At 35.2% G+C, this 144,179-nt stretch overlaps 2 protein-coding genes across 12 annotated transcripts; one reads left to right on the plus strand and one right to left on the minus strand.

The window, feature by feature from the left end:
• Positions 1-3,732: 3,732 nt before the first annotated feature.
• On the minus strand, positions 3,733-29,837 carry FBXO8 (F-box protein 8). Its single transcript, XM_008977076.4, has 5 exons — positions 29,501-29,837; positions 26,428-26,554; positions 7,816-7,934; positions 5,713-5,909; positions 3,733-4,363 (listed from the first exon to the last, which is right to left on the minus strand). The coding sequence occupies exons 1-5, from the start codon at positions 29,827-29,829 to the stop codon at positions 4,176-4,178; spliced, it is 960 nt and encodes a 319-aa protein (XP_008975324.1). The 5' UTR covers positions 29,830-29,837; the 3' UTR covers positions 3,733-4,175.
• A 20,550-nt stretch (positions 29,838-50,387) lies between these two features.
• Positions 50,388-108,632, plus strand: CEP44 (centrosomal protein 44). Of its 11 annotated transcripts, none has more exons than XM_003823425.7 (12): positions 50,396-51,030; positions 63,301-63,397; positions 64,091-64,229; positions 67,060-67,207; positions 68,712-68,858; positions 69,256-69,378; positions 73,695-73,865; positions 74,855-75,061; positions 75,786-75,861; positions 80,955-81,079; positions 81,319-81,356; positions 82,121-85,119. In XM_003823425.7, the coding sequence occupies exons 3-12, from the start codon at positions 64,141-64,143 to the stop codon at positions 82,167-82,169; spliced, it is 1,173 nt and encodes a 390-aa protein (XP_003823473.2). In that variant the 5' UTR covers positions 50,396-51,030; positions 63,301-63,397; positions 64,091-64,140; the 3' UTR covers positions 82,170-85,119. The 11 variants fall into 11 exon arrangements, with proteins under 11 accessions (XP_054967986.2, XP_008975323.2, XP_003823473.2 ...); XM_008977073.5 differs by having other exon boundaries at positions 50,413-51,227; positions 82,121-82,669; XM_055112008.2 differs by having other exon boundaries at positions 50,424-51,148; positions 82,121-82,669.
• The last annotated feature ends 35,547 nt before the right edge of the window (positions 108,633-144,179 follow it).

Consider the following 144,179-nt stretch of genomic DNA (forward strand, 5'->3'; position numbering starts at 1 on the left):
ATTTCAAGTACAATAGCCAGGTTAAAAAGCTGAACTAAAATTTGAGCAGCCACGAACTCTAGGGGAACCAGAGTTTGCAGCTGGGAGTTTGGCCAAGTCAACTAGCTGCTTTAAAAAAAAAAAAAAAGAAGCCTTTAGAGAAACAAATAAAAATCCAGGGTTTCTGCAACATTTTACTTACCATGTTCCAGACACAATCTAAATTACTCTACATATGAAGAAACAGGAAAATGTAACCCATTCTCGAAAGAAAAGAAAATTAGAGAAGACTGACAATGAAATGATCCAGAATATTGAAATGAATATTGAATATATTCATACATTAAAATAAGAATTTTGAAAATTGAATATCGAAATATCCAATACTGAAATATTGAATATTAAAATACTAAATATTAAAATAGACAAGTATTTAATATTGAAATAGAATACTGAAATGAGCCATCAAGTATCTTAGCTATTATAACTATGCTAAAAGGTGTAAGGAAAAATACACCAGTCATGAATGAAAAGATAATATCAGCACAGAAATATAAATTATAAAAACTAAATAGAATTTCTAGAACTAAAACATATAATAATTAGAATAAAAGTTCACTGAATGGGCTTAAAAGAAAATGAGTACAGAAGAGTCAGTGAGTTGGACTATACAAATCAAGTGAAAAAAATCCAATTGAAGAAAAAAGAGAAAAAAAGGGATGAAAAACCAAGAGCTTCAAAAACCTGTGAGACAATATCAAAAGGTCTAGCATATTCATAAATGCAGTCCCAGGAGGAGAAGAGAAAATGAGATTGAAAAAAAATATTTGATGAAATAAAGCACTCAGAGGAAAATTACATTTGTTCACAAGGGAAAAACTATTTGAACACTACTCTTCGCATTGGAAACAATGGAGGTCAGGAAACTGGAACAATACCCTTAAAATGCCAAACGTGGGGTGGGGGGAAGTTAATCTAGAATTATGTATTCAGCAAAAATATTCCTCAGGAAGGAAAACAAAATAAAGACATTTTCAGATTTTAAAATTTGTCATACTTAATTTCCAGCAGATCTGAACTATAGATGTTAAAGTTTTTCAGTTTGAAAGGAAAGATGCTACAAGGAAACTTGGATTTTTCAGGAAGAAATAGGAGCATCAGAAATGATAATTTGGGTAAATATAAAAGAGCATTTTTTTAAATTTAAAATATATATGTCTGTTCAAAGAAAATTATAACATATTGTGGAGTTTATAACATATATGTAATACATTTAATAAGATAATGGATGGGGTGATAGGGTAAAGAGGCTTACATGGTTGTAAGTTTTCTATGTTTCATGTTATATAGTACAATATTATCTGTAAATAGGCTGTAAAGTTGTATATTTTGAACTGGGTTTGCTTTGCCCAGGTATACATGCATTTGTGGAGACTCATTGATTAGTACACATAAATTTTACCTCAAACAAAAAAGCTGGCCTGGCACGGTGGCTCACGCCTGTAATTCCAGCACTTTGGGAGGCCGAGATGGGTGGCCCATAAGGTCAGGAGATCGAGACCGTCCTGGTTAAGCAAGAAATGTGGTCTTACTATGTTGCCCAGGCTGGTCTGAAACTCCTGGGCTCAAGCAATTCTCCCACCTTGGCCTCCCAAAGTGCTGGGATTACAGGCTTGAGCCACTGTGCCTGGCCTGGTTAACACGGTGAAACCCCATCTCTATTAATAATACAAAAAATTAGCTGGGCATGGTGGCACGTGCCTGTAGTCCCAGCTGCTTGGGAGGCTGAGGCAGGAGAATCCCTTGAACCTGGGAGGCGGAAGTTGCAGTAAGCCAAGATCGCACCACTGGACTCCAGCCTGGGCAGCAGAGAGAGACCCTGTCTCAAAAAAAAAAAAAGCTAAAAAAATGATCTCTAGCTAATGATTTGCAAGTTTAATTAAGTCTTTAGAAAGGAAGTTATGTCTCAAACTTATTTTTACCTGTATCAAAATAATTGATGGATAGAGGAATAGATAAACATGATTTAGTGAATACAGTAAAATTTTAATTGTAGAATCTAGGTGGTGAGTAGGCATTCTCTGCAAAATAATTCCACTTTTCTATTTTAAAATTTATTTTATTTTTAAATTTTATTGACACAGGGTCTCACTGTTGCCTAGGCTGGAGTGCAGTGGCAATCACAGCTCACTGCAATCTCGAACTCCTGGGCTCAGGCCATCCTCCTGCCTCAGCCTCCTGAGTAGCTAGGACTACGGACAGGTATGTACCACCACGCCTGGCTAATTTTTTAGTTTTAAGTAGAAACGTGGTCTTGCCATGTTGCCCAGGCTGGTCTGAAACTCCTGGGTTCAAGCAAACCTCCCACCTTGGCCTCCCAAAGTGCTGGGATTACAGGCATGAGCCACTGTGCTTGGCCCCACTTTTCTATGTGTTTGAAATATTCCTAAGAAAATGTTGGAAAAGCAAATATTGCCAATCCACATTTATAATCAGGTCAGGGTAGAAAAATAAAATAGGAAAAAGAAAAAAAGTTAGGAAATTGAGGATACAAAAAAAGGAAAAGATATAAGCTAAAACAGAAGCAGAGAGAACTGGATGGTAAGAGACAGGTATGAAGAAAAACAAAGAAGGAAAGATGGAGGTAGACAGAGGGAGAGGGCAAAGTGTTAATCACTGAAAACTAGGCACGATAGTAAATAATAGGTATCACCACCCTTTGTCTTTTGAAATGTAATAAAGCAGTTTTGAAGTGAAAAATTAGAATTGTCATGGAATTCAAAATTGTGCACATGTAAAAATGATTTGGATATTTGCTTCAGAATCTTAGAAATTATTTACTATCAGTCTAAAAGTCCCTTAGACATTCAAAATTTGATTATCGTATGTCTTGTCCTTGAAAAATCTGTAGTACAACATTCCAGTTGTAATACTGACAACCACTTTTGACTAAGGGTCAGATCTGGAAGGAAGCCAGGATTCAATACCTCTAGTAAGGAGTTTTTACCTCCCTCAACTCCCTCCTCTAAACTAGTAGCTCAACCCATCACATACTATTTCATTCCTAAGGTTATGCTTTTTACTTGGAGGTCACTTTTAACTTACCATATAACTACACTGTTCTCTATCATTCTAATGCTGCATATTTGAACTATTAAATAATTGTTAATTAAGATATACTTCATATAGTTGCTCTCCATTCAGCAGATTTTTTCTTCTCAGTACCCAGTTATGTATTATCTGTGAGAGCAGGGCCCATGTCTAGTACCTCGCACAATGTTAACACATGTAAAGCCCTGGATAGACATTCACTGAACCAATGAGTAAAGAGTGTTTACTGTTCTTCACAATATGTCTTTCTCAATGGACTCTGAACAGGGATCATCAAGATTACAAAAATAGTAAAGTTTGCATAATCACACCACATATAAGCAAGCAAACATTTACCAGAGTTCTAATAATATTTTATTTTATTCCTATGAATGTAAATCATAAATTTTGATGTTTTAAAAATCCTAAATGGTTTAAAGGACTTACCGAGACTTGATTAACCCAGTTTTTAAAATAAAAAATCAAATTATAAATTTATATTATAAAAATAACTGCCAGTTTTGCATAGTAATATAGTAACAAATCAACACTCTTCAAAGTTTAAAGGAAAAGGAAGCTGGTATTGGTTTCTGTCTGAAGTCAGATCTAACTTTTACGAAGACAATAGTTTCAGATCAGAATCAAATAAATTTCAGAACTCAGTTTGAGAGAAAAGGAAAAACTTTAGTTAAAATCTTTACAATAAAATAATTATGACTATAAATCTCTTTAGTTAAATATGTACACATTACATGGTATTTGTATAAAGAATGGAAATGGATAAAGTTTTTCAGGCAAATCTAATGCACAAATACACCATCTTTTAGAGTATAATGTCAGTTTATCGTTCGTTAACAGCTGTGTTAGACAGTGGCTCTGCTTTGTGCAAAACGTGATAAACAAAATTAGGAAAAATTCCGCAAAATTATTTAGTTCCCCAAGGAAATTACTAAAATAGAAAATGGCAAAAGAAAAAAAGGTTGCACACTGAAGCTTGATTGTATACTCAGGCTACAATAACCAGCACTGATGTAACCCCCATATCTGCTAAGTCCTTGGGTAGCTTTAGTCTGAAGTAAAAACTGAAGTCCTAGCAATTGTGCTTTTTATGCAGCCACATGGCCAATAAGGTAGATATTGTCATAAAGATGCCCTACAAAATCTTCACTAATATTTTGAGCAGCACGACGGGTATTTCGAATAAATTCTCTTTTTGACATTTTATTCTTCACATGAGGGCTAGTGAGGTCAATGGAAAGTAGAATCAAAGAGTAGCACAGTACATAGACAGCATCTGGAAAGAAAAAGAAACAGTTCAAATTATTAGTTGGTTTACAAAATATGATTCCAATGGCATTATATAAGGCAAAAATGTTCATGATATCAAGATTAGCTCATAAATATAGAGTGACCAATCCATCCCAGTTTGTCTAGACTCTTCCCAGTTTTGCATTGAAAGTCCTGTCATCCTGGGAAGCTCAATCCTGAGCAAACCGGGATGGTTACCATCCTATCTTAATACTAACTAAGCATGCATTTCCTTCATTTCAAAAGAACTTTAGAACAGTTTAGGAGTGTATAGTAAAAATTCATTCTAGATTTAAAAAATTTAGAATTGGCTTTATTTTCGTCTTTGCTTTCAAATGTGATATTTCTATTCAAACATCCATAAAATACATTTGTATTTATCTCCTCTTTCTAAAATAAAATTTATATAGAATGCTTTCACAAAAACCTATTTTAATTTGAGAGCATCTTTAATGACAAGAAAACAGTAATCTGGTACTAGAAAATAAAATGTAAATAACTCAAAAGATTATTAATATTCTCATTTAAGATGTTATAAAGGCCTGTGGAACTTACATATTAATTTTGAAAGTAAATCTTTAGGGAAAAGACTGCTACACCTGAGCACCATGCAACAAGATTTTATATATGCCTAGGGTAATATTTGATGTTTAATATTAAAATAGTAACAATCGTCATAATAGTTCTACTATAGTAGTTCACTATAGTAGTAGTGCTGATATTTCGGAATCCTGCAGTCTTAAGAAAGCCAAGTTGAACATTATGTCTTGTAAAGCATGCTCAACAAATTTCACATGACAGGCACAGTTTTGTAATTTCTGTTTAATCAGATAAGCACAATAAAATTTTTGATATGAAAAGATAAGCTATACGAATTGAAACAATATGTAGAAGATTCAGGCTATATCATAAGCACACAAACATACACATATAGATAGAAGTACACACAAACAGACATATATAACAACTTTATATATATACAAATGTCTATATGTCTATATGTGTATATAGACATAGAGATCTGTATACATATAAATTTGTAATATATATTTATATATAAATTTATAGGTAATATATAAAAAATATAAATGGCTATATATACATAGCCATGTGTATATATACACACACACACACACGCACACCATAGCTATGACAAACTGTTTTTTCCAAGCTCACATAAATGATGAAGTAGTCAGTCACTGCTACAAACAGTAAAACAAGTATTTGTAATTACTGAGAATATTTTTCCCCACAGTGAGACAAATGTCTCATATATCTCTGTTTTTACCTAAAGATGGGCAGGGGGTGATGTACTATTAATATATATATTCTTACCAGGACTAAGGCCAAGTTCTCGCATTAAATCAGGGTTGCAAGCACAGAATCTATGTGAGAACTTTGTTATAAGAGTTTCAAGATACTCTCCACGCTCTTCAGGGGCATGGATATGACGAAAAAATTCTCTCAGTGCATTTGGCAAGAACTGATTTCTAAAATTATGCAATGTTACAAGGTCATCCAAGACATCTCTCCTACAGAAAGAAAAAAAGGCACAGCTTTAGTTAACTTTTCTTCATTAAAAAAATGGTAAGAAAAATAACAAATTTCCATTTTTTGGATAAAATACCTTATTACTGATTACTAGATCAGCTAATCCTATAAAAGTATATATAATTCCCAACATTAAAAAATCTAAGTATGATTATTTAAGAAGTTAACTTTGAAATCTCTCATGAGTAGTTTACGACAAAATGAAACAAGGTAAAACCTAGTAATTTTACTTCTAAAATGAAGAAAAAAGGAATTCTGTAGTATTAAAATGAACACTTTCTTTTTAAGTGCCTTCTTGGCCAAATCCAAATAGCAATAGAATTGTTTATTTTTCAAATTATGAAAGTAATGACAGTCTCCACCTATACCAATTCACATCTTCAGAGGTAAAAACTATTTACATAGACTTTTAAGAATGCCTACATATGCTATATATTGTTTTATAATTTGTTTTTGCTTTTTTCACATAGTATATTGTGGACAGCTTTGTATATCTTTATACCTAGATCCACCTAATTTATTTTTAATGGCTGCACAGTATCCTGTCTAATGGATGCAACAATCCTATTGATATACATTTAGCTTATTTGCTATAATATAAATATGTGTGTGTATATCTAATTTTTTAAAAAATCACTAGCATTTCAATATAGAGTCACACTTTGTTACAATGTCCTTCAATTCTTACTGAATTCAATCATGATTTTATGATCAAATCTTCAACTTCTACCAATTGCATATAACAGGAACAGGCGAACTACAGCTACTGGGCCAAATCTGGCCTGCTGCCTGCTTTTGTAAATACAGCTTATTAGAACACATCCACACTAGTTTATGTATTGTCTATATCTGCTTTCACCACAGAATGGCAGAGTTTTAAGTAGCTGTGACAAAGATCATATGACCCACAAAACCTAAAACATTTACAAAAAAAAAAGAAGAAAGAAAGAAAAAGAAAAGAAAGAAAAAAACCCCTGCCTATCCCTAGGTACTTGGCACTTAAAGACAAAAAAACTTAATGATGCGATCTTTACGTCTTTCAATGACCAGGATGCTGGACTCTGAACTTCTCAAAGACAGGGATTGTATCTTAATCATCCGTGTGCTACTACTCTAGCAAAGTTTCTGGAATATAATGAATATTTACAGATTGCTGTTGAAAAATACTGATATATACAAAAGTTTGAGAATTACAATGAAGGTAAACTATTTTTAAGCCATACATTAGATTAGCACGAGAGCTATAATTTTAAAAATGGTAGTTCAGTTATGTGGCATCAAAATGTTGTCCCCAAATTTATGTTCTTTAATAACCAATAGTAAAGTGTACAAATGAATAACTATCAAACCATAACAGCATACTAACCATCATCTCTGTGTAAAACACTGCTAAATGTTACATTTTCATAATTTTCACACTTGAACATGACATTTCTATATAGTGTCTACATGCAAATATATATACTTTATATCCCTAGGATTTGGGGTTTATGACTATAATCTGTCTTTGTACTAGGTTTTTTATATGGATAATTTCATAATTCAGAATTTTTACCACTATAAACACTTAGATTATTGCTACTTGTCTTAAAAAATCAGGGTTGCAGATTCCTGAAAAATATTTTGTTTTGGTTTGCTATTACAAAGACGTTGGGCTTCCATTTTGTGTGCATGTGGACTTTTACTTACTTTTAAAATGGTAACTTCCTCATCAACAAGTTAAAGCTCACAAAAGAAATGATGTGTGAGACATAGGAATCTTTTCCCTGTCTTTATTCAATTTTGCAACCAGATGATTACTATGCAGTATTAGTTTTAAAGTAAAACTTAACTCATCAAAAACATTACTTAACTCATTTTGGATGAAAAGTTAATTTTCGTTTTTACCTTTCATCAAGATAGATTCTCAGTTTTTTCCAATTTAGTGTTCTTGTACAGAAGATAAACTTTGCTATTTCCTTTGGCGAATCATCCAGGATACCCTTGGACATAAAGTAGTTCACTCCCTAAGGCAGAAAGACAAGTCTACATAAATAAAATTGCTCTTTATTTATGCATTTTAACAATTAAGCAGTAGCACAACAGTAGCTATAAATTCTTTCCAGCATTAATAGACTTTTTGTAGCTTTATCATGCAAAATACAAGCTAGAACTTGAACCGAAACTATTGTTTGTGGTTGATAGTTTACATGCAATGAAAAGCAGGAAATTCAAAGTTAAGACTGTTAAAGAAATCTTATTTAATTTTCTGGCTCATGTCAGGTAAAACTAACTCTACAGAAATATGGCCTAATTTGGGGAAGGGGGCTGCAGATGAAACCACAATACAGACGTTAAAACAAGCCTTTTAACAAACACTTCTGCTGTCTAATAGAAAACATGATTTCTTAAAGCTCACATATATATTGCAGTATGCCTTTCAAGGAAATAGCTTCTTGATAAAAAAATGCTCCAAATGAAAGACTAGCAATTTTATTCTGGGAGAAAAATATTAAATTATTTAACTTAAAGTAAAGGAAGCCCAACTCCAAACCAATGTATAGGTTGTACTACTTTGGCTTTAAACATTGCTACGTTCTACAAGAACCTAGCTACAATACACACTGAGGGAAAACATAGTAAGACAAAACAATTCAATGTTTTTCATAGAATTTATCTTTGAATTTCCTTTTCTCTGCATGCAAAGTTTTCCAGAGAAGCATTACCCATAAGTTTTTACCTACTTTAGATTTAAACCACCACCAACAAAACACCACCAACAACAAAAAAATCAAATGCTGAAAACCGTATTCTCTCACATATACAGAGGTCACATTCAAATAAATGTCTTCGCTGGATTTGAATGTGCAGTTATTGAAATAAAAGGCAGGTGGGTTTATTTCAACTTGCGGTTATCCAGATACATGCATTCCCATGAATACTTATGTCTGGATACTAGCACACTATGTGCCGTTAATTGGCAGAGAAAATGACGTATTATATACACACAACATAATGTTTTCACACATAAATTCCTTTGGCATTTCTTCACTTTACAAACACTTACATAGTACTCAGAAATATTACACACATTAAGAATTTTAAAAGTTGGAAGAATATCTATAAAAACCTTTTCAAGATAAAAACTTTCTCATAAAACTTTTACGGTAAAATTTTTTTTTAAGTAATTAGGTACCACGAGGTAATGCTTTTGAAAGGTTATAATTATCTATAAGTTGTAATTCAAAGATGAGACTTTTTATATAAAACTAACTTTATGAGCCATCAACATAATAGCCTACTAGCAATTCGATCAAATTTTCATGTGAATTTTAATAATACAAAAGCAATGCTAAGGCACTGATTTTAAAAATGTACATGAAGAAAAGAATGTGATAACGTGAAACTTTCTTGTCAACTCTGTTGTAACCTATATTTCAGACTAAATCCTGAATACAAGGGCTAGAAAATGTAATACGATAAGATGGAAAGCCAAAATACTTCTTTGGAATGAGGCTTTCATCAACTGTCCGAGGGGGCAGCAACTAGAAAACCGTTAATGCTTGTTCTATCCTTTCCTCCATTAGTTTGAATAATCGAGAGTTGACTGTATACTCAATCTGCTTAGCAAAAGTCAGGTTTGTTTCCAAAATTCCTCAGTGTAAAAGGATAACAATATTTTAGAATTATTTCCAGTATTTAATTTTAATTGAAATGATTTAAAAACAATGTCAATTAAGCATTATTTAATAGATTCTTTATTCATACCTAAATCAGTATCTGAGATGTAGAACTAATGCTAAGCTACTTTTTAAAAATTGTGCAAAATAAACAAACCTACTAATAGTATACATTAATGATATCTAATTCTCTAGTTACATAATCTATGCCACTTTAATATCATTTGGTGATACTTAGTTATAAATTAACACTGGTATTTGCCTCATGTAAACATCATAAAAATACACTGTTAGCCATATTCTGTTTTATAAAAAACACATTTTGAGAATTTTATATCTAATCTAACCTCAGTTCTCCCAAATCAATCAAATACATAGAAGCAGTCATGAGCACAAAGAATTTTAAATTCAATCCTGAAAATTGGGAACATAGATTGAAATAAGCCAACTCTATTGGTTTTATGAGGAAAAGAGGCATCAGGTTCAAGCTTGGGATTCCTTTGGAGAGGAAGGTTACTTTAGAAGGGCTACCAAAGTGAATGGTAAAGGAATAACAAATACAAAAAGACATGAGAACAGATTATAACTGTCTCTAATAAGCAAGCTGTAAGTCATCCAAATTCTTATCTTCTTATATATTAGGTTGGTGCAAAAGTGATTGCGGTTTTTGCCATTAAAAGTAATGTCAAAAAACCGCAATCACTTTCGCACCAACGTACAATTAAATACAAAAAAATACCACAGCATGAGGTCTGTTGAATAACTACATATTTGTTTAGTAAGTGGTATAAACATTTTTAAAAATAAAATTTTAGAAGAATGGTACAGAGAAACTCCTAGACCACATAGCATATCAGTGACTAGTCAGGACTAGAACTCTGAGCAGTGTGTATGTGCATGGACATCTGTGCAGTGTCTCACATGCAAAGGAAATCATTAGTCTAGATATATATATATATATAGTATTTTAAAGAAGGAAGGTTGTAGCTCAGTATAGTCTACAAAATTGACTATAAAAGTTTCCAATTTTGGGTGTCACATTTTATAAGGCATACTGACAAATTAGGACTTATCTGGATAAAGGAAATCAAGACCTGGTGAGATCGTTGAAGGCTGTAGAATTCATGTTATGTAAGAAAGAGCGGAGGGACGTAGGAGTATTAGGCCAGAGAAGAAGATATACTTAGGAAAGGAGAAAAGATTAAGACTTTAGGATATCTAAAAGACTGTGTCACAAGGAAAAAGGAAAAGATGTGTGTGGTTGTAGTGAAGATATTAAGCTCTTTTGGGGGGCTATGGACCCTTTTGAGTACTAGGAAAGTCACAGAACTTCTTCCCAGAATAATGCACATACACATTTTTTAAAACAGAAATAGAGTTCCATCTAAGGACTGCAGGTTACAAATCCTTATCCTAGATGAGTATAGATGTAAAGTCAGGAAATCTCAATTATAGGCAGACAGATTAGTACCACATAAGGAAGGGAATGCTTGTAACTTTAGTTGAGCTGTTCAAAGACCAATCATTTGTCTTTGCTTGATTCAATTTTGTTGTTGTTGTTCTTACATTTCCAAAATAAGATTAAGCTGCAAACTCAGAACTACTTAAATTTGACCGTTTAATCTATACACATTTTAACTCCCATTTGCAACTCTGTTCAACTTTTAGAATTATCTAAATTGTTGCAGTCATAGTGTAGTTCCTTTTTATTTGCATGTGGGGAGAATTCTAAGATAGTTTTGTCAGATAACTCTGAGATGAATCACGATGGTGTTAGTACTATGGTGGGCTGAAACCATCATGATTAATCTCAGTTGCCTCCCAGCATAGAGGTCAGCTCTTGTCAGGTGAAAGGAAACTACTGGCCAAAACATATTTTTACAGAATAGTTTTAAAGGCTAGTTACAGTGGGGTAAATAAAACTCCTCTCATTAAAATAGATATTAGGCCTCATATTTCTTGGGAAAATAAACTGGTAAATAATGTTCATGCTACTAATTACAAATTTCCTAGTCATTTGATTTTTTTAAAAAAGTATCCAATTCACTTCACACTGAGATAGAAAGATGAACGCCTATAAGACTAGCTTGTAAAATATATATATGTATATCTGTGCATATTTACATATATGCATCTGCTTTAAAATATTTTGTAAAACATGAAGCAATACATTAAAATTCTCCACATTTTATTTTTGAAACATATTAAACACAAGGTGTGATATGCAAGGTATTCAGTGATAGACATTGAGTAGTGTAACACAGAGTTTTGCCCTAAGAAAATTTAAAGTTTATCTGTGGCAATGAGACACATACATAAACATCTAGAATACACACGTGCCAAGGTACATCAATAATACATGGCAGTAGAAGAAAACCTAAATGAATGCTTATGAAAAGTAAGTGTTTCAGAGTTCAATGAAAGGAAAAGTCACTATGGGATAGGACGTTTGGATAAGGTTTCCTGCTAGAGATTAGACTGAAGTATTGTAAGGGGTTTAGACAAGGAATTTAAGGGGTTTAGACAGCTCTGAATGAGGGGAACACTGGAGAAGAATGTTCCAGTTAATACTGTATTATATGAGCAAAAGTAATATATAATTTTTAAAGACTATTTTTAGGAAAGCAGGGGAAATATTTTGGGTTGGAGAGTAAATCTACAACCAGACTATGACAGTGACAGAAATAGTGCTGAATTTTAGGGTAAGAAGTTTATTCTCTATCCTAAATCTAACTGGAAGCCTCTGAAGGCTTTCAAACCTGATGAAGCAATGGGCTATAATGTGAATTTGGCAGCAATATAAAGATAAATAACGAAAGAAAAATTAGATAGTGGGCTATTCAGCGGAGCACTCACTTAAAAAATAAAAATAAATAGATAGCAGGCTATACAACTGTCCAGCTTTGAACATATGAAAAAGCACTAGAAATATGTTACATATATGAAAATAACTTGATAAATATGCTGGCTATCAAGCCATGTGACAGTGAAAAGTGAAAGACAGCTGATGGTTCTGGCTTAGATGAAGAGGGAAATGACTGACAGAAAAATGATGGACAGGTCAAAAAAAAGTCAAAGAGGGTGTTGATTTGAAGAAAACAGTGATGAGTTAGCTTTTAGACATGTTGAATTTTAGGTGATGACAGATATAACTAGAAAGGCATAGTAGGCAGTTGGTAATGTAATAGGATATATTTTAAAAGTGAGGGTTGAAGATATAGATCCAGGATCTTGGATAAGAAGGATCAGTAAGGGAGTAATGAAGAGAAGGATAGAATAATGTTCCAGAAGCCAAGAGCCTTCGAGTTAAAGAACAGGGTGTCTAGTGCAATTATGCAGTATGATGGAAAGAGCACCATTTTTAGGACAGGGACCAAGCCATGGTTCTGCAACTTAATGATGATATGAACATAAACCAATCTATACAATCTTCCTGAGCCTCAGTTTCCTAATCAGTAAAAATCTCAGTGGGCAAAGTGCATAGCAAAAGGAACACAGCTAGTTTTCTTTTTCTTTTAAATAGCTGAAGGATACTAGAATAGCAAGAGGGCACTGAGTTTGGTGACTGGGAGGAAAGAAGTGACTTTCAAGAGGTCTCTTTCCACACTGTAGCAGAGGCTGAAATCCAAGAAGAAAACAAAAGAATGAGCTCAAGGTAAGGAAACTGAGTATTGTCCACTCACTTGAAAAATATATTAGTACAAAGGAGGAAAAAATGGCAAAATTAAAGGGAAAAAAGAGAAAGTATTTTTTTTTCAAGATAATTATGACCTACTCATGTTAGAAGACAAAAAGAGAGGTCAATGCAGACAGGAAAAGACTGATGTGCGGGAGATTTTGCTGCAGGGGCAGCGAAGCCGATAAAAAGAGAGCAGGGGAAAGGTCTGAAAATACTGCTGGAATTTATAATGATTAGCCTGGGGGACAGCACAGTAGCACTGGCTCAGAGACAGCTACCGTAAGAAAGTGAAAAGCAGAAAACAAAGAACATGTTGGTTTCTTTCTTAGGTCTATCTGGGGAGCATTGGAAAAGAGAGGGCTGATTTGGATTCTTGGGCAAAGTGGTGAAGATTTCTATCAACAACGATGCAGGATATGACTGGATATGACTGGGAATTCACTAGGAATAAACTAAAGGAGTGCCAAGCAGCAGTGAGAATCTAGGTGAAGTTAATGTGAATTCAGCCCATCTCTTGTTAAGGTTAAGCAAAATCTACCATACATATGTTCAGAATCAGTAAATATATATTTGGGAACAGAGTGAATTCTAGAAAATTAGACATGCAAAGCCAAATGAAAAAGTACTGACTATTGGTACTGAAAGTACTGTCTACTGCCACAGACACCTCGCACACACATTGTGTAACAGTTGGTATCAATAAAAGTTACACGATGTTTTGTTTTGTTTTATTGGTGTCACTAATAAAACAAAACTGTCACATACTAGGGAGTACCTTTAATTTTTTTCCTAAAGAACAACTTAGTAAAGAAATTTAGAAAAAAATTTGATTTAGCAAGTTTTGTTCAATTTTGTCCTTGTATAAAATGTAAAATCTAGTACAATGGCCACTACTTTTCAGGTAATCAAACTGTCCTTAGACCATTATATAATAGAAAGCCAATTGGATACTGCATTTAATTTTCTTTTAAAAAAACATTTTGAAGACTTTAAAAATAGTAATACTTAAACAATATAGCTCAATCTAGATTTCTAACTTTTCTTTCAACATGATAACCAATATATTATTTTTCAAGTATACATTTTAACCACAGTGAAATTAACTGAATATATTATTTTTCAAGTATAAATTTGAGCACAATGAAACTTAAACTGAAATGTAACATTTTCAAACTGAGGATAATGTAAAAATTAAGTGACACAATATACGTTATTAATAGTAAAAAATAACTGACACATCTGCAGGTCAAATGGGAACATCCCCATTGTTTTGTTTGCAAATAGTAGCAGCAATGGTTAAGATGACTGCTCTGATACTATTTCTTCCTTTCTACAGTGTTTGAAGAATTGCTAAGGTAAATGTAAAATCTATTAATTTTTATCAGTCCAGAAGTTCTCATTCTCCCTATTTAAGCAGAGAACATGTGCTCTATAGTTAAGGGAGGGTGGGCCCCACAGAATGTGAATAATTGACAATATTTATCTGAGGATATTTATTATGCAAATAAAAAATCAACACCTTGTTTTTTGGCTGCAGTGAAATAAGCGCAGAAGATTTCTTAATTAGTATGTTTAAGACTAGGTGTCTATGTTTTTATCCTGTCATTTCATTTCTTTCTACCCACTAAATTTTGTAATGTTTTCTGCTTTCTGTAATTTTCCATGACCTTCTATGTTTAATGCTGACCTTGAGCACATACATAACAGAAATGTCACACATTGCTTTTATTAAGCTGCCTATAAATATAACAATAGTTATTCCTAATACAGTCACTAGATTCAAAGACTAAAGTAAAATCTATGCCCAGATTTTAAAAGTTGTCCTAGATAAAAAGATTATAAGAGTACTAAGTTTTCCTCTCACTGAGGAACCCACAACTAGGCTATTCACCGGAAGGCTCTGTGTTACACAGAACTAAGAGGAAAGGGGGCAGTGAAAATTGGGAAAGAAATGTAAAGATAGTTTTGATGTCAGTTTTAAGTCTAAATAGCAGATTTCAGTCTCCTTTCTTCCAGAGCAAGAACAGAGAGCACACACTGTCCACACTGAAGTGGGAGAATTAACAGCTGTGAAGAGAGAGTGCCAGTATCCTGTAGCCAGTTTTCTCAGTTAGCTATGAAACATAATACCATATTTTGTCTGGAGGATAATGAAGAGTTTTGATTTTACATTTACCTTTCGTATAATATTAAACCAGTTTATGTATAAACATTGTTTGAATTGGCAAGGATTTCAGCTAGAATGATTTATGGAAGACTTTTCAACATATTAAAGAGCAGAATGCTGAGGAACTGCTAAGGACAGAGATATATACACCTGAAATTATCTGCAGTTAAAAGATGTCAACAGAAAATCCCACATAAAAGAGTGATGGTTTAAGGAAAATCTAAATAAAAATAACAATTCCCTCCAATGGAGTCCAGGGAAAACACAGAGGAGGTATAGGACAGGTCTTCCTGCTTATTTTTCAAGAGAGAAAAAGCAATGGCAAACAAAATAACATGAACCTAATTTTCTAAAGTTTTAAATAATTAAAAGCCCCTATTAATTAGTTCTAATAGCCTCAAACAGAAAAAGAACATCTGTGAATTCTAATATCCCCCAAAAGAACCACATTAGTGACTGGGATGGATCAATATGATAGCTAAGAAAGTATTTCCTAAATACTAAATTACTACTATCAATTAAATGTAACAATCATTATTGTAATTATTATCAAAAAAGTTGCTGCTAGTTGAGTCACGCTTCTTGGAAAAGTCCCCTCTATCTCTAACCTGTCTCTATATTAGAAAAAGAAAGCATTCTAATCAAAATATGGAGATAAATCTCTATTAGGTTATGATTAATAACTGAAACTAATGAGAAAGTGACACATTTAACAATGATGCTAGCTAATTTAGAATTCTTGCTTTATAAGAATCACATACAAATACTGGATTTGCAATGTGCACATATACAACTGTTTAAATGACTAACCCATAAATACTAGTTTTATCATATTACCTAGATCTTAATATGTACATTTATAAATATATTTTAACAGCTCTGAAACAGTTTTAAGGTAAACAACATTTTTTTAAAAAGTCTACTAGTAGACAAGCAAGTTGGGATTTACACGGTAGTCTCACTGCTAGCACATGTATATACTTAATCATGTAACGTAAGTATCTGTTCATCCTGCCAACATTGTAGCCAAGACACATATTTTAATTTTAACATAACTCTGGACCCCTAATTATTGCTTAAATGTCAAAAAGATTAAACTCAGCAGCACTACTGAAACAAAATGTTACTGTATATGCAAAAGATTGCATATACATGTCAGAAAATACAATTAAAGACAAAGGGTATCATTTAAAGCTAGGAGATATTGATGTGACCAATACATATTTCATGAAGGACCATTCGTCAGGTGCCATATAGTTATCTACTAGAATCCAAAAGTTCAAGAAGAGGAAGAACCCCAAGGCCTAGAACAGTGCCTGGTTCTTGGTATTTTAAGTTGTTGTAGTTGTACCTTTAGTATAAACACAGAGTTACAGTTTGGTGAACACTTAGAGGCATGTTTAACATGTCTTATTTCATTTAATCTTCACAAGAACACTGTTTATAAGTATTATTACTGCCTCCATTTTACAGATGGGGAAACTGAAGCACAGAGGTTAAATAAGTTGCTCAGAGTCAACATTACATAAATTGTAAGTGGTAGAGATACTTAATAAATATTTGTTGAATGAATGTTTGAATCTACGTGTACAAAGCTTCCAGCTGACTTTCAAGAGATGCTGTAAACTTCCAAGGATTATATAATTCAACCAAGGGAAAAATACAAAAACAACCCCCTTCCAAAAAATGTATAAGCTGGATCAAATATTAGGGGCAGATAAAACCCCAGCACACTTTGAAATACCTCAAGTTATAAATTCTCAAAGGTCAGAGTCACCAATCCAAATAATCCAAAGTAGCATATCACTTTGATGCTATATTTAACTGCTAACAACCAAAAGAGATTTACAGAAATCTTAGGAATTTTGTTATAAAGAAGGCATCTCTCTAAAAACTTTATGATATAAAAGAAGAAAATGTTATATAGTTTTATGGATAAATGTACACTACAGTTAGCTGGTTTTAAAAAATGCACTTAAGGTAGTGTTTCCTTCATACTCCCATATTTGAAAAGCTGTAAGTAAGTTGATGGATGTCTTACAATTGATGACATCCAAGAATTGAGGAAATATTATCCTTTGGATTTCTGATACAATACTCATATTTTGAAGTGACATCTACTGTGACACTGGTAACAATTGCTAAATTCATGAAAGACATGTAGAGGCAGACACCTTGGACATTAAAGCTGAGAACTTAAATCTAGAAGTAATATCAAGTTTCACTGAAACTGTGATCACAATGGATAAGGAAAAATATTTGGGAGGTATCAAGAGGGTCAGGTAGTGTATGATGAGAAAATAAAAAGCAAACAGATTTTTCATTAAAATGCACTTAAAAAGCTCAATGTACCACTGTAAAGTCTCTAGTTACAATTACTTAAATTGCTAACAAAAGTAAAATTCAAATAAAAAATTGTTCATTGTAGCATATCATATTTTAATATTAAAAATTTAAAAATGTATCCTAGGATGAAGACATTTTCCACTAATTTCAGTTTTTACCCTAGACAATTCACACTCAATGATACAGCAAATTAGTAGTTCCCATAGCACACTGAATAAAACAAGAGCAAAATACATCAGGTGGTTTGACTGATGAATAAACTATGGAATATTCTAGGGCCTGAATCTCTTTTTCAACCAGATAAAGATTAGAAGAGGGCCTCGGAAATTTGTCTTTCTTTCAAGTTTCTAAAAGGTTTATTCTGAGTCCACAAACCTCTGGGAACTGATTCTACACCACATGTTGGAGTGACTCTGGGAGAACAGGGAAAAGGAGGGTGGCTGGGATAGAGTATGGTTAGGGTAAGGTGTAAACTAAAGTTGTCCTAAAAGGCAAAGGGTAAAGCTGCCTTCTTAACCATAAAATCACCTGATGAATTAGATTAAAAAGAGATAGATACATACATATATACACACATGCATATCCACACATACCATATTACTCTCAACAAAAAGAAAATCACCTCCAGTTTAGCACCATTTGACTAATTGTAGCTAGTCGCTTGAAGGTATTAACTTGTCTAGGCAGAGGAAGAGGCTATTTAGTGTCTGAGAGGCATAATTTTTCACTTTGACTTTAATGCTGATCAAGGAGAAGGGGCCTGCCATAAACTCCAGCATTTTAGCTCCTATGGGTAAACAGTTCTTACAGAGGGGGAAGCTAGTTAGGCCATATTTGGTGAGGGACTCCTCTCACTGCCATCTAGCTTCTTTTGCCCTGATTAAATTCCCTTCAGCAAATTTGGAGATAAATTGATCTGCTACTGAGAATTAGCAGTTTATTTATAAAACAGGGTCTTGCTTTGTCACTCAGGCTGGAGTGCAGTGGCATGATCATGGCTCACTGAAGCCTCAACTTCCTGGACTCAAGTGATCCTCCCACCTCAGCCCCCTAAGTAGCTGCGACTCCAGACACATGCTATCATACCTGGTTAATTTCTGTATTTTTTGTAGAGACAGGGTTTTACCACGTTGCCTGGGCTGGTCTCAAACTCCTGAGCTCAAGTTATCCCCCCATCTTGGTCTCCCAAATTGCTAGGATTACAGGTGTGAGCCACTGACTGTACCCAGTTAGCAATGTTTATTTTTAAAAATTTGCATTGAGGATTACATCTCAAACTCCTAAGAGTTTGGATAATAATAATAGCAACAATACATCAAGATGTTTTTGGTTATAAACAACAGGAGACCTAGTTCAAAATAAAGGGATACATTTACTTCAAAAATAAAATTACCTTGTATAACAAGAAGTTCCAAACTAATATGGCCCCAGGTTGTTAGGCTCACAGATAGCATCACAGACCCAATTCTTTCTTTCCAGTCTGCTATTCTTGGTAGGGTTACTAATACCCCTCATGGCTACCAGATGGCTGCACATGGTCATGCCATTATATTCTCACATACCAATGCCTAGAGGTGTACATGACACATGTACTTGTGTGTGTGAGTGCACGCACACACACACACACACACGCACAGACAATACTACCTCTTTGTGTCTCTTTTTTAAACCTAAAAAATAGGCTAGGTATGATGACTCATTCCTGTAATTCCAGCACTTTGGAAGGCCGAGGCAGGTGGGTCACTTGACGCAAACCTGTCTCTACTAAAAAAAATATTAGTCAGGTGTGGTGGCATGCACCTGTAATCCCAGCTACTCCAGAGGCTGAGGCACAAGAATTACCTGAGCCCGGGAGGTGGAGATTGCAGTGAGCCAAGATTGCACCACTGCACTCCAGCCTGGGCAACAGAGTGAGCCTCTGTCTCAAGAAAAATAAAAAATCTAAAAAATCTTTCTCTATACACATATTTTCCAACCTCATGAGTCAAGAGATAGATTACACGGATGCCATAAAAGCATCCTTCAAGGTGAGTGGAGCTTGGAATAAAGAATCCATATTCAACTCTGGACCCTAGGAATGAGCCAGCCACACAACTGGTTGAGGTGCTTTCCCTAGTGAGGAGTCTAAATGGTGAGTTATAAGCCTTGGCCATGTAGGCCCAGTGTGATTTTTAAAAAATTACTTTTATCATAGGATATAGTACCACTAGAAGGAACCCCAAGACATCTCTTGAGTTCCACCTATATCCTTTTCTTTTGCCACACTGTGTAGTACTATTTCCCTCTGGTTATCAGGTTTAACCACTTCAATCACAGCATAACCACCTCCCCTCCTATCCCGTCTTCCTCCCTTTTAAAATTTTGATATGTTTGCTTAGTAGCACGAAGACCTAAACTGGCAAGAAGGTAGGGTCAGCTACCAACCAAATTGTTGTGCCACAGGTGCCAATGTTCCTCCTTTGGATACTAAGGCCTCTAACCCAGCAGAGACCAGAAATAAGGAAGGCTGAATCACATGTTTTAAGTGCATCACTAGTTAAAATGGCGTTACAGATGCTTGGATGCCTTAACAAAGGCCATTTCCCTGTTTTTCATTTCTTCTAGCATCCTAGCTGCAGTTGTTGAATCATAAGTCTAAGCCCATCATGTAATCTTTCTATTCTATTCTCTAGTGCTCTAGGGGTGCTCGTCTGATTCAATTATGTTCTATAAGAAATGAGTAGAAGTACGCCAAAGGCTTCTCAAAAAGATTTTTCTCCCTAATAAGTATAAGGAATATGAGGAGAAAGCTTCTTTTTCTGCCTCTCTTTCTTTGTACTGGGGACACTATTATGGGGGAAGTGATATTTGGAGTTGTGGTAGCATCTTGCTATCAAGAGAGGGTGAAAGTCAACACACTCAGGTCCATCAAGAGATCATCATCTCACTAAAGTAACTGGGATACCTGCATCCAGGACTCTTTTGAAGTAAACAAATGTAAAGGGTTTAAGTCACAGTTTAGGTTCTCTGTTCCTTGCAGCCAAAAACATCTTAGCTGATACATACAGGGAGAAGTGGGTACTGCAAGAAGCCAGTCATAAAATGTGGAACATGCTGAGTCCAGCAGCATAATGAAGGGTGCTGAGAACTCAATTCTTCCTAGCTAGATCTTAGTTTATATCACAGCCAAGAATTAGAATTTCAAGTTTATCTTTCTCTTTCTTTATGCTATCTGGCATTGTTTGAAGTATGTGTGTCTTACTGTCAACTTGGTCCACATTCCACTACCTATAAGTTTATTCCTGAGAGATTCACTTTCAGTAGAAAGATAAAGCCAAATTTCTAGACGTATAGAACTAAGGATAAAACCTCAAAAGGTAGTATATTTTCCAAAGTAAAAAGTATCTTAGTGGCCTGTCAGCCTTCATTAGGAATACTTCTGTGTTGCAGGAGGTACTAAGATTTAAAAGAGTTAGTACGAGAATGCAATACCAAGTAAATAATGATGAATGGTCTATTAGTTACAAATTATTTGACATAGATACATTTATCAATATGTACAGGCAGTTATTTGAATTCAATATTGCTTTCAGGTTTATTGCCTTACCCTTATTGTCCAAAGTAACACTTCCCTTTCCAAATCAGATGGTAATCAAAATATAAAGTGGAAAAATCTCTCAGTCTGTCAAGACTCAATTCAACTCTCAGGGTTTGTTTGTTTGTTTGTTTTGTAGTAAGTACTATCAGACCAAAGGAAAGAAAACAATTACAGACCCACAGACTTTGATAAGAGAGAAGATTACATCAGATAAGTGCAAGTGAACAACAGGGTATTTCAACCATTCTAAAATATTTATTTATACACAGTAGGATTACAGATAATCTATACTAGGTTATCTCAAAATGTATTCCCTGGAATGTTTTTACCTTCCTCCTCCCAAAAAAGAACACCACGTCAAACAAAATTAGATATATATTGCATATAACATCCCCCTTGTTAGATAGTCACGATGTACATCAAAGTATTAACGGCTTTGAAAAGTTAGGCTGTAAATAAGCCAACTAATCATAATCTATCATGTTCAAATTAGACTTAAGAATTCCTTTTTAACTGTGTATTCCCAAGGAATGCACTTGGGAAATGTTTATTGGTACATTCTAATAATGCCCATGAGGGTTTTCATTCCCTAGGAATAGAAGTTAAAGTTATTTTTCACCACTGTTGCTACGCTATGAAGTAATGGTAATGACGATTTTGTTGTTGAATACTGGAGCAAAAAGTCATTAACATATATCTGAGATACTATTTTTAAGAACTGAATATAAATTCCTGAAATGCTTTCTATAATGGAGAACTACAAATTTCCTGTTTATACTTTAGCTGGTCCAATAACAAAAATAACATGTTATCTTGAAAATAAGTTGCATATTCATTTCTACCTCAAACATGTGGATAGGTCAAATTTAAAATATTTTTATAATAGATTATTTAGTAAAATGTATAAAATTATACACATGTGGATATTTCTGCATAAATACCAGAAAAATGTGCTTACATAGTCATTACAAAAAAAAAACTTGTTATCTGACCCCAATGAGGATATTTAAAACAAAAACTGTTTAAAAACACAATTACACAAACAAAAATAAGCCTATATTAAAGTTAAACCATGTTCACTACCAATTTTTCAGATCCTAAATTTAAAAATAACTACGTCAAGAAAGTGTTTTAATATACATTGGAGCACAAGTAATATAGTTTACTGGTTGTTAAATAAAATTACTTCATTATACTACTGCTAGTGGAATAAAATTGACACACACAACTTGTACATGCAGGGAAAATACAACTTAATGTAAATAGATGGTTTTCAGCACATTCCTTTACTAGAATGTGGCCACCTGCCACAAAGTACACAAGCTCATGCACAAGATCAAGACGTTACATACAGCTGAGATCACAATGTCATGCATAGTACAACAGCGTGCCAGATTATCGTACCACAAACTGTGCAGATGTTCTCCCCCACCCCATGAGCCACTGCCAGCAGCTGCTGTGGAGCTTGGTTACCCATATCCGTGACATGAACGGTGTCCTTTGGAGAATCTTGTTCCCTGTGGCTGTAAGTATTCTTATTTTTATAATATTTTAATGATGTTTGCTATCAAAATGTTAAGTACAATACTGGAAATTATGAAAAAGTAGACTTTTTACAATACTAAGCAATTATATACATCTTATCTCAGGTACTTGCAAAAAGCATCACATATTTAAACATATCATCAAAACTAATTTACTGCTCAGAGTTAAATGAACCCAAAATAATATATCTGATGACAGTGCTCCAGTGAGTGGGGAAAAAGAAAACAAAATACAGTCTCCAAAAAGTACTGCCCAATTTTGAGCACTCAAAAAACTTGGCAAGAGTCATTCTAAAGTCTGGCTAAAGTATGACTCATACAGATAAGTGCTATATAAGAACATTTATTAGGATGGATCTTTCACTTACATGATTTCAATTTTGAATACTTGACTTGGTAAACAATTAGCCAAGTTAACATTATTTATGTTAGTCAATGAAAGAAAGTACAGAATATAGTCACTGAACTACTTCCCCTCATTTCTCTCACCTTATTAAGTGTATTGCAATGTCCTTTTTTTCCTATATATTTCTTAAGTGTATTCTGGTAAAGATAGCATTTTCTTTTGCTATTAGGTAACATCTGCTAAATTACATGTTCATAAAAGCATAGAATCAGAATTTTGGAACCTCAAGACACATTGAGTGGCTCAGCTCTATGCCTCTTGGGAGTACTACATGGCCCTTTTAGAATGATAAATTCAGTGCTTCTGGAATGTTCCAGAGTATCTTTAAATCAGGCCAGGGAGTAAAAAAAAAAAAGAAAATACAGCCAACTCTCAATAACAATGGAAGGTAGGATAGATAAGTAAAATATGAAGATCTAAAAATCTTATTTTAATTAATAACTTAAATCCCCTCCCTCAACAAACATTTGACTTATAATTTTAAAAAATTATGTCAGATATAAAAACAACTTGAATTTGAGCTCTTTTCTCTGCCCCCTCTCCAAACACCCTAGAGGAGGTACTAACAAGAACTGTATAGTTTGATATTGGTAGCTGCAGAGATGAAAACCTATTTATATGTCTAGCTTTTCCAAATTAGATATTTAAACCTATACATATAATATTTTAGCATATGAGGACCCATGTGTATTTTCATCTTTGTGTAAAAATGATTGCTTTATAATTTGTTTAAAAATTGGCATTCCTTTAGCAAGGAAAGACTACTTACCATAATCAGTATCAGCAATTACATCCAACTTTTCTGACTCTGTAACAATCTACAACTTGGTACTTACCAGGTTACATTTCTCTTATAATGTAACATTTGAAAGTGATATGAATTGAAGATGACAGTTTTACTCAACATCAGAATAATTCATGACAGGAGCCAGCATGCCTTGATTAAATGGGCATAAGAAGACTGGGGCTTAAAACAGCTGCCTCTCCTGATTCTTATGTACTGTACAGTACAGCACTGTACCATTCTGCCTCAGTTTTACTCCAGCAATTCAATTACCTCAACAGACTGATGCAAAATATATATCTTTATTGTGACTATTATTAAGATCATTGAGACAGGGTCTCACTCTCAAAGCTTATTGCACTCTTGACCTCTGGGGCTACATATCTTTATTATGATTATGATTATTATCATTGAGACAGAGTCTCACTCTCACAACTTACTGCGCCCTTGACCTCTGGGGCTCAAGTGATCCTCCTACCTCAGCCTCCAGAGTAGCTGGGACCACAAGAATGCACCACAATGCCTAGCTAATTTTTTTAAAATTTTTTGTGGAGACAGGACCTCCCTATGTTGTCCAGGCTGGTCTCAAACTCTTGGGCTCAAGTGGTCCGCCTGCCTCAGACTCCTGGAGTGCTGGGATTACAGACGTGAGCCACTATGCCTGGCCTGAAAAATATATATTTTATTATAAAGTTCATCATATGAACTGTTTTAATTAGCAACAAATAATGTTTAAGTCTAAATAAAGAATTAAGAATAATAAAGTCTCTATAACTGTGCCATCATTTGAATATGTAAGTGCAGCAGAATCTCTTGTAAGAGCAGGTATGCCACAGTGCAGGATAAAAAAAGTGACGTTCTTATGTTGCCATATGTTTACATGGACAGTAACTGGGATTTGACCAAAAACAAGGTGAAAACAAGTATATTTTATAATAAAAGGCATGAGAAAAAATGTGCAATAAAGGCACAATAACAACATTTAAATTTATGATAAATAGTTTATCCATTTATTTGCCTTTCTGAAGAATGATCATTTGATTCTAAAAAGCAATATTATATTGGTAAATGTGTAATTTGAACTTCGTATAAATCATTCTAATTTCATTAAGGTATCAGTTTGCTATTCATTGACAGTAATACCTCTTTAAATAGTGATGAAAGAAAAGAAATATCTGAATTTAAATATTATACCTGGCTTTACAATATATATACTTTGTTATATTTCTGGAGATATGACTTAACTGGTAAGAAGTGTATCAGTAAACCTTTGCAATGGCATTTTATTTTATTTTAAATTTATGTACCATAAAAATTTAACAAAAAATAAACCATACATAAGTAAAAATCAATTGATTAGAAAAAGATATTATTGGTATTTTCATATGCATACGTATAAAATTGGTATTTTTGTTTAAGACTCAAATATTTTACATAGGAGAAACATTTCCCTAATTATAACAAAGTTAAGATAACTTTAGAAAATACTTGGCTGTATGATTTGAACTGTCATTAATACCTCGACAACAAATGAAAAAAAGTTGGTTTTGAAAATTAGGTAAATTAAAATAATGCTGCAGATTAAATTTTTCCACAAAAAATAATGCACCCAAAAGTAGTAGTTCTCAGTGCTGTATAATTTTCACTCAGATTTCTAAGAATAAATCTGTAAGTATTTAAACATTTCTGAAAATCTGAACTTTTCCATGACATAGTAAAATAAGAATAGAGAAAAAAAAATCAGTGAAAAAGTTGTTTTCACATTTTGATCATGCTTACACGTTATGTTAAGAAAGAATTAAATAATTAATACAAAATTCTTCAATTTTATAACAATCTATAAATAGTTCCTATGTCAACATGGAATTATATTGTTAAAGGCATTATTTGAAGACAACGTTTTGATTTGTCAGAAAATAGAACAATGTCCTTAATGATTATCTCTGATAAAAGTAACATCACTACTAAGGAAAAACAATAAACAGAAAAAAACTGCTGCAGATAAAATCTGATGAACACACTCTGTGTTCTTATTATCAAATTTTTGTGTTCTCTACTTATAATGTACTAATATTGTAATCAGGTCAGTAGAGGACTGAATATATATCATGGATGCTGCTACATAAAGTGAACAGGTAGAAAGGTTAGAACGTGACATGGTAAGGCGAAGAAAAATGACTATGTCACATAGCAATAGTTTAAAATATTGGTTTTCTCAGTGATCAAAAAAGCACGTTCAATGACTTTTTGTTTTCCCTGCTAGTTTATGATATTGGAAAGATGCAGCAAGATAGTAATAAAGGTCACTGGATACAAATATTCAAGTTCTTCACTAACCTCATCTGGGTTGGCATTAAAGGTGAGGCTGCCTTCATCCAGCTGCATATACAATTTTCTAAAAGAAAATCCTAAAGGTGGGTTCTTATTGTATATGGAACAGTGACCCCAAGTGGATTTGCACAACCTGTAAAATCAGAGAAAATGAGACAAGAAAACATTACTACATTTAATTTCCTAAGTTAAATATGCATATACATGCAAAAATAGTAACATGAAATAAGATTGAATTTTATAGTTCTAAAGTTTAAAATTTTTAAGTTTGTACTTGTTTTCTATTTGTTTACTAGAGTATGACAGATGCTTTAAATTTAGCAATTTTGACAGCATCTAATAAATGTGAGTTATAAAGATTAATAATATTCATGAGTACTATCTGAAGTTAAACATAAACTATTCATAATAATAGTAATAATAGCTAACATTTACTGAATACTTACTAGATGTCAGACCCTATTTCAAGTATTTTAATTGGATTAGCCTGCCTAATCTTCACAACAATCCTATGACGTTGGTGATACAGATAAGAAACACAGACAAAACAGTTGCCCAAGATCATATGGCTAATATGTACAGATGCAGGATTTCAACCCAATGAGTAATCCACAGCTTGCAATTATTAACCAAGAATCTAAATAGGGTTTATTAACTAACCTATGTGCTCTATTGTGAAATAAAACTAAATGGGAGGAAAAGAATGCTGGGCAGGGAAACAACTTTTGTTTTTCAAATAATACACGTTACAACAGACAAATTAAATATAGAAATTGTTTGTAATGCCACAACTTGAATACATTCATCAAGCTGTGATGTTCAACATAGCTGTTTTTAAGATACTGCTTCAAAAACACTAGTTCTTTACTATCAGAGCGATACATGATTGTTTAGAAATTCTATAAAACCGAAAATACTAACAGTTCATATCTCAAAACACACTGCAGATTGGGATAGTTTCTAACTCTTCACAGAGGCAATAGCTACTGGTTATTTGAAAGTTAATGTTTTATCTTATTATAATGCCTGTAAATTCTGGATATCTACCAAAAATCCTTAAAAATAAATGCATTATTCTAGAGAAACAGAGAATACTGAAATTATATTCTGATACAATTGTGATGAGTCTTTGTCTCAAAATTATCTGATTTGTTGTGTATTCAAAAACACCTGCTACTTGTTGAGACAAATGAAACTGTTTACTTTCTTATATTCATTATTAATTTCTGCCTCAGATTTCCTTCTTTTAATAAACACACAAAGTGCAGAGCAACAAGAAAAAGTTACTGTCTGAGCATATAACATCAAAAATTGTGAGGACAAGGGGGTAAAATATCTAATTTAACATGAGACTACCCTCTTAGTAGTTGATTTATACTGCTGCATTATTTTACCCACCAAATGAAATCACTGACTCAAAACTGTAAGTATAAAAAATTGTTCAGAATATTATCAATATTTTTTCAGTCTTATTAATCTAGTCCCAATAAAACTCAAAACTAGAGTTTTATTACTAAGCTTTGTGAAAACCAGAGAACTTCCCAACATCAATGAGTATTCAATACATCCAAAGTTGAAATTAAAACTAAGCCAGCCTGTAATTTCAAATAGAAGCAATTTATTATTAAGGAAAAAATCCAAGTATTATAAAAATAGGCATAATTATGGCAAATATTTCTTTCACAAATGAAAAATTCAGATTTAAACCCCAAATGAAGAATACATTCTGGTTGACTTCAGGTAAGGCTAGAAATTAAACTTTTAAAAAAAGTTCAAACACATAAACAGAAATTAAGTTAGTAAGGAATACTAAAATGTAGAAAAGAGATTAGAAAGAATGACCCAGTTTAAAAGTACTTTCATTTCCTCTTCTATTCACATGATTAAAAAATTAATAACATTTATTTTAAAGACTCCTCATTAATAGAATTTCCTCTCACATAGTACTTTCACTGTGTCAAACAAATGAGTAAAAAAATAACAAGATATGATATTGATGATTTTTATCTATTTAGAGGTTGAGAAATGACCTATATAACTTGTACTAGAACTGTGTGACATCAGAAAGCCTAATATAGGAATGTCATTACTGAAAATATATTTTGACTAAAGTTTGTAATTTATTAAGTCTCTCAATTAGATTTCTAGTTTGAAATTATATGAAGTCTTAAAAAGATATTTGTTTCTGGTTATAGTCTATATTTTTATAAAGACCTATTTCAAGATAATAAGACAAATAAACTTTGGTAAAGGATGCTAGAAGGTCTGAGATCCAATGATTCCAAGTTTGGTAATATTTTTAGGCCAAAAAATCATGTACCTACACTTTTTGTTAAAGTATATGATGCTATTTAAGGAGTAACTTAGGTTCAATAAAACAGATTCTATTCCAGCAAATGTTCTTAGATTTGTGGTTTTAATTCAAACTAGTACAATGTGGAAATTTATGTAATCTACTTTAAGTTCAGCAAGTAAATAAAAACAACTATTTGTCCCCTTGCTTTCTAATATTTGCCTACTTCATTGAAATGCTGGTTAGAAAAAAAAAAGTAGATAAAATTTTCACCAGTTAAATTTTATTCTAACAAGCACCTTTGAAGAAATATAGAATTGAGTAAAAATGTAAGGCTCTATATGAAGAAAATTAAAAACAGTAACATTTGAGGACTATTCATTGATTTCGAAGTCTGCCTATTCTTCAGATGGGATACCTATGGGAAGCACAAACTACACAGCATGTGAACACTCCAACTTTTAAATTAGAAATTCTCACTCCACAACTTTGCGGTATTTTTAGAATAAAGTGAGAGTTTCTGATTTATAATCAACTGACAGAGCCTGATTGGTAACCTCTCTTCTAACTGTAAAGTTATTATTCTATTTTCTATTGTCCTCCTTTTCACAAGATCAAATTTGACTGTGATGCTAACTGTATATTTTTCCAGGTTTTAATAAAGAGCATCTCAAAGTACAAGCCCAAGTTTAAAGAAAATATTTTGTAATATACATTATAAAAAGAATATTTAAGCATGATTATGTTTAGAGATACCTGAATTCAACATTGGTGGGTTTAACTTACCCTTGCCAGAGAAGTTCATCATTCGCAAGGTCCTGCCAAACACATGAAGCCAAGCAAAGGTCAGTTGCATTCAGGTAGGACAAGATGGTAAAGCTTAGCTCAGGAGGCAACATTTCCAAATTAATGAATCCTTCCTGTTCTTTCGATTTCCTTGCCTTCAAAAGATGATATATGTCAATGCCTCCTTGGACTTGTTTACGATGATTGGTGTTAGAAATGTTGCTCGCAGCCATTCTCCTGCTCTGCTCTCTGGTGAGGTAGCCTTGCTCACTGTAGCCTTCTTGTTGTAGCTGCTGGTTTCTGACCACTCTCCACAACCCTTGACCCATCTGCAAGCCTGGGAAAAAGCCAGAATGTAATAAGGGTGACATTTAAAAAGTAACCCATTTTTCCCAGTGGTATAACAAATCTGACATGAAGCATTCATTTATCAGAATTAAAACTTCTCATTAAAACCTACTAAAACCAGAAGTATATTACTAAGAATAGCTGGAAAATTATAAGTGTAAATTTTGATAGACAAAGTTTCAGAATTACTTGGTTCGATCATCACCTTTATCCCAGTTTGCTAACTACTTTTAAAGTCCATATGTGACATAATCATTTTTCACGTGGTAAGATTTAAAAGTTACTGATGTCCTTAATACTCTTACAAATTATAATTATGTAAACTTATGGGCCAGTATTAAATACAGCTCTGATCAGAGCACAGACTTTAGTTAAAAGGCCTCCAGACCCTGCTTTTTATCACAATTCAGTCTAAGCTAAGCTAGCTCCTTTTAACCAAACTCCCAGATGCGTAACAGCTGGGAAACAGGCTTTTAGTTTAATTCTTGCCAGTCTACACTTACATTGTAGACTGTAATAAAATGTAACATAGGCCCTGAAGTCTAATTCAGAAACCTTATAAATTAGACACCTAGAACTCCATGATAAATAGCTCAGTAACAGTAGACTATTTAGTTTTGTTGTTGCCTTAAATTAAAAATTGTAATTTAGAGAAATTTTCTAATTCTTCTCCACAAATCCCTATGGATTCTTCAGAAGTACCTGGGAAAAGACACCAGACGAAGGTGTGCTCGAGTCTCCCCACTACCATCTGACCTCCCACCAGAGCATTCTACATTTGTCTGTCACATATATTGACTTCCTCATGTACAAATGTATTAGAAAATTCCTAGATCTAGATTTGGCATTGCCTTTAAATAGCTTTTCTGGAGCAAATAAAGTCATTCAGAACAACTAAATCGGAGTTCTTAATGAATACAAATAATTACTTTCCTGATCTCTTTTTCAAACAAAATACTTTTATCAACTGAAGTTGACTACTAATACCTTTGTGTTTCAAAAACTTGGAAAAAATACTGACTTTCCCATAAAATCATTAAAATAGTCAAATAATTTTTATAGCATGACCTGAACTTAAAATATAATGTGGCTTTAATTAACTGTTTACAATAAGTACTAACAAAAACAACAGCAAAAACCCCAAAAGACAAAAAAAAAACCAACAACAGTGACTAGATATCTTTTAATTAGAAATAATTTGAAAATTCAGTGGAACTTCAAAGAATGTCAAAGATTGTTGTTGATGAAAACAGAAAAAATAGTGGGCAGACTAGAGCATGCCTTCTTCTGGTGTCTTTTCCCAGGTACTTCTGAAGAATCCATAGGGATTTTATTTTAGTATTTAAAAAGGTATGATCCATGCATTTATTTACTAAACCATTGGCTATTATTCGGGTAATGGCCACTAAATTCGGTCATTTGTTGATTAAAACAGAAAAAAAAGTCCAGGATAATTTTTAACTCTTCCCCCACCTTATATTGCACTGCTTGGAATCCCAGCAGCTTAAGCTATACAGGTATGGTGGGGAGGTACAAAGAGAAGAAACATATTAATAATTTTAAAATGTAGGCACATTTGTTTTTGAAAAGAAGGCACAAAAGATAACCCTTCTCTCCCTACTACACACGACACTATGGTATTTTTTCCTAAATCAGTGGTTAAGCTATACAAATAAAATTCTTTAAAAAAAAAAACAGAATATCAGGAAAATAAAAAGACAAGCCACGGACCAGGAGAAAATCTTTGCAAAACACATATATGATAAAAAGACTGTGCATCCAAAATATGTGAAGAACTCTTAAACCTCAGCAGTAAGAAAATAATCCACTTTAAAAATGAGCAAAAGATCTGAATAGACGCCTCACCAAAGAAAATATACAAATGGCAAATAAGCACATGAAAAGATGTTCAACATCATATGTCGTGAGGGAACTGAAAATAACATAACTATGAGATACTACTACACACCCATTAAAAGAGTACATCCGAAACAGTGACAATACCAAATGCTGGCAAGGATGTAGGAATGCAAAATGATACAACCACTTTGGAAGACAGGTAGTTTCTTTAAAAATTAAACATACTTTGTATGATTCAGCATTAGCTGAATCATTTACCTAAATAAAAGCTTTTTATGTAGGTATTTACCTAATTAAAAGCTTATGTCCACACAAAAACCTACACGTGAATGTTTAAAGCAGTTTTGGTAATTAATTTTCAAATCCTGTAAGCAACTACAATGTACTTCATTATGCGAATGTATAAATAAGCTGTGGTACAGTATATCTATACAATGGGAAATTATTTAGCACTAAAAAGAAATGAGCTATCAAGCAATGAAAAGACATGGAGGAACTTTAAGTGCCTATTATTAATGTTAAGTAAAAGAAGCAAATCTAAAAAAGTTCTTTACTGTATGATTCTAATTATAAGATATTCTGGAAAAGGCAAAACTATGGAGACAGAAGAAATGATTAACGTACAAAAAATAGAGAATGTCAACAAAAAATTATAAGTACAAGTTTTATATTTGTTTAAATGTACCATGTCACATTACAACATTAAGTACAACTTAATTTTGACACAAATTGAACATTTTAAGTCTACTAATCATAAAGAAAAGTATTTTATTTTCACCATTGTTATTCCTCTATTTAACTTAGCAAGAAAATATCTAGAAATCACATTAATTGCTGAGCTCACCTAGCACAGCTGTTATTTTAAATAATTAAATTGATTCTTCTCTTTTGTTTTTGTACCACTAAAGGTAAATTATCAAACATGGTAACTGCAGTATCTGAAGTCTCAATATTTAAAACATTTATTAACAATTTCAGTCTATTTTCCTACAGAATCTTTCTAGTGGCATATGGTTAAGCAGCTGTTGCTACTCTTAGGCCTGTTGCTAGGGAACAAAGAATCAGGGTGATTTCCCTAGGCTCCGGACTTTAATGGGGATCACTTAAATTGAACACACTGGATAATATGATTCAGAAAGCATCCGGCAGGTAGAAAGAGGTAAAGCCAGCAGCTGGTTCTTTAAAAAAAATAATAATAATAATAATGGGGAGGTTGGAGGGTTGAGGCTCATGTATACATAGTTCAGACAAAGAAAACTGCAAAATTATACCTTATTTTCTGTATTCCTACTGCTAAACAATACTGAAAATTGTCCCCTTGGGACTTTCGTTTCCCTTTAAAGCAGTTCTTGATCCTGGGTAAAAACACAATAATGATAAAGCACTCTGAGAAAGAGTAACATCATGAGCTTAGCATTTGGAGAAAGAAAAGGGAGTCTGTAGCGTTCTGCCCCCATTCCCTATCTTCCTTAGCATAATAGGGATGTGAAACATGGGTGTAACTGTCAGAAAAGCTTTAAAACTCTCAAAATGACGTGACATCCATTGTATAAGTTGTAAAGCAAGTCATGGAGGGAGTATAGTGGTATGGGTTTTGAAGTCAGACAGACCTGGTTTAAATCCTGACTTTATTAGTTCTTACTTACAGGACCCTGGGAAAGTTACTTGACTACTCTGAGCTTTAGTTTCTTCATGTACAATGCAAAAAATAATAATGATAAAAATATCTATAGCTCAAAAAGCTATTGTGTTAAGATAATGTACATAAAGTTAATTTCATGGCTAACAGTTAACTAACAGTCAATACGTTAGATATTACTTTGACAAGCATATTTTTATCAAGTGAAAATAAGCACTTTCATAAAGCTTATTTAATGATACTTAAACTGTTCTGATGTCCTGCCTGTTGAATAAGCTTATTTGTTCATGTTGCTACTTGCACAGCTTTGTAGGGCCTCTACACACAATTCACCTCCTTTAGTTATTTCATTTTGTGACCATGTTTTTATGTTGTTTCTTCTTGTAAATGCAGTTCTTTTATATCAATGACCCAGCAACAACAACAAAAAACTCTAGAAAATAAAAAAAGGCTGTGTTGTCTTTCACAGAAAATTTTAAAACTCAGCATGCCTGAGGATGGTGCCAATAGCAGTTCCATGAAATAGGTCTTTGTGTTATTGCTAATAATCTGTCAAGATGTGGCTAGGTATGGTGACTCATGTCTGTAATCCCAGCACTTTTCGAGAAGCTGAGGCAGGAGGACTGCTTGAGACCAAGAGTTCAAGACCAGACTGGGCAACATAGACCCCGTTTCAACAAAATACAAAAAAAGTTAGCTAGGTGCGATGGTGCATACCTGTAGTCCTATCCACTCAGGAGTCTGAGGCAGGAAGATCACTTGAGCTCAGGAGTTTGAGGTTATAGTGAGCTATGATCACACCACTGCACTCCAGCCTGAGTGACAGAGTGAGACCTTGCCTCTAAAAAAAATTAAAATTAAAAATTAAAAGAAAATAAACTGTCAACACTAGCTCTAAAAGAGATGTAGAATATGATGCAGTTTCATGCTGGGTTCGTCCATGATTTCAAACTCTTGAAAATATTGTTTAGACTGAACCAATTAAAACTTAATTTCAAAGTATAAAGTTTTCAGATTTGTCTTAAAAGTTTTAACAATATCTTGGTATAAAGATTTTAAAACTGAAACATAATATTATAAAAGATATATTACTGTCCTGTCACTTGCAGCAATTGTTAGGTAAAATAAAATTCAGCTGCAATGTGGAATCACTGAATATGCAAAAAGTTTCAAATTGAAAAAAAATGCAACACGAAATAAGTTTTTGTATTTGAAATCACTAGTTTTGGTGTAAATATGGATTTTGTGATGAAACTACAGCTTTATTTGTTCACTCAAAATAGGTGGAGAAAATAGATATTTATTTCTTTGAAAAAATATTTACTCTTCTAAGAGCATAGTCTATGTTAGTCTATCTCATACAGAAATAAGAGAAACACGGTTGCTTCTTGTTATTCATGGCAATTATGTTCTTTAAAGTTTCTGCAAACACTGAATTAGCAATACTGAACCACTGTTCCTAGGGAATTACAGGGTTAGGTTACTGTAAGCCTCTATTCACAATATTTTCATTAACTGATCAGTACATAACCTTACTGTATGTGTGTTTCTGCTGAAAGACATTTAATATATATTGCTAATTCATTAACTGTGAACTCATGGCCAACAGCACTATAACTCAGGCTTGAATGAGGCTTATCTAACATGTATTTTCTCCATAAGGCACAACACTTAGGAAAACTAGATAACACTTCTGCACTAGGCTTGGGGGCCATTTTTTGTTTTTTTTTTTTTGAGATGGAGTCTCGCTGTGTCGCCCAAGCTGGAGTGCAGTGGCGCGATCTCGGCTCACTCAAGTTCCGCCTCCCTCCCAGTTTCCCGCCATTCTCCTGCCTCAGCCTCCCGAGTAGCTGGGACTACAGGCGCCCGCTACCACGCCCGGCTAATTTTTTGTATTTTTAGTAGAGACGGGGTTTCACCGTGTTAGCCAGGATGGTCTCCATCTCCTGACCTCGTGATCCGCCCGCCTCGGCCTCCCAAAGTGCTGGGATTACAGGCGTGAGCCACCGCCCGGCCGGGGGCCGTTTTAAACACTAAAATCACCAAGAAAAAGCATGTGGGAAATGTGGCATTAAATAAGCCACAAAAAGGACACTTGTCTATAATGACAGCTAAGATAAGAAGGCAGAGCCTTGCCTTCAACTTCAGCTGCGAATGTGCACCTTGAACAACACAGTTTTTTCAGCTCTTGCGCATGTTTGCTAAAGGCGGCAGAAGCACCAGGCGTACTCCTTTGGGAGATACAAATAAATGTTAGTGAGTAGGTAAATTCACAAATACAAAATTATAAATAATGAAGATCAACTGTAATTAATACAATTCAAGGTGTCCCATGCCTTTTCTTCCAAATTTGAATTTATTTTGTTCAAAGCTTCTTTATCATGTTGAGAGGATCTATAGAATTCTTTCTAAGGAGCTTCGAAATGAAACCAAACATGTTTTTTCTTGGTCTACAAACACAGAAACATAACTTCATTATTTATCATCTGACAGAAGTAAACAAAAATTTCATAATTACTTAGGTCACAGAGAGAAATTATGCTACAAAAAAATTCTCCATAAGATTTCAAAGTTGAAACTCTTCCTTTCCAAGGAAACAAAAACAAAAACAAAAAAAAATGGGGGAAAAAACCCCAAAGCAATCACAACTGTACATTTTCTCCTTATTTTTCAGAATGGTAATAAAATGCGGCCAGGAGTGGTGGCTCATGCCTGTAATCTCAGCACTTTGGGAGGCCGAGGCGGGCAGATCACTTGAGGTCAGGAGTTCCAGACTGGCCTGTCCAACATGGCGAACCTCGTCTCCACTAAAAATACACAAATTAGCCTGGCATTGTGGTGCACGCCCGTAATCCCAGCTACTGGGAAGGCTGAGGCAGGAGAATCACTTGAACCCGGGAGGCAGAGGTTGCACTGAGCCGAGAATGCGGCACTCCAGCCTGGGCAACAGAGTGAGACTCGTCTCAAAAAAAAAAAAAAAAAGAATGGTAATAAAATGAATACTTACAACTGAAGATTTAGATACTATTTAGTAAACTTAAATTGATAATTTCCAGAGAATGATTAGCACAAACTAAAATAAATCAGAACTCCTTTATAAATTGGATGACGCATCAAATGAAGCAACAGCCAAATAGGCAAACGAATATGATCCCAGAATTTCTACTCCCTGAAATTATGCAAATATGACTATCAATTAATTATAACCATTTTAATACAGCAGTCAACTAATGCTCCTCGTGTCTCAGAGCTATTATATACTGTTTTGGTTTAAGGATAAAATATTCATGTTCAATTCTGTACTGCCTGCAAATACACTCAGGGAGCATGGTAGTAAACAGGAAACTTAGAAGCCTGACATGAATGGCTACTGAATGGCTACTGAATGTGGACTGGCAACCAACCTGTGTGACCTTGAACACTCAGTGGTATTGTGTATAAACATGCCACATTAGCCGAGACAGAGCTATTTTATTAAATTAATCTCATGTATAAGAATTTCATATTTTGGTTTATTATCATAGCTTACATTTCAAACTTAGCTTTCTGTTCCTAAAGTCCTATGCTGCTGTGGCACAGTAGCTGGGGAGACATAAATGGAAAGTAACATGATTTTAGGAAGAGCCCAGCATTATTAAAAAATAATGCCTTTGAGAGGTATTTATCTAGAAGACTGCATAAAGTTTCCTACTTAGCTAAAGGTCCTTTTATAGAGCAAACAGCCACTATCACCCCTTTATGATCTGTTGTCCTCCCAACTGCTAACATTTCAGTAAAGTTATATCTAGGATTACTAAACATATATGGTGTTTTTCTTTCTACAAAAGCTCTTTTGGTATTACATAGCTTAAATTTAATATGCTAAACTTCAAGATCATTTTTATTCATGCTCATGTCTTAGGAATAGTATTTTTTTGGGGGGGGGGATTTAGTCTCGTCTTGTTCCCCAGCTGCAGTGCAATGGCGCGATCTTGGCTCACTGCAACCTCCACCTCCCAGGTTCAAGTGATTCTCCTGTCTCAGCCTCCCGAGTAGCTGGGATTACAGGTGCCTGCCACCACGCCTGGCTAATTTTTGTATTTTTAGTAGAGACGGGGTTTCACCATGTTGGCCAGGATGGTCTACGAACTCCTGACCTCAGGTGATCCTCCCGCCTCGGCCTCCCAGGAATAGGTTTTAAACTAATACTGGGATAAGTATAAACGGCAGGGTATCATCTCATGACCGTGATTTGCAATTTGTAAGATATCAATTGGACAGGAAACAGAAGAAACAATTTTTGGACTCACTTTTGAAACAATCTTTTATGGAACTTTTTTGGAAAAAATCTCAACCTTGGTTGTATTCTTGTAAGATGGAGCACATATATTTATCACCTCTCTCTCCCATAAAATGACAGAGAAAAAAAAGGTAGAAACTACAACTAAAAGAAAATGAAAACAGGACATTCATGAACATGAGATTTCAACATATTTCTGCAACATGAAAAGTAGAAGGAGGAGTGGCTACTAATGAAGCCATGTAGAGAAAGACAGAGGATAGTCTGCAATCGTATGGAGAGGGAAGCAGAAGCTTATGTACCTTGCAGAAACCTCAAGAGGCTTGGGAGTCCAAAACATAGGACAAGGAAGAGAGAAATTCAGAGTCAAATGAGCAAAACAATCAGGATATTAACATCTCTGGGTCACTGTTTCCTTCCCTACACAATAAGAATAAAAATGTCCCCCTTGTATGATTTTTATGAGAATTAAATGAAATAATGTGCATATGTATATGTAACAATGGACCACAACCTCTCCCCTCAACACACATACATCACATATCTAGAATGCTTAGGTATGTACCCCAACCCCTTTCCCTCACTCAGGCGAAATGAAGAAGCATTTTTGCTAAAGAAATTGAATGACATTAGAGAAAAACTCCCTGCCACCACCCTCCTTATATTTACAATTGGCCCAGCATAATGGCTGTCAAACCAATCACCTCAACGGAAGGAATATGGTGCACAAATCTGTAAGTCACTTCTTATTGCCTCAAAGATCCAATGTTCAAGCATTAAAATGTGGCTGAAACACTTGCATAGCAATTACTTGATTTATTTTTCCTGATTTCATCTGGTAACTGGTCAATAAAAGTTAATTTTAATCTTAATTTAAATAGATATAATTATAAAATCTTATATATATTACGTATTTGGGGGATTTACCTATAGGAGGTACTCATCAAAGTTCTGCTATACACTAATATGGTGAAAAGGTGCACCATCTTCTCAACTTGTACCTTTCCAGTTTACTTGGGACCCCCTTAGGGGCTACAAAGAAACTCCTAAGGCAATGTTTCCTAAACTTGGATTATGAGTGTTCAGTGAACTAATAGCAAATCAAAACAAAACAAAAGCAATGGGATAACGTCAAAAGGACATTAGGAGCTAATTTGAAGGAGGCTCCTATTGGCCAAACCTGGAACATCAAAATAAAAATGACAGTAATGAATTAATTGCTCCTTAGTATTTGCAGTAGACTGGTTCCAGGATCACCCCCTCATGTCACCTCCCCCAGATACCAAAATCCATGAATGCTCAAGTCCCTTGTATAAAATGGCACAGTATACATCCTCCTGTATACTTTAAATCATCTCTAGATTACTTATAACATCCAATAAGATGTAAATGCTACGTAAATAGTTGTTATACTGTATTCTAAAATTTGTATTATTATTTATTGTTGTACTGTTACTTTCTATTTTTTTCCAAATAGTTTCAATTGTGGTTGGATGACACTGGATGCAGATCCACAAATACTGAGGACCAACTGTATAATCCATTACATAAAAAAAGAATCTGTGAGTCTACACTGATAATGATCAATAAAAACATAAAGGAGAAGGAAAGCTCTTTTTTAGAGTAGAATTCTATCTAATTAAAGAAGATAGAAAGAATAATGTAGTTAGAAAAATTATCATTTTACCATCAGAGAAAAAATAATTTAGGCAAGAATTATCAATGGATGTTGTTGAATCTGGAGTTTGACAAAGAATGGAATACTTACAGAATCCCAAAGTATCTTCCCACATATCAGTCATTAATTACAAGAAAAAATTAAGAAATAAGACAAAACCTTAACCAAATGATGAAAATTAACATTTACAAATAAGAGGCAAATGCACATCATGTGCCCCTAGATGTGATGCCCTGAGGACACAACATCATTATATAGTATTCCAGCCAAAAATCCATAATCTGAATTTAATAGGGAATATCAGAGAAACTCAAAAGGCAGTCTGTAAAGTAACAGAATATTTTCCTTCAAAAACACCAATGCCAGGCTGGGAATGGTGGCTCATGCCTCTAATCTCAGTGCTTTGGGAGAGCAAGGCCAAGAGGATTGCTTGAGGACAGCCCAGGCAACATAGCGAGACCCTGTCTCTATAAAAAATTAAAAATTAGATGAGTGTGGTGGCACGTGCCTGTAGTCCTAGCTACTTAGGCGGCTGAGGCAGGAGGATCACTTGAAGCCAGGAATTGGAGGTTCCAGTGAACTAAGATTACACTACTGCACTCCAACCTGAGTGACGGAGCAAAACTCTGTTCCTAAAAAATAAATCAATAATGCCAATGTCATAAAAGTTAAAAAAAAAAAAAAAAAAGAAAAGAAAAAAGGTGGAAGAACAGTTTTGGATTAAAAGAGGCTAAAAACAATACCACCGAAATGCAGTATGTCAACAGGATTGGAAAAAAATTGCTATGTCGCACATTATTGAGATAAATAAGAAACTAGATACATGGACTGAAGATTGGATAAAAATATGGTATCATAGTATCAATGTTAAATTTCCTAAAGTTGATAACTGTGAAATGGCTATACAGAAGTATATCCTCATTCTTAGGGAACACACACTGAAGTGTGATGGTGTGATGTATGCAACCTACTCCAAAATGGTTCAGCAAAACAGTAACGTCTATGTCTATACAGATGGAACAATAAGGTGATGTGGCAAAATATTAAAAATTTGTAAACCTGGCTAAAAAGTATTCAAGGGTTATTTTTATTCCTCTAACAATCTTTTTTGTAACTACAAATCTCCTAGTTGTGGAATCCAGGCACGTAAATTTGAAAAAGATGTGTGTTTGAGTTTATGTACTCAGTTTAAGAATTATTACCTTAGGGCTCAGTGTAATACAGACTGAAGACCATTACTAAAGAGATAAATACTCAGCATCATAGTATAGCAGTAGCAGGAAACCTACTATCAAAGAAAACATCAAAATATTTAGTAGGAATTATTTTTGCCATTTTTGATAAGAATTTCCTATTTTAAAGGGCAGAGACATTCTTTTTTTATTCTAACAAAGTAGAATAAAAAATCCCTTTAGTTATTTCTTGTGTGTGGAGATTTAAGCCTTAGAATGAATTCTTGGCTCTGTCCCCTCCTTTGGTACATAATATTATGCATATACATTTATTTATATAATGTTTAATAATATAAATATTAAACAATATTATTTTGTGCTATAACCCATTAATACGTACTCTGTGCCAAGCACTCTATTAAGTCTGTTATATATTATCTCATTTTAGTCCTCACAACAACCAACAGGTAGGTGTTATTATCCTAATTTTACAGCAAAGGAAATAGTGGTCCAGAGAGGTTAAGCAAATTTGCCTGAGAAGTCAAAGCTGGAAAAATGGAAGATTTAGGATTCAAACTCAGGTCTATCTGAGTCCAAAGCTTTTATTCTTAACCCACAAACCATATTCCCAGAACCGCTGGAGCCCATGGATGACAAAAGCAATTTACCATCTGTTTCTTCATCACTGGTTCTCATCTCTTTTTACCCCGTCACTGTTTATTACCTCCATCGTTGGTCCCAGCTGCAGCTGCTCTTTCAGGCTACTGCTGTTCTTGTGGAAAGCACACAGGCTTTGATGTGAAGAAAGATCAGCATCAAACCCCAACACGGAATCTGATTAGCCTGTGATCTCTGATCCTCATTCTTCTCATTAGTAAAATAACGGATAATAATTCTTATTCCGTGGGACTTAGTGGGGATAACATTTATGGAACTTAACCCATAGTAGGTAGTTTACAGTAAAAGGTAGTTTCGTACTCATCCCTCTCACCCTCTTTAAATGATAACTATTATTTTGGTTCCTTCATTTCAAATACACCTGATAACTGTGGATTAATTACTTGAGTAGTCATAATCCTGGTCCTGAATTTCATTAATTTGGGATCTGTGAAATTTGGAGAGATGCCATTTACATAGCAAGGCCATAGTTCCAACACGCACTAGTTTCAGTTAACATGGTAAAATGCAAAATGATGACTGTAAGTACTAAAATAAGGAACTGACTCCACACAATAGGTTACATGAATAAACCCAGTATCAAACACAGTGCCTTGGCATATAAAGTGCTCAGAAAATATTTGTTGAATGAATAAACGATTGGTAAACACTGATTTTTAAAAAAATGAATTACATGAACCTTGACCTAAACCTTACACCTTTTACAAAAGTTAACTCAAAATGGACCATAGACTTAAACGTAAAACATAAAACTATAAAAATTTTAGAAAAATACATAGAACGAAATCTTTGGGGTCTAAGGCTAGGCCAAGAATTCCAAGACTTATATCAAAAGGATGATCATGCAAGTAAAAATTGATCGAATTCATCAAAATAAAAAATTTTTGCTCTTTGAAAGTCTATATTTGGAAGATGAAAGGAAAGCCTACAGATTGAGAGAAAATATTTGTAAACCACATATCTGACGGACGAGTATCTAGAATATATAAACAACTCTCAAAACAATAGTAAACAAAAACCAAACAATCCAATATAAAAATGGGCAAAAGATATGAACACACGTTTCACGAAAGAGGATATACAAATGGCAAATAAGCACATGGTAAGATGGTCAACATCATTAGCCAGGAGAGAGGTGGGGTACGGTTATAAAAGCGCAGTGTGAGAGATCCCTGTGGTGTTACAACTATTTACTATCTTGACTATGGTGCTGGATATGTGAACTTGCACAGAACTTCATACACACACATATGTACACTGAGTAAAAATAAAACTAGGGGAATATGAGTAAGATAGAGGGATTGTATCAATGTCAAAATCCTGGTTTTGATAGTATATTATAGTTACAAAACTATTACCAATCAGAGAAACCAGGTAAAGTGTACAAGGGATCACTCTATATTTCTTGAGACTGCATGTACATCTACAATTATCTTAAAAAATCATAGAAGGATGGAAAAAAACAAAAAAAGTTTAAAAAAGGATAGGCAACTGCACATTTAAAGTGAATGAATTTTATTGTATGTAAATGATACCTTAATAAAGATGTTTTATAAAAAGGAATTAGAAACTCTAATGAATGCTTTAAAGAGGGTGAGCAAAGACAGGGAAGTCTAGCATCATTTCACAAATAGTAACTATTTTAGATTTTGGGAATCCAACTAATTGTGAAAAATCTACAACCTATGAATCATCTCTCACTTCAGGTAAATTTGAATACATATGGATCAAAAGAAGATGGAATTGAGGAATACAAATCCTTATAGACACAAATCCTAAATGATGTTTTGACCACTTACATTGGATATATAAACAACAGAGTAAGGTACAAATGCAAAAAGGATCGGTATTTGTGTAACTCTTAGTCTAATAAAAAAGACAACGTAAATATAAAATACATTAATTAGAAAATTGGTATAATTATTTATTTAAAAACAAAGTAATAAGCTGCATGAATTAATTTGGATTGCTACAAATATTATAATATCTGTAGAAAAATGCTTCTACTTATTAAAATACATTAAAATCGGTAAATTTTATTTAGAATCTCCTAAATTCTTATATGCCCTTGTTTCCATTAAAATAACAATAGCAATATTAACAGTAATACTTTTATTACATAATGACCAAATATTTATTTGACAGAGCCAACTTTTTTTTTTTGAGTTGGAGTCTTGCTCTGTTGCCCAGGCTGGAGTGCAGTGGAACAATCTCGGCTCGCTGCAACCTCTGCCTCCTGGGTTCAAGCGATTCTCCTGCCTCAGTCTCCCGAGTAGCTGGGACTACAGGTGTGCACCGCCATGCCTGGCTAATTTTTGTATTTTTAGTAGAGACGGAGTTTCACTATATTGGCCAGGCTGGTCTTGAACTCCTGACTATGTGATCCACCTGCCTCGGCCTCCCAGAGTGCTGGGATTACAGGCATGAGCCACTGTGCCTGCCTGACAGAGCCAATTTTTTAAAAAAATTTAAATATATTTAGATTTTGTTTTGTTTTGTTTTGTTTTTTTGAGAGGGAGTCGCGCTCTGTCAACAGACTGGAGTGCAGTGGCGTGTAGAGCTTTGGTTTTCAAAAATTAATTTGCCCACTTTCAGTTTTATTATGCTAATTTCAGCATAAATAAATACAACTGAAATCTCTAAAGTGGGCTATATACTATAATCTCTGCTTTACAGTAATGTAGAAGTTTTTTGACACTACTACTGTGGAGGATGAATTTAAAGATGGAGCTCCAATTACGCTGTAACTTGCTGTGTGACCTTAGGTATTTCAAACAAGGTTCTGATCTTTTGTTTCCTATAAAATGGGGGAAATCATTCCTATCTATTTTACAGGGTGGCTATGAGCCTTAACTAAGAGAATGTATATAAAAGCATCTTTTAATTGGTAAAGCAATATGTAGTTTCTGAAACAGCTATATTGTTCTGACATAATTTTGGATGTATTTTTTTTTTAAAGTAGCAGTTTTAGTCTAACCAAGTCTGTTACAACAGCATAAAAGAGCTTCCACTTAAAAGCAGTACAAACTATGGATTAACTACAAATAATTACACAGATTATACATTAAAATTTATAAGAACAATAACAGTTTTCTATACTTTTTAACTTCTAGAAGATCGTTACATTTCTAAGAGATGGTATTTTTGACTAATATGTTTTGTTTCCTATTCAAAATAGTAGACTATTTCTTAAAAAGACTAAAATACAAGTTTTATTAATATTTTGTATCTAATACAAAGTCTATCTGTAAAATATTAAGCAGCTTTAATCAAACTATCTCTCTGTAACAAGTTAAACACCAAAATAAAGTAGTATTTATTAAGAAAAAGGTAACTACTGCTTATAATTTCATGGCACTAAGCACTCAAATGGCACATGCTGTGCAGACAATAAGTAATGAAGAATGGTTTATATACTATTTGGGCATATAAAATCTACACAGGGAAAGATGGCAAGAATAGAAAGGAGTCCGGAGGTCTCAAAAAAGCATTCTGCTTTAAGTACTTTTGTTTGAAGCAAACCAATTCCATAAAGCTTTTACTGAGCAAACGGTGTTAAATCATTGGTATGTAATGACTGACATATGAATAGCCTCATTTAAATACACACTATAAATGGTCATTTTTCTTCAGTATTTCTTAGTTGTCTAAATAGTGGAATTTATAAGTAAATGTCCTGTCTCAGATAAAGGTTTAAAATGTGTGCTACAATAGTTATCTCTAAAATACAAATTCTAACGATAAGAAAATCCACTTATATGTTTTTATAAATTTTCAGTGCTTTTAAGTAAAAAGTAGCAACTCTATTTTTGGTTACTTCAGGTTTTAAAAATCTTTAAGGGATATCATGTGATATTATTCAATAGCATAAGAACATGGGAGAGTCTATGAGAAAATATTTTCTGAGACATTTTGAATCAAATCAGGAGCCTAGCATTTATTTCTTCACTTCCAAAAGAATAGACCACCAAAGAAGTTTAGAACAGACTGCGTAGAGAAATTTTTTAAAAAAGAAAAAAACCCTGATAACCAATCACATCCCTAAAATTTAAAGGCAACAAATGTAGAGAAATAAAGGAAGGGTAAGTCCACAAGGAGGTCTTTCTAAGGAGAAAAGGGAAATAGCTAAGTACTAAGAGGTCACAAGGTACATTGAACACATAAAAAGCCCCTACTCATTAAATTTAAAGATCTGGTCCTGCAAGAGCAGTTTTTGTTACTAAAAGGCATACCATTTGCAGGTTTTGGGTTTTTTTAATTCAAAAAGATTTACAATATTACTTTGTTTCCTGAAGGTTTTTTTCCTGTTAATTTTATTCTATAAAAAGTGTTACCAAAATGGCAACTAAATAAATGTAAAAATTAAGATGTGTTATTTAAATGCAACCAAATCTAAGAATTTTAGGCTTATTCAATTTCTGTGGTTTGTTTTTCAAGAAATGTTCCATTGTCCAACTATTTGAAACTTTAAATAAAATAAATGTATCATACTTCTCACTAGCATTATTTTTAATTATATGGTTCTTACTTAATTGTATCACTATTTACTTAACGTGGCTGTAATCAGCTGTAGTCATGGTAGCATATCCTAACCCACCTTCTCAGTATACACATACTCACCTGCCCACTAACCACAAAGGCCATTGCTATGAGTGCTATGGAATTAAAAACCAAAACAATAGTCATAATTCTCACTGAGTTGCTTTTATACAAATAAAACAAGGTATTAAATTAAATGAATATTGAAGGCAGCCAGAAATAGGGGGAAGGTGAAAAATGAGAAAACATTTAATAGTGAAAAGAGACTGATGGAAAGAAAACATGAGTTTGACTCAGTCTCCTTCCTTAGCTAGTAGTGAGCATCAGGCAAGTCACTAAAATTTTGAGGTCTCAGTTTCCTCCCCTGTAAAATAAGGGTTTTGAAACTGGTGTTCCCTAAGGTCTTTTTTAGTTATAAAATTCCATGGTTCCAAGAGTAATTAGACAAGAAAAAAAGTAAAAGACATCCAAATTGGAAAGAAAGCAGTAAAATCCTTTGTAGTTACCCTAAAGATTCTACCAAAAACTTAGAACTAATAAATCCGTTCAGCAAAGTAGAAAGACATAAAGTCAAGACACAGAAATAGTTGTATTTCTATACATTTACAATAAACAATCTGAAAAGGAAATTAAGAAAACAATACCAACTACAACAGCATCAAAAAGAATAAAATACTTAGGAATTAACCAAGTAGGTAAAAGGCTTCTGGAATGAAAGCTACAAAACACTACTGAAAGAAGTGAAAGAAGACAAATAAATGGAAGTACATCCTGTGGTTACAGATTGGAAGACTTATTAAGATGGCAATACCACCCAAAGTGATCTATAGATTCAATGTAGCTCCTGCCAAAATTATAATGACGTTTTTTGCATTAATAGAAAAAAATTCTAAAATCCACATGGAATCTCAAGGGACCTCTAATAGTCAAACCAAACTTGAAAAAGAACAACAAAGCTGGAAGACACACTTTCTGATTTCAAAACTTATTACAAAGCTACAGTAACCAAAACAGTATGGTATTGGCATAAAAACAGACATACAGACCAATGAAATAGAACAGAGAATCCAGAAATAAACCGTCACATATATGGTCAAAAGATTTTTGACTAGGTGTCAAGATCATTTAATGGGGGAAAGGACAGTCTTTTCAACAAATGGTGCTGAGAAATCATATCCACATTCAAAAGAATGAGGTTGGAACCTTACCCAACACTATCTATGAGAATTAACTCAAAATGGATCAAAGACTTAAATGTAAGACATAAAACTGTAATACTCTTAGACGAAAAAACAGGGCAACAGGGCAAAAGGCTTACAGCACTGAATTTGGCAATGATTTCCAAATGCACGAGCAACAAAAGAGGAAATAGACCAACTGAACATTATGAAAATTTAAAAAAAATTGTGCATCAAAAGACAGTATCAACAGAGTAAAAAGGTAACCCACCGAATGAGAGAAAATATTTGAAAATCATGTATCTGATAAAATCTAATATCTATAAATTACAGATAACTCCTTTAACTCAACAATAACAAAAACATGATTCAAAAATGGGTAAAGGACTTGAAAAGACATTTTTCCAGAGAAAATACACTAACGTCCAATAAGCACAGGAAAATACACTCAACATCACTAATCATTAGGGAAATACAAATCAAAACTACAATGAGGTACCACCTTATACCCATTAAGATAGTTACTATCGAAAAAAAAATAAGTCTTGGCAAGGATGTGGAGAAACTGGAACCCTTATGTATTGTTAATGTGAATGTAATACGTATGGTACAGCCTCTGCGGAAACAATATGGAGCTTCCTAAAAAAAAATTAAAAACAGAATTACCATGTGATCTAGCAATTCCACTTTCAGGTATATACCCTCAAGAATTGAAAGCAGGGTCTGGAAAAGATATTTGTTCACCCATGTTCATAGCAGCATTATTCACAACAGCTAAAACATGGAAGCAACCCAGGTGTCCAATAATAGATGAATGGATAAGCAAAATGTGGCCGACACATATAAGGGAATGTTATGTAACCTTAAAAAGAAGAGAAATTCTGGCATATGCTATAACAAAGATGAACCTTGAGGACATTATGCCAAGTTAAATAAACCAGTCAAAAAAAGTCAAATACTGGATAAGCCCATTTACATGAGGTTTTGGTTCTTTACCACTTTCCAGTAATATGAATACAAACATTTCCGGTTTCCAAAACTGGAAACAAAAGGTAGAATGGTGATTGCTAGGACCTAGGAATGGGGGAGGGGAATTATTGTTTAATAGGTATAGAGTTTCAGTTTTACAAGTTAAAAAGAGTAATGAAGATAGATGGTGTTGATGGTGGCACAACATTATCAATGTAATTAATACCATTGAACTGTACACTTAGAATGGTTAAGATGGTAAATTTTATGTTATGTATATTTTACTACAATTTAAAAATTGGAAGAAACAATTCTGTGATCCCATAAAAATAAAATGAGGGAAAAAACTCTGAAAAACAAATAAATAAATAAAAGAAGAGATGATGGTGTGCGTGTGTGTGTATTTAGCATGTCCTTTCCATCTCTTTTTTCCCTATATTCATGACTTCCACAAATCACTACTCCATATAGAGTCTTTCCAAGCTTGGCTTACTTGCTAAAATCTGGTTCCTTCATTCAAATAGCTTATGAATCCTATGCAATCTATTCTTGAAAAATACACGAACTGCTGACTAAATAGTTAAACTCCCCAAAGCTGTTGCCTAAACTCCAAACCACAAATATTTTTATCTTATATTGCTATAAAGTACTTGCACCAGACCCAGCACAGTGGCTCACACCTATGATTCCAGAACCTTGGGAGGCTGTGGAAGGAGGATCGCTTGAGCTCAGGACTTCAAGACCAGCCTGGGCAGCATAGTCAGACAAAAAAATTAAAAAAAAAACCACACGTGATGGCGTGTGCCTGTGGTCCCAGGTACTCTGAAGGCTGAGGTGGGAGGGAGAATTGCTTGAACCTAGGAGGTCAAGGCTACAGTGAGTCTTGTTTGCACCACTGCACTCCAGCCTGGGCAACAGAATAAAAATCTGTCTCAAAAAAATACTTGCCCCAAATATGATATAAATTTATTCAAGTCAACCAAAAATGTTTTAGTTTATTAGAGAGCTATGTCAAGAAATTTGTCAGAAAAACAAAACAATGAGAGCAAAACGAAAAAGAAATAGTGAACATAAATTTCCAGAAATAGATGTATTTCATTTAAATTGTTTAAAAAATTATTTAAGTAAAATAATTCAAGAAAAAGAAACAGAAATTAAATGCATAATTCGTAGACTTTAGTATTAATGATTTTGATGCATTATCATGGGTCAGTCAATGGAATAGTGCCAGTTTCCAAATTTGAATCAAAATGAGGAAAAAATTAGTTGTACATTAGCAGTTGGTTAAATAATAAACCATAAAGTTACAAATCTGAATGACTAATTTCAACACACTGTGATTAAAGATTTGGTAATTCAATGTTTTTATATTGTAAATGAGGAAGATATCTTTTAACCTAGCAACAGTAAACACACAAAACATTCCCCATTAAAGTGATCATATGTAATAAATTACGATCAATGTTTTGGCTTATCTAGAAGTTACTATAATATTTTGTGGATGGAAGTATTTCAGTTGATCCAAGGGCCCCAAGTAATATTAGTTAATTTGCTGTAACTCATTATTAAATGAAGTTACGCTGCACCCTAATTCCTGATGTACAGAAACTGATAATATTTGTTGTTTTAAGCTGGGGTAAATTTGGGGGCAATTTGTTACCCAGCAATAGACAACTAATGAAGTACCTCATCAGACATATTGTCAGGTTAATTGGCTAAAGATGAATTTCTGACCCAATATGAAAAAAATAATAAAACTTATGCATTCTTTATTCTGAAACCTACTCTGTTTCATATATCTTTTTCGTGAAGGGTAGAGTTGAGAAGTGTGTAGAGCTCCTACCTCAGAAATACATTACTTCAAACATTAAAAGAAGGAAGAGGAAAGCTGAAATAGAAAACATAAATTGTCTTCACTTTACCGTAATAAAAATCATGATATATTCATTTGGGGATATACACCTAGGAGCCTTGAAAATGAATATTTTACTTGTAAAACAAGTAGAATCAATTATTTTATTAGTAAATTCATACAGAACCTAAAAATAAAACTAAAAAAATTAAATGACTGAGGATTGGGATCCATTTATGTAATTTTGCCAAATAAATATTGAGAACCTTCTACGTAAGAGATTAGAACCCAGTCGCTGAGAAACAAATAAAAGACAAGTTTGACAAGTTTTATAACCAAAGTTTGACTACTGTAGCAGCTAGCAATCCATCGTGATCTTAACTATACTTGTGTTTGCATTCATATTACTGGAAAGTGATAAAGAACCAAAAACTGTCTAGGAACCAAAATAACACTCGACCCGAAAACCAACACTTGGACCTGAAGAAAGTAACCCTTGTCATTTCTCAGGTTTATTTCACAATGACGCTGGGTTACTACTTGGAGTCCTAAACCGAACTACACCCCAATGGCCTAGAAACAGAAGGAACACACCCAGTTCCGCCTCTTGACACTGATTCCTCACTTTAATGAGCCACCACCACTGTCACTCAAGATGCTTCGCACTGTCATTGGTCGCAAACTCTTGCTGGTCGGCCAGTTTCGGCCAACTGGCAAGCACTGGTTGTCTTTATTTTCGAGAAAAGTGAAGGTGAACAGGGAAAAGAGACAAGAGATCTAAAATATCTAGGTTGACTCCTGTACCTGAGCGACCTGCGATCTCCACCGCCGCCGCGACGAATTGGCCTCTGGGCGGGGGCTTTTAGCCAAAAGGAAAATGGCTCAGCCGGGAACTGGTGCCCAGGCCATGGAGAAGCCGGTTCAAACTTTACTTGTCCACACCGGTAGAGGTGACCGCGATGAGAATACCAGAAACAGCACTACGACCCTCAGAACTCAGGGTACCTCCAGCTGCAGGGGCCAGAACTGCCGACTGTCCCAATTTTGACGTTTCCTATTGTTGCCGGAAGTGACGTTAGGCTCCGACTCTTAACGGAGACGCATTTTTATTTCTGTTGTTTACGATTCGCTATAGATTCCATGTTTCTCACTTCGCAGCACGAGCCACTCTGACTATCAAGATCAGAAAAACTTCTCAGCTGCAAGTTAGAAGTGGACTGGCCATTGAGGAGGCTCTCAGCAGAGTCGCTCTTCACAGGAGTCTTGAACGCGGTGTGGAATCGGCAGCGAGGAATCCTGGAGCACAGAGAAGCTCCCAGCTTTGAAGGGCTTGCGGTGGTGCGTGGCGGGCAGGAACCCACAATTCCAAATACAAACGGTCGGCGCCAGAAGCGCTTCTGGGCGCAGGCGCCTGGCTGTAGCGACTCGTTGCGGGAGGCTGGACTCTGGTGACTGTGTATGGTTGCATATGCTCCGTTTTCCTCTCACTGTCGTGCTGGGCCTTTGAAACCGGCTTCTTTGCTGGTGGCTGCTTGGTGAGCCCCGAGGAGACGGCAAGGCTGCGCCCGGTGTTGGGCAGAGGTCGCCTCTCTCCGCCGTCCTTACAGAGACCCCGGGCGGAGACGAATGACCAGATCCGCCTTTTCATTCTTTTAAATCAAATGGCGGGAGGGGAGCCTTGCTTATATACCCAACTAGTATATGCTTTTAGTCACAACGAAGTGGGAAGTATCGTGGTAGCTCATCCTATCAGAATTAGGTTGTGACTTAGGGTTGGAAAGTTATAGGCTTACTGATTCCTATTGGATCCTCTGGGGTGAGGATACAAACGGCTCCTGACTATAAGGAGGACAGGACAGCAGTTCGTGTTTTCCTTGTTTGCATTTCCCCAGCTTTTCAAATATTTCTCCACCTTTATTGAAGGCTACAGATTTTTCCCTCACTGTAACAAGTTAATCTTGAAGTTGTTATTCTCTTTTACTCTGGAATTATGGCCATGCTAGACTGTTTTTTTTCCGAATTATCTGCAGACCTTTTAATTTTATGTGTGAATACAGCAGTCCCGTTGAACTCTTTACTTGTCCCTTACTCCTCCCCACTCCCGCCCAGCTTTCTCGATGCTTTGCCTTTCTCAGACCTTTCTCCTATCTCTTAGAGAAGTATTTCCCTAATATCTTTTGCAGTTTCATAAACTGTTTTTCTCATCTTTACTTTTTTGTTTTTGATACGTGTTTTTAGATAATATCGAGCATTATGTGCTATGTCACAAACTCTTAGCCATTGACTGTTACTAGAGTCAGTGTAGTTGCTTCATTCTAAACAAAAGTCACTGTGGTCCAGTGACATTCTATTGGGAGGCATTGTTTTAATGACTTCTAACAGCAATGAGATTGAGCGATGTTGAAAATCCTAAACTGCTAGAGTACACCATTTTCACAGCCTCTCCCACAAGTTCAATTGCGCAGATCTGACTTGTAGACAAGGAAGGAAGCTAGAAAGGAATATTGAGAGCTTCTTTATTATTGAATCTATGCTGCAAGCTGAGTGGTATCTCCTTTTTTCCTTAGTTTGCCTTTGATCAGTGCTATAAGTTGAAAATGTTAAATTTTTAAAAGTATTTTTCATTAATGAAAGTAAGGTGTTAAAATGTACATAAGTAATAGATTGGCTTCTTTTAATGTCTTGTTTTTAAGGCTTTTGAATTTTATAGTAGACTTAGTAAAGCCCTTTGTGAGAATGTAGAGCAGCAGTAGCTGTAATTTTATTCTGTAATAATCCCAATTTTAAATCCCTTTATTTTTCTGTCTCCTATCACTTACCTCCTTCACGAGCTCTGCTTGTATTACTCTTCAAAATATTTATTCACTGGTACTGAAGAGAGACATAACTTTGTTGTCAGAAATTCCATTATCAGAGGTAGAAATCATGTAAGAGACACTGAAATGTTTTCCAAAATGTCAGAAAAAGGAAAGGTGAGAAGATATCATAAAGTGTTACGTAAAACAAAATTACTTGCACTGGGAAAATGGAATATACATCTGGAAGGACTAAAGGAAGTCTGGAAAGACATAGAATTTACATTAAAGTTACTGGGAAGAAGGTATCCCTAGAAGAATGTGTTACGATAGATGGGTCTGGAACCCGAAAGAAGCTCAGACCTACTATATTGGCCAGTGGCAAAATCCAAGAATACATTTTTTGCGGTTAAAGCCAGAGTAGTCCTCACTTCATGCTTTTCAGGAAAGTAAAGGCTTATCTTGGGAAATCCCTTTTAGGCTTCCGTGTGTCCATCTACCCCCAGTCAATCTAAAGGATATTAAATAGGGTTTAACTTCTTGGCCAGTGTTTTGTATAATGTGATTTCAGGATGACTTTCTCTTTTTCTAGTTATCTCCCATTTGACAGTACCTAAAATTATCTCTGTCTAAAAATATAAATGTTTAGTTGAAGTAATTTATCGGCTGAAAAATAGTGACTAAAATGTGCATGCACAAGTCTATAAAAGTATATTCAATAAGCTGTTGCCTACCATGTTGATAAAGGAGACTAGGAACAGAAAGGTAGGTTCACAAAGAGGGAGCAGTTGCTCTACCCTGGGGAAATGGCTGTGGAAATGAGTGGCGAGGGGCTTAAAGTAGGAAGCTTACTAAATTTAGGATTTTGTAAATCGGTAACCTTCTTACCTTTCCTTATTTAAAGATAGAGAAACGGTGTGTAAAGGGATGATTTGTATCCTGGACAGCTGGGTAATGCGAATTGGAGGAAAAGATCACACTAACCCAGCTTCACCTGATTTATGAATTGTTCTGTTTTCATTTTAATATAATGACTTCATTTTAATGTGATAACTTCATTTTAAAGGAGCTTCATTCTCAAAGGGTTCATTACTCAAGGTATTGTTATGTATTACTTTTCTTCTATGAAGTGTCCATGGACAGTTGTGGTAGATGTTTTTATGTAAGTTAGTTTCACCTTACTGGCTGACTAGACTTTTATAGTTCAGAAACTTACCTCCTTCCAGCAAAGGTTCTTAGTCGTTTATATACCTATTTATGACTCTTCTTTGGGAAAAATCTCCTTTGATAATCTAATGAAAGTCCCACTCCATGCAAGAAAATTAGTCATTTAGAAATAAATTCCATGCTATTACTTTTGGGGCAGTTTTTAAAAAATGAATCATTTTGTTTAAAGTCTCAGTTCGTTCAAATCTTTTGGTTCACGTATGTGTTTTTCTGTTGTGTACATTCTTCAGAGTCATATTCCTGTTTCATAGGCCCTATGTATGTCAGCTTTTAGTAGGTATCACCAGTAAGTTTTCCAAAATAATTGCACCATTTGCTCTTTCTGTAAAAAGCATAGATATTTTGAATTTCTTGCCTTTTTTTCTGTGTTCACCTTTTCTTCTTGGAAGTAGACAGCTGGCTAACCAGCAGGAGTTTGGGACCGATGACAGTGCAAAACATCTTGACTGACAATGGTGGTGGCTTATTAAAGTGAAGAATCAGCATCAAGAGGGGGAATCGGTGTATTCCTTCTATTTCTAGGCCATTGGGATATAGGTCGTTATGGGACCCCAGGTAGTAACCCAGCTCATTCTGAAATAGAGCTGAGAAATGACAAGGGTTAAGTGTTGCTTTTCAGGTAGAGTGCTATTTTGGACCCTTGGCACAGATTTTGGTTCTTTATTATGATAAGTACCAAGAAGGAAAAGAACTGGGTCTATTAGAGAAAATTAATGAGGGGGATTAATTAGTTTGGGATCTAAGACTTATTTGAGGTTGTGACATTTAAGCAGGATGCCGAGGGGTATTAGCCAGATGGAGAATGGGAGAGGGAAGGAGTTGCTCTGTATCTCTTCAAGCTTGAAGAAATGGCCTGTGCAAAGGTGTTGAACAGCTTGAGATATCACCAAACATCCTTATCCAGGTCCAGGAACTTTATCCCAGATACCATTTCTGTTATTTGTTGCTTTCTATAATATTTTAAATTAACTAAATCACACACATTCTCTTTTCCATCATTACTTGGTAAGTGGAATGTTTTGATTTTCCCTTCTGGTTATGATTTACATGTATTAACTTATTAATACACGAAGATCAAAAAGTGACCAAAATTGTTCAAAAGGTACAATTTATTATAGGATAATTATAATTATTTCATGCTGACAATATGTTTATAAGTGTTTTGCAGTAACCTTTTTGTTTCTATAATTTCATGGTAAGAAAGAAAATGAATTAGGTAGAGCTAGTAATACCAGGTATAGACAAGAATGTAGTATTTAAAGCTAATATCTGAAATTCTCTTCTTGCATCTGCTAACTGAACGAGAAAATTCTGTGTGTGAGAATGGAAAACTTTGGATGAAAAGTGAAAACTTGGATTTTGTAGTCCAGGCCCTTAATTAAGCAGATAACACACTCAGAAGGAGAAAATTTGGGGTGCTTTATATACAAAGGGACTATTTTTAGAGGTGTGTGTACAGGAATCTGGTGCTGCTTCATTTTTTAACCTGTTTATTGCAGTATGATTGACATACAGAAAGCTATAGACATTTAATGTATACAATTTCTGTTTGGAGATAAGTAGATATTGTGAAACCATCCAACCATTATTACTACAAGAAATCAATGCCATCACCTTGAAAAGTTTCCTTCTACTCATCTTTTTTTCACCTTTTGTGATAAGAGCACTTAACATTAGATCTAACTTCTTAGCAAAATTTTAAGAATACAATATTGCTAATCACAGACACTGGGTTGTACCTGCAGATCTTATTTATTTTGCCTAACTGAAACTTTGTACCCTTTGAACAACAGCTTCCCATTTTGTTCTCCCCATGTTCCCTTACAACCACCATTCTATTCTCTGCTTGCATGTATTTGACTATTTTAGATTTCACATACATTGAGATAATACAGTATTTGTCTTTTTGTGTTTAGCTTATTTCACTTAGCATAATGTCCTTCAGGTTCATCCATGTTGTTGCAAATGGCAGGATTTCCTTCTTTTTTAAAGGCAAATTTGTTTATTCTCACATTTTTGTTGGGGTCCCTAAGGTTTTCTACTTCTAAGATCATGTCATCTGCAAACAGATATTGTACCTCTTCTCTTTTTATTTGGATGTTTTTAATTTATTTTTCTTACCTGGTTATTCTGGCTAGGACTTAACGCTGAATAGGAGAGGCTAAAGTAGGCAACCTTGCCTTGTTCCTCATCTTATGGGGAAAGCTTTCAGTTTTTTATCTTTAAGTATCTTAGCTGTGGGCTTCTCATAAATGGACTTTATTTTGTTTTTCCTTTACCTAATTTGCTATAAGGTTCTTCCATACCTAATTTATTGGGAGTTTTTATCACAAAAGAGTATCGAATTTTGTCAAGTGCTTTTTCTGCATCTGTGCAGATGCCCATGTGAGTTTTATCCTTCATTCTATTAATGCAGTATATTACATTGGTTGGTTGTCATATGTTGAACCATCCTTGCATCACAATGAAAAATCCTACTTGGTCATGGTATATGATTCTTTTAATGTGCTGTTGTGTTTGGTTTGCTAACATTTCATTGAGGATTTTTACGTCTATATTCATCAAATGTATTAGACTGTAGTTTTCTTGTAGTGTATTTGTCTGGCTTTGGTATCAGGGTGATGCAGGCCTCAGAATGACTTTGGAAGTGTTCCCTCTTCTTTTTTTTTTTAGATATGTTTAATAAGGTTTTGTATTAATTTTTCTTTAAATGTTTGCTAGAATGTATCTGGCTCTTGGCTTTTCTTTGTTGGGAATTTTTTTATTATTCCGTCAATCTCCTTTTTTGTTATTTGTCTATTCAAGCATTCTATTTCTTCTTGATTCAGTCTCGGTAAGTTATATTTTTCTAAGAATTTACCCATTTTTTTTTAGATTGTCCAATTTGATGGCATATAATTGTTCATAATAGTCCCTTATGATACTTTTTATATCTGTGGGATCAATTGTGTCCTCTTTCATTTCTGATTTTGTTTGAGTCTTCTATTTTTAAAGTCTAGCCAAGGATTTGTTGATTTAGTTTGTCTTTTCAAAAGAGGAACTTTTAGTTTTGTCAATTTTTAAAATTGTTTTTCAATTTTCTATTTCATTTATTTCTAATCTAATCTTTATTATTTTCTTCCTTCTGCTAATTTTGGATTTAGTTTGTTCTTTTTCTAGTTCCTTGAGGTGTAAAGTTAGGTTGTTTTATTGAGACCTTTTTTTTTTTTTTTCTTTGAGACAAGAGTCTCGCTCTGTCACCAGGCTGGAGTGCAGTGGCGTGATGATCTTGGCTCACTGCAACCTCCGCCTCCCGGGTTCAAGTGATTCTCCTGCCTCAGCCTCCCGAGTAGGTGGGAGTCCCGAGTAGGTGGGACTATAGCCATGCACCACCATGCTCAGCTAATTTTTGTATTTTTAGTAGAGATGGGGTTTCACCATGTTAGCCAGGATGGTCTCAATCTCTTGACCTAGTGACCCGCCTGCCTCAGCCCCCAAAAGTGCTAGGATTATAGGCGTGAGCCACTGTGTCCTGCCTCTTTCTTCTTCTTAATGAATTTATTGCTATAAACACTTCTCTTATTCTGCTTTTACTGCATCCTGTATGTTTGGGTATACTGTGTTTTTATTATTGTTTGTCTTGAGATATTTTATAATTTCTGTTTTGATTTCTTGTTTGACCCAGTATTATTTAATAGTATGTTATTTAATTCCCCTGTATTTGTGAATTTTTCCATTTTCTTTCTATTATTGATTTCTAGTTTCATTCCCTCGTGATCAGACAAAACGTTTAGAATGTTTTTAGTCTTCTTAAATTTGTTAAGACTTGTTTTGTGACCTAGGCTGTGATCAGTTATAGAGAATGTTTCATGTCCTTTTGAGAAGAATGATTATTTTGCTATGGTTGGGTCTCATGTTCTGTATATGCATGTTAGGTCTTTGGTCTATAGTGTTGTATAGTTTGCAATTTACTTGTTGGTATTCTGTCCGGATGACCAGTACATTATAGACAGTGACGTATCAAAGTCTCCTTCTGTATTGTATTGATATCTACTTCTTCCTCCAATTCTATCAATATTTGCTGTTGGCATTCTGTCTGGATGACCTGTACATTATAGAGAGTGATGTATCAAAGTCTCCTTCTATATTGTATTGATATCTATTTCTTCCTTCAAATCTGTCAATGTTCACTGTATAAGGTGCTTTGATGTTGGGTGCATATGTATTTTTAGTTGTTGTATCTTTCTATTGAATTGACCCTTTTACTATTATATAATGCCTTCTTTGTCTCTTTTGACAGTTGTCGACTTAAAGTCTATTTTGTCTGATATAGATAGCCACCCTGCTCTCTTTTGGTTATAGTTTGCATGGAATATCTTTCTCAATCCCTTCACTTTTAGCCTACGTGTGTCCTTAAATGTTAGAGTCTCTTGTAGATAGCGTATAGTTGAGTGTTGTTTTTATTATCCATTTCAACCATTCCATGTCTCCTGAGAGCCCTTAATTATTAAAAATTTAAAGTAATAATTTTTAATAATTAAGTACTTAATTGTTTCCATTTTATTCATTGTTTTCTATTTGCTTTCTGTTTCTCCTGTTTTTCTCTTGTTTGTTGTCTTTGTGATTTGATGATTGTAGTAGAATGCTTTGATTTTTTTCTTTTTTTTGTTTATTTACTATACTTTTTATTTTGGTTACTATGGGGTTTGCATCAAATATTATGTAGTCATAGCAGGCTTTTTAAAGCTAGTAACAACTTCATTCATATTCAGAATCTCTACACTCCTCCCCACTCTTCCTCACCAATGTATGTAATTGATTTCAGATTTTACTTCTTTCTATATTGTTTCTATTAACAAATTTCTGTGGTTGTTGTAGTTACTCATACTATTTTTGTCTTTTAATTTATATACTAGTGTTCAATGAGATTTACGTGCCACAAATTTCAGTATTGCAATATTCTGTGTTTGTTTTCATGTTTGCTTTTAGCAGTGAGATGTATACTTTCATATGCTTTCATACTGTTGGTTTAGTATCTTTTCAGTTAACTTGAAGATCTCCTGTTAGCATTTCTTGTTAGGGCATGTCTAAAAGTGACAAACTCCCTGAGTTTCTTAATCTGAGGAAGTTTTCATGTTTTCTTTATTCTTTTATCTTTTTTTTTTTTTTTTTTTTTCCAGGTCTGGCTCTGTTGCCCAGGCTGGAGTGCAGTGACATGATCTCAGCTCATTGCAACCTCAACCTCCTGGGCTCAAGTCAGCCTCCCACCACAGCCTCCCAGGTAGCTGGGACTAGAGGCATGCACCACCATGACTGGCTAATTTTTGTATTTTTTGTAGAGACAAGATTTCACCATGTTTGCCAGGGTGGTCTTGAACTCCTGAGCTCAAGCAATCTGCCTGCCCTCAGCCTCCTCAAGTGCTGGGATTACAGGTGTGAGCCACCATGCCTGGCTATTTCCTTCATTCCTGAAGACAGTTTTTTCAGGTAATTATTTTCAGTTGGCAGGTTTCTTTTTTTACTTTCAGTATGTTGAATATGTCATTCTCTCTCTCCTGGCCTGCAAGTGTTCTGCTGAGAAATTCACCAATACCTTTATGGAGGCCCTGTTATATGAAATAAGTTACTTTTCTGTCACTGCTGTCAAAATTTTTTCTCTGTCTTTGAATTTTGACGAATTCATTATAGTGTCTATTGGTACAGACCTCTTTGGCTTCAACCCATTTGGGAACTTTTGGGCTTCGTGAGTCTGGATGTCCATTTTCCTCCCTAGATTTGGTAAGTTTTCAGCCATAATCTAAATGTGCTTTCTGCCCCTTTCTCTCTGTCTTTTTGCCTTCTGGAACTTTTATAATGTGTTTATTAAGTTACTTAGTGGTGTACCATAAGTCCCATAGTATTACTTCATTTCACTTTTTATTCTTTTTAATCTTTCTTCCTCTAATTGTATAATTTCATATGACCGGTGTTCAGGTTTGCTGATTCTTGCTTTTGGTTGATTGAGTCTGTTGTTGAAGCCTTCTATTGAATTTTTTAGTTCAGTCATTGTATCCTTCAGCTCTAGGATTTCTGTTTGGTTCTTTTTTATGCTTCTCCTTTATTGAACTTTTTGTTCATGTATTGTTTTCCTGATTTTTATTTCGTTTTCTATCTGGGTTTGTTTATTTGTTTGTTTGTTTTTGTAGCTCATTGAGCTTAAGATGATTATTTTGAATTCTTTGTCAAGCAGATCATGGATCTTCATCTTGTTATAGTCAGTTTCTGTAACCTTATTGGTTTCCTTTGGCATGTTGTATTTACTCATAATCCCTTGAGTCTTTCATTGGTGTCTGTACATTTGAAGGAGCAGTTCCCACTTCTGTACTAAACAGAGTGATTTCAGTAGATGAAGATCTTCTCTTGCTGGGTCCCTTGGTGAGACTGACTTCCAAACCACAGTCACTTAGGTGGAGCCAGGTTGTGGGTCTGCTTTACATGTTCAAAATCAGGTCTGCGGTTGTGGGCCTGTTACTGGGGCTTGGGTGGGTGTGGTTCCTTCTGGGTTCCCAGACAAACAAGTCTTCCTGTGAGACCTTGGACAGGTGAGTTGAAGCCCACATGCTGATGAGGCTGCTGCTGGGTCTGGAGCCAGTTCTGTAGTCACATGCCTGCTACTGGGGCATGATTCTGCCTTCTCAAAATGGCTTCTATCAGTCTTGGACTCCAGAAGGATGTCACAGCCTTCTAGTTGGACCCATCAGGGCACTTTTATACATAGATGGTTGCTAAATTGGTGTTTCTGTGAAGGACAAGGGCTGGGGAGGTCCTGTTCCACTATCCTTTTCTAGCTAAAACCTTCTTTGATTTCTTTCATAGTTTTGTAATTTGTCACATACAGATCATTTACATATTTTGTTAGACTTATAAGTGTTTTTTGTGCTATGATAATGGTGTTTTTAGTTTTATATTTCATTCTAATCATTTATTGCCAGTATATAGGAAAACATTTGACTTTTGTATATTAACCTTATATACTGTGACTTTACTATACTCACTTTTTACTTTTAGGGGTTTTTTTTTTTGTTAATTCTTTAGCATTTCCTAAATAAACAATCATGTCTTTTGCAAATGAAGACCACTTTATTCCTTTCTTCCTAAGGTATTTTATTTCCTTTGCTTGCTTCATTTCACTAGCTAGGACTTCTGGAACACTGTTGAATAGGAGTGGTGAGATAGGACATCCTCGTGTTATTCCCAGTCTTTGGGGGAAGTATACAGTTTCTCAGCCTTAAGTGTGGTGTTAGCTGTTGGTTTTTTTTGTAGGCTTTATGGCCATTCTAATAGGTGTGTAGTGGTGTTTTGGTTTAATTTGCAAATCTCTAATGATAAATGATTTTGAGCCTCTTCATATTATTTACAATCCATATATCCTCTTTAGTGAGATATCTGTTAACATCTTTTGCCTATTTTTTAATTGTATTGTTTGTTTCAGAATTCTAGGTATTTTCCCAATTAAGTTGAGGGACTTTCCCTCTATTCCTAGTTTGCTGAGAGTATTTATTATGGATGGGTGTTAGATTTCTTTCAAGTGCTTTTTCTACATCCGTTGATAATACATGATTTGCCTTCTTTGACCTGCTAATGTGGCTTACATTGATTTTTAGAATGTTGTACTAAGCCCCTGCATACCTAGAGTAAATCTGCTGGGTGTGGTATTTGATAACTTGGTTGAGTATAGAATTCAAGATTATAAGTAATTCCTCTCAGGATTTTGAAGATAATGTTTCTTTATCCTTTAGCTTCTAACAATGCTATTGAAAGTTTGGTGCTATTTTGATATTCTTCCTATGTGATCTTTTCTTGCCTTGTTGGATGTTTATCAAAACTTCTCTTTTACTTTATGAAATGTCACAGTGATATATCTTGGTGTGAGTTTTGTTTCACTTCTTGTGTTTATCACTCATTGTGTTCTTTCAATCTAGAGAATCATGACATTCAGCCTTAAGAGGTGTTTTTGTATTATTTCACAATTTCCTCCCTCATTTTCTCTCGTTCATGAGATGTTGAACCTTTCAGTTTGGTCCTCTAATTTTCTTATAATTTCTATTCCACTTTTGGTCTTTTCATCCATTGTGTAACTATAATTATCTCCTCAAACTTGTCTTATTTAAATTTTTATTTTTGCCATCATTTTCAATTCTGTTGTTGATTTCTATTTAAATCCATTGTGGTCTAAAAGCAGACATTGTATAATTTATACTTTTTAAAAATGTGTTAAGGTATGCCTTATGATGCCAAAGATAGTCTATCTTGGTGGATGTTCCATGTGAAATTGAGAAGAATATGTATTCTATTGTTGTTTGATGAAGTAGTCTATAAATATTTGTTATATCCAGTTGACAGATGATATTGTTTGTCCTTACTGATTTTTTTTTTTTTTTTGCCTGCTGGATCTATTTCTCATAGAGGAGTGTTGAAGTCTCCAACTAAAATAGGGGATTTGTATATTTCTCGTTGTGGTTCTGTCAGTTTTTGTTTCATATATCTTGACATTGTGTTGTTCAGGTGCATATACATTAAAGATTGTTATATTTTCTGGGAGAATTAAGTCCTTTATCTTTATGTAATGACCCTATGTCCCTAATAACTTTCCTTATTATAAAGTCTGCTGTCTGAGATTATTATAACTGTTCCTGCTTTCTTTTGATTAATGTTAACATGGTATATTTTTCCCTATCCATTTACTTTTAATCTTATAAACAAAATGGATTTCTTATAGACAACATGTAGTTAGATCTTATTTTTGATCCACTTTAACAATCTCTGGCTCATTTTACATTCTCACAAGCTTAATATTTTTTATATCCTTCTATTCTTGTTTTAGGTTTTAATTTTTTTTTCTAATCTCATTGAGAATGGAAAGCTTCATTTTGAAATTTTTTCTCTATATTATCTCTATTTCCACCAAATTTTTCTTCTCTGCTTATTTTGTTTAAGGTATTTATATATACTTTTCATACTGAAGCTTCCCTCTAATAGTTATTGACCTTTGGGCATATATTCAGTTTTAAACATGAGTCTCTAAGAAAAAAAGGTGCCTGGTTAGGGCTTATCAATAAGTGAGTTTGCTGCAGGTTTATTGGGCAAGACCTGCCCTTTTCAATGGGGATTTTCCTCAAATGTCAGAAATGTGATACTTTTTTCTCTAGGTCCATCCACCTTCTCTAGCATAGAACCTGATAGTCTGTTGTCACAGAGGATGTAAGTCTAACAGCTTCTTGAGGCTGAGATATAGGAAGAAACTTTATTAGTGTGTGTGTGTGTGTGTGTGTGTGTGTGTGTGTGTGTTTTCATTAATACTTCTTTCTGCCTTCGAACACTTCCTTCTGTATTGTTCGCCTTGCCTGATGTTTCCAAATTTAGTGCCTCCTTAATTCAATTTCTTTGGAGTGTAAAGCTCTTTTCTCTTTCCAGGGAAGGTGAGAGGTAGTTGCCTTGCTGAGCAAGTTATGTGTGTAGGGATAGGAGGCGGGAGGGAAAATAAATTCTAGGGTTAGCTGCTTCTTATGTAGACTCTCAAATAATCATTCTTATTTCAGCCCCCTGGACTTACCCCTTTGTCTTTCAGAAGCATCAAGTGCACCTGATTTGTGAACCTATCTTGCTTCAGTTGGTTTCCTCCTAAATATTAAGCAGATGGGATTGGCCGGTCTGTGCTCTGCTAGGTTGGTTATCCCTTATTCATTTGCTTTTCATTTTCCAAAATTTTGTTGATACCTGTTTTGTTATGTGAAATCTCCTGTAGTTCTTTTTGTCCTGGTGGGTATACATGATTTTTAATTATTTACTTTCATTTTAGTGATCTTTAGAAAATGGAAAGGAAGGTAATCTGTCATATTTATCCAAGTGAACCCTGCATTTTTAAAATGTATTTTTAGTTTTTAGGAAAGGTATCTTTTTGGCAACTATGTGAGATCAGAGCCCTGTGACTCTGATTAAATCTGCGCTAAATTTGTCTCCATTATTTATTGATTGTGTTATGTAGCTTCTATAAGCATCCAAAAGAGTCACTGATGGATGTTATTCCAAGTTGATGTGTCTTCTCAAACGGTGCTTTATGCTTAAAAAAAAAAAACTATTTGGGCAAGTGTTATATAAGATACATTATAATAAGATGAATATAAGGCAAACTTATTTTTTTGGGAGGAAAACATGTAGGAGGGTAGGGGAGACACCCTATATTCAGGAACTTATAGTAGTTACAAAGCAGAACTTGAGTAGTAGAGAAGAAGCTAGGGGAAAAAGAGCTAGGGTAAGATAAATATGGTAAGTGCCAATAGGAGATATGACCAAAATAGAATCAAGAAGCTTCAAAAATACAGAGACTTAACCAGTATTTCATGGATTTCTATTTTCAGGTGAAAAATTAGACTATTTCAAGAATTGGAGCTGAATCTGATGTTAAGTAATGGCAACAGGTGACTTAAAAAGAAGTTTACGGAACCTAGAACAGGTGCTCCGCTTGCTAAATTATCCTGAAGAGGTGGACTGTGTAGGGTAAGCTATAATATCAAACTTAATTGTATTCTTCTTGCTAGTGATTTGAGATGATATTTAACATGGGGGACTACCTGAGAAAAATCAGATTTTACCTGGATCCTATTTAAATCTGCCTTGAAATGATTAAAATATTTGAGAAAGCAGGGAATTATAGGAGTTTATTTCTAAGTATGAACTAATGAAGAATTCCAACTTAAAAGATTTAAAACTGTTTAGAAGCACAGTATTTATCTGTATAAGTTATAATCTCTGTACAGCTTTTAAACTCATAGAGGTATAATAGATTTTATTATTTGTATAATCTACCATTCTCTCATATTCAGTTGGATGATATTTCTTACAGTTAAATATATCCAGAATAAGAAGAGATTGTTGCCATTTCTTGTCAGTCTTTTCTTATCATTTATTTGTTTATTCTTTTATGGAGGAAAGATTTTATACATTTAAGTCAAGTGTTCTTTTTCATATGGAATATTCTAGTTAGTAGATTTTTTTGTGTATGGCAGCCTGAAGATTGCGCTTAAGCTCTCCCATTTAACAGACCCCACTTTGAACCTTTCACTTTAGCTCCCATTTTGCAACTATGACAACGTTTTTAGAATATGGCAACATACATTTTCCTATATTCATGCCTATATAATATGGTACTGCAGTCATTCTGTATCCCTTCATAATTCTGTTTCTTCATGACACTTACCCTTAACCTTTTATCATTGATTAATTGATGGATTGGTTAAATGTTAATTGGTTACTAGAATGTAAGCTGAAGTCTTGGACTTTGTTTTTTGTTTTCACTGTGGAATCCCCCCATCTAGAATTATGCATAGCACATATTAGGAGTTGATTAGACATTTATTGAATGAATGAGTGTCCAGGGACAAGTCCAAGTTAGATGTTCAAGAGTAGAGGGAAACTTGTAAGTAGAATCCTTCAGTAATGGGCTTTACATATAAGAATGGATATCCATATAAGAATGGATATTCTAATAACTCTTGAGGTTACAGTAGGGAGAGGTAACTCAAGAGAAGGCTGAAAGTGAAAGGATAGAGAGGAGAGTAAGGAGAAAGTTTAGCTCAAATTGCTGTTATTATAGGCATTATATGTGAGAGGCAGAAGATATGAAACAGATGTTATCCATGTATGTAAGAATCATCTTGATTCCTCAAAACATGAAAATCCTGACCATCCAGAACTTGCAGGGGTTTAACCAGTTTGAGTAGCCAAGTCTTCTCCTTGCCACTTTAAGTGTCAACATTTTAAAAGACATTTTAAATAGGTATAATTCTAAAATATACCAGTATTCTCTTGTTTTCTAAATACAGTGTTTAAACATTTAATTTTCTTATTACCCAAAAGCATCATTAAGAACAACAATTTTTAGATTATTATATAACATACTAAAATCTGCAGGGTCTATTGAGATTTGAAATGCTACTTGCTTCTTCCATAGAGGCACTCAGATTGCTAGTCTCCCTGCCACACACATTTAAGCACACACACAACACCCCCCTCATTTTGATTCTTTTTTCTACTTTTTCACATTTGTTATGTTTTCTGGCCATTTGCTGTTTTTTGTGTTGGCATCTGTTTTTCTTACTGTTTCTAATATGCTAAGTCCTTAGGAACTAGATAATCAAGATTTTTGAAATTGTTTAACATAAAAAGTGTTAAATGTGTGCCTGGCTATCATCTATGTATAGTGTGCATAAAATGGACAGATTTTGCTGTTCAAAGGTATTTTTTTTTCATTTCCTGTTTTTGGACTGTGTTTCAGACAGACAAGGTTGCCAGAGGAGTTTTCTGATTGGGTGAAATATTACAGTATTTCAAAGAAACATAAAAGAAATAATTCATATTTGTCCAGTAAAACAAAATGTAGTGCTATCATCATGTATTTGTTCTCTGTCTTACTAAAAATTTGGGTGGAGATGGGGATGTTTATGTGAACATCTTGAATTTTTTGGAAAACATTTGCTTTATATAAGTACAAAATACTGCAATTGAACAAATGTAACTGGCAAATTGAACAAATACCTCCTGTGCTTTGTTGTGGGAAAATCAGTGAAGGTACTTCACATTGAGAAAATAAGAAGACAGGAAACACTACCAGACAGATAAAGACACAGCAGATACTGAGTAGCCTGGGAGTCTTTCTTGGAGAGATCAGTATAGATCAGAAAGTTGAGGAAAGCTTCATAGGAAGCTTGAGATTTGATGAATGATTTGTAAAAAATAAATAATAATTGGATAAGCAAAGAAGAGTGGGATACCTTTCTAGACTGGTGGAATTAGCATAGGTAATAATATACGATTTAGAAGGAGCAGTAAGTGAAAAGTAATAGACTGGTCAACCAAGTCACAGTTCATGCTTTTTCCCATCCCATCTTCCTCATCTGTAACTTAGAATTCATAATATTTACCTTTGGAAGTTTGTGGTAGAGAGCAAAGGAGGTAATAGAACAAGTGTTTGCAAAACCATGAAGTGTACTTCAATTTTGTAAGATGGTACATTGCTTTTATTAGTAGTAGAAAATGGAGTAGATCACGTAAGACTAAGCTTTGGAAAATCAATGGTAAATAGTTGGTACTAGAGACCTATAGTAAGTTTTTTGAGCAGACGAACAGTGGTATTTCATAGTAGTCTGGCTAGACTGGTTTAAAATGGGGAATGGAATCTAGAAAGTCTCATGTATCACCTAATTATTATAGCTATAGTGTTAAGTTTTAAATTATTATAAACATTTCTAATATTTTCTTGATTATCCAACTTTGTGGAATTATGCTTATTAAATGCTTATTAAAAATATTTTTCTTTTTTTCCTAACAGTTTGATAAAGGGAGACCCAGCAGCATCTTTGCCCATCATCAGCTATTCTTTTACCTCATACTCACCTTATGTAACAGAACTTATAATGGAATCCAATGTAGAGCTCATAGCAAAAAATGACTTGCGCTTTATAGATGCTGTCTATAAGGTATTTTGAGTTTATCAAACAATAACTATTAGTTATTGAATGATTTTTAAAAATTAATGATTTAGTCATAACTTCTTAAATATATGCAGCATATACAATTGACAGGATATTTTCATTTGTATTTATCTCATTTAAATGTAGTCCCTATTGAAATCAAGATGCAATTCATGTTTGCTTTTTGAATGTTACCTATTCTAATAAATACAGCAACTGGTAAATATTTGTTGTTGGCTATTGTTTGCCCTTTTTAATCAAATTTTAGTAAAATTTGGTATACTGGCAGAAATTAGAGAATAATGTAATTCAATAAAACTTACAGTTTTTTAGAATTATATGTTAATTTAGTTGTTTGTAAGAAGGAACTATTACTGACATTTTTTTTTATTAAACTGATATATTCTTTGAGGTCTGAGAGCATGTCTTATATTGTATCTACCCTAGTATTTATACTTGTACTATGTGTATACTGAATTTAATCTCGTATTTGATTTTTTTAAAACCCTGCTTTTATCATTAATTTTTGCTTAAGTACTGTGGTTTGTATTAGTTTTTAATGGTAAAAACCCACTTATCAAATGTAGTCTTTTTTTTTTTTTTTTTTTGAGGCAGAGTCTTGCTCTGTCACCAGGCTGGAGTGCAGTGTCATGATCTAGGCTTACTGCAGTCTCCGCCTCCTGGGTTCAAGCAGTTCCCCTGCCTCAACCTCCTGAGTAGCTGGGACTACAGGCGTGCACCGTGACCACGCCTGGCTAATTTTTGTATTTTAGTAGAGAGGGTTTCACCATGTTGGCCAGGATGGTCTCGATCTCCTGACCTTGTGCTCTGCCCACCTTGGCCTCCCAAAGTGCTGGCATTACAGGCATGAGCCACCGCACCCAGCCTCAAATAGTCTTTTAAAAAAAGCAGAGTTGCAGTCAATGAAATGGGAGCTTTTATATGTAGTCTCTGTTTAATCTTTCTCTTTCTTGCTTTTGATCCCAGAAAACATCCATGGAAGCCTAAGAGGCACTTTTAAGAAATTCTAGAGCTCCACAGAGTAGATTTAGGAAACTACTGATCTAGTGTGTTTTTTTTCGTTTTACAAATGAAAAATTGAGACCAAAAGGCCTACTGACATATCCAAAAATCACATAGTGGAAGAGTTATAAACAAATAGAACTATAGTTTCTGACTCTGGTATGGTATTCTAGTGAACTAAGAAGTTTTTCTAATATCTCTGAAGATATTTACACTTTTTGATGATTGACTATATTTTTCCATCTCTCTGGACAGACATCTGTTCTCCAGCATATCCTTTGCTACCTGTTTTCCACCTGATACCTGTCTTACTGGATCATGACTTAACACCAGCCCTATGAATTACTTTAGTACTCTTTAGTTAATGGCTTGGTTTTCCTTGTCCTCTCAAAGGTGGCCATTATTCCCCTGACCAGGTGGGCATTATCATTTGGAATTTTAGAAATAAATTGCTCCCAATTATTACAAGAGTCTGTTTCCTCTGCAGCTTCTTCGTGATCAATTTAATTATAAACCAATTTTGACAAAAAAGCAGTTTATCCAATGTGGGTTTGCAGAATGGAAAATCCAAATTGTTTGTGATATTTTGAATTGTGTGATGAAAAAGCACAAGGAATTAAGCAGTCTTCAGAAGGTAATTTTATGAATAGATTTTAATGCTGATATATGCTATTAATAGATGGCTCAGTATTTTAATGTATAAAATCAAAACCCTAGACAGCAAATTATTTCATAGTGTAATTACTGTATTATTCAAAGATTTGAGTAACCTTATAAAGCTTGTTGTTTATTTTAAATACTACTCTCTTGTTTTATACACCTGTGACTGGGAACGCCTAGTGTTAAACTAATAGTTCAAACATAATACATTTTCATTACTTCTTAGTTTTTAAAAGTCATGTAGTCTCATTAGAGTCTCATTATTTGTCAGCTATATTTCATATATGAAAATTTAAATGTTAATGGAATTTTAATATATAATTATGCTTTCACACAAAATTTGTTATTTTGACTAATACCTTTTTTTTTAGATTCCATCACAACAAAGAAAGAAAATCAGTTCTGGTAAGTCAGAACCTCCTTTGAGCAATGAGAAAATATCTGCAGAGGCTGTTGGCGTTGATATCAGTGGCAGGTTTATGACCTCAGGAAAGGTATGCAACCACAAAGAAAATATCATATTGTTTAAGAGTTATCTAATTAATCCAATATACAGTTTTCACTTTTCTGATTGGCACCTGATGAAACATTCTAGTTAGATATTGGAGTTCATTGATTTTTAACAGTGCATGCCATATATTTTTGGGCAGTATGCCTGAAGTTATAACAATAGGATAGAAATATAAAATTAAATACGTGTTCTCTTTATATTTCTAATTTCTAATTCTGCCAGATTTCCTAAACAGAAGAGTAGTGATTTAGGAAGATTATCTTATGCAGTTATCTACATTTGCTCTTAATTGTGTTCTGGTCTTCCTAAAACATGGGAACATATGAAGAGCCTACATTAGCAGTAGTGATAGGTTATAATGATTCATTTATGTACATTATATTTCTGTAACCAAGTATGAATTATCCAATAATTGGTAGTCCCTACACGTAGAATCTGGTTTTCAGTTAATATTTTGAATATTTTCTCTTTCTTGAAAGATAATTTTTCTGCCATTATCTGCTTTGAGCAGCTGTGGCAAATTGAATCTAATGCACTTAGAGCTACAGTGTTTCTATCACTAAGGGAGACTTAAGCTAAAATATTATTTATTAATATATTTTCAGCTGTCTTCCAGCTGGAGAAGACTCTGATTGAATGATAGAATATCAGATGAATTATCAATGGTGTAATTAAGTAAAGGATGTGAATACTTTCTGACTGAAGTATAATCTAGAGTATTATTTCTGCCCTAATCCAAAATACATGAGTTATGTAAACAGAATCTATTTTAAAAATTTATTCTTGGGTCTAGCACAGTAGCTCATGCCTGTAATCCCAGCACTTTGGGAGGCCAAGGCAGGTGGATCACCTAAAGTCAGGAGTTCGAGACCAGCCTGACCAGCATGGCGAAACCCCATTTCTACTAAAAATATAAAAATTAGCTAGGCGTGGTAGCTGGTGCCTGTAACCCCAGCTACTTGAGAGACTGAGGCAGGAGAATCGCTTGAACCCTGGAGGCAGAGGTTCCAGTGAGCCGAGATCGTACTGTTGCAGTCCAGGCTGGGTGACAGAGCGAGACTCCATCTCAAAAAAATATGTTTATTCCTTTATACCTTAAAAAAGTGAAATTTTATTATAAGAAAAGGTTCTTATGCCACTTCTTTTTAATGTGCCTATTTTGCTCTAGGTAATGAGGACAATATAAAGAATGATACCGAGCCGCCATTTTTGAATAAGTGCATATAGTTTTTGTACACTTGCATCTCTAACTCATCTAACTCTTGTTAGTTTTATTTATGATTTTCTAACTGTTAAATGACTTATATCTTGTATTCTTCCCCAACTAGAAGGAACATATATGAACAGGGATTTTCTTATACTGATTTTTTGTACCTTCATTTTGCTTAGCACAGGATTAGGAACACTGTGAGCACTTATTAATTATTTATTGATATAATGTGCTTTTCAATGTTCTATTTCAGTATGAGAGTTGAGGGGACAGTCTAAATTGTCCTAGCCAAGAAAAATGTAAACTTCAAAACATTAGACTTATTTTTAATTTTCTTAAAGCAAAGTTTTCTTTATTAAAATTTATATCAGATCTTTATCAGAAATTTGAATAAGTATTAAAAGTTCTCAGATTTAGAAAAGAGTCTACAAGTACATTTCTTTGTTTACAAGCAAAAGTTGAGTCAATATTAAAGCAAATTGTCTCCTATCCCAGTGCCTTATATAGTATGCCTATTTGCGCTTCTGAGTCACATATGTTTTTATAGTGTGTATGCAAACTGTAGAATAGGAAGCAGGTAGAGGATTTCTAGGTAAATGCATACCGTGACCTAATGCTTTTTTTGTCAGGACTTTTTTATTGTCATTATTAGGTTTGAATTGTTAGCTGAAGGTCTAATAAATTGCAGTTTGTTTAATAGAAAAATTGTAATAAGCCCTACTCATAGAGCCAGTTTTTGATTATTTATAAGTGAATTATTCGGCAATCTTTTTTAAAAATAACTTTTTATTATGGAACATTTCAAACATTTACAAACATACCCATCATCCAGTTTCAGCAATTTATCAACTCTTTGCTAATCTTGTTTTGTCTTTATTTTAAATCAAATCTCAGACGTAATTTAATAAATATTTCAGCACTTGGCCTAAAATGTAAGAATTGTTTTAAAAGTCATAACCCCAATTTTATCATCACACATAAATTATGGTAATGTTAGTAATGGTAATATTTTGATATATACATTATATGTGATAATTTAAACTTTTTTTAATTTTTAAAGATTGGTGTTCCTTTTGCAAAATTGCTGTGTGTATGTTTAAAATAATTGTAGGAGGATCTTCTCAGCCCAAAAGCTTCTTAAGCTGATAAGCAACTTCAGCAAAGTCTTGAGATACAAAATCAATGTGCAAAAATTGCTAGCATTCTTATATACCAACAACAGTCAAGCTGAGAACCAAATCACAAACAAACTCCCATTCAAAATTGCCACAGAAAGAATAAAATACCTAGGAATCTAGCTAACAAGGGAGGCAAAAGATCTCTACAAGCAAAACTATAAACCATTGCTCAAAGAAATCAGAGATGACACAAACAAATGGAAAAACATTCCATGCTCATGGATAGGAAGAATCAATATTGTTAAAATGACCATACTGCCCAAAGCAATTTATAGATTCAATGCTACTCCCATTAAACTACCATTGACAGTCTTCAGAGAACTAAAGAAAACTACTTTAAAATTTATATGAAACCAAAAAAGACCCAAATAGCCAAGGCAATCCTAAGGAGAAAGAACAAAGCTGGAGGGATCATGCTACCCAACTTCAAACTATACTACAGGGCTACAGTAACCAAAACATCATGGTACTAGTACCAGAACAGACACATAGACCAATGGAAGAGAATAGAGAACCCAGAAATAAGACCACACACCTGCAACTATCAGATCTTCAACAAACCTGATGAAAACAAGCAATGGGGAAAGGATTCCCTAGTCAGTAAATGGTGCTTTGATAACTGGGTAGCCATATGCAGAAGATTGAAACTAGACCCTTTCCTTACACCATACACAAAAATCAACTCAAGATGGATTAAAAACTTAAATGTAAAACCCAAAACTATAAAAACCCTGGAAGACAACCTAGGCAGTACCATTCAGGACATAGGTATGGGCAGTGATTTCATGACGAAGACGCCAAAGGCAATTCCAACAAAAGCAAAAGTTGACAAATGGGATCTAATTGAACTAAAGAGCTTCTACACAGCAAAAGAAACTATCAGCAAAGTAAATAGACACCCTCCGGAGTGGGAGAAAATTTTTGCAAACTTGTGTCTGACAAAGGCCTAATATCTAGCATCCATAAAGAACTTAAACAAATTTACAAGAAAAAAACAATCTAATTAAAAAGTGGACAAAGGATATGAACATCTACTTCTCAAAAGAAGGTATACATGCAGCCAATAATGATATGAAAAAAACTCAACATCACTGATCATTAGAAAAATGCAAATCATAACCACAATGAGATACCATGTCACGCTTCTCAGAATGACTATTATTAAAAAGTCTAAAAATAACAGATGCTCGTGAGGTTGTGGAAGAAAAGGAACATTTATACACTGTTGGTGGGAGTGTAAGTTAGTTCAACCACCGTGGAAGACAGTGTGGCAATTCCTCAAAGACCTAAAGACCATTTGACCCAGCAGTCCGGTTACTTGGTATATACTTAAGGGAATATAAATTGTTCTGTTGTAAAGATGCATGCATATGTTCATTGCAGCACTATTCACAGTAGCAAAGACATGGAATCAAGCTAAATACAATAGCAAAGACATGGAATCAACCTAAATGCCCATCAATGATAGAGCAGATAAAGAAGATGTGGTACATACACACTATGGAATACTCTGTAGCCGTAAAAAATAATGGGATCATGTCCTTTGCAGAGACATGGATGGAGCTGGAGGCCCTTATCCTTAGCATATTAATGCAGAAACAGAAAACCAAATACCACTTGTTCTCACTTGTAAGTGGGAGCTAAATGATGAGATCACATGGACACCTAGAGGGAAACAAAACACATTGGAGCCTTTCAGAGGGTGGAGGGTAGGAGGAGGTTCAGGAAAAATAACCAATGGGTACTAGGCTTAATACCTGGGTGATGAAATAATCTGCACAACAAACCCCCATGACACACATTTACTTGTGTAACAAACCTGCACATGGACCCCTGAACTTAAAAGTTAAAAAATAAATAATTGTGGGAGGAAAACATTGAAGTGTTTCTTACATATTTTTCTCTATGCAGAAGAAAGCTGTGGTGATTCGTCACTTGTATAATGAAGATAATGTTGACATTTCTGAGGACACATTAAGTCCAATAACAGATGTTAATGAAGCAGTTGATGTGTCTGTCTTAAATGCTACTGAAATAAAGATGCCTGAAGTAAAGGTTCCTGAAATCAAGGCTGAGCAACAGGTAACAACTTTGGACTTTTTAAATAGATGCCAGTATTTTTTACTTAAATATGTGTAATTATTTCAGCCTCTAAACTTTGGAATATTTCTAGCCTTTTGAATTATTAATTATGACATTTTATCTATGTTACAATTACTTAAGTGTCAATAAGTCTTACTAAAATAATTCAACAAATATTTGCTGCATATGTGTAGGGTGCTGGGATAAGTGTTGGGGTGATGCAAAGTAGAATAAGATATGGCACTTGGCTTTAAGGAATCTACAATTCAGTGAGACATAGCGATATGCTACTTTGCATAGTGGAGGTTCTCTACCACCTATTTTCTTTATTCGTGAATGGAAAAGATTGGCACTTTATTGCCTATTCATTTTCCTTTCTGGGTCCTTGCTGTTATTTTCTGTCTCTCTTAAAAAACCATTTCTATTACTCTTAATTGCCACTGACCCCAATATGTCTGATCTCTACTGTTTCTGCTAAGACTTTTTTTCTGTGTTTCTATGTCTTGTGATTTCTATATATCTCAGTATATCAATATACAGTTAGCACTTACAAAAACTACCAGATGGCCATTGGACCTACTTCCTGTTATATGGCAAACCGAACAATCTCAATGCACTAAGTGTTGTTTTTGGTCATTTCCTCTTAGCTTTGTGCTAAGCGTTGTTTCAAGAAGCTAGTTAATAATAGTTTTATTTTACTAGCTGGTATTAAGAGAATCATGCAAATTAACTCATTATCAGAAGAATCATATGAAATAGATACTGCTCTTATCTCTTTTTTTTTAATGAGGAAATGGAGGCATCAAGATCATAAATCTCAGAACTAGTTTAAGTGGCCAAGTAGTCTCCATCCAGAGATAGCTCTCTTAACTCTCAAGCAGGACGGTCTCTCCTAACTGTTGAGATAACACTGTGGAAGTGAGAATACATTAATTTTAAAGAAATTTCAGTTTGTTTAATTTTATTTTTAATCTCTCTAACCTTTTTAGAATGTAAATGTTAATCCTGAGATTACTGCACTACAAACTATGCTTGCTGAATGCCAAGAAAATCTTAAGAAACTGACTTCGATAGAGAAAAGGTTAGACTGTTTGGAACAAAAAATGAAAGGAAAAGTGATGGTAGATGAAAACACCTGGACTAATCTTCTTAGTCGTGTCACTCTTCTTGAAACAGAAATGCTTTTGTCTAAAAAGGTATTTTCCTCCTTTAACATTTATAAAATATCTCAGATATAACAAAGTTTTTTTTGATTGTTATATGTGTATTTTTTTGGAAATGCTAAATATGAGAATATTTGAATAATGAGAAAATGTCTAGTTAGAATGAAGTCCTGTTTAAATATAGCCTGTATGTTGTTGTGGCCGTTGTTTCTCTCTTCATTGAATAAGATAATCTGAAAAACTTGTCAGTTGAGCTTTTACAGATGTTAATAATACTTGAAGAATTTAAAATGAGGTAAGAATATGATAGATATGAAAAGCTTAAAATTATTTTATATCTTTTAATAGTACAAATGACCTATTTTCATAGGGTAGAAAAGATACAGAAGATATTGATAACTCTTCCTATCTTTTTTTCACTCATTTACTTCAATCATATTGTGAATTTCATAGAATAGTTACCAAATTTACCATTGCCTTATCAAATCTGAGAAATTTGTTTTTTTTACTCAGGATTTCGATTTCTGGTCTGTCTTTCCTTCCTAGAAGGTGAAGTCAAGTAGCTTGCTATCTGCTTCCATATTTAAAACATTTCTTATATGTAGGAATATGCAGTATATGTATTGCTTTAATAAAAAACTAAAAATATTTAAACATTTATCATGCTACCTTTATATTTTATGCTCAGTATTAAGAATATAAAATGAGAGGGTTTTTCTTTTTATTTCATTCTAAATATTTAACTGTGTTATTCCAGAATGATGAATTTATAGAGTTTAATGAAGTTAGTGAAGACTACGCTTCTTGTAGCGACATGGACCTTCTGAATCCTCGTAAGTTTGTAAATACTATGAGAATTGGTATGATGAGTTTTCGGAAAAATGATTGTTATAGTAATTTTAATATTCTTAAGCTTTATTGTTTAGAAATTGCAAAGCTCCTAGAACAAAGAACATAATGAACCTACAGACTACTAAAGCCAAGAATTGCTTAACTAACCAGCCTACTTATTTCACATAACATAGTGGGTGAATAAATTTCAGTGTACAAAATTGAAAATTTTTAGAGATATTTTACTGTTTTAATCATTCGAGAATAATCAAGTGCTCTAGGATATTAACGTTGGCCTCCAAGTTTTTAAATTTAAGCTTAGGTAGGTAGTAGCTTTCTCATATGTAAATAATAATATGTAAGAGAAGAAAACACATTTGTCAGTATCTATAAAGTATTGCAAACTTCTTCCATGTGAATAGTTCACTGATAATGATAAAATGGGAAAGATCTGATATTAGGATAGGTCTTTTCCTGGTCACTTTACTAGGCTACTGATATTTTGCTTAGTGTGACTGAGCAGCAAGGGTAAGATTTCTGTTTTTCAGCGACAGCTTTGTTTTGATTGTTATGTATTTTTAAAAGATCTAAATTTTGTGCCATATCTATGATTAAATCATAGCTATAGAAGAGATGTTTTGTCCAATTGAGAATTCATCGTTAAGTTAAATTTTTAGTATCTGTGGATTGTTAACATTATAAAATCTTTCAGCTCTACTATATGTGTAACAATAAAATAATATATATTCTAGCACTAACAGTGTGCCTGGCACGATTCTAACTACTATATTAACTCATTTAATTCTTGAAGTAACCATGCAAGATAAGTACTATTTTTATATTTTACAGTTGAGGAAACTGAAGTACAGCAAAATTAAGTAACTACAGCAAAGGTCACACAGTTATTGAATGGTAGATCAAATTTGAATCCAGGCAACTGATCTGAAGTTTTTTCTTGACCACTGCATATTTGGAACACATATCAGTATCATCGCACAAAGAACAATTTCAGTGATTAGCTTGTTAAATATAATTATTTGAGATGCTATTTAAGGCAACTAAATTTATTATAGGCTGCAGATTTCAGATTTGGTAAAATGTTGCCTGTTTTATTTATCCATTCATATATCTATTCAACAAATGTTAATGCTTGAGTATAAGATCCTTGAGAGCAAAAACTTTATCTTATGGTCTGCCTGTCTAGCACACAGAAAGTATGTCGGTGCTTTTATCACCAGTATTTGCATATAGTAGAATTTAAATATTTATTCACTGGAAGAATATTGAATGCTTGTGATTTGCAAAACATTGCCTTTTTCAAGTTTGATTTTGCATGCTCAGGCTTATTTTTTTTTATGACATGATTATAGAATATACCTTTAACCTATTTAGAAAACACATGGCTAAGTTTTTTTTTTTTAATTTTTTAATTTTTTTGAGATAAGGGTGGTCTTACTCTGCTGCTCAGGCTGGAGTGCAGTGGTGCAATCATAGCTCACTGCAGTCTCCTAGATGTTAACTCCTTGGCTTAAAGTGATCCTCCTTTCTCAGCCTCCTGAGTAGCTGGGACTACAGGTACGTGCCACCACACCTGGATAATTTTTTATTTATTTATATACTGTTTTTAGTAAAACGAGGTCTTGCTATGTTGCTCAGGCTGGTCTTGAACTCCTGGGCTCAAGCAATCCTCCCATCTCTGCTTCTCAAAGTACTGGGATTACAGGTGTGAGTTAACATGTCCGGGTTCACATAGCTAAATTTCAACAACTGTGCCAGGACTGAAAGTAATTAACAGGCCTCTATCTGAAATGGATTACAGATTATGATTAGGGTGAATACCTGGTCTCATAGAGTTTATGATCTGATCTAGATTAATTAAAAGACTCAAGTTTATAAAGACTTACACATTATACCTTATACATGCTACTTGGAAATAGGGTTTGATTTCATTTGAATGCTGAGAGCAATAATTTACTACTCTGGGTTTAGGATCATATTAAATCAGGAATAGTTTTTGTGAGGTTCCAGATTTGTTTTGCCTTTATCAGGAATACAGTGTTCCATGGGGAATTGTAAGGCACCTTAATGTCTTGGTAAGAGTGAATTAGCAGAGGCTTTTAAGGATTGGACTTGTGTTGGATAATTTTGGAGAGGGTTTGAGGAAGCAAGGGCTATGGGTGCTGTCAGGGAGCAGGAGCAATTTGATGATTGATGGTAAGAATGAAATTTTTAGCATAAAATAAGTACTCATGTTAGGCAAGGGGGGCTATATCTGCTCATTTATGTGGTTACATGGTGCCCTTGTTTTGTCTGTGTTCGGACATGAATAGTGATTTTGGGTGTGTTGTTTCATTATGCTAATGAAGTGACCTCATGTGATGTTCTTTTTCATGAAATTATTTATATTCATTAGAGGGTACAGTAGTTTAGGTGTTAATTGCCAGACAGGGCACCAACTGTTAGTGCTCCTTTTTTGTTTGCTTGCTTGTTTCGCTTTGTTTTGTGCCTTTTTTCCCTCAGAGAAAAAAAAAAAAAAAGAAAGGTGTGCCACCACAGAAGAGTGTGGTTTGTTCCTGTGTGACTAGCAGGAAGGGTACATGTGAGCACCTGAAGGAAGCTGTAGCAGAAGAGTAGAAAGATCAAGTCATGGAGTTTATCCCAGAGTCGTAGGAAGATTTTCAGCAAGGCTAATATTCTTAGGTTTGTGTTTCACAAAGGTTATCATCAAAGCAGAATAGTGATTTGTTAGGAAAGTAAGATAGGCAAGGATAATTTGGAGAGAATTTTAGTAGTCATTATTTCAGAATAATAATGAGGGTCTCTACTAAGGCAATGATAGTAAGGATAAAGAGCAGGTGATTTATTTGGGAGAAATTTAGATGTTAAAATTGATATGCCTTGATCCTGATAGATACAAAAAGGGTGAAGGAGAGTAAGGAAGGTAACACTGACTACTTGTGTTTGGCTCATGTGATTGGGTAGGTGATTGTTACTCTTTAATAAAATAAAAAATTCAGGAAGAGGAGAAGGTTTGGGAGAAATAATGAGTTCACTTTTGAGTATAATAAATTATGTATGAAATCCTTAAGATAGAATATCTAGAAATCAGTTGGATACATACATTGGTCCTTGATTTAGAAGTATTGGCTTACAAATTATTAAATGGTAAAGGACCCTACTGATTCCCTTTGTGGAATAAGGTGATAAGCCTCCAAAGATGGCAGTGAAAGATTAGTTGTTACGTGGTAAGAGTTGGGTAGAAGATTTCATGTCCCATACCCCCATAACCTTAGAAGTAGAAGAGTCCCTTTCTTTACAGAGACTTCTTAGCAGTCACTACCGAAGTACATAACAACTGGTGTCAGGGTCCTTGTGTAAGTGGCCATTGCCTTTCCCCATTCCTTTCCAACCTGAACTCAGTTACCAATTCTTTTCTCAATCCCCTATAGCACAGCTAAGAAACTATTAATGTTTAAACAAGTAAGGCTTTACTAAAGGTTCAGGATAGCAATAAGAAAAATTATAGAAATTAATGTGCAGTTAACTGATCTGGCTATTAAATATAGCTGGTGTTCTGTAATGGTCCACTCTGTAACCTCTGGAATCCTCTGTAGGAATAACTATGAATAGCCTGCCAGCCTGCCAAATACCAGCTTTCTCCCACCATGAGGCACACTCTTGAATAAGGTTAGACACCGCAAAGTCTGGACCCCGAAGTGGAAGACAAAGAGAGCCATTCCTTCACCCTTTATCTGTCTTCTCGGACCTGTTTCCTTTTCCTAGGGCCCCCTCCTCTTTTTGGAAAGATGTAAGAAATGTTCAGGACAACTATCTGTACCCACAGAAAAAAATCCAAGATTTTTTTAGTAGATATAGTTCCTGCCTAATTTCAAATTATTTCTTAAAATAACCTCTTGTCCATAGCTCCTACTAAAAGATCTGGGTTTAGGTAGTCTTCAGAATTACACCCTGTAATCTTGACCTCCAGGCTTAGCTAATTGGATTAAGAGTAGACACCTGACTCAGAGAATTCCAGTTCAAAGTGTGATGAGTCAAATTACATTCTCTCTCTCAGCATTTGGAATTAGGACACCACGAGTTAGTTAGTCAAATGATATTTAGCCTGGGCCGGGCTGGCCATGTGGTGGAAGTTTATGCTGATGAGTCAGCAGAGAAAGCCATTCTACAGAGAAGAGCGAAGGGATGGAGCAAATGGCAGAAGTAGGCAAAAGAGACTGTGGCTCTATGAGAGATGAAAATTAGTCTTCTAGTTGTTTCAGTTCTCAGTGGTAATAGTTTGTTCCCCAATTTAGGTTGTCTGTGTAGGCTTACAATAAAGCTCTCTTTATGTGAACCAGTTTAAATGGGTGTCTAATTTTTTTTTTTTTTTGCATTGCTTTTGCAGCCAAATGTATTCTGACTGAAACACAGGGTTTGTAGGATTTATTACATTATCCGTAATCTTCTCTAATTGATATTTTTGTAGGGGAGATGCCATCATTTTGTCAAATTAATATTATCAGGATATTTGAAATGTTAGGTTTTTCCATTTTTTAGAAAAAGAAATCTGTGGATCTTAAATTTTTGCATTACTTATTTTCATATGTGTCGAATCAAGTTAGAATGTTTCTTGATTTTTAAAAGATATATATGGTCAGTTATAGTAATAGTTGTCACTTGCCACAGAACAGTAGTAAAAAAATTTGTGAAATGCTTAAATATTGCTGAATAAAAGCATCATGACAAATTCATGGATACTAATTATTTAATGTAAATATCACCATTTTAAGAAAAGAATATACATGATTGATTCAATAGGTTATATTTTAAAATAAATTATTAACTTACCTGTTTATTCAAATTGATTGCTATCATGATAATAATACTGCCTTTTGTAATTTTTATTGGGCAATTTTTAACATCTAGATCTCCATATGAAAGCTGTTACCTTAAGAGTACTAAAAACTCTTTGATCTATGCGGATAGCCATTTTTAATTAAAATAGTATGTTTTTATTCCATCTGTAAATAATATTTTTAGATATTTGACTCTTCTGTGAAAGGAAAAGATAGTCTAAAACTTAATCTCTTCACAGACAGAAAAAGCGAAGTAGAGAGGCCAGCAAGTATTCCTCTGTCCTCTGGCTGTAGTACAGCATCATCAGATTCAACTCCCAGAGCCTCTACCGTTAATTACTGTGGTTTGAATGAGATTTCAGAGGTAAGAAAATGCTTAGATTGTTTCCTTTCTAAATGAGGAAAACAAGCAAGCATTAGTTTTTGTTGTAAATATTGCTGGCAAGAAAAATAGCAAACGCGAATCTTAGTCTCTCAAAATTCTTTCATAAGTAAACAGTACTTAATGCAATGTTTGAAACAGTGTTTTGTACATTCACGGTCCATCTTTGATGATGGTTTACTTTGAGAAATCATCTAAATTTGTTGCTTTTTAAATTAAAGGAAACAACAATTCAGAAAATGGAAAGGATGAAAAAAATGTAAGTAACAGAAAGGGGCAACAGAAATTCATTTCTCTATAGGGAATTGTATTGGATTACAGTATATATAGAATGTGCATGTGTGTTTCAAACCTTAAAGGTCTCTCAATCAGGTGTGGAATTTCCTTCAGGACTCCACTGGATAATAAATCCACCTACAGTTATGTGTTTGTGAGATGAGTCACTGTTTTAGTTTCCAACAAGCAATTTAAAACTTGTTGGAATTGTTAATGGAATTAACTGCAGATAGAGTACAAAGATATTTTTGGTTGGTAACTAATCAAGAGTATTATCTATTTTTGATAACTGATTTATAAAAATATTAAATAATATATATAGATGGATGGTTTGGAGACATGTTCAGTGTTGTGAAAATATCACTGGTGTTTTTTGGCAAGTTATTGATAAGATACTAAAAATGATGTTTTTGTCTAGTACAAATGGTGTGATTTTTCTAAAGAGCAGTTCAAAGGAAATATGAAATGAAATTGCATATAAGATGATTATGCAGCCTACTACTATAGAAAATTATATTATTTTGAAATGCAAAAAGTACTTAACTTACACTCCAAGAATATGACTCATAATTGACTCCTCTTTGTCTTCCCTCTGGTCATACTTAAGTTTATTCATAGTAACTGTACTTATAGATAAGAAAAATATTCAAATTTATTTTAGGCTAAAAAGCATAATTTCAACAACTAAAATGCTATGCTTTATTATGAATTATTGATTTACTTAATATATTATTTATTATATTTCAGGTTTGAAGAAACTGCAGAGTTACTGAAATGTCCAAATCACTACTTGTAGGATTTTCTACATGAACTTTTTTCTAGGACTTTGGTTACTATACATATTGTATATTTTAAGAATTCTTTATACAATTTTAATATACTGCAATACTGCAGTTTTTGACAATTTGGATTCCATTTGGTATATGAATTTTTGCATTCATTATTGAATAAATCTTTTAATATTTTTGAGCAATGATTATATTGCTTTACCTTGTGTCACTTTTTTTTTTTTTTTAGGAAAAACTCATGTTCCAGTATATTTCTCTTACAGAGTGAAGTCATTACAGCACTGTATTTCTGTGTTGACATTTGTTGGCAGTGTGCTGAGTAATGTTTTTTAAAGCACAGGCTTGAGGACTATGGTTTACATCCTGTTGGAAACATTCCAAATGGGACTTGTGTATTATACCCAGGAGGCTCTCATATATACCATCTTGGCATCTGTACTGATGAATAAGTTATAATGAACAGTTAAAAATGCTCATTGAAAATTAAATAAAACAAAAAGTTATTTCATGCTTGGTCAAAAACATCAATACCTTTCCAATTAACACTGAGAAATTAAGGTTAAGATTCTCCTTTTGTACTGGGAAACAGGCTGGAGGACTGTGGTCCTCAAGTTTAGACCAAGAGGACTATGGTCTCAAGGTTCACCATGAGAAATGTGTTGAACATTTTAGTATGCTCTATTGTATAATTTTTTTGGGGGGGGGATGGAGTTTCACTGTTGTTGCCCAGGCTGGAGTGCAATAGCACGATCTTGGCTCACCGCAACCTCTGCCTACTGGGTTCAAGTGATTCTTGTGCCTCAGCCTCCTAAGTAGCTGGGATTATAGGCATGCACCACCATGCCCAGCTAATTTTGTATTTTTATTAGAGACGGGGTTTCTCCGTGTTGGTCAGGCTGGTCTCAAACTCCTGACCTCAGGTGATCTGCCTGTCTTGGCCTCCGGCGTAACACTTTTTAAGACCAGTGTAACAGAAAGAGAATGTAGCCATTCTAGCCACCGTTAAAAGATACACAGTGAGGTGTTGTGTTTTGCTTTTTTAATGATGAAAAGTTACACATTTTTTTGGAGAGAAAAGTCTTAGCTGAAGTTAAATCAATGGAAAAATGAAATTTATTTTTAATATTACTATATGAATTATCTTTTTTTAAACTTGTAGATAAAAGTGTAGCAGTAATCCCAGAAAATCCTCAAGAAAATCAACTTCATTATTTGGAAGGAAAATTAGTATTTTTTTTTAATATTATATGGACCATCTGATTATATTTTATTTATTCATCTATTTATGGTATATATGTATAATTCTGTATTACACTGTCAAATATAAAATATTGTTATATGAGTAGAAATCACTTAAATTTTTTTTGTGTTTGTGAATTTGAAACAGTGTAAGAAATCACTTTTAAGAAAACATTTTTAGAATTCCTTTGTTTTTTTTTTTTTTTTCTTTTTGAAACAGGGTCTCACTCTGTTGCCCAGGCTGGAGTGCACTGGCGTGATCTCGGCTCACTGCACCTTCTGCCTACTGAGTTCAAGCAGATTCTTGTGCTTCAGCCTCCTGAGTAGCTGGGACTATAGGCCTGTACCGTCATGCCTGACTAATTTTGGTATTTTTGTAGAGACAGGGTTTCACCGTGTTGCCCAGTCTGTTCTCGAACTCGTGAGCTAAAGCTACCCGCCCACCTGGACGTCCCAAAGTGCTAGATTCCATGGGTGAGTCACCATGCTTGGCCACATTTTTAGTATTCTAATAAATAGTTGGTCATCAGAACTTTGAAATGATAGCCTACAGAAACATACAATTTTGAATTTAACAGAGTTTCAGTAAATATTTCCAGAATTAATGAAGCATGTTAGCTTTAATTTTTTCAATTGTGAGAGAAGTACATTTATAAAAATTAAGAGGTTAAGAGGTTATAGTTATAAGGGAAAAAACTTCTGTATCAATTAACTCCTAAAATATCAGTACCAGCATGGAATTATAGCACCACCTTGTGGTTAACATGCCAGTATTTTACCTTTTGTTAAAACAAGTGATTTCCCATCAAACAGGATAATATTTTTTCCCTTTTGAAAAATTCAATTTTAAAAAGAAACATTTTTGAAGTTTTCTTATGGAAGATAGAAAAAAAGTTAAGTCTCTTTCTGCCCTTTCTTTTTTTCTTTATATAGTGCAGATATACACACAGAGAAAGGACTTAAAACATTTCTAATCTCCTAGTTTATATACAGTGTGCAAAATATAAGTAAGTATATATTGAAAATATAAAATATTTCATATATGTTATCAGGTGGAAATTTAGAATCCAAATTTTCTTAAACTTTAATAACTTGTCTAACAACTCTCTAATAGGGACTAAAAATCAACTCAATATATCATACATTTACACTTACAAAGAGTCTTTATCTAGACAACATAATTTTTGGAAAAATAAAGCAAATTCAACTTTATTGGAGTTATTGGACAGATCAGCAAATTGTTATTTTAAAAAGTTTTCTTGTTTAGGCAATTTGGTAAGTGGTTTCTAGTTATAAACTAGCCACTGTTGATTAACTTGAGAAGGTGAAGCAGGGGAGTTCTGAAGAGATTACCTGGAGCTACATAATTAACCCTAAGTTAAGTAAAATTTTCACTTTCATTCTTTTCATTCTCTCATAAACTGGTTGAAAAAACACTGTACTACCAACAAAGGTGTCAGTTGCTTGTGCTGCCCTGTCTATGTTATGCTCTGAATAGGTCTCGGTAAAGATTATATGGAAATACTATAAAGAATACATAAGGTAAAATACTAGTCAGAAAGGGTTCAGAAGAAGTTAGCATCAACTGTATGAAAATTCTAGGTAAAGCTAAGTACTATTGAGTTGGAAAAAAGTAATTCTATCATGTTTGCTTGTTTTCCTCTACTGTTTTTAATGTGATGTTGTAATATATTTTAAAAATAAAACTTGAAAACGTTGGGACTTTGTTTCATGCCATTCATTACTCATAACTTTATATAATTGATACACACTTCGGGAAGCATAAAAATTAATATAACCTTCTCAATTTTATAAACTACAACACTTTTTGAGCTCAAATAACATTGTAGCTTTGATTTTTACTTTTTAAGAGTCCCCAGGTTTGTCTCCTTTCTTTGAAACTGAAGAATATAAAGAACGTGAAGTAGAGGTAATGTGAAACATTAAACTACAAAATTAAAGCTTTAATTGTTGTGTCTCTTGAGTTTTAATGTTCCTAGTGAAAATGACAGGTTTCTTATCCCACTCAGAGAAGAAAACTGGAAAGTCAGTACAGCACTGACAGCAGTAGCATATTCAGAACATGCAAATTTATTTTTGAAGAGGAAATTTTTAAAAATTTGTATTAATTTTATTATGACATGTTTATTCCTAATACTTGTGGGAATTAGGAGTATATATATATATGGTTTGGTTTTTTTTTTTTTTCTCAGTGAAGTCCACTAAATCACTAGTAAAAATTTAATTTGATTTTGCTTTTTAATCATTTAAATGTAAAATATTAAACATAGGACTTATTCAGTAAGTATCCCAAATGTATAAATTATTTTAATTTTATGTTAGAGGGATGGGTGGTAAGAAGAAAAGTAGAGAATCACAGGAAAGTTGAACAGTCAGGGAATTAGAGTGATGAGAAGGCTGAATATTTTGTAATAGTTCCTAATTCGTTTCAGTCCTTTAGTTCACTTAAGTTGTTATATACTTGGAGTGCAAATCAACTTATTAAATCATGAGATGTAGCTCTTAAATATTTGTTGTTGAAACCCTGAGAGGCACCTGGGACAATGCAACAGAATTCTGTACGTGTTTCTTATGTCTCTTGGCCGTCCCTATAGATTTACTTTTGCAGTTTCCCAGTAATGTTTGCCCCAGGTAGGTCTCCTTTCCAGGCTCCCCATCAACAGTATTTCTGTGTTGATTATCTTGTCTCTGAAACTTCTGAGCTTTTCGAAGACTGTATCTCTGTTAGGATATTTATGAAAAAAAGGTTTTAAAATAAGCTATGGAATAGTTATTTGTAATTACAGTTGTAAAACTCTATTAGTTTGAATTATAGTAAAGGTTGATCATTTTTAGACACATGACTGGCTCACCTTTTTTTTTTTTTTTTCATTTTTCCCATTCCCCACTTTGATGAGAAAGCATTACCTTCTGTAAGTCCTCGTAAGGTGGAGGACGTTTGTTTGCATGCCCTTTGCTGTTGTATGGGAGGCAAAACTTTACCATCTTAGGGTCTCTGGCTAGGCCTGAGAATTGAATTGACATAAGATAAATTAGCAGGAGACAAACGGATTTTCCCATGTACATGGGAGCCCCCACAGGAAAATGAACATCCAAAGAAGTGGCAAAACCTAAATGCTTGTGTAGTAGGTTGAACAAAGAGCAGCAATTGTGGAAAAGTAACTAAAATGTATGAAGAGGCTAAAGAAAGGTAAGTTATTTTAACAGGGACTGTTTGTACGGGTTTTTCTCCACCTCCACTCATCTCTGGTAGCAAGAATGTCCTTGTACCAGGAAGGCATCTTTCACATGGAAGTTTTCTCCCTTCAGTGATACTTCTTTTTTCCTGGTGCCGGGAGGGCAGTGTCTCTTTTGCATCTGCTGATTTTCTTCAAGTGCCTTTAGCTCAAAATAATCTTATGCCAAAATGGCATATTCTGCCACACTTCACTATCAAAAACAGTACATAGACTGTCACTCAAAGATTACTACTACTACTACTACTAGTCCATCCCCTGTCTAAGCCGTTATTTATACTGTATAATCCTTTATATTATTTCATACATTCCCATTACCACTATATTCAGGGTTTCTCATTCTTTGCTTGCACTGTTCACTGATCTTGCCTCCTTGAGTGTATCCACACCAATACGAAAGTGTATGTTTTAAAAAATTGATTATGCCGTGTTGCTGCTAAAAATGTATCTTTGTGTTTCTCCTATTACTAATGAGTAGAGCCCAGCTTTTTACGCTGGACAGCAAAGGCCTTTTTCTTTGAAGTCTTTGTTTCCAGTGCCCTCTACAATTCTATAGAGAATATAAATACACAGAACTCTCTTAAAAGTGTGCTTTCAAACACCATTTCTTTTGTCTAGAATGACTTTTCCTTTCATCTGGCAAGTTTCTGCTTATCCTCAAAGACCAAATACCTTTCTCGGAAAAGCTTTTCTCAACTGTAGAGGCCAAATTATCTACTTCTGTCTCTTTGCTGCTTTAGTGCCCTTTTTATACTTTTGATTTTTATACCCACCTTATAGCTATTATTTATTTGTATGACTTTAATCCTCATTAGTCTTCCAGCTTTCAGTCTTTTTTCTAATGTTTGTTTCACCTAGTGCCTACCATTTATTTATTAATTACAGACTAAATGATACTAATAATTAGTTGTTGACTAAATGAATATCAAATACATTATAATGAAGGTTTCCAGATAAGCAAGGTTTTGTTAAGGTAAAGCTAGGGCCTGGTCAATCATACTATATTCTTTTCTATGGGAAATGTATTGACAGAAGGAAGATGTAATCATGAATTCTAGAAAAGAGACAAAGTTGAATACCTCGTTGATTAATAAATACATTTAGAATGAAAGTTGATTGAAGTGTCTACTAGTGCCAGGCACTGGATATGGGCAGAGCTAACGATATAGACATAGTTCCTGTTCTTACCGAGCTAACAGCTAAGCAGCAAAGACAGTTAAATACACAATAGCAATGTGTAGTACTGTGATAAGGCTAGGCATCAAACTGATCAGCGTGGAAGGAAGTGATGTTTATCTTAAGTCCTAAAGAGTGAACAGAATATAGCCAGGGAAGATGGTTTATGCAAAAGGACTAGCATAAACAAAGGCTTGAAAAGGAAGAGCATTTGAAAGAAATTCACTAGGGCTAGCATACTGAGTGTGCTGTGTGTGTGTGGCTAGAGGTCAGTTGACACAGGCCCAAGGGGCAGCTTGTATCTTATTTACTGAACCATTTAAGCAGCAGAATATAACCAGATCTGAGTTTTTGAAGGTTTATTTTACTGCTTTAATATGGAGAATGGGTAAGGGGGCAAAACTAGAGACAGAGAAATCAGTGGGAGGCTATTACAGTAATCGAAGAAACATAGTAAGAGTGACTTGAATTATGATGACAGTGGAGATGGAGGGAAATAATGGGATTTGGAGCAAATGTAGTACTTCCAGTTTAAGGACTACCTTCAATCTAGTATCTGGACTGAGAGATAGCAAAAAGATACTACACTAGTGTTTAATCTGATATCTTGCCTAATTGGTTCCGTCTGGAATCTTGTTAGAAGTGCAAAATCTCAAGCCCTGCTCTTGACCTACTTACTACATTAGATTCTTCATTACGCAAAGAACCCAAAGACATTTGTAGGTACTTTAAGTTCAAGAAATATTAGTTTACATTCACATACTTCTTGTTTTATTATCATAACTAACATTTGAATCTAAGCCTTCAAATTCAGATTCTCTGGAATTGCTTTTATCTAAATATATACAGCTTCTTGTAATTCACATTTAGTATCTTGGACTCCTTAACACCTTTGGTTAGCGTTTTAGGGTTTTGAGTGCATTTAGTTAAATGATTTTTTTCCCTCAGTCAAATAATATATAAATAGGAATTAAAACATCCTTTCTTCAAAATTAGGTGTAAGCTTTGTACAAATAACTTGTTTGGTCCTCATCAATAATGATTCTTTACTAAGCATGCACAATTCATACCATTAGCCTCCATCTTTGAAATATCTGTGTTTATGTTGAAAAATTTCCTAGTTTTTTACTTTTAATTATGTTGCCCAAAGTACAACAGGCAATATTCTGCATACATATTTGTTTTTCTGTATTATGTCATAGGGTGACTTTTCTGAAGATATGGAAAGCAATTATTAGAGATCCATGTTTCACATTTAATTTAAAATTCAGTAATATATGGTCTTACAAACTTTTTCTGAAAATCATTTGTCAAGGAAACCTCATTTGAGTAGTAAAATGAAGTAAATGAAGGGGTAAAAAAAAGCATCTTAAGTTTAAGAAAATACAATATTTAGAAAGCAGTTTCCATAGATGAATTAGGTGCAAAGAGAGCGAGAGGAGAGGAAAACAGAAACCACTAGGAGTTCTTAAACTTTACCCAATCAATATGGGTCTTGCTTCAGATTTGCCATCTTCTGTTTAAGTAAGCTTTGATTTACTGGGTAAGAATCTGATTATTGTTTTTAAATTCTGATCATTGTTTGTTGATATTCACACTAGGACATTTAAAACAACACCACAGCTGAGGACTTTTAAATGAAGATCAGTAACAAACATCAAAATGTTTAAAATTTATTTATTTTTTCACACTGCCATGAGAAAGTAGAAAAATGTTTAAAGTTTAAAAGCATTTCAGTATTCCAATTATCCTCTCAATTTCGCACCATTTTTTAAAATCATCATTCTCTTCCACCTTCACTTTTTATATACTATGCTTTTTCACTTTCTGAATGTGCTGGGCTTTCCATGACTTTACAAATGCTGTTCCATCACCTAAAATATTCATTTGTTCTCCATGCTTCATTTCCTATCCTCTGCACCACATTGGCTGGTAGAATTCTACTCATCATAGGGGCTTCAGATTAAACATAACTCCCTCCAAATAATGCCCCCTAGGTCCCTAGAATAGTTTAGATTCGCTGTTTGTGCTATGAAAAGCACCCTGTAATTTTTCTTCATTTCGGTTTGTACATTATAAACCTACTATTTGCAATTGTTGCTTAAGGTTGTCCTCCCTGCTATGAGTGTTATGTGAAAAGAGATCCTGAATTTTGTTTACTGATGTATTCTCCATGCTTAGCACAATGCTTGGTACATAGGACATTCTCATTTTATTTTGTGGCTTGACAAACAATTAAGATGTCCTCCCATCCCCCATATTATGATAGAATTCAAATTTTGTAAGCAACTGTTAGCTGATTTTTAAATTCAATATCTGAAATTAATTTCATTTTAATTTAATGTCAACTTTATTGTTATACTACATTTCTGTATTTGGTAACATATTTAAATGTAGAATATAGTATGTAGCATTAATGCCCAAGTTGGTAACTTTTAAAATAGTTTCTCCATACTTTAAGCACTGATATTTTTGAGCCTAAATGTGAGATTTTCCTAATAAAAAGGTGAGGAAATTTTATGATATTTTTGAAAAGTTACTCAAAAAAGTACACGGGTCTCATTTAAAGCACTAAAAGGCAGCAAATTTTTAGAGAAAATGATATTTCTGTTTGCTGCAATATGGCATACAAGGTAATAAAAAATATAAAAAACTCCTGCAACAAATCATCATTCTTGAAAAAATATAATAAATATTTATCACAGATATCACAGGAAATTAAAAGAAATCCCTAAAGGCCAAAAGAAGAGGAAGCAGAAATTCAGAGTATTATGCTTGCCTGAAGCAGCAGCTGCCCTGAGAGATTGTTGATATTAGAAACTAAGGCCTTGAGAGGTTTCCCCCCTCATGTTTTTGCATCAGCGTTTATTGTGTTATAATTTACGTACAATAAAATTCACCAATTTCAGTCATACATTCATATAGCCACCACCATATTTAAGATATAGAACATGCCTCTTTGTAGTCATTCCTCTGATACCAAACCAGGCACATTCTGCCCATCCTGCAGTAAGCCAATCACTGAGACAATGAGTTTTGCAGTGGAGAAAAGATTTTATTCATGAGGCAGCCAAGTGAGGAGGTGGGAGAACACCCCTCAAATTCTCCTCCTTGAAGTTGGGGCATTAGGGATATTTGTGGGATAAAGGAGCAAGGCAGTCCAATGCATGGAAAAAGTTAATTGGTGGTAAGGAAAAGCGAGGTAATTGCTGATCTGTGCAAGTGCAGTTAAGCTTCATGGTTTTTCATAGGATCCATGTTCGCAAAATGGTGTCATTGGCACAATCTGAGGGTGGAGTTTTTGGCCTTCTGATGTCAAAAGGGCACTCATTGGGCATTCATACAGGCCATTGGAGGCTCAGTGGAGTCAGTCAGCTTGAACTGGACAAGAGCTGATCCTAATTTCCTGAAAAACAAGCAACTATTAATTACTATGGTGACCTGTACCTCAGAGATGTTATCTATAAGGAAACTAGTGGAAGTTTGGTTACATATTGCTTAGTTGCATTGACTTTTCACTATGTAGGTTTTAAAATCAACTAGAAGTAAGCGACTACAAACAAGGCGAGTTAAGTTTGATAGGCCTAATTAGGTTAGCCCTGGGTTTCACCTTATCCTTCAGCAACCACTGATTTGCATTCCATCATTTTAATGTTGCTGTTGCTAGAGTTTTATATTAATATCATCATACCATATTTAGTCTTTTGTGTCTGGCTTCTTCCATGTAGCATAATGCTTCTGAGGTTCATCCATGTTGTTGTATGTAGTAGTTCATTCCTTTATATGGCCAATGAATATTTCAGTGTGCTAACATACCACCATTTCATCAGTTGATGGACATTGTGATATGTCCAGTTTGGAGGTATTCCATTTTATAAATAAAGCTGCTGTGAACACTGGAACATGTGTCTCTGGACACATGTTTTTACCTCTCTTGGGTAAATGCCTAGGAGTGGGATGGCTGGGTCAAATAGTAAAGTTATGATTAAGTTTATGAAAAACTGCCAAACTTTTCCAAACTGGCTGGCCCATTTGCTTTTCCCACTAGCAATGTATGAGAGTTTCAGTTGCTCTGCATCCATACCAACACTTGATTTTGTCAGTCTTCTAGTGGACGTGTGTGGTGTAAACCAAAAGTTAAGGCACAATGTTATGTACTGTCTTGATATCTGGTAAACTGAGAAGGTTTCAAATGGCCTAACCAGAGGATCCCCTCCTCACTCTCCTTCCATGGATAAGGTACCCTAGCCAAACAACCACTCCTTAACAGAGGGACCAGACACTTACCCCTGAGTAGCAGGGTTTCAGTTCCATGCCAGCTGTGAAATTGTTCCAAGAAACCAATCATATATTCCTGTGGGAACCAGGGGATGTCTCACCCTCTTCATATTACAAAGTCTGCCTCCCACATCTCTCAGCTGTTCTCTGTTCCCAAATTCAACCCCCATAGAGCAGGCAGTGTCCTCCCCTACAAGCTGTGAGTACATGTGACTAATAAGCTGTTATCAGTTTCATCTGCGTTGTGCTGGGTTTTGTGTTGGGCCTTCCCATAACCCTAGGTAGGAATTCCTCCCTCACCAACATGGTGAATAGGGGGTGATTAAAACAGTGTGTAATGGTCTCTCATGGTAGTTTTAGCTTACATTTGTCCAAAATGTTGAGCATAAAGTATTTATTTGCCATTAGTATATCTTCTTTGGTGAAGAGTCTATTCAAAGATATTCCCTATTGTATTTAGGTTGTTTGTCTTCCTGTTGGGTTGTAAAGAGCCTCTGTTGAACAGTTTTGCAAAGATTTTCCCCCACTCTGTGGTTTCTCGTTCATTTCATTAACAGTGTTTTTTAAAGAGCAGAAGTTTTAAATTTTTATAACATCCATTTATAAATTTATTCATCACTGAGAGAGGGGTGTAGCCATGTACAGTCACTCATGCCTGTAATTCCAGCACTTTGGGAGGCTGAGGTAGGAGAATCATCTGAGGCCAGAAGTTCAAGACCAGCCTGGTCAATATAGCCAGATCCTGTCTCTACAAAAAATGTTTTAAATTAGCCAAGCATAGTGGTATGCACCTGTAGTCCTAGCTACTCGAGAGGCTGAGGTGGGAAGATAACTTGAGCTGAGGAGGTTGTGGCTTCAGTGAGCTATGAATATATCACTGCACTCCAGCCTGGGTGACAGAGCAAGACCCTGTCTCTAAAAATAAAAAAGAAAAAGAGAGGTGTTGAAGTCTCCAACTAGAACTGTAGATGAAAACTAAAAAACTTTTATTTTTTCTTTCAGTTCTATCATGTATTTTTAAACCTGTTTTTAAAGCATAAACATTTAGGACTGCTATTTCTTCATGATAAAGAGACTTATTTCTTATTATGAGTTGGCCCTCTTTATCTCTGGTAATATTCTCTCCTGATATCTATGTTGTCTGACAGCCATTCCAGGTTTCTCTTAGGAAGTGTTACTACAGTATTTATTTCCCATCTTTTTACTTTTAATGTATCTGAGTCTGTGCATTTAAAGTGGGTTTCCTGAAGATAACGTAATTTAGTCTTGCTCTTTTATCAAATCTAAAAATCTCTGGAATGTTTAGATTATTTACATTTAACTTGATTATGGATATGGTTGGGTTCAAATCTACCACCTTCTTATATTTGTTTTCTGTCTTTATCATTTGTTCTTAGCTGCTTTTTTGCCTCTTTTCCAGAATTATTTTTCACTGGGTATTTTTTAATGTTTTTTATTTTTTTCTTGGCTTATGAAGTATACTGTGTGTGTATGTGTGTGTGTGTGTCTGTGTGTTTGCTCCAAGATTTGCAGTATATATATTTAACTTACTATAAGCTACTGTCAAATATTATACTACTCATTTTTCAGTATATATATTTAACTTAATATAGGCTACCTTCAAATATTATACTACTCATTTTTCAGTATATGTATTTAACTTAATATAGGCTACCTTCAAATATTGTGCTACTCATTTTAAGTATAACATAAGAGCCTTACGATAATATACTTTTCATTCTCTCTGCACCCGCCAAGCCTTTTTTTGTCAAACATTGACTTCTACATATGTTATAAACTGCAAAACATTATCATTACTTTTGCTGTAAGCAATCCATTATCTTTTTAAAAGGTTTAAATAATTTTTTAAAAGTCTTTTATATGTGCCAACCTATTTACCATTTCCAGTGCTATTTATTCTTTCATGTAGATCCACATTTCTTCTTGATATAATTTTCCTTCTGCCTGAAGGGTTTCCTTTAACTTTTCTTGTAATACTAGTTGCTGGTGATGAATTCTGGAAAAGTCTTTATTTCACCTTCATTTTCAAATGAAGGATACAATTTTAGGTGAATAGGGATTTTTGGTTTTTTTGTTTGTTGTTTTTCATTCTTTTCAGTAATTTAAAGATGGCCCTCCATGGTCTTTTGGTTTGCATTGTTTCTGATGAGAAATCTACTGTTATTTTTATCTTTGTTTCTTTATGGAATCTGTCTTTTTTTACTTTGTCTGCTTTGCTACATTTGAGATTTCTCATTACCACTGATTTTCAGCAATTAGAACAGCTATGTAGAAAAACCAAAATAAACTACAGTTTTTTAGAATTAATAGAATTTGGCACATTTTTAGATATGAGATCAATATATCCAAACCAATTTTACTTCTAGATAGGAGCCATAAGTAGACATTTACATATATATGTATATATATATCTCTACATTATATATAAGTAGTATGTGTGTATGTGTGTGTGTATATATATGTATATATATATTTAGAGAGAGAGAGAGAAAAAAAAAAAACAGATAATAAATGGTACCAAAAAAACAAACGTAATAAAATATGTGCATGAACTTTATGTAGAAAATTATGAAACATATAAATTAAAAACAAAATATTAAAGAAAACCTAAATAAATGGGTAGACATACAATCTTCGTGTTAGGAAGACTCAATACAGATTAATTCTCACCCAGATTATAATTTTAATTTAAGTAATCTCAAAGTCTTGACAGTTTTTTTCCCCCAGAGTCTAAGATTATACATATTAAAGAAGAGAAAAATAGAAAAGGTAGCTAAGACAACTTTGAGGAAGAAAAACAGGGTGGGGGATTTGTCTTATATTTAAAATTATTTCCTAATTGTAGCAATTATAACAATAATTAAAATTTTTATAGCAATTGTTGTAGGGCAGACAAACAGGCTAATTGAAGAGTACAGAGGCCCCAGACAGACTCTACAGAATATGATGTATGACAAATACTGTATTACTGACTGTAGTGGGGAATGGATAGATAATTCAGTAAAAAGTTCTAGGAATAACTGGCTATTTATATGGACGGGGTGTGTGTGTGATGAATTTAGTCTTGTTTCACACCATTCACAATCATTTTCAGGTAGATTAAAGACATAAATGTGACAAGAGAAATGAAAGGACTGTAAACAGTAATATCAATACCACCTACAAGCTAAATCTGCATTTTAAAAACTTTTCAGGTGATTATATGAATATTAAAGTTGGAGAAACACTGGTAAAGGAGATTTATCTTTATAACTTTGGGTAGGAAAATAGTTTTTAAAAAACACAAAATGCACAAACCATAAGAGAAAAAATAAATTTGATATTAAAATTAAATACTTCAACTACTAGCTAAAAGATAGCCTTTTCCCAGAACTTGTCCCAAATAGGTGTCAGAAAGCTTAACTTAAACTGGCTTAAGCATGAAAGGGGATCAATTGGCTCATTAATCTGATGACCAAGGGGGAACTGTAGACAATCCAGAACCCAACATTTCCACCAAAAAGTAGGAAAAGGAGAAAACATCTAAGTTGTGGCCATGTGGCCATTCCAGTCCCAAAGGGCTGACTGGTTGGATAACGCAAAGAAAGGAAGAGGATATTTCTGTTTTGAGTAGATGATGGTTACCTAGAATGTTGGCAGTGGTCCAGAAGATAACTCAATATAGATAAGGAAGTTTTGCTAGTTTTTCTAAGAAAGAAATTTTGTATTTCCATAGTAACTATCAGAAGAGACTGGAATTGATACAGTGATTTGTACTTGAATGAAAAGCTGCCTCATAGAAATCCAGGAGGAAGCCAATATCTCAAACAGTGCAATTATAAGACAGTGTTTGAAATGCTGGAGGAAGCTTCAGTCAAAGCCAGGCCTACCTATGGACTTTTCAGTTCCATGAAGCATTGATTAGAGTCTTATGGTGTATCCAGAAAATTGTCTGTAATTTTTAGGAGCAACTCAAACTTATTTCTTTAATTTTTTTCCCTCATGGTAAAGAATTTCTCAACAAATATGATTTTTTAACCATAACACTTTGACATATATAAAAGATATTGTTAATTTACAACTCAGGCTAATTAAATTCTGCATAGAAGTTATCAATTATGCTTAACTTTTCAAGCCTAAATCATCCTTTAACAATATAAATTAAAATAGGTTTCTATTCTGAAGTTACATAGAAAAACTTATGATAAACCATTAACATTTAAGATCAGTGTGTACAAGAGTAATGGCAATACTTTTCCATTTTGTTTTTTTCTTTTAAGACAGAGTCTCTTTCTGTCACCCAGGCAGGAGTACAGTGGCACAATCATAGCTCATTGCAACCTAGAACCCCTTGGCTCAAGCAATCCTCCCACAGCAGCCACGTGAGTAGCCAGAACTACAGATGTGTGCCACTGCACCTGGATTTTTTTTTATTGGTATTTTTTCAGATTTGGGATCTCACTATGCTGCCCAGGCTAGTCTCAGACTCCTGGCCTCAAGCAATCTTCCTGCCTCATCCTCTGAAAAAGTGTTGAGATTACAGGTATGAGCCACCAAGCTGGCCCTATACTTTTACATTTTATTAGGAAGGTGATTCAGGATGAATAGGAAAATATCATGGGAAAGCCCTTTGCTCACAGACACACACACAGACACACACACACATTTTAATAAGAGTTAATTATAAGAATTTTTAGAAAAGTTGTTAGCGCTTTCCCTCTTAGTACAGTTTTAGTTGGTTTTACATTGTAAATGTTAAGGAAACATGTTTTTAAATTGTTTTGATATGCCTTCAAAGTTATAAAAGTTATAAAGTTGTCAATGTTGAAATATATTTGGTATTTTAGCATTATCTTGCTTCCAGGATAATGTTCTCACACTTTATAGCTTGAAGAATGTACTTTACTCATGGGAACTAAAAATGTTATGCTTTGAGAAACCAAAGGGGAAAAGTTCAAAAGGTACTTCATAACTTTTTTTTTAGGTTTAGAGAAGGGATAAGACTGTTTGGATTGTGTTCTTCTCTAATTTAGTTAAAAAAAAATTAATGAATATATGTTAACCTTCAGGCTATCATCATTCTTTCTCAAGATAGATTTATGGTAAAAATAGACTACTGAACTGTCTTGTTAAATTTTTAAAGATGAGTTTGGATGAGTTGCAAATAACATCCTCTACCCTTAGGTCAAAAAGAATATGTAAACCAAAATATTTTAGACAGGAATACTTATTATAGTTTCAACTTTCATACTTCTTATTAAAATGATTGTATAAGAAAATACAATATTTTTAATGTTTTTATTCAGAATATGTTCTGAATTTGTAACACATGTTCATTTTTTAATTGTTCAAAGTAACACACATTCATTTTATTGTCATTAAAATTTTCTTTAAAAGTCAAAGATCAAGTTGTACCCAGAAATAAACTTTGTTAATATTTTGACGTATCTTATTTTCTTATTTTTTCTATTTATATTTATGTAGATTTTGTGTTTATTAAAAATGAAGATTGGCTGGGTGCAGTGGCTCATGCCTGTAATCCCAGCACTTTGGGAGGCCGAAGTGGGTGGATCACCCGAGCTCAGGAGTTCAAGACCAGCCTGGCCAACATGGCGAAACCCTGTCTCTACTAAAAATACAAAAATTAGCCAGGCATGGTGGCGCGTGCCTGTAATCCCAGCTACTAGTGGGGCTGAGGCAGGAGGATCGCTTGAACCTGGAAGGTGGAGGTTGCAGTGAGCCGAGGTCATACCACTACACTCTAGCCTGGGCAACAGAGTGAGACTTCGTCTCAAAAAAAAAAAAAAAAAAATTATGTGATACATGTAATTTTTATTCTTTTCATGGAAATCATGAATATTTTCCATATCATTAAATATATTTTCAAATGAAAAATACGGATTTTAATAACTACAAAATATTCTTTCCTAGAAGTTCAACAAACATTTAATCTTTTATGTGCCAGGTGTAACACCATAATCTTTTTTATTATAGCATGTATTTTTTTAATTAAAAAGAAGCATTTCAAAACATTTTCTTAATATACTTCTCTCCAGGGATTATGCCAAGTATGCACATGAAAGCCTGTTTCTCTTTGATCAAGGGAGCTGGAGGCAACTCATAATCTAATAGTCAGGGGTTCTCAGAATTCATTCTCAACCTCTTCATTAACCTATTAAAAATATTTACCATAATCTTTTAAATCATTTTCCTATTGCATATTTTGCTGGTTTATAAAGTTCGTTAATATAAAAAGTACCATGGTAAACATATCTACATGTAAATCTTTGATGATATGTATTATTGTTCTCTTAGGATGTGCTTTCAGGATATGCAGTGGTTAAGGCACTTGATATCTACTGATGGCTTTACATCCATAAAAGGTATACTTTTCTATAGGAATTGTTGTTTAAGTGTATGCTCATCACAGTGGAGTATTTTCATTTTTAATGAGTACATAAATTAGATCTCATAGTTATATTACCAATTTTTTAATTAAAGTAAGACAATTGCATAGATTTCTTATTGCCATCACTCCTCACCAATGAGAAAAAAAAAACTGAACATTTAGCTGTTTATTCCGGTATCTAACAACATATTTCTAAATAATATGATTGTCATTTCTCTTTGCTTGGTCTTCTTTAGGCATTATTTTCAGAGTACCTATTATGGAAGAGGAGGAAATATTAATAACACTCTGACACTGCTCTAATTCCTATCTACCCATTCTGCCAATGCATTCAGATCATATTTTAATATATAATTTTGTGTTTCCTTTCTAGAATTTTCCTGCATGTCGTGCTACATCCTCTTGTTCCAGTCTCAGCTGGCTGCTCCGTGGGCATACTTCATACCTTTCATCACAGAGCTTTGCTTGGCCTCTCTCCTGCGTGTAACCTCTGTTTCTTGGATCCTGTGCTTACCTTTTCCTGCTGTACTCTGATGTTTCAGTGAAGCTCATCCACGAAGTCCAGAATTCTGCCTGGAAACCAGCTTCCTCCTCAGCTCCAGCTCTTTTAGTGGGTATATCAAAACTGATGACTTTTTCCTTCCTGCTACATGGGTAACACTTAGTTGTTTGTCTAATTTCTATTTTCCAGAAATTTCTCAAAATGTCTGCTGATAGCCCCTCACTCATATTTTTCATGTGGGTTTATAGCTTTCATATTTCTTTATTATTGTAAATGGGGGCTGTGGAAGGTGAGAAAACACATGCTTTCTTAAAACAGAAGCTCTCTCCTTCATTAACTTAAATATTTTTATTGGCTCTAGAAAATGCATAAGGTTAGTACAAGATCAGTAGAGAGAAAGTCAAAGATTACAGAAGTGCTGAAGTAAACCATTCTTCCTTTCTTCCCTTCTTCCCAATGTCTATTAAGATCACACATAGGTAAACTGTTACAAATCCAGAATGGCGAAAGAGTCCAACAATGGCTGAGGGAAGTAGAGGTTAAGATATAGCTCAACAGTGGGAGTAGCAGGGAAAGAGCTGGGCAAGGCAAAGACCATCTTTTGTACCGTTGGTACAGTAGGCTAAAGGTACAGTGTTCCATATTAACTACAGCAGTATGAAGAAAAATAAATTAAGTCCCTTATACCTAGGACCTCTATTTCTCTGTTGATTACATATGCAGTGGCAATGGAAAGAAGGGAAAATAATGGGGATAGCATTTGCTCATTCTCTGACCATGCAACACCGGCAGCATTCTAGACTCATTCTATTAATTGCATCAACCACATCTTATAAAACACATTTCCATAGGCCATATGTAATAGGCCTTGGCTTTACTCATTGCATTTATTGGCTCCTTAAATTGACAACATATAATTGTTTTCATATAATTTTCATCAAATAAAATTCACTTTAATTTGTATGAACATATTTAAAGTGGAAAGTATCTTCCCAAATGGTCCATATCTTAAAGTGGCAGATATTTTATGGGCTTCACATCTGAACTGCCAGAGATCTCAGGCATAGCATGCATTAATCACAACCACTTACTGACCTGGTTCAGATACTTACTCAGTACATGGGGCTAGACTCAGAGTGTGCCTTAGGCTAAAGAAAAAATTATTCAAGTTGAGCATATCCATAAACTCTGGCTCAAGCAGTGTATTTTGGGGGTAATAAACACAAGTTTTTTCCTAGTTGGAGGGATATGATGCTTAGATTTGAACCTGTTAACCTTCCTGGGTTTGAGGGCTAGAAAACATGGAGACATTCCTTTCTAACTAACACATTTTCTAATAGAAACAATCCACCAGGATGTTGAGCCCACATTTTAAGAGTTCTTCAGAATTTACTGAAAATGGAAAACTGATTACACTGGGCACATAGGACATTTATATTTATAGAAACATTTTAGATAAGACAAGAATTTTAAAAGCTAGAAATCACTTTTAGTGGGCATTTTCAGAAAAATGTTGTCAACTTTTTGTAATTTTTAATAGGCATAAAAAGGATTGTTATATTGATATTGACAGAAATTAGTTGGTTAATTAGAGAGCGTAAAAGGATGAATTGCTCTAACATTGGTTTAGAATTTTTCTTTATATGATTCAATTTTGTGGTCTGGCAAAGGCCCAATAGTCATTTATCTAGTATGCATACCTTTCCACAGCTGGATTTTCAAATATGATTATAAAGTTCATATGACAGACCTATTCTGAAAATAAATATGTCAGCAGGCTTTGCTTTATTTTATGCATTTATTCTGGATATAACATAACTTGGTACAAACACAGAATACAATTTAAGACATTTTGCCAGAGCTCTTCAAGTATAGCATCGTTTGAGATTGTGGAAGGTGATTTAGAAACACCTGGGTTGAGTATTTATATCCCAGCCTTAAATCCTAAAAGCCTTGCCGTTTTATAGTCCTTTCGGGGAAAGACAGGAACTACATTAATACTTGTTAGTGTAAAAGTTAATGCATTGCTGGAAAAGCCTTGTAAAAAATCAGAAAATTATGCGAAAAATGAAGGGAAGATTAAAAAGGGTAGTGTTTGATCAGCATTTATAGGTTTAGGGATGTATTTTTTTAGAATATATTTTCAGGAATGTACCCTTCAAATTTTAGGGTTTGGGGGCATAATGAGAAGATTCACTGGAATAAAATTCTAAATCTTATATGTAAATGAGCATTTTTGTTCATAGTAATATTTAATGGAATGTGGCTAAGAGTCCTATCTAATGGTGAAACAAAAATGAACAAAATATTCTCCTCGAGCTCTGTGTGGTCCTTCTGTTACCTCTGTCTTGTTAATGACACTGTTCTCATGCTCTCCTTCCTCCCTTCCTTACATCTGTTTGGTCCAACTTGATGCCACAGAAGACAAAAAGCGTATTTGATGGAAGAATATAAGCTGATAGATTAGTAGGGAGAAGAACCACAAGGTTTCCTCCTCTCTTCTTGGGTGATATGTTTACATTAACGGCAGTCATCTAGAGGAGCACCTCCAGCTTCCCTATCAGACAGAGTGATTTTCAGACAGTGTAGTAGGAGAGCAAGCAGCACTGTAGCTCATGATGTAAATATTTTCTCAGAGTGGAAATTTTATAGCCTACCAGATAACATGTTAGCTGCGTAACCTGTCATACTTTTGAAAAAGTCCCTTCACAAGATAATCTTTATCAATAATAAATAATAATAGTCATTGCTAACATGTTTGAGTACTTTAATTACTCTGGCCAGGCACAAAGTGGTTTACATATATTATATCATTTGAATCTCCCAACAATCCTATGAGGCAGGTACTTTTGTTATCTCATTTTATGGGTGAGATATCTGTCAATTCTCTTTTGTGATTAATGCACTACCTCTAAAATTAGTGGCTTAAAATATCAACCCATCATTTAACTCAAGATTCTGTGGATTGATGCCTTGGGTGCAGCTTAGCTGGCTTGTTCTTGGTCTTAGTTAGCCAGGAATAGGTGATCTTGGCTGAGCTCTATGAACCTGTGATCAGCTGGTGAGCCAGTTGGGGCTTGACTGGTCTATAAAGACCTTAGCTAGATCCTACTCCAACAGGGCCTCTCCCCACACAGTTTCTCATTCTCTAGCCTACTAGCCCTGGCTTGTTCATGTTGTAGTCTCACAGTTTCAAAAGCTCTCAAATGGAAACTGCAAGACCTCTTGAGGCCCAGGCGTGACACTAGCATAACCTCATTTTTGTTGCATTCTGTTGGTCAAAGCAAGTCACGACTCCTACCAGGTTCAAAGTATGGGGGAAAAGACTCCACTTTTCGAGAGGAGTGTCTTTGTGAGTAATTTTACATTTGTTTCTGACTCTAAGAGATGTGTCATGACTTGCCAAAAATCACACAGTTAATGAATAAAGGAATTGAATTCAAATCCACGTGGTTTGAGGCCATTACACTGCATAATTCAGCATTGTGTTTCAAATGTCATTGTTAACCCTTGACCTCTTCCTCCCTTAATGCTAAGTAACCACATCAATTTCTTATTGTAAATTCTCTTTAAAATGTTACTAGTAGCTTTGACTGTGCAAACTGCAAATTGTTAATCTCTGCAAAATCTAATGGGTCTAGACCAGAATCTTGTAGACTCTCCAAGAGTCTCAAGAGTTCATCAAGTCTCTTGGACAAGGAAGGGTGTCATATCTGAGACTCCAACTAATGACTTACTAACTCACTTACTAACTCATCTCTTCAGAATGGTCTCTAGGATTGGAAGCTAAATGTGGAGATTGAGAGTAGCTTTTGGGCCAGGCAATGGAAACCAAATAAACAAAATGAGTTACCAAATACCCTTTCCTACATTCAGTTCCCTTCCCATCGTTTTGATCAATGCTGAGTCTGTTTAGTCCAGGTGCAGTTTTTTTACTGACATCAGTGGCCTGGAATCATCAGGATTGCCTTATAGTTATTGGTTTTCATTTTGAATCCCAGATGACTATGGTTTTTCCCTCGATTATTTAACCACACATTTAATTCAAGTCTTATTCATGCTCAGTAAGTTAGCTTTTAATATCTCCATATTCCCTAAATCTGTGAGCCTGGGGCATTGACATGAAATACTTCTAGGACCCAGGCTTTTAAAATTGGAAATATGGTTAGCTGCTTCTTATCTCAAATTTCCTTTCCCTATACCTTGGTGTACTAGTGAGCATTTTTTTTTCAACTTAGACTTCTAGTTTTCTTTTTGATTAAGAAAAAAAAATGAGCTGAAGTAGAATTCTTCTTTTATTCATTGCCGTGCCCTTTAGTGGTTCCTGTACTGTGTATTTTGGAGAGTTACAGACCTCAGGAGTCAGCACTGGATCTTAGGCAGTGATAAAAGCTACTGACACAACAGCTATTTTCTCCAGCAAGTCCAAGTGCTTTTGCTTTTGATTCCCTACTTCGTGATGTTAGCAGTGAGAGTGGAAGAACAGTCTCAAAAAAAAGGTCAGCTTCTTTCCAGAGCCATTTGGTAAAAATAGGGAATGACTGCAGTTTGGATTTTTCAATTCGTCACTCTGTCTAGAAATCTATTCTTTAACAAACCCCTGGTTCTTTATATTTTCACAGATGGGGACCATATTTATTATTTATTGTTGTGCATATCTTTTTTTAAATTTTTTTTTTTTTTGAGAAAGGGCCTTGCTTTGTCACCCAAGCTGTAGCACAGTGGAGTGATCATAGCTCTCTGTAGCCTTGAACTTGTGGGCTAAAGCAATCCTCCTGTCTCGGTCTCTGGAGTAGCTGGGACTACAGGAATGCCACCATGCCCTGCTCATTTTTTATTTTTTTTAGAGAGGTGTCTCACTATGTTATCCAGACTGGTCTCAATGCTGATCTCTAGCAACCCTCCCATCTCAGCCACCCAAAGTGTTGGAATTACAGTATTGAGCCACCACGTCTGGCTGTGTATATCTTGTAGATTTCTACCAATAGTGTATGTGTCACTTATTAAAGGCCAAGCATCATTTTAAGTGTCTTCTCAATACTTAATTTATTTAACATCCATATAATAATGTGCTGCAATATACATTGCAGGCTTAAAAATGTTCGTATTATTAAAACCTGGTATCTTTATATTCTGAATAAAGGACATAACTAGATATACCTAGGTATGCATTGCAGACCTATTGATAACAGAGAAATAAAGGAAACATTCTATTAAGCAACAAGGGAATTGCAGTCACTCATACCATGTGTATAAAGGATAATGGCTGCAGTAGTAAGGCAAAAGCTAGACTTGAATACTTTATGTAGAATGTAGAATAACATCTTAAAAGCCTACAGACATACACCAACATGTTATTCTGGGACATGAGAATATGGGTTTCTTTTTCTTTTAAATATTTACATATTTTTCTGTTTTCTAAAATTAACCCACTTTTTTTGATATTTTACTGAACAAAAATTATATATGTCTGATATATATCAGATATATATCTGAATTTGTTTCAGATAATTCAAATATATATATATATATTTGTTTGTTTGAGATGCAGTCTTGCTCTGTTGCCCAGGCTGGAGAACAGTGGTGCAATCTCGGCTCACTGCAACCTCCGCCTCCCAGGTTCAAGCTATTCTCCTGCTTCACCCTCCCAAGTAGCTGGGATTACAGTTGACCACCACCATGCCTGGCTAATTTTTGTATTTTTAGTAGACATGGGGTTTTACCATGTTGGCCAGGCTGGTCTTGAACTCCTGACCTCAGGTGATCCACCCTCCTCAGCCTCCCAAAGTGCTGGGATTACAGGTCTGAGCCACTGCACCCAGCCAAATTCACGTATATTTTTTGATATATCAAACATTTGTATTATAATGATAAAATAGTTTATTAAAAAAGATAATATTTGCAGAAAGTACAGAAAAAATAAAAAGATATGTGAAACCATCATTTATAATCTCACTACTGTGAAGTGTAAGTACTGTTATTTTCTCATATTACCTCGCATTCATTTTTTCTATATATCATTATATATATGCAAATGCACACCTACACATATACAGACACATATATACACAAACAATTTTGATTCCTAAATTTTACCTCATCATCAATTCCATATCGCAAAAAATTCTTCATAAATATTTTAATTGCTACAAAATATTTCTTGGTACAAATGTGACATAATTTGTTTCCTCTCTTATTAGACTTTTGTGTTGTTTTTAATTTTTGATTTTATAAAAAATAGTGAGATTAACATACTTTTTGATAACTTTTTGTCTACTTTAAAAAAATATTTCCCAAGGGAATTGTTGGTGGCTTTCTAATCACCAAACCCACTGCTGTTTGTCAGTCCTCATCCTTCACCTCGTTTGCACTGCTTGCCTGATGTCGGCCACCTCGTCTTCCTTGTCACATCCCTCTTCTCCCATGGCTTTCATGAAACAGTGGTTTCCTGATTTTGCCACTGGCCTAACACCTTTCTCAGTTTCCTAAAGGTTTGTTTTTCCTTGTACTTTTCTAACTTGATGGTCCTAATATTTGGAATTCAATCTCTTTTTCAGTTCTCATCTCCCTCATCCCTAAGCCATGTTTTTTGTTTGTTTTGTTTTTTTTTTTTTTGAGACTGAGTCTTGCTCTGTCGCCCAGGCTGGAGTGCAGCAGCACCATGTTGGCTCACTGCAACCTCCAACTCCCGGGTTCAAGTAATTCTCCTGCCTTAGCCTCCCAAGTACCTGGGACTACAGGTGCCTGCCACGCCTGGCTAATTTTTTGTATTTTTAGTAGAGACGGGGTTTCACTGTGTTAGCCAGGATGGTCTCGATCTTCAGATCTTGTGATCTGCCCACCTTGGCCTCCCAACGTGCTGGGATTATAGGTGTGAGCCACTGTGCCAGGCCAACCGTAAGGTTTTTTCTTTTTCTTTTTTTTTTTTTTTGAGATGGAGTCTAGCTCTGTCACCAGGCTTGAGTGCAGTGATGTGATCTCAGCTCACCACAACCTCCGACCCCCTGGTTCAAGTGATTCTCCTGCCTTAGACTCCCAAGTAGCTAGGATTACGGGCATGCGCCACCACACCCAGCTAATTTTTGTATTTTTGGTAGAGACGGGGTTTCACCATATTGGCCAGGATGGTCTCCATCTCCTTACCTTGTGATCCACCCGCCTCAGCCTCCCAAAGTGCTGGGCCTATAGGCGTGAGCCACGGTGCCCAGCCAGCCCTAAGCTTTTATGCTTCTATGAGGATTGCTAGTACATCTTTTCTTTGAGCTTTGAACTCTTTCCCATTCTCTAGATTTTCATTTCTCCTTGCTGCAGATGGCCACTTCAAATTCAAAATGTTTGAAATGGGAAGCAAATTTACCACCAAGTCAACCTTTTCTCCTGTTATATTACCCTCTTATTTCTACATATAGCACTACAGTGCTTCCAGTCAGCAGGGCTTGAACTTGGAGTCTTTTTTAAAAAATGGCTTACTTGAGATGTAATCAAACTTTACATATTGAATATATAAAGTTTGGTCTGTTTTAGAACCATTGCAACCATCAAGATGATCAACTCTATCACCCCAAAAGTATCTTTAAGTTCTTTTTAAATTTATTTCTCTCTCTAGCTCCATCCTGAGGCAAATGCTGATCTAATTTCTGTCACTATAGATTTCTTTTCATTTTCTTGAGTTTTGTATGAATGAAATCATACAGTGTGTACTCAGCACAATGATGTGGAGATTTATCCACATTGTTGCATGCATTCATATCTTTTTATTGCCAAATAGTACGTCACACATGGATGTACCATAATTTGTTTATCCATTCACTTGTTGATGACATTTGGATTGTTTCCAATTTTTGATTTTTAGAAATAAAGCTGCTATTAACATTGGTATTGTAAACCAAAAAGTACCTGAGACAAGTCTTAATCAATTTAAAAGTTTATTTTGCCAAAGTTAAGGACGCGCCCCTGACACAGCCTCAGAAAGTCCTGATGACATGTGCCCAAAGTGATAGGCTACAACTGGATTTTACACATTTCTGGGAGACAAAAAACATCAATCAGTACATGTAAGATGTACATTGGTTTGGTCCCGAAATGTAGGACAACAGGATGTGGAGGCTTCCAGGTCATAGACTGATTCAAAGATTTTTCTGATTGGCAGTTGGTTGAGTTATATAAAGACCTGGAATCTAATCTGTCGTGGGAGTTTTAAGAAAAGTAAAATTAAAATAAAGACCTGGAATCAGTAGAAAGAAATGTCTGGGTTACAATAAAGGGTTGTGGAGACCAAGGTTTTATCGTCCAGATGAAGCCTCCAGGTAGCAGGCTTCAGAGAGAATAGACTGTAAATGTTTCTTATCAGACTTAAAGAGCCTTTTCTATCAGTTTTAAGGTCTGTGTTGATGTTAATGGTATTGAGGCACGTCTGACTTCTCCTTCCCATCATGGCCTGAACTAGTTTTACAGGTTAACTTTGGAATGCCCTTGGCTGAGAGGAGAGGTCCATTCAGAATGTTTGGGGGCTTAGAATTTTATTTTTGATTTGAAGTATACAAGTCTCTCGAGTAAATTTCTAGGAGGTAAGTGTATACTTAAATTTCAAAGAAACTGCCAAGCTGTTTCCGAAAGTAGTCGTACAATTCCTATCAGCAGCGTGTGAGAGTATAGTTGCTCCATATCCTCATTGTCTTTATCCATTTATGATACTATAACAAAATGTTCCAGTTCTAGTACACATATATACATGCAGAATATATAACAAGCAGAATATAATCTTTTATCTTTTAACTTTAATCTTTTCTGACTCTATTAGTCCGTTCTCACGCAGCTAATAAAGACATAATAAAGACTGAATAATTTATAAAGGAAAGAGGTTAATTTGCTCACAGTTCAGCATGGCTAGGGAGGCCTCAGGAAACTTACAATCATGGCGGAAGGGAAAGCAGGCATGTCCTTCTTCATATGGCAGCAGCAAGGAGAAGTGCAAAGTGAAGGAGGGGAAAAGCCCCTTATAAAACCAACAGATCTCGTAAGAACTCACTCACTATCACAAGAACAGCATGGAGGTAATTGTCCCCATGATTCAATTACCTCCCACCACATTCCTCCCACAACATGTGGGAATTATGGGAACTACAATTTAAGATGAAATTTGGGTGGGGACATAGCCAAACCATATCACTGATCATTGAGTATATTATTAACTTTCTACGTAGATTCAATGATTCAGCTTCATATTATTAACTTTCTATGTAGACTCAATGATTCAACTACTTAAATATGTCTAGGCTACTAATAAACCTTCTTGAATGAATAACAGATGAACAACTGAATATAAATGAAAACAGATGGCCATAAAGAAGAGGATTCAGAATTGTCATCAGCCCTTCACAATCACTACATTTTCTCTAATAAGCTCATATGCCCATAGCACATTGCCAAAGTTTATTGACTTCTTCCAGAATTTTTGTATAAAATGATGATTATGATCTCATAGAGTTCAGGATTGCTTACCAAAGAGCATACCCTCACCAGGATGATGCCCTTTCAAAGGACCTGGTGCCCCAAGGAGCACTGGGGGAGGGAGGCATACAGATGCATTGCATGACATTCTTAACCTAAACCCTGCTTTATGATCTCAGAATCTTCCAAACTTCTAGTCCTTCCAGATCTGAAAATCTGTAGTCACTCCATGATCCAGAGACAGAAGGCAAGCAGAATTTGGTATCTGGATACCAAACACTGATGTTGTGTTGTGAATCTTTGTTATCAAGATTCTTGTGCCTTTAAATTACGTATTTGTGGATTTGACCTATTGAGATATATCAATATTCCTATGCATATATACATATTTGCCCAGTAAATCTTTTGATAAACAAAGAAGGGTAGTATAATTCTTAGAAAACATAAAACAGTGGTTTCTGCTATTGAGCTATTTGCTTTAGATTTGATGTGTCTATAAATGGGTATACAAAATATGTTTTAAGTAGTGATAATAGATTAGATATTAAGCAACTGAATGTGGCAGCTAGGACTAAGGTATATTACCAAGTTTTTATCTTCATTGACCAAATCATAGAAGAAAGTGGGGAATTCATTTCATACCTTTCTCTGTATATACTCCATATTGATTTAACTACTTAAATCATCTCATGGGTATATAGCTCTTATTTCATCTATATCTTTTTTTCCCTGACTCCTCTGATAGCTTAGGAGAGAAGAAAGATATGTTCAGAGGCATATGCAAAGACCTGCCAGAACACTCACAAATGGGGTGATGAGAATAACGGGGTAGTGAGAAGCATTAATTTTGTATAGAAGTCAGATATACAAGCATTAAAATATATGCCTATTATAACCACTTAAATTATGGTTCATTTTGATAGAAAAAAATTCTGCTGAAAATCTAATTTCAGGCAGTTGTTCACCAAGCAGAATCATAGTAACTATCTTATCTGTGCTTTCTATGTATTTATCTTGCTGACTGATTGTGCTTGTTATGGTAATCATTTACTAGTCACTCTATATAATGTCTCACAAACTGTAACTTGAGTAAAGGCAAGTTATTAGACCTTAGTACCAAAAAGTATTTGAAAATTCAGAGTGCTTATCTCTTCCTTTATAATATCTGACTTCATCAGGAGGATTGCTTGAAGCCAGGAGTTCCAGGCCAGTTTGGTCAACAAAGCCAGACTCTGTATAGAAAAAATAAGGAAGGAAGGGAGGGAGGGGAGGGGAGGGGAGGGGAGGGGGGAAACTGGTACCTACAGGCAGAAATGCTTCTTCAAAGAAGCCTAACTCTGCATTTAATTTTAACTGATTGAATAAGACTTACACATATTACCTATGATATTCAATAATTTCCCTTACTAGAGCCAATTTATTACAAACCTTAATCACATCTAAAAAATAATATCTTCATAGCATCACCTACCTAAGTGTTTGTAAGTGGGAACTGTAATCTAGCCAGGTTGACACATCAAAAGACAATCACAGTTAAATTCTCAGAAATAGAATAGCTGAATCGAAGAGAGTAAATTTTTATTTTTTTCAATGTTTTTTAAATTATAGACAATTTTTAGAGCAGTTTAAGCTTCACAGCAAAATTGAGAGGAAGGTACAGAGTTATCTCATATACCTCCTGCCCACACACATGATAGCTCCCTCATTATCAAAGTCCTCCACCAAAGTGGTACATTTATTACAACTGATGGAACTACATTGATACATTATCGTCACTCAGAGTCTATATTTTAGGGTGTTTTTTTAATTTTGTTTTTGGTGTTGGACGTTCTATGAGTTTGGACAAATGTGGATATGAATGACATGTATCCATTATTATAGTATCATACAGAGTATTTTCACTGTCCTAGAAATCCTCTGTTCTCCACCTATTCATCCCTCCTTCCCCAAACCCCTTGGCAACAACTATTCTTTTTACTGTCTCTATAATTTTGCCTTTACCAAATGTTATATTGGTAACATACAGTATGGAATCATACAGTATATAGCCTTTCCAGATTTTTTACTGTCTCTATAATTTTGCCTTTTACTTTTTACTGTCTGTATAATTTGTCTTTACCAAAATGTTATATTGGTAATATATAGTATGGAATCATACAATATGTCGCCTTTTCAGATTGGCTTTTTTTTTACTTAGTAATGTGCATCTGAATTTCTTCTATGTCTTTTCATGGCGTGGTAGTTTCTTTCTTTTTAACACCAAATAATATTCCATTATCTGGAGGTACAGCAGTTTATTTATCCATCATCTGCTGAAGGACATCTTAATTGCCTCCAAGTTTTGGTAATTATGAATAAACCAGCTATAAACATCCATGCATAGGTTCTTGTGTGGATAAAAGTTTTTTATTTTTTGTGCTAAATACGAAGCAGCATGATTGCGGATTGTACAGTAACCACGTTTAGTTTTGTAAGAAACTATCAAACTGTCTTTGAAAGCATCTGTCCCATTTTGCATTCCCACCATCAGTGAATGAGAGTTCCTATTACTTTATAAACTTTTCAGCATTTGGTGTTGTCAGTGTTCTGAATTTTGGCTATTCTAATAGGTGTGTATCTCGTTGTTGTTTTCATTTGCATTTTTCTGATGACTTATACTGTAAGGCATCTTTTCTTATGCTTATTTACCATCTATATGTCTTCTTTGGTAAGATGTCTGTTAAGGTCTTTGGCCCATTTTTACTGTTTGTTTTCATATCTTTGAATGTTAAGACTTCTTTGTATATTTTGGGTAACAGCCTTTTGTTAGGTATGTCTTCTGCAAATATTTTTTTCCAGTCTGTGGCTTATCTTTCATTTTCTTGGCAGTGGGCTTTAATAGAGCAGGCATTTTTAATTTTAATCAAATCCAGCTTATCATTTCTTTCTTTCATGAATTGTGCCTTTGGGGTTGTAGATAAAAACTCATCACCAAACCCAAGATCAACTAGATTTTCTCCTATGTTATCTTCTAGGAACTTTATAATTTTATGTTTTACATTTAGGTCTCTGATCTATTTTGAGTTTTTTGCAAAGAGTGAAAGGTTTATGTCTAGGTTCATTTTTTTGCACTTGCATGCCAGTTGGTCCAGAGCCATTGGTTAAAAAGAATGATACATATTTTAAAATTCCTTTTCTTTTCTTTTTTTTTTTTTTGAGATGGAGTCTCACTCTGTTGCCCAGGCTGGAGAGAAATGGCACAATCTCGGCTCACTGCAACCTCTGCCTCCAGAGTTCAAGCAATTCTCCTGCCTCAGCCTCCTGAGTAGCTGGGATTACAGGAACTCGCCACTACGCTCAGCTAATTTTTTGTATTTTTAGTAGAGACAGGGTTTCACCATGTTGGCCAGGATGGCCTTGAACTCCTGACCTTGTGACCTGCCCGTCTTGGCCTCCCAAAGTGCTGGGATTATAGGCATGAGCCACCACGCCCAGCCTTTGTGCCAGTTTTCAAAGGGAATGCTTCCAGCTTTTGCCCATTCAGTATGATATTGGCTATGGGTTTGTCATAAATAGCTCTTATTATTTTGAGATATGTTCGATCAATACCTAGTTTATTGAGTGTTTTTAGCATGAAAGGGTGTTGAAGGCCTTTTCTACATCTACTGAGAGACTTATGTGGTTTTTGTCATTGGTTCTGTTTATGTGATGGCTTACGTTTATTCATTTGTGTATGTTGAACCAGCCTTGCATCCCAGGGATGAAGCCAACTTGATCATGGTGGATAAGCTTTTTGATGTAATGCTGGATTCAGTTTGCCAGTATTTTATTGAGCATTTTCGCATTGATGTTCATCAGGGATATTGGCCTAAAACTTTCTTTTTGTTGTTGTTGTTGTGTCTCTGCCAGGTTTTGGTATCAGGATGATGCTGGAGTCATAAAAAAAGTTAGGGAGGAGTCCCTCTTTGTTTCTATTGTTTGGAATAGTTTCAGGAGTGGTACCAGCTCCTCTTTGAATTTGGCTGTGAATCTGTCTGGACATGGGCTTTTTTTGGTTGGTAGGCTATTAATTACTGGCTCAATTTCAGAACTTGTTGCTGGTGTATTCAGGGATTTGACTTCTTCCTTGTTTAGTCTTGGGAGGTTGGGAGGGTGTTTATGTGTCCAGGAATTTACCATTTCTTCTAGATTTTCTAGTTTATTTGTGTAGAGGTGTTTAAAGTATTCTCTGATGGTAGTTTATATTTCTGTGGAATCAGTGGTGATATCCCCTTTATCATTTCTATTGTGTCTATTTGATTCTTCTCTCTTTCCTTCTTTATTAGTCTGGCTAGTGGTCTATTTTGTTAATCTTCTCAAAAAACCACTCCTGGATTCATTGATTTTTTTTTGAAGGGTTTTTCATGTCTCTATCTCTGTCAGTTCTGCTCTGATCTTAGTTAGTTCTTTTCTTCTGCTAGCTTTTGAATTTGTTTGCTCTTGCTTCTCTAGTTATTTTAATTGTGATGTTAGGGTGTCAATTTTAGATCGTTCCTGCTTTCTCATGTGGACATTTAGTGCTATAAATTCCCCCTAAACACTGCTTTAGCTGTGTCCCAGAGATTCTGGTATGTTGTGTCTTTGTTCTCATTGGTTTCATAGAACTTATTTATTTCTGCCTTAGTTTCATTATTTATCCAGTAGGCATTCAGGAGCAGGTTGTTCAGTTTCCATGTAGTTATCTGGTTTTGAGTGAGTTTCTTAATCCTGAGTTCTAATTTGATTGCACTGTGGTCTGAGAGACAGTTATAATTTCTGTTCTTTTACATTTGCTGAGGAGTGTTTTACTTCCAATTATGTGGCCAATTTTAGAATAAGTGTGATGTGCTGCTGAGAAGAATGTATATTCTGTTGATTTGGGGTGGAGAGTTCTATAGATGTCTGTAAGGTCCACTTGGTGCAGAGCTGAGTTCAAGTCCTGAATATCTTTGTTAATTTTCTGTCTCGTTGATCTGTCTAATAATGACAGTGGGGCATTAAAGTCTCCCACTGTTATTGTGTGGGAGTCTAAGTCTCTTTGTAGGTCTCTAAGAACTTGCTTTATAAACCTGGGTGCTCCTGTATTGGGTGCATACATACTTATGATAGTTAGCTTTTCTTGTTGCATTGATCCCTTTACCATTATGTAATGCCCTTCTTTGTCTTTTTTGATCTTTGTTGGTTTGAAGTCTGTTTTATCAGAGACTAGGATTGCAACCCCTCCTTTTTTTTTGCTTTCCATTTGCTTGGTAAATATTCCTCCATCCCTTTCTTTTAAGCCTATGTGTGTCTTTGCACGTGACATGGGTCTCCTGAATACAGCACACCAATGGGTCTTGACTCTTTATCCAATTTGCCAGTCTGTGTCTTTTAACTGGGGCATTTAGCCCTTTTACATTTAAGGTTCATATTGTTATGTGTGAATTTGATCCTGTTATTTTGATGCTAGCTTGTTATTTTGCTCATTAGTTGATGCAGTTTCTCCATAGTGTTGTTTGTCTTTATATTTTGGTATGTGTTTTGGAGTGGCTGGTACCAGTTTTTCCTTTCCATATTTAGTGCTTCCTTCAGGAGCTCTTATAAGGCAGGCCTGGTGGTAACAAAAATCCCTCAGCATTTGCTTGTCTGTAAAGGGTTTTATTTCTCCTTCACTTATGAAGCTTAGTTTGGCTGAATATGAAATTCTGGGTCGAAAATTCTTTTCTTTAAAAATGTTGAATATTGGCCCCCACTCTCTTCTGGCTTGTAGGGTTTCTCCAGAGAGATCCGCTATTAGTCTGATGGGCTTCCCTTTGTGGGTAACCTGGCCTTTCTCTATGGCTGCCCTTAACATTTGTTCCTTCATTTCAACCTTGGTGAATCTGATGATTATGTGTCTCGGAGTTCCTCTTCTTTTTTTTTTTTTTTTTTTTTTTTTTTTTTTTTTTTTTTTTTTTGAGACGGAGTCTTGCTCTTTCGCCCAGGCTGGAGTGCAGTGGCCCGATCTCAGCTCACTGCAAGCTCCGCCTCCTGGGTTCACGCCATTCTCCTGCCTCAGCCTCCCGAGTAGCTGGGACTACAGGCGCCCGCCACCACACCCGGCTAATTTTTTCTATTTTTAGTAGAGACGGGGGAGTTCCTCTTCTTGAGGAGTATCTTAGTTGTGTTCTCTGTATTTCCGGAATTTGGATGTTGGCCTGTCTTACTAGGTTGGGGAAGTTCTCCTGGATAATATCCTGAAGTGTGTTTTCCAACTTGGTTCCATTCTCCTCATCACTTTCAGGTACACCAATCAATCGTAGGTTTGGTCTTTTCATATAGTCCAATATTTCTTGGAGGCTTTGTTCCTTCCTTTCATTCTTTTTTTGTCTAATCTTGTCTTCATGCTTTATTTTATTAAGTTGATCTTCAATCCCTGATATCCTTTCTTCCACTTGATTGATTCGGCTATTGATACTTGTGTATGCTTCATGAAGTTCACGTGCTGTGTTTTTCAGCTCCATCAGGTCATTTATGTTCTTCTCTAAACTAAGTGTTCCAGTTAGCAGTTCCTGTAACCTTTTATTAAGGTTCTTAGCTTCCTTGCATTAGGTTAGAACATGTTCCTTTAGCTTGGAGGAGTTTGTTATTACCCACCTTCTGAAGCCTACTTCTGTCAATTTGTCAAACTCATTCTCCATCCAGTTTTGTTCCCTTGCTGGCGAGGAGTTGTGATCCTCTGGAGGAGAAGAGGCATTCTGTTTTTTTGAATTTTCAGCATTTTTGCGCTGCTTTTTCCTTGTCTTCTTGGATTTACCTGTTTTTGATCTTTGATGCTGATGACCTTTGGATGCGGTTTTTGCATGGGCATCCTTTTTGTTGATGTTGATGTTATTGCTTTCTGTTTGTTAGTTTTCCTTCTATAGTCAGGCCCCTCTTCTGTAGGTCTGCTGGAGTTTGCTGAAGGTCCACTACAGACCCTGTTTGCCTGGGTATCACCAGTAGAGGCTGCAGAATGCAAAGATTGCTGGCTGCTCCTTCCTCTGGAGGTTTCATCCCAGAGGGGCACCTGCCAGATGCCAGCTGGAGCTCTCCTGTATGAGGTATCTGTTGACCCCTGCTGGGAGGCGGTGTCTCCCAGTGAGGAGGCACGAGGGTCAGGGACCCACTTGAGAAGGCAGTCTGTCCCTTAGCAGAGCTCAGGCACTGTGCTGGGAGATCCGCTGCTGTCTTCAGAGCTGGCAGGCAGGAACATTTAAGTCTGCTGGAGCTGTGCACACAGCTGCCCCTTATCCCAGGTGCTCTGTCCCAGGGAGATGGGAGTTGTATCTATCAGCCCCTGACTGGGGATGCTGCCTTTCTTTCAGACATGCCCTGCCCAGAGGGGAGGAATCTAGAGAGCCAGCTGACATATTTTTTATCCTCATGCCTACTTATGATCTTGCTTGATTGGTGATATCTAATTTTAAGAATTTTGAAAAAAAAATTGAATATTTCTTTTACACGTGCATTTGCCTTGAAACATGATAAAAGTCCCACTTATCCTCAAACAGAAACCACCAATTTCTTTTGATCCAACCATTATATCAAGTTCCTGTGTCCTTCCTATTCCTTATCACATTTCTTAAGAGGTCAGTCACACTTGATGTGTCTACTTTCTTAAATCCCATGCAATCTCCAACTGATTACAGTTTATTTTCTCCCATTGAAGGAAACTCTTTTAATTAGGAAGACAATGACCTCTTGCAGCCCAAATCCAACATGTTTTAATTATGCATCCTATTTAACCTCTGGTTAGTATTTGACACTATGCCACACCTGTGTGTCAAGAAGATTTGTTTTTTTTAAAAGAGTTCAGCATTGTACACAAATGTTTTTAAAGCTCTATATAAGGAAATATTGCTAGAACTGGAAGTCGTACAACTCCTCCTTCTTGAGAACTGCTCCAGTGTGTTATACTCTACACATCAATTAATGCCCTTTGTATGGTACTGTGTCATTTCTCACTTCTTTCTTTTTCTCAAATACAGGAGGATGCCAAATCCCATAGCTTCCACCTGAGAAATAGTTCTTAGCTATTCTTCTTCTTCCCAGAAGTGATTGTGATGGGAAGCCCTCATTTTTCTCTCAATTAGAAAATATAATAGTCCCTAATCGATTTTCCTGTTACTAGTGTCCCATACTCTAGTCGTATCTCACACTGTAAACCAAAGCCAATGATATGGATATCTCTCCCATGAAGTTCTCTATCATTTCTCTGTTGTTTCCAAGATGAAGCTCCAGCACCCTATTTCAGGATCTCACAGGGTGGTCCCTGGATCAGGAGAATCAACATTTCCTGAGAACTTGTTAGCATAACAAAACCTTTGATCCCATCTCAGAGCTATTGAAGCCCAGACACTTTAGTCCAGGTGATTCTGATTCACACTAAAGTTGGAGAACCACTGCCCCAGCTGGCTAGTAGAGGAAACTGTTTGTTCAGGCTGCTACCAGACTTCACTGCCTCTCCTGCATTTGTATTTCTCTTGCACTTTATGTTATTTTCTTATTGACTATCTCATCTGGCAAATGCCAGACATTAGGACCGACCTTCCAGACTGGAATACCACACCTGAATTTTTTTTTCCTGGCAAATTGCTATTATTACTTCACTATCCATTTCAAATGCTGTGAGAATTCCAGCCTCCTTCAAGATCCATTCTTGCTCCATCCGTCCTCCATTGGTATTTTGCTCACATCTCTGTAACAGCATTTACCATGTCATATCTTAATTCATCTTTCTAAAGATCACATTTTCCTCCTAAAACTGTGAATTCCTCACATATAGACTAGATCTTGTTCAACATCGTTCCCCTAGTGGCCTAGCTTGCTGTTTTCTGTTTTTCTCTTCTTTTTTTGCCACCTCTTTACACAAAAGATTTGAGAGTAGGAAAATATTTTTGAAGTGAAATATTTCAACTCAACACCATAATGGTAATCAAGAAGCTTGGCAACTATTACAACTGTGTAGGGGCCTTTTTGCATATCAAAGCAACCAGTCTCCTATTTTCTTTTGTCCATCTGTGTACATAAAATGACAGTAATTAATTGAGACAGACTGATTCCTCTCACACACTTCCCATATGTTCTTTCTAGTCTACTTTATCCATGTGTCCCGACAGGCCTCTTTTATACAACTTCCTTTGTGACCCCCAGATTCTGACAACAAGGATCTAATGTTTCCCAGGTGATTTCTCTCTATTGTTCAAAAATCCTGTTGCCTTAGGTGCAGTTCTTTCAATTCCCTCTCCTGATTTTTTAAAAATCTGATTGCCATTTGTGATGAAGGAACACTGTGTGGTGAAGAGATGAAGGAACCTCAGGGTTTGGGCTCTGTTTGATGGCCTCTTTCATTAAAATGCAGCCCTCTCCCCTTGCTCATATTTAATTCAATAAGATGGATGTAAAACAGGCAATTTTACTCCAAGTGTGAAAATACATTAGTTTCGAAAAAACAGGAGCTGATATTTCAGATCAGTTTGGGGTAGCTTTGCTATTACTATGGACTTGTTACAGGTGTCTTCATGTTTCCATAACTTGATGTTAAACTGCTTAGTAAATAACTATACCAAAGCACCAAATTAAATTCATTAGCTTAAAAGCTTAATGCAGTTTCAACTGGTAATTGTACATTTACAGAGAAAAATCATGTGCCTTGTTTTAGAGAAGTGAAATTAGAGAGTTAAGCCAAAATAGATTATTTTAATTACCAACTAAACAGGTTAGAACACTTTTTGAATAAAATCTAGCAAAACAAAATCAGTCAATAATTTTTAAATGATCTCTTAATTTCATCAGAGTATTACATATTCCTTGATGACTTCCATAGATTTATTTTATGATATGCAGAAAACTACATCTGCAGAACCAGAAGCAGAGTGACTTCTTAATGTGATTTTCATTGTCATTGATGGGACAGATTTTTGACAAATCTCATTGTTAGCTCTGAACAGTTAGAGCAGTTTGTTTTCCAGCAGCAAGTAATTCCAACTTGATACAATGGTTAACATGAACATCTAGTTCATGAGCTAAATCTAAACCCCTAACTGTTAAATTTACTTCATGTAAGGAAACCTTAGGGTTGACCTGCAGCAATTTCTTACGGTAAAGAAAGGGAACTATTGCAATACTTTGAACTCCAGGTAAGTGAGAGACATAAAATTGATGTCTCTCTGATGTTCCACTTCAAGATAATGATAGATCTATTCTTAAAGAATCGTGTAAAGCTTATGCTTTTTGAGCCATAGTATCTGTGAAAAGGATACATTTGGAGACCAGTTGTTCGAGGTGCTGATGTGCTGCCCATATGTCTCAATCTGCTGTAATGGGCAACTGAGGCCATATAAATACAACACTTTTTTTCCCCTGCAGGCTCTGTGTAATCCTTTCTATGTCAAAGGCAGACAGGACATCATCCTACAACAGGTCTCTGCACTTGAACTTTTTAGCCTCTGCCAATGGCCAGAGTTGTTAATTACCTATCATAAATTGCCTTCTCTGAGCATTTCCAAATGTTTGCCCCTAGTTTTGCCTATTATGATTGTGTATCTATTAGGAATATTCCAAGGCAGGAGAACAATCAGTCTTTCTGTACCTTAAAATATAGATGTAGGGATTAGGCAGACTGCGAGAAGGGAAGAGTAGCACTTTGCCTTCTACCAGGAGAAGCCCTGAGGAGAATTTATCCTTGTATCACGATTATCTTTTCCAGCATTGAAAAGAGGTATTCAAATTCAGTGATAACTAAATCAACATCAGGCTCCTACTACGGTTTTTTCCTTCTTACTAGTCTTCTGAGAGGGGTGCTCTCCCTAAGCACCCTGGAGAGTGCTGGCTGCACCCTTAGAGAAAGGCAACAATGCTTGGAGAGTGTGTTTTGCCATGTGCTGTGAGGTGTGTGTGTGAAAATTCTAATTGACAGCTTTTGTATTTTCATCAACCATACTGCATCCCTTGTAATTTAGCCCAGAAAACTAGGTGGAGGATAAGAAACCTAATTGTGATCTTGCATGGGGCATCTGAATGTCCAGGATATTGTTAGTTGTCCTGAAGAATGCTGGAGAATGTTCGGGTCCCCTCTGAGGGAACTTAATAACCTCAATCTCTCCATGAGGGAGACTTATTGGAAAGTATTCCCTGATAAGAAACCTGGAGTTAAAATTAAGAAACCTGGCTGCAATTAAAAATTATAAATTTTTAATTGAAATTAAGTGAAAGTGACCAGAAAAAAGAACCAGATATTGTTTATGTGTGCGTGCGTGCGTGTGTGTGTGTGTGTGTGTGTGAGTGTGTGTGTGTTTTAGGAAGGAAGTTACTTAAAGAAATATTTCTTTCTGTCCTGCAGAGCTAAAGATTTTTGGTTGCTTCTGATTGACTTGGATGGATTCTTAATGCTATTTCAGGCTGGTGATGCTGGTGGCTAAAATTGATGAAAAAGTGTTTGTTTAACACCTACAGCCAATTGTGGCTTTTATTTATTCACTCCTGTATTTATTAATCATCACCTGTATTCCACACACTCAGGCTGGCACCTGGATACTCTTTCAAGAAAAGCTAAGCATTATTTTTGTAATTATTGTGTAATGAGCTAGGCAGCTCACTTTACTTCTCTGGGCTACATGTCAAGAAAACAATTGTTAAAATAAGTTCCTCTAATCAAACCAACACAGCTGGCTTTTGTGGCTGTGGGAGCATTGCCAGAATATCAGAGAAAAGTTGTTACAGGTTGAGAATCCCTAATCCAAAGATCTGAAATCTGAAATGTTTCAAAATGGAAACTTTTTGAGTGCCAACAAAATTATTTAAAATATTGTATAAAATTACCTTCAGTCTATGTGTATATGGTGTATATGAAACATAAATGAATTTTATGTTTAGAATTGGGTCTCCTCCCCAAGAAATCTCATGATGTATATGAAAGTATTCCAAAATCCAAAAAAATCTGAAATCCGAAACACTTCTGGCTGTAAGTGCTTCAGATAAGCGATGTTCAACCTGTACAAAAAATGAGGGTTCACATTATTTGGTGATAAGTTGATAAAACTTAATGAAACACGGATTGCCAGACAGAAATCCTTCATCTAGAGCTAGATGTTAATTACCATGGTTGAAGATCAATTCTTTCTAATTTATTTAACAAACTACTTTGACTGAATATTAGAATACAAATTATAGAGGAAAACCAAGATACCTCCTTCAGTAATTTCATTGTAACAGAATTGGTACTTATTCATCCATTATTCCACAAATGTATTTGAATGACCAATTAATAGTGCTAGAAGCTTGCAGTATAGCAGAGGAAGATGTAAGTGCACTACAATATCTAAATTCTGAAAAAAATAAGCTTTAAAGCTACAGTGCCGGGGAGGCGGGGAGCGGGGTGCAAAAAAAGTCGTAATAAAAGCCAAAGAATAACTCACTAGCAGTAAGATAATAGTCTCAGCATCCTCTTAAACACTATGTCTCCTTCCTTTCCTTTTTCCCAGACAGAAAGAAAAGAGACAGGTACCACCATTAGGGGTTTATAGCTGTTACCTTAAACCTGTATTTTTTTTTTCTTCTTCCTTTTTAACTAAGTGGCTTTACTTGACTAAACTCTTAGATAGGTAGAAGGAGAGGCCTCTAGGCTCCAGAAAGAAGAATCAAAGTAAACAGCTTTGGGAAAAAGAGCTCCTGGGGAAACCTAAAACAACATAAGGGGTAAATGGAGTTTTCTGGATTTTAGTCTGTAAAACTACATTTCACAGCATTTTGCTAAAGCTTAATTCTGAGTGATGATGCACCCAAATAATTTGCTCAAATGTTTATTCATCTCGTTTTAATCCTGGTTCCTGATAGTTTAAAGAGATTATTAAGCAAAGTATATGGGAGGCGATTTCATTGTTTAAACCGAGCTCCTACACTGGGCTCCAGCAGACAATGAAGTCACTCATGCTAGGTGTCATGCACAATTACACTAAACTTTGAAACGGCAAGGTTTCCAGAAATGAGAAGATTCACAGCAACTAAGCAGAAGGGGCTCATTTTACCTGAGCCAGCATGATAAGGAAGCCCCTTCTGTGTTAACCCTATAAGTAAAGTAACTTTGAAATGACCAATCTGCTTTTGTTCCTTGTTTCTGCTTTCTTCAGCCCTTTTCTGCCTATAAAGCCAACCTATAAACCAGAGCACGCATTCTGTTTTATAGAATGAGATATTGCCCAGTTCTAGAATCACTAATAACAGCTAATTACATCTTAAAACCAAACTTGTTGTAATTTTATTTTTTAACAATATCAGTAAAGGTGCCTTTATTCTAAGAGCTATATGAGGTGGTTTGATCATATTATTCACAGAATTATAAAGTTAGCATAAGAAAATTATGAAATTAAACTCCAAATTGTTTGTTGAATATGGTGACTGGTTATTAATCTTGAGGATAGGAAATAAGATGTTCCTTGATTAGTGTTGGTCCTGAAAGAACTTATTGTCTTATTAAGAAGAAAAGACTCAAGAAAAGTAATCCAAAACAGAATATAGTCAAGTTTCAACTGTGTGTATTATAGATGTTCAGAGAATTGTGTTGTGTTGATTTTTGTTAGCATAGAAGGCATTGTAAAATGTGTGTGACTAGAAGCCAATTAGAACTGAGTGTGTGTGTGTGTGTGTGTTTGAGACAGAGTCTCGCTCTGTTGCCCAGGCTGGAGTGCAATGGCGCGATCTTGACTCACTGCAACCTCCGCCTCCTGGTTCAAGTGATTCTTCTGCCTCAGCCTCCCGAGTAGCTGGGACTACAGTTGCCCACCACCACGCCCAGGTAATTTTTGTATTTTTAGTAGAGATGGGGTTTCACCAGGTTGGCCAGGCTGGTCTCAAACTCCTGATCTCATGTGATCCACCTGCCTCGGCCTCCCAAAGAGTGTTTTTACAGGCTCCATTCCTTATTCCTGGAGTCATCTTAGGGAAATTTTCTGACATTTTATTGCCTTAGAACTCTCATCTGTAAAGTAGAGAGAAAGATGCCTCACTTGCTTGCTGAGGACTAATGAGATACAATTTTGAGAAGTCATTTTTTTCATCCCAATGATTTTCACCAATCATGATCATGCTAAATTTGTCTCACTCAAAACCAGGCATAATGTAATGCTGTTAAGAACATATTATTCTAATATTCGGTCCAGAATTCCTTTCTGTGAACGGTTTCTGTTTAGAATCTGTGTTCATAAATGCTGGGAGTGTGTCAGCTGGTGACTTCAGAGGAAAGGGGAACCACTACACATGAGGTAAAAGGAGGAATGTGTTGTTTTGCTACTGAGAAGGACTGGGGAGGGGAGTGGAATAAAAGGTGGGAGCAGAGAAGAGACAGGCCAGCAAAATCAAAAAGCAGGTGCTGCAGAGAAAGAGCCAGGAGAGAAACTTCTGGTGGTGAGTGATAAAAATGGACTTGGGGGACAGGACAATATAAGTGATGAGCTTTTGCCCCCTGTCTCTACAGTCATCAGGAAAGTCTATTGTGCTTATAAATGCTTTGTTTCAATTTTTGGCAAACACAGTAAAGGAGCTGTTTTATATCTGGTAGCACCTCATGTTGACCCCAATATAAACGAGAAACGAGCCCAAGAAGCAGAGGAAGTTAGGAGATAGTAAGCTGTCCAGAAATTAGCCAACGACTGTGGAATGGCTCTAGACTTCTGTAGCAAATGGAAATATGAGGTTAGTTCCAGGTTTATGTAAATCACCAAGGGTTAGATGAACTCCCATATGGCATATTACACCAATTTGTAAGGACATCAGAAAATAGTTCATATTGTTTCAAAGTTGGCTCCATAAGCGGGCAATTGTTTTTAATATATATGAGGGCTTAGAACATGATACCCCAAAATATGGCACCTTGGCATAAGCAGAAAGCTCACTCTCTGACTTTCTCCAACCTTCTCTCCCAGGCCATAAAAATCATTCTCTCTCCCTCCATGTGGAGAATGAAGACTTTCTGGGACACCTTAAATCCAGAGAAAAAGAAAGAAGGTACATACAGCCAGAACAGAATCTGAACAAACAGGCCTTGCTAAGTTCCCCGCAGTTTATTGATCATATCCTTTTTGATCAATCAGGCTTCTTTTTTTTTTTTTTTTTTTTTTTTGAGGCGGAGTCTCACTGTGTTGCCCAGGCTGGAGTGTGCAGCGGCATGACCTCAGCTCACCTCAAGCTCCGCCTCCTGGGTTCAAGCAATTCTCCTGCCTCAGCCTCCCGAGTAGCTGGGATTACAGGTGCCCGCCACCACGCCCAGCTAATTTTTGTATTTTTAGTAGAGACGAGGTTTGACCATGTTGGCCCGGCTGGACAATCAGACTTCTGTGTGACTGTCCATTCTTTAGCAAACCTAGGCATAAAAATACACAGCTTTTCCTAAGTCTTCAGGTCGTCATTTCTGAAGTTTCCCGTGTCACATAAAATTTTGGTTAAAAAATTTTGTTATGCCTTTCTCGTTAATCTGTCTTTTGTTATAGGTGTCATTCACCAATTGTCAGCTTCGCAATTGGTATGAAAAAGATACTACTTTTTCTCTCCTGCACATCTAATGAAATTCTTTAGTTGAAATCCTTAGGTGTAAACCAATAATATCCCCAATCTTTGTTTTGTACTAACAGTCTTGACTTTTTCTAAATCAAATACATCCCTGTGGATTATTACTCTCACCTGCATGGTCTTCAGAAAAGAAAAATAAAATTACTCTACTGGAGATCACAATGACACAATATTCTGTAAGTGGAGCTGCCTTATAAAACTATTTTTGTTCCATTCTTTCACAGCTATTTTTAAAGTTCTGTTTTTAGAATTCACAGTTCTACTCTTTGAGACTTCAACTACAAAGTCAAGTATTGCCATGGTTTTTTTTTTTTTTTTTTTTTGAGACGGAGTCTTGCTCTGTCACCCAGGCTGGAGTGCAGTGGCGCGATCTCGGCTCACTGCAAGCTCCACCTCCTGGGTTCACACCATTCTCCTTCCTCAGCCTCCCGAGTAGCTGGGACTACAGGCGCCTGCCACCATGCCCAGCTAATTTTTTATATTTTTAGTAGAGACGAGGTTTCACCATGTTAGCCAGGATGGTCTCGATCTCCTGACCTCATGATTTGCCTGCCTCGGCCTCCCAATGCCATTCTTAACATTTAATTTAAACTTACGGCCAGGAGTTCAAGACCATCCTGGGCAACATAGTGAGATCCTATCTCTACAATTTTTTTTAATTAGCTGTGCATGGTGACATGTGCCTGTAGTCCCAGCTACTTGTGAGGCTGAGGTGAAAGGATTGCTTGAGCCCAGACGTTCAAAGCTGAAGTGAGCTATGGTCACACCACTGCACTCCAGCCTGGGCAAGAGAGCAAGACCCGGTTGCAAAAAAAAAAAATTCTTCCTGCCTTCAACGACATTGCCTTTCATTTTGGCCATTTCCTCCCCTCCCCAGTTGTGACCTCCCTACTGGGTTACGCTCCAGGTCCCTGATTCCTTTTCAGATAGTCTCTGTAATTGGAATTGGAGGTGTGAGAGGAGTTCACATTCACACAAAGCCTGCTGAAGTATGGTAAGCCTTACTCACACAGGCAACTTTTAACTGTGATGACATCTCAGTAAAATGTTATACAACTTCGGTGTCATTTAAATATTCTGTGACACTTTCAGAGGAAACTTTCCAGTACATAAAATCATCTCGTGTTACCTGAGAGAATGACAACTCTGTTTTTAAAATTACTCTGAAATTCCTAGAAAATCAAACCAAACCGAAAACCTCACTATGTTTTTTTATTTTACTGGTAAATAAATATTTTTTCTTGGTCATATTTAGGTTATGGTGAGAGTTAAGTAATATGTCTGAGAGTACATTATTTACCATAAATCTTTGTACAGACACTCCTATTTTATTAGCTATTTTCAAAATATCAGAAACTAATAATTCCCCTTCATTTCTACAGGGCAATGGTGATCCTAGACCAAATTCCCTCCTTTTTTCTCTCCAAATTGGTTATGATCCTACTTCCTCAGGTTGGTCCACTATATTTAGGCGTGAAGGACAAGGAGAGACAAGCTGTCACTGGTCAAACAAAACAAAACAAAACAAAACACAGATACAAGGGCTTTTCAGGTTAGTCCTAGAGAATTTCACAACATTCCAGGGTTTTCACTGCTTCTGTGAGTAAATTTTCTTTCCTGCTCCCATGCAGGAAATGGTTCAGCATGGTCAAGCCATTCAGGCCTTCGTTACTGCCGTGTTTTGAATGTGCCCCCCTCAATTTCATGAGTGGGAAACCAAATTTCCTATGTGGCAGTATTGAGAGGTGGAACGTTGAAGAAGTGAGTGGTTCATGAGTGCTCTGCCCCCTGAGTGGATTCATCTACTCATGAGTTAATAAATTGATGGGTTAATGGATTAATGGGCAATCATGGGAGTGGAACTGGTGGCTTTCTAAGAGGAAGAGAGGCCTGAGCTAGCACGTTAGCATGCTCAGCCCCCTCACCATGTGATGGTCTGCACTGCCTCAGGTCTCTGCACAGTCCTCACCAGGAAGAAGCCTCTCACCAGACACTGAGCCATGCCCTTGGACTTCCAAGCCACCTGAATTGTAAGAAATTTCTTTTCTTTATAAATTACCCAGTTTCAGGTGTTCTATTATAAGCAACAGAAAACAGACTAAGACAGCTATGTTATGAAGACTGATTTTTGAAAAAACATAGACATGATCCTTAAAAGAAATATATATGTGTGTAGGTGTATGTGAGTTACACAATTCTAAGATTGCTTGTCTTCAAAATATACAACAAAATAATTAACATGAAAAAGAAGCACAGTATAATGTTATTATTTTTCAGAAAAAGCTGTTAGACTAGGATGGAGAAAGTGATGTCATGTAGTCAAGGGAAGTCTTTGATTTAAAGGGGGATCTATTTACTTATTGCACATATATAAACAGCTTTAAAGAATATTAAACCTACTAAGCTACTTATGGTTTTGCTCTGACAACTACTTCCTTTAGTTTTTGGTTTCAGTTGGCTTCTCTGAGTCATCTTGCTTCTCTGAACAAGTGAGGTATTTGCTGTCAGTGATGTGGGCTGAATCAATACGGTGTCACTGTTTATGCTTTAAATTGATGAGTTTTCAGAAGGTGGCAGTGGTATGAGAGCCAGTGATTCAGCTCACCCTAGGATTGTTAACAGAGGTTAATATAGTAGATAAACGGTGTGTTCTATTTTTCTTTCAAAATAATGATATGTTAAAAATATTATGAACATGGAAAAAGCTTTCAATAAAATCCAGCATCCCTTCATGAAGAAAACCCTCAATAAACTAGTCATCGAAGGAATATACCTCAAAATAATAAGAGCAATCTATGACAAATCCATAGCCAACATCATACTGAACAGGCAAAAACTGGAAGCATTCCCTTCAAACTGGAACAAGACAAGGATGTTCACTGTCACCATTCCTATTCAGCATAGTACTGGAAGTCCTAGCCAGAACAATCAAGCAAGAGAAAGAAACAAAGGACATCCAAATAGGAAAATAAGTCAAACTATATGACTTCATGGATATGATTCTATACCTAGAAAACCCTAAAGACTTCACCAAGAGGCTGCTGGAACTGATAAATGACTTCAGTAAAATTTCAGGATACAAAATAACTGTACAAAAATTAGTAGCATTTCTATAAACCAATAACATTCAAGCTGAGCGCCAAATCAAGAATGCAATTCCATTTACAATAGCCAGCCATATACAAAAATTATGTAGGAATGTGTCTAACCAAGGAGGTGGAACATCTCTACAAGGAGAACCACAAAACCTTGCTAAATGAAATTACGGATGACACAAACAAATGGAAAAACGTTCCATTCCATGCTCATGGATACAAGAGTCAATGTTGTTGAAATGACCATACTGCCCAAAGTATGGTCATCAATCTATAGATTCCGTGCAATTCCTACCAATATCATTTTTCACAGAATTAGAAAAAAACAATCCTTAAATTCTTATGGAACCAAAATAGAGCCCAAATAGCCAAGGCAGTCCTAAGCAAAAAGAATAAAACTGGAGGTATCACATTACCCAATTTCAAGCTATACTACAGAGCTGCAGTAACCAAAACAGCATGGTTCTGGTAAAAAAAACAGACACATACACCAATGGAACAGAATAGGGAAGCCAGCAATAAAGTCACACACCTATAGCCATCTGATCTTCAACATATTGGACAAAAATCAGCAATGGGGAAATGACTCCCCACCCAATAAGTGGTGCTAGGAAAGCTGGCTAGCCATAGGCAGAAGAATGAAACTGGACCCCTAGCTTTCACTATATATAAAAATTAACTTGGCTGGGTGCAGTGGCTCATGCCTGTAATCCCAACACTTTGGGAGGCTGAGGAGGGTGGATCACCTGAGGTCAAGAGTTTGACACCAACCTGGCCAACAAGGTGAAACTCTGACTCTACTGGAAATACAGAAATTGGCTGGGCATGGTGACAGGTGCCTGTAATCCCATCTACTTGGGAGGCTGAGGCAGGAGAATCACTTGAACCTGGGAGGCAGAGGTTGCAGTGAGCCGAGATGGTGCCACTGCACTCCAGCCTGGGTAACAGAGTGAGCCTCTGTCTCAAAAAAAAAAAAAAAAAAAAAAAAAAATTAACTCGTGACAGATAAAAGATTTAAATGTAAGACCTCAAACTATGATAATCCAAGAAGAAAACATAGGGCGTTCTAGACATTTACCTTGGGAAAGAATTTATGACTAAGTCCTCAAAATCAATGGCAACAAAAACAAATTGGCATGTGGGACCTAATTAAACTAAAAAGCTTCTGCACATCAAAAGAAACTATCAACAGAGTAAGCAGACTACTTACAGAATGGGAGAAAATATTCACAAATGATGCATCCAACAAAAGTCCAATATCCAACATCCAGAGGAAACTTAAACAACTGAACAAGCAAAAAACAAATAACCCCATCAAAAAATGGGCGAAAGTCATGGACAGACACTTCTCAAAAGAAGATACAAGAGGCCAACTGACATATGAAAAAATGCTCCATATCATTAATCATCAGGAAATGCAAATCAAAACCGCAACGAGATACCATCTCACACCAGTCAGAATAACTATTATTAAAAATTCAAAAAAACAACAGATGCTGGTGAGCATGTCGAAAAAAGGAACACATACTCTGTTGGTGGGAAAATAAACTAGTTTAGCTACTGTGGAAAGCAGTCTGGAGATGTTTCAAATAACTTAAAACAGAGTTACCATTTGACCCAGAAATCCCCTTACTGGATATATATCCAAAAGAAAACAAATTATTCTACCAAAAAGGCACATCATGCACTCACCTGTTCATTGCAGCACTATTCACAATAAGATATGGAATCAACCTAGGTGTCCATCAACATTGGACTGAATAAAGAAAATGCAGTGCATGTACACCATGCAATACTACACAGCTATGAAAAATAATGAAATCATGTCCTTTGCAGCAACATAGATGCAACTGGAGGCCATTATCTTAAGCAAATTAAGCAGGAACAGAGAACCAAATACCACGGCCTCACTCGTAAGTGGGAGCTAAACATTGGGTACTCATGGATGTAAAGATGGGAACAATAGAACCTGGAGACTACTGGAGGGAGCAGAGAGGGAGATAAATAAGCATTGAAAAATTATTGGGTACTATACTCAGTATTTGGGTGACAGGATCATTCATACCCCAAATCTAAGCATCTTAGAATATAACTAGGTAACAAACTTGTATATATACCCCTGAATCTAAAATAAAAGTTGGAAAAAATACGAATTAGACTGTTATATTCATAATTGATAAGTAACCACCGTGCTTTAAGCTTCCATACAGAATTTTCTTTGCTGGTAATAGTTTCTTATATATGCTAATTAAGTTGGTAAAACTCTGCTATTCTTCCATAGAATATTTGCCTAATCTGTGTTTCTTTCTCTTAAAATATCAAATAAACTTAATTTTCATGGGTTTGCTAAATATTTTTGCTCTGTCTTTAAGAGTTAGGTCAACCGAGTTGTTGGTGTTGAAATTCTCCAGCATTCAAACTATGGTTGGTCATTATGGAGATTGAAACTGTTTAGTCTCATATGCCTCTGGTAGCAATAGTTTCTCTCCCATCTCTATTTTGCATGTCCTGATTTTGCTTGTAGACTATAAAATGCAATCTAGCATAAGGACTGCCTTTATTGCTTTTTAATCCTAGCATCTAACATAGCATGTTTTGCAGATGCTCCTCAATTTACAATGAGACTGTCAAAATAAACCCATCATAAGTTGGAAATATTATAAGTCAGAATACATTTAATGTAGCTAACCTACTAGACATCATAGCTTAGCCTAGCCTACCTTAAACATGCTCAGAACATTTACATTAGCCTACAGTTGGGCAAAATCATTTAACACAAAGCCTGTTTTATAATAAAGTGTTGAATATCTCACGTAATTTATTAACTATATTACACTGTGTAGTATAGTACTGGTTTACCCTCATTATCACCTGGCTGACTCAGGGCTATGGCTCACTGCCATTGCTCAGCATCTAGAGAGTGTCATACTGCATATCACTAGCCTGGGAAAAGATCAAAAGTCAAAATTTCAACTCTGGTTTCTACTGAATGTGTATCGCTTTTGCACCACTGTAAAGTCAAAAAATCATAAGTTGAACCATCCTGTCTGGGACTGTCTGTATATATCTTTGAGCTCCACAAATATATGATATTAATAATGGTACAATATTGTAAGTAATATTTTAAATTTTAGAAGAGTAGTACTTACTAGACGAGTATTTTCTGTGTAACTGAGCACTGTGATAAATCCACCTAATACTTTAGCTCACTTGTTCCTCATAACAATCCTATTTTACAGATGAGGAAATGGACTTAGACTAGGAAACTTGCCCAAGGCTTAGGATAAATATATTTCATCTTAAAAGATAGGTGTGATTCGAGCTGTCACTGGCATTATCAGACTTTTTATATCAGATTTTATTGATGATAGATGACATAAATTGGGTTCTTAATATGTTAAGCATTGTTCTGTTAATTAACTTATCTTCACTGCAACATAAAGAGGGAGGTAGATTATTACTTGTATTTTGGAGATGAAAAATGCCGACACTGAGGGGTTTAGTAGCCAGGCCTCAGAGGTCCTGTAGCTAGCTGCTGAAATACCTTGCCAGGATTTAAATCATGGAAGTCTCTTCAATGGTACGGCTCTCTGCTGATTTGTTATACAGCCGTTTATTTAAAATTAGGTTTTAACCCAGCACATGATGTGAAGATTATTTAAGATTTCATTTCCCATTTTGAATAATTTTCTGTGTTTTCCTAGCCAAAGACATTTAATGTTAGTTTTCATTTTGATAAAATTATCTCATCAATATTTTTACATTACTGTCATCGAAAGGCTGTTGTTGAGATTAATCATGCAATGTGTTTAACTAGAAGATGAAATAAAAGTCACATGTTACACACAAACACACTCAATTGATTTTTAACAAAGGTACAGAAACAGTTCCATGGAGGAAGGATTTTCTTTTCAACAAATGGTGCTGGAGCAATTGGACATTCTAAAAAATGCACCTTGACTAAAACCTCATACTTTATTGAAAAATTAACTTAAAATAGATCATAGGCTTAATGATAAAATATAAGAATATAAAACATTTAGAAAAAAATCAAATAGAGAATATCTTCAGGACTTAGAGCTAGGCAAAGAGTTCTTATTGGTTACGCCCAAAGCATGATATGTAGAAAAAGTTTTTTTTATAAATTGGACCTTATATTAGTCCATTTTCACACTGCTAATAAAGGCATACCTGAGACTGGGCAATTTACAAAAGAAAGAGAGGTTTAATGGACTTACAGTTCCACGTGGCTGGGGAGGCCTCACAATCATGGTGGAAGGCAAAGAGGAGCAAGTCACATCTTACATGGATGGCAACAGGCAAAGAAAAAGCTTGTGTAGGCGAACACCTCCTCATAGAACCATCAGAGATCTCATGAGACTTACTCACTCTCATGAGAACAGCATGGGAAAGACTCACTCTCATGATTCAATTATCTCCCACCAGGCCCCTCACACAACACATGGGAATTCAAGATGAGATTTGGGTGGAGACACAGCCAAACCATATCAGACCTCATCAAAATAAAGTGTTTGCTCTGTGAAAAACCCTGTTAAGAGAATGAAAAGGCAAGCTACACAGTGAGAGACAATATTTTAAAGCCCATATAGGACAAAGGGATTGTATATAGAATATATAAAGAATTCTTGAAAGTCAACAGTTTTAAAAATACAAAATGATCAAAAGACACGTTTCCAAAGAGAAGGAGTGGATGGCAAATAAGCACAGGAAAAGTGTTCAGAATCATTTGTCATCAGGAAAATGCACATTCACACTACAGTGAGATACCACTGTAAACCTATCAGGATGGCTAACATTAAAAATAGTGGGCCGGGCATGGTGGCTCTTGCCTGCAATCCCGGCACTTTGGGAGGCCAAGGCAGGTGGATCATGAGGTCAGGAGTTCAAGACCAGCCTGGCCAGCATGGTGAAACCCTGTCTCTACTAAAAATGCAAAAATTAGCTCAGTGCAGTGGCACATGCCAGTAGTCCCAGCTACTTGGGAGGCTGAGGCAGAAGAATTGCTTGAATCCGGGAGACGGAGGTTGCAGTGAGCCGAGATCACATGCAACTGCAATCCAGCCTGGGCAACAGAGCAAAACTCCGTCTCAAAAAAAAAAAAAAAAAAAAAAAAAAAAAATAGTGATAACACCAAATGCTGATGAGAATGCCGAGAAACTGAATATCTTTTACTTTGTGTGAATCAAAAATGACAGAACCACTCGGGAAGTAACTTGGAAGTTTTTAAATAGAAATATATGTACCATTTTTGTAACTTCATATTAATCTATAATTATTTCAAACAAATAGTTAAATTACCTGTCAAAGTAAGATGAGAATGAGTTGTTATTGTATTCATCATTTTGTTGCAATGTTTAAAATAACATCATTGATAATGTACTCATAGTAGATATGTGTGGCTATTTTTTAAAAGTTTTTGTCTCAAGTTGCTTCATATTAAAATGTCTGAAACATTCTAGCATTTCAAGAATAAAAATTTCCTTTAAAATGTTAGTCATGACCTGGCAAAATTTTTTTTTAATTCTGAACAACCACTGGGTGGCAGTAAAGGCTTGGGTTTTTGTTCATTTGCCTGGTTTTTTTTTTTTTTTTTTTTTTTTTTTTTTTGGAAAGTTGAAAAAATAAGGAACTAATTTGGTTCTGCTCTTAGCAAATAAAAAAATCTGTAGTGATAGATATTATTGCTGATTGGCAAGGTTTAAGCTGCAAATCGAATCATTAAGAAATAATATTTGTATAAGTTAAAGCAATAAATAACACACACTCTAAGGGATCATATGCAGAGTAAAACCTTATAAAAATAAACCTTGGGCTAACAGTCTGAGACGAGATGGACAATTCTAGAAAAAAAAAGGAGTTTGGCATTGCGTGTTGTAATGGCATGTGGGATTTTCTGGTTCAAAATTTTACTGGCTTTCAGAAATTCTAAACAACCCCTTTATTTTTCTGTTTCCTCTCACTAATAATTAATTACACAAAATTCAACTAGTCTTCATTTCTTATTTGGAAAATAGTCTTCCTCTTTTAAATGTATATTAAAATGTCAGAATATGAGGAGAATGATAGATTCTCCTCTATAGGAGACAGAATATATCACATTTTGAAATGTGATGGGTATATACATTTTGAAATGTGATATCACATTTCAAAATATTAATGTCTTTTTATCTTGACAAAACTGAGAGAAAACCTCTATACAACCTGTTGCATTTTTCATAAAGTTTACTTGCCAGGAGCAAATTGAGACATTGACTTTAGTAGCAAGTTTGAAGAGATCCTATGCTTTTCTTCACAGCTTAACCTCATTAATGCATCTCATTCTAAATATATATTATCATCAAGGATGAGCCATTTATTTGCATATGTTACTGTTCTTTTGTGTCATCCTAATGTCATATAAAATAAAACAATGGATATTAGGTCTGGCACTACCCAGGTAGAAGAGTCACATTCAAAACTTCTGCTGAATATTCATAATAGTATTGTCAAACCAGATTTCCATGTGAATCAGGCATCAAAACAATTTACAACCAAAAGGTCCAGTTTTTAGTCTGTCTTCTCAACCTTATGGCTGCAGGACAATGAGGATGGAGCAGAATGTCTGTAATGAGACAACTACAGTGAGGTTGGGATAATAATTCATCATATCATTGTGTGATTTGAGTGTGATGATGCCGTGAAAATGCTTAGCACTGTTCCTGGGTGACAAGAGCAAAACTCTGTCTCAAAAAAAAAGAAAAAAAGAAAGAAAGAAAAAAAAAAAAGCTGTGCCCTGATCACCTTGGGTATATGTCATCAGGACGTCCTGAGGCTGCGTTATGGGCATGAATCCTCAACCTTGGAAAAATAAACTTTCTAAATTAACTGAGACCTGTCTCAGATATTTGGGGTTCACATTTGGGTGACCACAAAGGGATTCTGCATGGAGATGCCCCTGACCTTTGACAAATCTCCTATTGGTGTTTGGTACCAGCTCGAGCTATCTTTATGGCTCAAACCAACAGAACAATTTGCTGAGGCCTGGAAGAACCCCTCCAGAGAATCCCTGATCTCCTAAAATTTGGTCAAGATCTAAAGTTTAGTTTGCTATACAACTGTTTTGGAGTTTTACTTGCTTCCAACCCAAGAAAGGCAAGTTTTTTCTGCTTCCATGATGACGGAAGGTAGGTAACTCCTTTATGGAGTTTGAACTCACTTCCTACAGGTAAGATGAATTTGAAATTTATCCTGTTTCTAGGATAGTAGAGAGCAGTCTTTAGCATGAGACATATTCCTAGGTAAGTAACTGAATTGGGATTTTTCTTGGCCAAAGTGAAGATTAACAACCAGCTGGTCTTAATTTCTCCTTACCATTAGAGCGCTCAGTAATCATGTAAGTTGTGCCGTCATTTGTTTTGCTTAACAGTTTTTTTGTTGTTGTTGGGTCTTTTCCCCATTGGGTTTGATTAACTCTATCTGACTTGATCAAATCTGAAGGAAAGTTCCAAACTATCCAAAAGCAAATTACAAATTATAACAAACTATCCAAAAGCAAATTATAAATTGTCTTTTTCTGACCTAATTAATACTTTAAGATATTAAGTTCCCTAAAGTCCAAAAATGACATAATTTGGCTTATTTGCTATAAATATTATATAGGAAGCATTGTTAAATATGAAATGGTGTTTGGTTTTCTTTGGGCTGTATTTGTATAAATATGTTATTGGTATATGTTACAAAATTTTGGGAAACTCCTATAATTCTGATATTACTTAGTGTACATTATCAGTAATAATAATTGCTATGTTAAATTATTCTGTGCCACAGAGGTAACAAATTTCCTTGTCAATTGTGTGTTTTGACTAAGGCTGCCCTAAACTTTTTGTCATCTATGGACAATTGTTGTCTTGTTTTTGTCCTCTTTAGAAGATGGCTGTATAATCAGCTATAAAACCTGACAGGTACTCTTGAATGCAGGTTTCTGATAACTTTGGAGACTGATATCAGAATAGAGAAAAAACTTTCAGGACTCATGGAGAGCCAAAATGTTCATAAATATCAAGCAGAACAGGAGTTAACTGCATGGACTGACTAAAGTAATCATTTTTACTTTTTTCTTAAAATATTACTGGTTCTTTGTTTTACTTCTCAGAGTCAAAGAAACATTTCTTTTGAGCTATTGGCAGCTTTTAACAATTAAGTATACTCCTATGAACAAAATTTGGAGCATATTTGTTTGTCTCCACCTGATTTCTCCAGAATTTGGAAACTATTCATGAGTATTCTTAATATATGTCAATATAGTTATTTGCATGAGTGCAAGAAGAATCTGTTTTCATTTGTAACAGGATACAATTAGAGAAACTGGTTATTTTACCAAGGCCTTGACTGGAATGGTGTGCTTTCCTTTAAGGAATCAAACTTCACTTATACAGCCAATAAAAGCCCCTTGGGAAAACTGGCCTCATATTTTGTCTACGCCATCCCTGTACAGAATTCTTGACCTGTGGTAAGTAAAGAATGTCACTTTCTGACAGACCCAGCAGCCCTGAGTTATCTTGGGACCCCAAGAGGAGAAGGATTCACCCAATTCATAGATATTTGATGGTACACATCCATAGCTGGGCTTAGCTTTAAAAAAATCTTATCTGAGATTCCTTCTGTAGAACAAACTTCCATCAAAGCCATTTATTTATTTATTTACTTATTTATTTATTTATTTTTTGAGATGGAGGTTCACCCTTGTCACCCAGGCTGGAATGCAATGAAGCAATCTTGGCTCACTGCAACCTCCGCCTCCTGGGTTCAAGCAATTCTCCTGCCTCAGCCTCCCAAGTAGCTGGAACTACAGGTGCCCACCACCACGCCCAGCTAATTTTTGTATTTTTAGTAGAGACAGGGTTTCACCATATTGGCCAGGCTGGTCTTGAACTCCTGATCTCAGGTGATCTGCCCACCTCAGCCTCCCAAAGTGCTGGGATTACAAGCGTGAGCCACTGTGCCCCTCCCATCAAAGTTAATTTAAATGCCTATATGAAAAATAATTATTCTTGCTGTACTTTATACAAATAATCTGGCCAGGCATAATGAAGCAAATGGGTTTTACCATGATTTGTCTTTAGTAAACCTGGGAAACTACAGAGAGAAAAATTATGTTTCAAAAACTATAGTACACCTGTTGTTAGATTCTAGTCTTGCCTAATGTTTTTCAATTTTTACTATTTTCTACAATTTGGACTGAATTCTAATTTTTCCTGACTTCAAGTCTCCAAAGTAATGTTTTCAGTTTGTCGTTTTTTTCTTTTCCCCTGCATTTTTGCTGATTAGTAGTCACCAAGAATGTAGTTATGCTTTCTTAAAGCCCCACGAACTGAATCTAGACAACTTAATCTTCAGAAGAAAATAACAGCAATCTATTTACCTACATAAGCCACTTTCCTACCTCCCTACTAATGTATGGACTTCCAAGGAGTGTGGCCTATATGGATTCTCCAGGATTGTTTGTTTGTTGTTATTTTTCTCTTTTCCTCTCCCTATTTTCTCTTCATAGGACATGCAACTTCTCAACCTTCTAAAAATGGGGTTTCCTAACAGCTTGGGGCCTACCTATCTAGGAATAAACCATTCTAGCCATGAGAGATCAGACAAAACCTGACACCAGAGACTCATTTTCTTTTAAAATGCTTTCCCTAAAACATTTTTAAAAGGAAAGGAGGGGGAAAATGTGAGAGGAAAAAGAAATCTTGGGGTGCCAAAAGTCACTAAGCTAAAGGGAAAAGTCAAGCTGGCAACTGCTTAGGATAATTCTGTTTCTCTCCTCACTGAGATAAAATACATATCGGATTGCCTCCTTTGTAAAGGCTAATCAGAAACTCAAAAGAATGCAACAGTTTGTCTCTTACCTACCTGTGACTTGGAAGCCCCCTTTCTGCTAGAGTTGTCCCGCCTTTCCAGACGGAACCAGTGTACGTCTTACATATATTGCTTAATGTCTCACATCTCCCTAAAATGTGTAAAATCAAGATGTGCCCCAACCACCTTGGGCACATGTCATCAGAACCTGCTGAGGCTGTGTCATGGTCACACATCCTCAACCTTGGCAAAATAAGCTTTCTAAATTAACTGAGACCTGTCTCAGATATTCAGCTTCACATATTCATCTCATCTTGGCCCCCTCAGCAAAGTGGCAAGAGGTAGACAATCCATTTTTATTAATGACAACATTAAAGCAGAGAATGTACTGTAGGAGATTGTCTCCAATACTTTCCAGAAGTGTTTTGCCACACGAAAATCAGTGGCATTTACTTTTGTGAGCAGATAATTTATCTGTGCTACCGACTTCACAACTGAGTGGAAATAAAGGTAGCAGAAAAAAAAAATACTAAATCATTTTAATTACGAGTTCATGGTTACCAATGTGCTAGGCACTATAAAATGATTTTGTCAGCAAACCTTTGCAACCCTATGATGCAAATTTGTTTTTACACATGAGGAAACCGGGTTCAGCAAGGTGAGATGACTTAGGTCACACAGCTTGGAGCAAGTGGAACAAGATTTTAAGCCCTGATATGTTTGCCTCAAGGCTTAGCTGTTTCCACTGTGAATACTGCTCTTTAAATTAGGACGTGAACTCAACTGAAAATCTCATTCTAACCCAGAGATATGAACCCAGTAATAATCATCCCCAAAGCCATTCCTTATTTGCTGTTTTCTAGGGTGTGGAAACCTTGGCATTTCAGGATCCAGTCTCTGTTTGGGAAGCAATATAGTCTTAGAGTTAGGCATATCTGCTAGATATAAAATGCAAAAGCCATGTAGCTTATTTATGTCTCAATTTCTTTATTGCTACATTATTAAATTTGTATACTAATATTTACTAGGTCGCAGAAGGGATCAAATGGGAAAATTTATCTAAAGTACTTACCATAGTACTTGTCACGAAGTAACTTATTGTCTCTTATGTAGTGCATGGTTTTTGAGGCATATGTTGCTAAATTACTCATTTTTGGCCAGCACCTGGGTCCAAGTTATCTGGGGCTTTGCCATTCGGAGTGTGATCAGAGGAACAGCAGCACTGGCCTCATCTAGGAGCTGGTTAGATCACAGAATATCAATCACAGTTTCTGACCTAGGCCTATTGAACAGAGACCTGCAATGTAACAAGATCCTCCAAAGATTTTTTTATGTACATGAGATTTTGAGAAGCACTTAAACATAGGGTATTTTCTCATTCTTATTGGCCTCTATAATAGGTAAGTCAGCTTACTTCCTCCCTTTCTATCCATCGTATTATCCCTCTATGTCTCAATACATGTACACATACACACAGGCACATACATATATCTATATATGTGTTTGTATGTGAATTTATATGTATATTCATTATATGTATGCTTTGTGTCAGGCAGTATGATGAAAACTTAGGTTTGTTAGTGAACAAGAAAGTCTTTGCTCTCCTAGAATTTGAAATCACTGGAGGACAAGCACCATGATCAAAAGGGGAATCTCTCTGAGGGCCGAAGGTTGAACCAGGAATAGGTAGCAGGGGGATTCACAAGAAAGAAGGTAGACATCCCACCTGAAATTCATGAATTGGTCTTTCCATGTAGCCAGTGGTAAGGTCTGATGAGCAGTCTCAGCCTCATGACATTAAAAATGTATTTCCATGGGCTTGGGGAATCCTGTGAATCCACAGGTTGTCAGTTGAGTCAGCTCGTAAAATAATTCTTGAGGCATCTTGGTCTAGATTAAATTCACTTTGGTGTGAGCTCAAGGGAGCCTCTAATTGTTCCACTGGAGGATTCAGTTTATAGCGTCTCCTCCTAAACTATACTAGGTGAATGGAATTAAGAATTCTTAAAGTGAAGCTTGTTAGTTAAAGCTTATTTATTACCATGGTTTGTAATCATACAGATTACTATTATCATTATATAATATATTACAACTATATGGTAATATCAATAATTATTCATTAGGTACTAGTAGATTATTCTTCAATTGATAGTCAATAATATCACGTTATAATCATGTAATTATAATTTATAATGTATTATTCATGCATCATAATCAGAAGATTTGTGAATGGTTTTGATTTTCTATTTCAAGATATAATAAAATTTAAAGCTTGAGTTTTCCTCACAGATGTGATTCCTGGGTTGATTGTTTCTGTATTTTGTAGCCCGATCTCTAATCTGAGAAGTTATTTACCAAGAGGTCAGTACATAAATGAGTTCCATAAAGTCCTCCAAACTGAACAGCACTTTGTCTCATATTGCATTGATACATAGAGTTTTGGCATTTTTAAAACCTCTGATATCAGAGAAATAAGGAAGCCAATTTGCTAACCTAAGAAAAGTAACCTTTTTTGGTGGGCTGAGGAAGTTAAGGAAGCTGTCTTTGGCTCTTCCTGGGTGTATTGACTGATTTACGTGCTTGCATTTACTTTTAAATTGTGTGGATATTGAAGTCTTCTATCTCTTTACAGCTATGTTTTATTCACAGCAAAGCATAAGGACCATTTTGAGGGGTGTATTGATTGGTGAGCATTTGCTTTCCAGTATACAGGAATCCTATCTGGACACCATACCACCACATGGGAGAAGTCCTTTCATAAGCTTATGAGGTAGGTACTGTCATTATTAATATTTTTCTAACGGCGGAAACTAAAGCTCAATAGTATTTATCACTTGAGCTTGTGAAGAAATGTTTTACCCAAAAGAGGCTGCATAGGCCAAACACTTAAATACATCCAATAAATATTCACCTAGATTAATTAATTGATCTTTACCCAGTCTGAAGGTGGTGATAGGATAGCCCAGTTTTCTTTGGGAATATTTTATCTCACCACATTTTTTTTTTTCAGCTACACATATTCTTAGCTATGTTTTGTCTGAATTAGTATGGAATTAAAATTTTTTTTCATTTTTTTACAGCAGCTTTATTGTGATATTACTTCCATACCACACAATTCACTCATTTAAAGTATGAACTTCAAGATTTTTAAATGTATCATTCCATTTATTTTATTTTATTAATTTTTAAATTGTATAACTGACACATAATAATTGCACATGTTCATGGGGTACAATGTGATGTTTTAATATATAATGACCAAATCAGGGTAATGACCTTATCTATCACTTAAGACATTGATCAGTTCCTTGTGGTGATAATATTTAGAATCTTCTCTTCTAGCTATCTTGAAGTATGTACTACCTTGTTATTTGCTATAGTCACTCTATTGTGTGATAGAACACCAGGACTTATTCTTCTGGTCTCACTGTAGCTGGCATTATCAATTTTTAAGGAATCCTGTTCTAATTTAATTAAGACCCTGGATATGGAATATGGTTTATTTTTGTTTTTATTTTGATATAATTTATTTTGTCTTTTTATCACTTTACTAAAAGATTACCCGCTTGCTAGCTATGTAAACCTGGGTGGGTTACTTACTAGCTCTGGGTCTCAATTTTCTCATGTAAAAATGGGGTAAATAACAATAATACATACGTCATAGGGTTGTTATAATAAATAATCAGGTAATTTTTTAAAAGTTACTATAACAGTGCTTGGCACATAATAAGAGCTATGTGTTTGCCAAGAAAAAATTAAAGAGAGATAATATGTCCAGAAAATTAGCTTAATTATTTCCTAGATAGTTTCTAATTAACTTTCTTTAATTGTGAGAAATTGAAATAGCGAGGCACAGTGGCTCACACCTATAATCCTGGCACTTTGGGAGGCCGAGGTGGGCAGATAGCTTCAGACCAGAAGTTTGAGACTAGCCTGGACAACATGGTGAACCTACCCCCCATCACCACATCTCTACCAAATAATACAAAAATTAGCCAGGTGTGATCAAACCTGTAGTGCCAGCTACTTAGGAGGCTAAGGTGAGAGGATTACTCGAGTGCCAGAGGTTGAGGCTGCAGTGAACTGAGATTGCACCACTGCTCTCCAGCCTGGGCAACAGAGTGAGATCCTGTCAAAAAAAAAAAAAAAAAGAGAGAGAAATCGAAAAATTGAAATACAAAATGCTGGCCCCTCAGTAGAAAAATCAACGTTTTGTTTTTAGAACTATTTTCAAGGGGTTATTGGGAGGGTGCCATAGGGCTCATAGCCCTTCCCTTCTAGGCTGTAATTCTCCAACACGGGTGTCAGTTACTGAGTGGCTGGCAGCATAACAGGGAATCTTCCAGAAAGTTGGTGACTGATAAATATTGTCTGAATTAATGAGGATTTAACTCATTCTTTCTCAGTAATTCTCCTGCAATTCTCAGCTTGGTCAAACACCTCCTCTTCCAGATGTCCCCAGTTAGTCCAGATCCTTGTGACCACAGCAGTCAACCACAAAGTCACTGTGGTGGGAGAATTCTGACATAACTAGGAGTGCCTGGAAGAGGCAGAGGTTGATAGATGGTAACTTCCAGAAACCATACCACCAACTTCTGCATCTTCCAGTTAAGTAATTTGAAATAAATTTTTGAAAATGAGATGACTTCAGTATCCTGTTTGTATTATCATAAAGAAGCACATCAAAGTATCTCATGCAAAATAATAATAATAGGATAATCCTTGGAATTTTAAGCCATTTTGTCCAAAGAGTAGGGTTTTTTTTTTAAGATTTCTCTAGAGAAATTCAATATTTAAAAAACATTGTTCAGCACATGCTTGTTGAACAATCAGCAAAATAAAATAATATGTTGTCCACATTCAAAGCATTTTTGAAAGTTGTAGATAAGTATTTTTTAAATATTGCCATTGTTTTAAAAAATATTTGTTGATGTCCTGGGTTCTTAGGGAGATATGCACTTAGCATATGAGTGTTCATGAATTTTAGTGTCATTATTGTTATTGCTATTATTACTGGTATTCTCATCTTTAATACTCTCCATTCCTCACCCTTCTACTTCTTACCATTATCCTTTTAGGTCCAATTGCAATCTTCCGTGGCTTGCTCCAAGCCTGGGTTTGGACTCATGCTGCTCCCTACACCCCCAAGTCCAGCAAGGGTTTTCTGTTGGAATTTACTTCCAGAAACCAAGTTTAAATCTTTTTCATCACTTCCTCTAACCAGTAGCTAAATGGGATCAGCAAAACTAACCCAACAGCCACTCTGCACACACTTTAACCTCCAATGAAGTTATGGCAGCTGGGTCTCCAGCATTGTGTCTAAGAGAGTCATGGGGGAGGATGAAGAGAATATGGGAAGAACGAAGTAGGTAGAAAGTTGATAAAGTTATGAATGAAAGCAGAGTAAAGGTGGGCAAATGAATATGAGAAGGGATCTGTTCCCTACTGAGACTTAGGTCAGTGGTGGAGAAAAATATATGGAAAGGTGCAAGGGCCTAGTGAAGTAAACATGGGCACAGTCTCTTTTCTCCTAAGAGTCTTTCAGTTTTCCTTTCATTACATGTTTTTCTTTTTGAAAATGACATCTCAGAAAATTGTCTTTTTTTTTTTCCCACGACGTCCTTGTTAGGTCTCTAGGATATGATACTAATATAAGAAAACCTATATAGTAAGATGTATTATGAGACCAAAGAAACCTAGTGGGTTATGTATTTCCTTTTGACTATTAGCTGTTGTGGCTGCACTCTGTGATGAAAATAGATCACATTGTGGAAAACACAGGATCATGGCAATATTAAAATGTTGCCTTTTTTTTTTTTTTGAGATAAAGTCTTGCTCTTGTCGCCCAGGCTGGAGTGCAGTGGTGCGATCTAGGCTCACTGCCACCTCTGCCTCCCAGATTCAAGTAATTCTCCTGCCTCAGCTTCCCGAGTAGCTGGGATTACAAGTGCCTGCCACCATGCCTGGCTAATTTTTGCATTTTTAGTGGAGATGGGGTTTCACCACGTTGGCCATGCTGGTCCTGAACTCCTGACCTCAGGTGTTCCGCCCCCCTTGGCCTCCCAAAGTGCTGGGATTACAGGCATGAGTCACCGCGCCCAGCCTGTTTTTAAAAATGTTGTTGATGTCCTGGATTCTTATGGAGATATGCACTTAGCATATGAGTGTTCATGGGGTAAAGTATATTTGCTCTTAGTGCCTGTATTCGCTTGCTAGGGCTGCCTTAACAAGATACTACAGATTGGATGGGTTAAACAATGGTAATTTTTTGTGTCGGAGGTCCAGAGTCTGGATGTCTGAGACGAAGGTGTCGGCAAGGTTGGTTCCTTCTGAAGATTTTGGAGAATCTTCCATGCCTTTCTCCTAGCTTCTGGTGGTTTGCCCGCAATCTTTGGCTTGTAGAAGCATCACCCCATGTCTGCCTTCATCTTCATATGGCATTCTCCATGCATGTGTGTCTGTGTCCACATTTCCACTTTTTGTAATAACACTGGGCATATTGAAAGAGGGGCCTACTCTCCTCCACTGTGATTTAATCTTAAGTAATTAAATCTGCAATCACACTATTTCCAAATAAGGTCACATTCTGAGGTACTGGGAGTTAGGACTTTAACATGAATTTTAAGGGGACACAATTCAATCCATAGCAGTGCCAGTTCAGGAAAATTTAACTTAATTTACTGTTCTTGGAAACCTATCATTTAGGTTGAGGGTTCTTTCTTAGATAGGACTTCTTAATGAATAACGTAAAAATTTTTAATTAACAAAGTACCGTTTCCAAGCTACCTACGTAGAAATTTTCACATGTATCTCACATGGAAAAACCTACCTATATGAAGTGGAAGTCGTCATCCAAGTAGATTTGTAAAGAGTGAAGAGGGCACAGGTGAACACAGGAGTCCAAGTTGTTCCTCCCATAAGTCAGTCCTAAAATCAAGAAGTCATCTTTCAGTGTCAATGTCAGGTCCAAGTTTCCTGAAGAAATCCTAATGGTTTGTTTTTCTTTTTCCAAGATAATTACTGTCTGGGCTAATGGTCTGTTTTTGATAGACTATTTCTATCTTGACTGGATAAATTCTTTCCAAGTCTCTCTTCACCCCTTCTCCTATTGGTTAAAGGAAATCCTTTGTGAAGCTTGTCTCCAATATCTAGATATGGGGTCTGGTAACAGAGAATCTATTCATTCTTTTCTGTGGACTTTG

This window comes from Pan paniscus, chromosome 3 (assembly GCF_029289425.2).
Source record: "Pan paniscus chromosome 3, NHGRI_mPanPan1-v2.0_pri, whole genome shotgun sequence".
NCBI classification, from domain to species: Eukaryota; Metazoa; Chordata; class Mammalia; order Primates; family Hominidae; genus Pan; species Pan paniscus.

Excerpts from the sequence above, each read along its gene's own strand:
- FBXO8 (XM_008977076.4), bottom strand. The coding sequence starts at position 29,829 with ATGGGTCAAGGGTTGTGGAGAGTGGTCAGAAACCAGCAGCTACAACAA. Across the intron at positions 5,910-7,815 it reads AGAATCTATCTTGATGAAAG|GAGAGATGTCTTGGATGACC; the intron begins GTAAAAACGAAA and ends TTCTTTCTGTAG. Across the intron at positions 4,364-5,712 it reads AGAACTTGGCCTTAGTCCTG|ATGCTGTCTATGTACTGTGC; the intron begins GTAAGAATATAT and ends TTTTCTTTCCAG.
- CEP44 (XM_055112007.2), top strand. The coding sequence starts at position 64,141 with ATGGCAACAGGTGACTTAAAAAGAAGTTTACGGAACCTAGAACAGGTG. Across the intron at positions 64,230-67,059 it reads GAAGAGGTGGACTGTGTAGG|TTTGATAAAGGGAGACCCAG; the intron begins GTAAGCTATAAT and ends TTTTCCTAACAG. Across the intron at positions 75,862-80,954 it reads CATGGACCTTCTGAATCCTC|ACAGAAAAAGCGAAGTAGAG; the intron begins GTAAGTTTGTAA and ends ATCTCTTCACAG.